General features: G+C 33.6%; 10 protein-coding genes across 19 annotated transcripts in view; 5 read left to right on the top strand and 5 right to left on the bottom strand.

Moving 5' to 3' along the window:
- The window catches only part of LOC122400990 (calcium uptake protein 1 homolog, mitochondrial), a 35,590-nt gene extending 4,802 nt beyond the window's left edge, over positions 1-30,788 (top strand). The window contains exons 3-11 of one of the 2 annotated variants that reach the window (XM_043402819.1): positions 7,184-7,343; positions 10,884-10,921; positions 15,197-15,311; positions 18,929-19,089; positions 19,243-19,359; positions 22,258-22,382; positions 25,874-26,001; positions 28,562-28,651; positions 30,634-30,788. In XM_043402819.1, the coding sequence (XP_043258754.1) occupies positions 7,184-7,343; positions 10,884-10,921; positions 15,197-15,311; positions 18,929-19,089; positions 19,243-19,359; positions 22,258-22,382; positions 25,874-26,001; positions 28,562-28,651; positions 30,634-30,788 (1,089 nt within the window). Of the gene's footprint in view, positions 1-3,982; positions 4,143-7,183; positions 7,344-10,883; positions 10,922-15,196; positions 15,312-18,928; positions 19,090-19,242; positions 19,360-22,257; positions 22,383-25,873; positions 26,002-28,561; positions 28,652-30,633 lie in introns of both variants that reach the window. The other variant, XM_043402818.1, reaches the window with a different exon arrangement.
- A 7,308-nt stretch (positions 30,789-38,096) lies between these two features.
- LOC122401014 (NADH dehydrogenase [ubiquinone] 1 beta subcomplex subunit 8, mitochondrial) lies at positions 38,097-39,163 on the top strand. The gene is made up of 4 exons (XM_043402867.1): positions 38,097-38,258; positions 38,444-38,667; positions 38,749-38,901; positions 38,971-39,163. Exons 1-4 carry the CDS (start codon positions 38,126-38,128, stop codon positions 39,025-39,027), a joined length of 567 nt encoding a protein of 188 aa, XP_043258802.1. The 5' UTR covers positions 38,097-38,125; the 3' UTR covers positions 39,028-39,163.
- Positions 39,164-46,251: 7,088 nt separating this feature from the next.
- On the bottom strand, positions 46,252-57,114 carry LOC122400995 (EH domain-binding protein 1). 5 transcript variants are annotated; one of them, XM_043402828.1, is made up of 18 exons: positions 56,564-57,114; positions 53,608-53,815; positions 53,348-53,529; positions 53,056-53,267; positions 52,846-52,981; positions 52,513-52,743; positions 51,969-52,158; positions 51,179-51,342; positions 50,869-51,091; positions 50,581-50,748; positions 49,754-49,843; positions 49,572-49,685; positions 48,149-48,349; positions 47,864-48,013; positions 47,570-47,787; positions 47,254-47,442; positions 46,905-47,027; positions 46,252-46,681 (listed from the first exon to the last, which is right to left on the bottom strand). In XM_043402828.1, the coding sequence occupies exons 1-17, from the start codon at positions 56,665-56,667 to the stop codon at positions 46,946-46,948; spliced, it is 2,862 nt and encodes a 953-aa protein (XP_043258763.1). In that variant the 5' UTR covers positions 56,668-57,114; the 3' UTR covers positions 46,252-46,681; positions 46,905-46,945. The 5 variants fall into 5 exon arrangements, with proteins under 5 accessions (XP_043258763.1, XP_043258762.1, XP_043258764.1 ...); XM_043402827.1 differs by having other exon boundaries at positions 46,252-47,027; XM_043402829.1 differs by having other exon boundaries at positions 46,252-47,027; positions 52,513-52,740.
- Positions 57,115-60,551: 3,437 nt separating this feature from the next.
- LOC122401066 (probable cytochrome P450 6a20) lies at positions 60,552-63,743 on the top strand. The gene is made up of 6 exons (XM_043403000.1): positions 60,552-60,971; positions 61,175-61,544; positions 61,761-62,098; positions 62,225-62,458; positions 62,538-62,789; positions 62,851-63,743. The coding sequence occupies exons 1-6, from the start codon at positions 60,788-60,790 to the stop codon at positions 63,012-63,014; spliced, it is 1,542 nt and encodes a 513-aa protein (XP_043258935.1). The 5' UTR covers positions 60,552-60,787; the 3' UTR covers positions 63,015-63,743.
- A 227-nt stretch (positions 63,744-63,970) lies between these two features.
- LOC122401067 lies at positions 63,971-74,126 on the bottom strand. Of its 2 annotated transcripts, none has more exons than XM_043403001.1 (2): positions 73,901-74,126; positions 63,971-65,335 (listed from the first exon to the last, which is right to left on the bottom strand). In XM_043403001.1, the coding sequence occupies exon 2, from the start codon at positions 65,317-65,319 to the stop codon at positions 64,150-64,152; it is 1,170 nt and encodes a 389-aa protein (XP_043258936.1). In that variant the 5' UTR covers positions 65,320-65,335; positions 73,901-74,126; the 3' UTR covers positions 63,971-64,149. The 2 variants fall into 2 exon arrangements, with proteins under 2 accessions (XP_043258936.1, XP_043258937.1); XM_043403002.1 differs by lacking the exon at positions 73,901-74,126 and adding an exon at positions 68,530-68,576.
- On the top strand, positions 69,130-87,363 carry LOC122401069 (uncharacterized protein CG45076-like). 2 transcript variants are annotated; one of them, XM_043403003.1, is made up of 8 exons: positions 71,217-71,297; positions 72,538-72,595; positions 83,325-83,471; positions 83,555-83,752; positions 83,840-84,229; positions 86,706-86,987; positions 87,047-87,209; positions 87,274-87,363. In XM_043403003.1, exons 3-7 carry the CDS (start codon positions 83,391-83,393, stop codon positions 87,158-87,160), a joined length of 1,065 nt encoding a protein of 354 aa, XP_043258938.1. In that variant the 5' UTR covers positions 71,217-71,297; positions 72,538-72,595; positions 83,325-83,390; the 3' UTR covers positions 87,161-87,209; positions 87,274-87,363. The 2 variants fall into 2 exon arrangements, with proteins under 2 accessions (XP_043258939.1, XP_043258938.1); XM_043403004.1 differs by lacking the exons at positions 83,555-83,752; positions 83,840-84,229; positions 86,706-86,987; positions 87,047-87,209; positions 87,274-87,363 and adding exons at positions 69,130-69,157; positions 69,219-69,277; positions 69,482-69,652; positions 69,847-70,050 and having other exon boundaries at positions 71,011-71,297; positions 83,325-83,406.
- An 82-nt stretch (positions 87,364-87,445) lies between these two features.
- LOC122401070 lies at positions 87,446-89,556 on the bottom strand. Its single transcript, XM_043403005.1, has 4 exons — positions 89,479-89,556; positions 88,732-88,995; positions 88,364-88,506; positions 87,446-87,534 (listed from the first exon to the last, which is right to left on the bottom strand). Exons 1-4 carry the CDS (start codon positions 89,554-89,556, stop codon positions 87,447-87,449), a joined length of 573 nt encoding a protein of 190 aa, XP_043258940.1. The 3' UTR covers position 87,446.
- Positions 89,557-91,029: 1,473 nt separating this feature from the next.
- LOC122400980 (general transcriptional corepressor CYC8-like) lies at positions 91,030-108,711 on the bottom strand. The gene is made up of 3 exons (XM_043402795.1): positions 108,517-108,711; positions 95,486-95,685; positions 91,030-93,591 (listed from the first exon to the last, which is right to left on the bottom strand). Exons 1-3 carry the CDS (start codon positions 108,536-108,538, stop codon positions 91,684-91,686), a joined length of 2,130 nt encoding a protein of 709 aa, XP_043258730.1. The 5' UTR covers positions 108,539-108,711; the 3' UTR covers positions 91,030-91,683.
- Positions 108,712-114,433: 5,722 nt separating this feature from the next.
- LOC122401102 (transcription initiation factor TFIID subunit 3) lies at positions 114,434-129,450 on the bottom strand. Of its 2 annotated transcripts, none has more exons than XM_043403045.1 (10): positions 128,812-129,450; positions 128,435-128,606; positions 127,958-128,200; positions 126,448-127,619; positions 125,737-126,306; positions 125,117-125,296; positions 124,911-125,011; positions 124,337-124,679; positions 116,280-116,380; positions 114,434-116,018 (listed from the first exon to the last, which is right to left on the bottom strand). In XM_043403045.1, exons 2-10 carry the CDS (start codon positions 128,598-128,600, stop codon positions 115,883-115,885), a joined length of 3,012 nt encoding a protein of 1,003 aa, XP_043258980.1. In that variant the 5' UTR covers positions 128,601-128,606; positions 128,812-129,450; the 3' UTR covers positions 114,434-115,882. The 2 variants fall into 2 exon arrangements, with proteins under 2 accessions (XP_043258980.1, XP_043258979.1); XM_043403044.1 differs by having other exon boundaries at positions 124,337-124,664; positions 128,812-129,448.
- Positions 129,451-131,801: 2,351 nt separating this feature from the next.
- Positions 131,802-138,947, top strand: LOC122401112. Of its 2 annotated transcripts, XM_043403060.1 has the most exons (6): positions 131,802-132,213; positions 132,600-132,667; positions 132,783-133,796; positions 133,948-134,277; positions 134,357-136,802; positions 137,007-138,947. In XM_043403060.1, exons 1-5 carry the CDS (start codon positions 131,802-131,804, stop codon positions 136,796-136,798), a joined length of 4,266 nt encoding a protein of 1,421 aa, XP_043258995.1. In that variant the 3' UTR covers positions 136,799-136,802; positions 137,007-138,947. The 2 variants fall into 2 exon arrangements, with proteins under 2 accessions (XP_043258995.1, XP_043258994.1); XM_043403059.1 differs by having other exon boundaries at positions 134,357-138,947.
- Positions 138,948-144,179: the final 5,232 nt, after the last annotated feature.

The raw sequence follows: 144,179 nt of genomic DNA, 5'->3' as shown, positions 1-144,179 counted from the left end.
CATTGCATATTTTTTACTTCATATTATTATAGCTTGTGTTAAGACGAATTCAACGACCTCCTATAGCATGACCTTCGGATGACCTTGAACTGAAAAAATTCACTTCAATCAGCAGAAACGATATGCGCAATCAAAATGTTGTATGCCACAGAATTCCGTTGCGGCTTTACGATAATCTACTGTTTACTTTCATCATAAGGCTGTTATTAGATTTTCAACCATTTACTAACTTGCTGGCAGTTTAATATTGTAAGAAAGAGTGTATGCATGTGTGTATGTGGGGCGAGCGTGAACGTCCTAAGGCGGGCAACAATAGCCAGGGAGAGAAACAAAATGACGAGCGGGTGAAACAAAGGTCAAACGTGAGGAAGGTATTATTATTCCTGTCGTAACCCAGTCGTAGTATCGTGTGCCTTCTTATAATTTATCGTATAAAAATGAATAAGTTTTCAAGAAGAGAACGATATGACATGTCACTGTCTTCAACGAATGTGGAAAAATGCACGCAAAGCAGTAGTTTTATACAGAGAACGGTTCTTGAATAGAGTTTGTCCTTCCGCGAATACTTTTCGTTATCTTGAGAAATTACTACTTCGCTATGGTAAATTTCCTGGCGAAAAGAATACTACCGAACGTAAGAAAACTGTTACTAACGAGGAGAACGCTATACTGGTATTGAGTTATTTTGAAGTTCATCCGTATGCGTCTATTCGACATGTATCGAACGAATTGAACATGTCCGTAAAAAGTGTTCATGTTATTTTGAAGAGGTATAAGTATCATCCATTCAAAATGACGTTAGTCCAGCAACTACGCGATACTGATGGACCTCGATGGTTGACATTCTGTGCGTGGCTATCTACTATTTTGGAAGACGATCCTGAAATATTAATGAAAATTCTGTGGACCGACGAATCATGTTTTACAAATGTTGGAGTCCAAGGAAGAACACGAGTTAATGGCGTGGACTTGTTTAATATCGACGAGCTTACAGATTCGACTGAGTACAAGAAGGCCCTTTTTCGGGGTTTTGTCCCTATTTATCGGTTTGTACAAGAGTGGAAGGGGAGCCGGATGACTACTCCAGTAGCACACGGCTGAGTCCTAGTGTTGATGAGTAAGACCGCGTCCTAGTGTTTACAATCTAGGGTACACTGACTTTGCACGGCCTTACTCAGCGATGTGACTCAAGGAGAAAAATACTATGATTCATGCGTGTCATCCGACACAAATAACGGAATCATTAATCGTCATAATCAACATCATTGGGCTGTGGAAAATCCACACTGGATACGAGAACGTAATTTTCAAGTTCGAATTAGTGTCAATGTCCGATGCGGAATTTTACATGGCTATCTAATTGGACCTTATTTCATCGAAGGAAGCTTAACAGAGCAGCGATATCTTAACTTCCTGCGAGAAAAACTCCCAGGCTTATTAGATAATATTCCTCTCAATATCAGAAACAGCATGTATTTACAACAAGATGGATGCCCTGCCTACAATGCCCGCATAATTCGTCAATATCTCGATTTTAAGTTCGGAAATCGTTGGATAGGAACATATGGTCCAATTCGCTGGCCACCGCGTTCTCCAGATATATCCCCCTTAGATTTTTATCTCTGGGGACATCTGCAGTCCATTGTTTACGAAAACCCAATTGACAATGTTCAAGATCTTCGAGAACGCATTGTACAGTCATGTAGTAACATAGATCGGAATGTGTTAATTGATGTGACAACTAGAAGTGTAGTACAGAGAGCGGAGTTCTGTGCTGTAGAAGATGGATTGTAGTTTGAACATAGGTTGTAACAATGTTGTCACAAGTTATTATGAAATGGATTATCTAAGCTTTCAAGATTCATCCTCATAGCCGACCTGGTACCCTTGTTTTCGTTGAGTTTATTTAATGATATAACTTTTTGAAATAAACGTATCAATTTGGCAATTGATGTATCTTAAAATAAAGCAATTTTCATCTTTGATCGTTTTTGCTGATTGGAGTCAATTTTCTCAGTTCAAGGTCATCCAAAGGCCATGGTATAGCAGGTTGTTGAATTCGTCTTAACGCAAGCTATAATAATATGAAGTAAAAAATATGCAATGCTATTTAAAAAAAGCAAGGTGACCTCGATTTCTTATTGAAAAAATAATAATTTTTTTAAATTCAGTATTTTATCTTGTAGTACATAAGACATTGATAAACATTTGTTGGAAACATTTTTTTGTCAGATTAACAGAAGTGCTCGAAAAAAGGTGGGCAAATGTTAAGGAAACACCCTGTATATTATAAGGAAAAAGAAAGAGATAAATTGAATCATACAAAACGATATAAGTTTAACGTAGAACACAATAACGCGGGTCGCACTATAACTGTAACCGCATACACGTCTGTCTCGCTCAAGGATCTATACGTTAGTGAGGTCTATGGATCGCTATCTGAAAACAATTGTCCTCCGTGGTGGCGCCACCTCCTATTCGCGGGAAGAGCAAACTCCTTCAAATGATAAATCAGTAACAACTTTATTTAAAGCTAACATAAATAACCTGTTAAACGAAAAAAACGCGACGTGATACACAATGTTTGCTCCATACATGGCAATACAAAAATAATGTAAAAGCTCTATTAGCACATCTTGGCAGCCAATTATTTTTGCATTGAGAATAGAAACCTTTACCGATTCCAATGACGCCAAAAAGGCCATCAAGACTCATTTAGAAATCTAGAAATGTCTCTCATGAAAATACTACAAATGGGAAAATTACACTAAATCATAGATCATCTTCAAACTTGAATAATTGCAAGCCCAGAAACAATAAGAAAGTGAAAAATGCTGGAAAATGTAATGTATACTTGCCTAAAAAGTGTCTGTAAAGAACAAATAAACATAACATCTTCGTCACACATAAACGATACTAATAACCGAGCGGTATTTTAGAAACGGATGAAGAGAAAAATTAGTACTATCATGAGTACAAAAATAAAAAAAATAGTACTGATACAACGTTGTTCATATATTCCATTAACTCACACAACAAAAATTTTACATCTTACACAAGATTTGAAAAGTTGTATTTTGGCCAGCTTTTCGGTCCGAATACTCCACTGTGCGACGAAGCGACTACCTAACGATAAATCTTATTGGAAGTTACTGATGTTATGAATACATATAACGTTAATACATTAACCGTTGCGAAGATAGTTTTACACAAAGAATATCAAAGAATTGCTTTATTTTCATTTGACAAATGGATGGAAGTATAACTCTACAATATTTCAAATATACAACAAATTTTTATTTTAAAAATTTCTCCTCGAAGTTCAGGTGTTTTTAAACTAAAAACAATATTTGAATTTTGTTATGTTCTAATTACAAAATAAGATAATTAATAAGCCAATAGACTTACACTACCGGCCATAAGTGTGTTTGCCCACCATCAAAAGCACAGAATGTTTTTTTTCTGATGCTCTATCGATGGATCCATTGTATGTCAAATTTGGTTCAAGGGCACATTTGACACCCTTATTCGGCTATACTCTATTAGTCTTGCAGTTTTATGTTTCCGGGTAAGAGTTGTATTTTAATCGTATATCTTGATATAATATTTATTGTGTACTTTATGTAGATACAGAAAGTTGCGAAATTTTCATTACTTTAGCAGTAGTTGTATTATTATTTGTTATTTAATTAATATTTCTGTATATTGAGGGGAAAAATTAATCCTGAATAAACGGTTTCATGTTTGCGATAGTACTCTATAGATGCTAATACTGTTGTCTGCTCTTTATCAAGAGTTACTTTTACAAGAATATTTTAAACAATTATAACAGTTCACTTCTATGTAAAAACAACATTTAGTATTGTACTTGAATGAAATATAAAAAATTTCTTAGAAAGTAATTTTTATTTAAGGTAAATAAATGTTCTTTTATTTTTTATTATTTGTGTTCACATGATATATTAATAATAAATGATTACAGATTACAGAATATGAAAATCGTTTGAGAGCATATTCGACTCCTGACAAAATTTTTCGTTATTTTGCGACCGTAAAAGTATCTACTTTAGACGGTATCGAAATTTTTATGACTCCTGATGACTTTCTTCGAGCGATTACACCCGGCATGAGACAACCAGACGGTATAGTTTTATTCTTTTTTTTTTTATGTATTTGTTTTGTATCACCATTTAATATCTGATTAATATTAATTTATGTGTTTTACTTGAATTTAATTCTAATATCCATTTAATTATTTATACCTCGCTTAACATTGAAATGATTTTGATTGTTTTACTGCTTATTTATTTATTTAAAATGCAATGCCGTTGTAGAAAATGTGAACAGTTTATCAAAGGGTATATAATGTTATAATTTTATAACTATATAATTTTATAACTTTATAATATTATAATTTTATAATTTTATAATATTATAATTTTCCAATTATGGGGAATACCAAAAGGGGCCAGTCAAGAACACCACGAAGAGCTTCTCTGCAAAAGAATCTACATTCGATGTTTATTCTCGATCGTCTCACTTTTCCACTTTTCACAGCAATCCCACGTGTTTCCAAAAACCTGACTTCCTCTTCTGCCATGCGCGCGCAGGACCCTTTAGAAACTAGTCTCGAGGAAGTCAACTTCCTTACAGGTATATGTATAGCCGAATAAGGGGGTCAAATGTGGCCCCAAACCGAATTGAACGAACGATGGGTCATTCGGTAGCTTATCCAAAAAAAACCCTGTGTGCCAATCTTTAACTTGAAATCTCGACCGTAGGGGTAGTAATGGGGTGAAAACAAAAATCATGTTTTTGTACAATTTCTCTTGACCTATTGAGTAAAAAAATGTAAAAAAATTCAGAGACATTTCGGGTACCGGGGCACATATTTTGGAAGTTTTTCAGATTTTTAGATTGAAGAACCAGGTAGTAAAAAATAAAAATACCGCAAAAAATGCCAATTACGCATTGAAAGGATTGTAGAACTGCTTTTATATTTTTACAGTAAACAGATATTGTTATTACTATTATTCTCAATTTTTCTCAATTGAAACAAAGTATGTAATTCTGCTTAGTGTAGAAACAATAAACAGTCTACGAAACACTCATATATTGAAGAATGCATAAAAATTCGACGTGTAAGTTACTCTAATATGCAGAAAATGAGGAAAAAATCGGTTTTTATTTTTTTGCACTGCGGCGCACCAAAATGAAAAATCTGAAAAAAATTGAGAATAATAGTAATAGCAATACTTGTTTACTGTAAAAGTATAAAAGTATTTCCGGACCTCCTTCAATACACAATCGACATTTTTCGGCATTTTTTACGGTTTTTTATCTTTTACTACCTGGTTCTTCAATCAAAAAATCTGAAAATCTCCCAAAATATGTGCCCCGGTACCCGAAATGTCTCTGAATTTTTTTACATTTTTTTACTCAATAGGTCAAGAGAAATTGTACAAAAACATGATTTTTGTTTTCACCCCATTACTACCCCCACGGTCGAGATTTCAAGTTAAAGATTGGCACACAGGGTTTTTTTTGGATAAGCTATCGAATGACCCATCGTTCGTTCAATTCGGTTTGGGGCCACATTTGACCCCCTTATTCGGCTATACAGGGTGTTCGGCCACCTCTAGCAAAAATTTTAATGAGCGATAGTAGAGGCCAAAATAAGACGAAAATCAAGAATACTAATTTGTTGATGGAAGCTTCGTTAAAAAGTTATTAACAATTAAATTCAAAAATTTCAAATCGTTCTGGAAAAATTATTTTCGGTTGCGGGGATCAACTACAATCATTTTTGGTGAGTACACATACCTCCGAAATCCTATCTACTTTCGAGAAAAAAAATCGAGTAGGTGCTGAAATTTTTCGGCGAAAAAAAATTTTTCAAATCGTTTTAAAAAAATTATTTTCGGTTGCGGGGATCAATTACAATCATTTTTTATCATTACACATACCTCCGAAATAGTACGCACTTTCGAGAAAAAAATTCCTTACTGAAAATCCAATTAGGTGCCTAAATTTTTCAACGGAGAAAAAAAATTGCAAATCGTTGTGGAAAAATTATTTTCGGTTGTAGGGTTCAATTACAGTCATTTTTGGTGAATAGACATACCCCCGAAATCTTGCGTATTTTCGAGAAAAAAATTCAGTAAGAGCGGCACTTTAAACGTTAATAACTTTTTAACGAAGCTTCCACCAACAAATTAGTATTCTTGATTTTCGTCTTATTTTGGCCTCTACTATCGCTCATTAAAATTTTTGCTAGAGGTGGCCGAACACCCTGTATACATCATACATACATCAATCGGTAGAATAATCATGATTTTTTTCATAATTTTTAATTGAGTAAAACGGGAGATATTAAGGATAAATCAAAAAATGATTTTCATCCCGTAATTACGCCTGTAGTAGAGATACCGGGTCGAAACTTTGTGAAAAGGGGTTTCTTCGACCCACCTATCGAATGGTATTAACCCCGTTCACTTTGGTTTGGGGGCACTTTCACCACGCTTATTCAACTAGATCCTTTAATAAACATGTTTTCTCGACAAATATAATTGTAGAAATAAATTGGCTATAGTTACAAAAGTCATGATAGAATACCCGATAATATTCAAAAGAAAACAAATCTACTGTTTTCAACACTTTATACAAAAAAGCAAGTTAACTGACAACGCTAAAAATATAAGTTTTATTAAAGTATATGTATAAACAATTTCCAGAAGAAAAATTAAAAAGATTAATAGAAAATTGAAGAAGATACACAAAGACAACAATTTTCCTCAAAACAGTGGTTGATGTATTCGTGTCTTCAATTTTCTTATTATTAGTACATTAATTTTAGTAAATTCAATTTCTTTTCATTACTAAATGTTACTTTTATACTTCGACATAGTTAATAGTATATAGGAAAAATCTTGAATAAATAATGTTATTTCCTTTTTGGTTTTTATAACCAAAACTATAAAGAGTATAGGAAGAAAAGTATTTTCCCCCAACTTCTAGGTACATGTAGCCTCTTAAATATGTTTATAATTTTTAAATAAACTCATGTAATATATCCTTTCTATATTAATTGTTTAATTCATACGTGCCTTGAATTATATTTGGTAATTTTAAGATATGGTATTGTTGTTACCAATGAAATACATAACAAATATTTGCAATACAGATAATAGAATATGAAAATCGAATGAGGCATTATTCCACACCTGACAAAGTATTTCGATATTTTGCTACTCTACAAGTGACCAACAACGACATTCATGAAATCTTCATGACACCTGACGACTTCCTGAGATCCATAACGCCTGGTGTTAAACAGCCAGATGGTAACATTTAAAAAAATGTACTATATATCGTATACATTTATGTATGTATGTACAATAATTTGAGAGGAATCAGTAGTGGCTGTTTGTTATTTAAAATGCTTTACATTTAGTTATAAAATATTATTTAGGCGCATTATATTGCAATTTTTAAATATTGAATCGAGTTCGCTTAATTTTCTTTAACCAGAGAGAGTAGAGCTTTTATCTCTGGGGTTCCTGTTCTTTATTTCAACCTGTAGTCGAGCGTACCACGTACTGTAAAAAGCGAGGCTTGAAAAGTTATATGTATAAAAGTCCTAGTCGAAACTGTTATAAAGAACTTGAAAGTCGAACTACATATATCGATTTACGTTAAAGTTCTTTCATCAGCTCTCATGTAGGTTGTATAACCGTCATTTTTTAGATTCTATGTAGGTCCTGAAACGATTCTGAATCTGTATAATGTAAATATTTGTCGTTTGCCGTTTTCGGCGGCCAGACCATATTTTTTAAAAATTTAACAAAATATTCATAAACTAAAACTAAGTGAGGATTATATTATACAAAATGTCAGTTTTATTTTGAAATCCAGAATATTTCATAAACGATGAAAAATATTAGAAAAATATATGTGACAAAAACAGTTTTCTTGTCAGTGAAAAGATGGCGGAGATTTCAACATCAAGTTCGTTTCTTCGAATGAAATGCTGTATTTTCTATACATAACATTATAGTACAAGTGTATTACGAATTCAATGAATTACTATCGAACTCATTTCGACGAGTATAAACGTGGAAAATTGTGTGATCGTGCCCCATCATGGCAGTCACGCAGAGTGTTGTGACCGGAGGTGTGCGTTACTGATCAAATAAATAAGATCTTGAACAAATAATTAACATTTGATCTGACCAATACTTTTTAGGCTTTCGCGGCCATAGTGATTACTACTAGAATTGGCTTCCGGGTTGGAGCCGCGTTCAGAAGACGAGAGAGTCGAAATAGAGAAGAACCAGCAAATCCCTTTCCTGGATGTCCTGGTAAACAGAAAACACGACGGCACTCTTGGACATAAAGTATACCGAAAACCTACTCACACAGACAGATATTTACAAGCTTCTTCACACCATCATCCATCCCAAAAGGTATCGGTCATTTCTTCCTTAATCACCAGAGCAGTCTCAATTTCAGAACCATCCTCCCTTCAACAAGAACTCACCAACGTAAAAACAGCTCTAATTAAGAACGGCTACACTACACCTCAGATCAACCGCACGATGCGCAAAATAATCAATACACCAGTTAACACAAATACACAATCCCCACCTTCACAAAACACCCTAACATCTATTGCGTTTTTACCCTATCTACAGGGAATAACAGACAGGATTTCGCGGGTTCTCAAAAAATATAATATTAAAACGATATTCCAACCGGCTCAAAAGGTGAGTCAAATCTTGACCTCTGCCAAAGACCCGTGTCCACCCCTTACCTGCCCAGTTGTATACAGAATACCCTGCTCATGCGGTAAGGTGTACATCGGTGAAACTGGGAGGAGTGTCAATACTCGCCTAAAGGAACACGAAAGATGCTCCAGATTGGGTTACGTACAGTCAGCTGTAGCCGAACACCAGATTGAGACTGGCCACAAGATCCTTTTCCAAGATGTCAAAGTCCTGGCTAAGGAAAACGCTTATTTCCCCAGGAAATACCGTGAAGCGGTAGAAATCCGAAAAATACCCGAACAACATCAATCGGGATAAAGGTCTATATCTCAATCCAATCTGGAACAGCCTCCTCCCAGTTTTTTAATTGGCCAGCTGCCCAATTAAAATCTATTGGATGGTGCACTGATCCGCAACGATGGACACAGGTATAAGTTAGGGTCCCCTCTGATACTTTCTTCAGTATCAGAGATTATTTGATTCCCTGATGAAGCTAGCTGCAATGCTGGCGAAACGTCGGACTCTCTCGTCTTCTGAACGCGGCTCCAACCCGGAAGCCAATTCTAGTAGTATTTGATCTGACCGTTGAGAATAACAAATGTTTATTTTATACAAGGTAAGCCGAAATTCATAGTAAAACCGAGCAAAGGCTGATTCTACGTGAAATATAATATATGTATAACAAGAAAGATGGGATTACGTCAGAGTAGCGGTCGGGCATTTGATAAAAATCTACACAAGGTGAACTTTCTAAAAAGTGTATTTTGTGACTGTTTACGGCAAAAGCCAATACAATTCTGTAACCTGACAGAAAACCAGGGTCGTGAGAGCACCCATGGTAGTACGGCCATCCTTTTTCCAAGTGTCCTGATCAGTCCTCCTTTAAGAGGAGCCAAGAAGAAGCACATGTATTTATTTGGCCGAGTCGTTCGGGCATTAGCATTCAACTAACAAAGTCGGGCCCAGTGTGGCCAGATCTGGCATAATTGAGTGCATCGAAATCGACATTAGTAACGACGAACTTCCTTAGTGTCTAACGGAGTGGTGGGGATGATCAGTGTGGCCCAGTGTGGCCCAGTGTGGCCAGATCGAGCATAATTGAGTGCATCGAAATTGACAATAGTGACGACGAACTTCCTTAGCGTCTAACGTAGTGGTGGGGATAGCAGACATACAGGGTGTCTCACCCGATTTTGACATCTTGATTTTCTCGCTATTGTTACTCGTAACAAAAAATGTTTCAGCGGAGGCTTGAATGGTTCGAGTGGAGCATATTCTGATGTTATTAGTTTTTTCGTGAGTGGACGCGTAAAGGTCATATAAAGGTCAACTTTGTTTTTTTAAATGGAATGAGGTATTTTTTAATACATCAATCGATTCAGCTGTACAATCGTTATAAAAAAGTACTAACTATGTAACGTCGAAAAATTGATTTTTTCAACAAAAATGATTTTACGAATAAAAAAAAGTTAATGAAAAAGAGCAATGCTTTACGATTAAAACTAAAACAAATTAAAAGATCCTATCTTGAACGGTTACGGAAATAAATATTCTTTTGTGAAAGTAGTTTTCGTGAAAATCAGTAAAAATTGCTAACTTTGAGGGTCTCTAATCTTTTTTAAACAAATTTTTAAAAACAGCAAAATGATGTATCGCCTCCATCCCCCTAATATCACATGGATTATAACATATTTAAATTTGAACGAAATCACTGAAAACGAGTACAAAAGTGATCAATTTGCTATGGAATGACCCTAATATCGGATTCGTAATAAAAGGCTGCTAAGTATAATGTATAAAAAATATAATGACGATAAGAAAATAGTATCGGGTTTTGAACCCGCTTTAAAAGGAATCTTCAAGATTATAATGATATCTAAAACCTGGTAAATATAAGATACATATTTCGGTATTCCTTATTTTCCACTTTAGTATAAGCCCCCTGCTTTGTACGTACATATATCGAATCTAAGAAAGACCGATTTCCTTGTTTGCAAACACATTTTCTGCATAGTTGGTACGACATAGCTGCAGTGATTATTCCATGAGTATTATTATACCCTATAGATTATTTAGAGAAAAATTTTCAATGTTTTTAAATTATATTATTATTTTTAGGTCTTGGATTGGATAAATACAAACGCTACGATCCAAAGGTGAGTTAATTATTTTAAACAAATATCCTATTAATAAAAATATTTAATTTTTGAACGTCTAAGGCTGGATCTTTCTGGGCTTACTTTGCAAAGACTGAATTCGACATAAAAATATTTTCACATAGTTCTGAAATATTTAAAATTCTCATAATGTCATAATGTCCTTCACCTGTCACATTAGAAAATACTAGTTATATTAGAATATTCATCATTACAAAGAAATAAACATGTTTTAACTGCAACTAGTGACGAGTCGTGAACATATTCAAGCAATGTATGCAACAAAAAAGAAGGATAATATTGATAGACTAATTATTCACTACTAATTGTACGACTAATAATCTAGCCGTATAAAACTAATATTTTATTTATTAGATTATGTTTTATTCGATTTTTTGGGTCGATTTGTAATTACATGTGTATTAAATGTTGACCAGAATTAGGAAACACTCTCTTGTAATACAGTTTGATATGATGGGAATTCCATAGTCATAGTTATGTGCTGCTTCCTAAGAAGCCATATCAACCAACTCTTTACACATTTTGTAACGAATATTTCTCTATTAAATGATACTGTAATATCCTTTATTATTCTCATAATTATGCAGATATTTATTTAACTGAAACTTGTGGCGTAGACTAGATCTGGAAGATTCAGAAATCCATCTCTCAAGGTACTGTAGTGAGTCTTTGTTTCGTCCGAGAATGAAACTTAGAATTAGGAATAACAAAATATTTTGTTTAATCAACGCGTTACAATAACAATATTTACAGTAATTTCCATGACGAAGGTGGTGATGACCCAAACCAAATTGAACGTGAGATGGACGATTCGATAATTTATCGAAAGAAAACATTTTATATCAATTTGTTGAAACCTTCGACGAAAAACATACCGGGTAATAAAACGCGTAAGAAACGGCTTTCTCAAAAGTGGCCTTTTCGACTTTGCTTGTCGTAAACCATGCTAGCATTTGCACGCCAAATGTTTCTTTTGTTGTGCGAGCTAGCCGCTACAAAGTCCTGCAGAAAGACCCACCACCTAGCAATTCGCGGCACGATATCCCTTTTTGTACTGGTGGCTTTTATAGCATTGCAATCGGTTACAATTTTGAAATTGATCCCTAGAAGATAGACGCGGAAGTGCTTCAGTGCATTCACAATCGCTAATGTCTCCAATTCGTAGGAGTGGTAACGTGATTCTTCGGGTGTCGTGCGTCTACTATAATATGCTATGATTCTAAGTTCACCCTCCGCCTTTTGAAACAGAATTGCCCCATAGCCAATAGAACTAGCATCGGTATGTAGCTCCGTCTCCCTTCGAGGGTCGAAAATGATCAAAAGAGGTTTTGTGCTCAAGCGTTGTAAAATATATCTTCGCGCTTCCTCCTGTTCATTACTCCAATTCCACGGTTCGTTTTGCCTAGTTAGCCTTGTAATGCACGCCGTCCGCATCGCAAATTCAGGTATGAATTTGCGGAAATAGCTCGCAAGTCCCATAAACTGTCGAACCTGCTTCACGTTGGTCGGTACCGGTGCCTCTAACAGAGATTTAATTTTTCCCGCCCAGATACTCTGTGTGTTTTAAAAAAGGAACATTTTTTTAGATTCAATGACAATCCCGCATCGTCGAGTGCCTTTAAAACAATATCTAAACGTTGGAGCGCCTCTTGAACCGTTTCTGCCAGAATCAGTATATCGTCTATATAAACCAATGCTATCGTGTCTCTCAATTTTCCCAGAGCTTTGTTTATCGCGCGCTGAAATACGGCAGGTGCATTACAAAGCCCAAACGGCATTCTAAGGAACTCATAATGTCCGTCAGGTGTTACAAATGCTGTCTTTTCTATTGAGTCGTCCGCAATTGGAATTTGATAAAATCCTGACGCCATATCTAGTGTTATAAAATATTTCGCTTTTCCTAACCGGTCTAATTGATCTTCAATTAAAGGTAACGGAAACCTGTCCCTCACCGTGAATCTATTCAAAGCCCGAAAGTCCACACACATGCGATCCTCGCCATTCTTTTTCTTTACCAGGATAATAGGGCTCGCGTAAGACGACGTACTCTCCCGAATAATGTTGTTTTCGAGTAACTCCGCTATGATTTCCCGAACCTTCTCTCTTTCCGTAATGGATAGTCTATAAGGTCGATAACTCACCACGCGATCCTCCTTGGTAACGATTCGCATCTCCCCTGTACTTACGCTTCGGACCTTGCTTCCTGCTACTATCATGTGTTCGTATCGTTTTAGTACTTCCATCAGGTCCTCGCGTGTCTTCCCTTCTAATCCCTCTGCAACGCAGCAAAGTAGATCGGCTTCTTGTCCACCCCCTTTGATCACCGAGACGCGCTGCAGCTTCGTCGTGCCGTCGGGATTGGTGACGATCCGTATTCCTCCATTGCTTAATACGTTTTTGCCCACTATTAAGTCGAACGGAATGGCATCCTCCGGAACAACAAACTGGCCCAGTTCGACCGTTACTCCCTTCTGTTTGAATCACAGCTGTCGTACTCCCGATCGTTGTGGCAACAGAGCTTGACAACCCTCTAATGGTGGTCGCGTATGGGTCTATTTTGCAATTAGCCCGTCGAGCTACCCCTTCTTTAACGAGGGAACAAGTTGCTCCACTGTCTATAAAACTGTCTTTTATCAGAGAGTCACGTAGGAGAATGAGTGTGAGTGTATGTTCTATCGAGTAAAAAATATTTGTCTGGTGGTTTGCTGCGGTTAGGTCAGGTTTTCTACCTAAACCGTTGTTTTCACGTGCTGTACGTTGCTTGATCCAACAGAACGTTAGAAACGTTAGAACGTTATCAAATTCTTCAATCCAGCACCTTGCTGCTTGTTTAAGTCCATATAAGGCTTTATTCAATTTGCCCACCTGGTTACCCCTAAAATTACCATTTAAAAATGCAGTCTTAACATCCATATGATGTACTAATAAATCAAACTGATTTGCAAATGCTATGATAAATCTAAAGCTCGAAATTCTTGCAACCGGTGCAAACGTTTCATTATAATCTTCTAAATACTTTTGACTAAACCCCTTTAAGCGTGCTTTATATTTACATGGGTTCCCCTTTTCATCAATTTTAATTATGAATACCCATCTACAGTCAACAATGTTTTTATTTTCCGGTTTCGTGACTATAGTCCACGTTTTATTAATTAACAGAGAATTTATTTCCTCTTTTATTGCATTTTTCCATTTAACCCTATCATTTCTACTTGCGGTTTCCTCATATGACTGAGGAACTTTATACATTATTGACTGAGCACACATTAAACCGTCGAAAACTGTAAAATGCTTCATTAGAGGCATGTATCCCTGTAACTTTAAACTTAATAGTCTTTTTCTTAAAGCTAACTGCGTAGCCAAACTTTTTCTTTCGTTGTACTGTCTAAATTTTTAAATATTTCTTTTACAATTTACTCTGGCGTTACAAAGCTCAGGAGAGAATCCGCTAAATAGTCTACTATTATCCCCTTTGCAGTACGGTCAGCTTTCTTCCACTCTGCTGTAATGTTTATCGGACTATCTTCGTCCACCACCTTTATAACGTTCAGTTCGGTAAAAACGGATTGTAAACCCCGTGATGTTAAGATTCGTTAAGAATCCTTAACACAGCGTTGTTTAGACAGTCAGTTTTATAAGTACTATTACAAAAATATTCATTACAAATATGAGATACAGAAAGAATGAAATAAAGAGGAAATTCTAGTAATTTTGGAATTAAGAAATCAAAATTTATTTTTAAAAATTCCGAAGACTATGAAAACAAGCCAAAAGCAATGAACGATCTCTTGAAGTTCTGCTTATGAAAAATGAGATATTTTATGTGATGCATCAAACTCGTGACTCATATTGCCTGACATTGCTCATAAACCTAGGGTTGAAATTAATCCTAGATACTTAAATTTGTCGCATATTCACGGCATGTGACAAAATTATACGACGAAAATTAAAACGGAATTAAAATATAATAAAATACAACTTTTGTAATTAAACAATATATTATCAAAGACAATATTTATATACTATTTGTTGAATTTGGACAAATTTTAATTATTTTTTTGTTGAGGAATATATGCAATTCATAAAACGTTAAAAATGGAAACGAATGTAATGTTTTCTTTTATCGTTTACCGGTAACTTATTTAGCATTATAATTTCTATCACTGTTATACAGATCGACATTAATATCTGTACATAATGTGTAAATAACGTAAAATAATGATGAATTTATTTACATGCATACCTTCTATATAGAATATTCATACGAAATTAGAATTGGCTCTGGACGAGGACAGTATTTTCTATAAACTTGGAAGCGCTGGACTAATCACTTTCTCTGATTATATATTCCTACTCACTGTATTATCCAGTAAGTAACATTTATAACGTTGGCATTTATATTTTTTGAAAAATATTGATTTCCATAAGGTACTACAGCGGCGAACATATACTTACGAATATATGAATAATCGTATTTTCATTGTCTTTATTATTACGTTATACAAAATTTTCATTTTAGCTCACTTTATATCTTATATACTGGGTGGAACAAAAACTTTGTCCACCTTGAATATCTCTTATGAAAACTCTTTCCAGACCAAAGATACATTGTTTTGTGAAGCACATGAGACAGTGAAATAAATATTTCCAAGGTTATTTTTTATGAGATTTCAAGGACATAGACATATCTTTTAAGGAAATGCTATTTTTTTATCACGATGTCATGATTAGAATGGTACTGTTATGGTGTAGAGAGATAGTACGGCAGGTTCCATCGAGAAAATGCTCAATCCTCTTGTTCACAACTTACGTTTTCGTTCATAAACCACAACTAAACGGGCGTTTACAAGATCTGCGAACAAAGATACTAAACGTGCCAAGTGAAACTGAAAAGTGAGTCAGAAGGAAAAATGTAATAGGTTTTTAAAAGTTCGGAAAATAGCTATGGGAGGGGATAGATCCAGACAAGGTTTAGGACGTTTCGACTGGTACGATTGGCACTGTGTTTACTTATCTTGCTAGGAAAATGACTAGAAAAAATGATGCATAACAGCACTATACAAAATCATAAAGATCACTAAAGACTGTAAAATTGCAGAAACACTTTATTATCGCTGGATTTATTTAAATAAATTCTACAATTCATTAGCTGCTACTTTTATGTTTAGAAACAAATGTTATTGGAACGGAAAGCCTGACAGACCACGCAAAGTATCCTTCAATTTCTGTGCTGTTTCTGTTTTATAGAAAATATTTGAAGTGTTCGCCATTTGCGGTGATACAAAGTTGTAATCTTTTTACTGCTGAATCACGTGCATGTGTTATCACTTCTGGGTTTACAGCATATGATACAACAATTCTCTGCTTCATATTTGTCTGTGTAGTCGGTATTTCTTGATAGACTAGATTTTGTATTGTTCCTCGTAAGAAGAAATCTAATGGCGCAAAGTGGGGCCATTGTATGCCAAACGCGGCAAAAAGTGGTTTTATACAAATATACCCACAATAAAATAATAATTCACTAATAGTTAATGGGACACATGGGCCATGATTTAGTGTGATTTTTTTTATCATTTGTCGATTTTTAATACGACTACATGATTTTGAAACGTTCAATCTTAAAATCATCCAAAATTATAATCATCGTTTATTGTTGCTTTGATTCTTCAAAATAAATGATGAGTAATTGAATTAAATGTACTTAGTACGTATTTAAATTACACCAAAGTACACTTTTATATCTCCTACATTTTTTTAGTTATAACTAATTGAACATGTTCAGTTTTCATTTTATTTTTTAATTATGAATGCAGTGTGATTCAGTGTTCATTTTAGTTGCTTTTTGTAGAGCGAAGCCTTACCTTTTTTTTTTAAAAAAAAATTAGCTGCTACTAGCTGCTACTGCGAAAAATATTAAGATGATCAACTGTTTCGGCACGTGCGAGCGTCGGCGATTGCGAGTATTGTTACGATTCGCAAAAATACATCAAAACTAGGAAACAATGCATACATTTCATTGTTTTTGCTTCGAATGCTATAAAAGCATAAAATGATCACGAATTTGGAGCATTTGTCGTTTGACGTTCCTAACTTGTATGTTGTGAGTGAAATATTTAGTGTTAAAATAATGGAATTTCCAATTGAAGTAGGTAGATACAGATATATATATATTTGAATTTCGCCATTTTTCGTCATCTTCTATATAGTTTGTTAATACAGTTTTCGTAGCAAAAGTTTCATTTTAATAGAGTAATATTTTTTTTTAAATCCTAGTGTTCATCAGGAGTACGTGTGTTTTTAATGATGCATTTTTATAACATCATGACACAGCATCAAAATCATGATTTTGAAAATAAACTAGAATTTTTAGAGTCGTCCTTAATGAGCCGGGATAATTATTCTGTGGAGTACCAGAAAATTTTGAAAACAAAAATTGCAACTTTGAAGTCTCGTTTCAGGAGAAGATGGCAATTAGCGAATAGACGACACGACCTTTACGACGAGAAAACGAAAGAATTTATGAATCTATGAATGATTCTTCATCTGATTCTTCATTCGTAATTTAAATACGTACTAAGTACATTTAATTCAATTACTCATCATTTACTTTGAAGAATCAAAGCAACAATAAACGATGATTATAATTTTGGATGATTTTAAGATTGAACGTTTCAAAATCATGTAGTTGTATCAAAAATCGACAAATGATTAAAAAAATCACACTAAATCATGGCCCATGTGTCCCATTAACTATTAGTGAATTATTATTTCATTGTGGGTATATTTGTATAAAACCACTTTTTGCCGCGTTTGGCATGCAATGGCCCCACTATGTGGCGTTAAGTGTGAGGAACGAACTGGCCACAAAATTGGTTCTCCATGTCCTATCCGTCGATTTGGATTTTCATTCAGTGTCCTCATTCGCTGACCATAACGTGCTGGACACTCGTCGTCATGTTGCAACCATATTGTTTGGCGAATATTCAATAGTACATTTTCTACTCACAGTGTATTTCTTATAAAATATTAATATTTTCCTACCGTTAACAAACCTAATTGGTAACATTACGTATTACCTACATACAGGGTGTTCAGCTACGTCTTAGAATAAATTTAATGGGAGATTCTAGAGACCAAAATAAGACGAAAATCAAGAATTTTGTTAATTGAGGCTTTGTTAAAAAGTTATTAACGTTTAAAATTCCGCCTGTAGAACGACAATCTGCGAACAGATGCGTGCGAGCGATAGGTTGCGACTGGTCAGTCCTAGTTGTTCTCACTCAGAAGATTGTCAATACGTCAGTAAGTAGAGTTCTTCACACAGTGATTCTACATGCGGAACTTTAAACGTTAATAACTTTTTAACGAAGCCTCAATTAACATATTAGTGTTCTTGATTTTCGTCTTACTTTGGCCTCTAGAATCTCCTATTAAATTTTTTTCTTAACAGATATTGAACATCCTGTATACGGTAACTGATAGAAAAGCTTCTCGCAGCTTACTTTTTAAAACAATTTTCTCATCGGAAACTCAAAACATTTCGCAGTGACTTCTGTTCCTTGGTAGCTTGGCACTTGAGACTACAGCTGACACATACACACGACAAACGTCTTCACTGTGGTAGCCGTCAGCTTATCGTGTAGGAACAAAACACTTTGACGTAATGTTTACGCGGCAACACAGCGACCCGATCTTTGAATACACTAACGAGCGAATCGAGAAGGATTGAACTGTGCAAGAAATGTGGAAATCAGTTGCAATAGACATGCATAGAAAATCATAAACAGGTTGACACAGAATCCGTAAAAAGGGACCTTGCCTTGTAAAACACACATCCGGACAAAGATTAGTTGTCTCAAATATTAAAAATGAAAATAGTATACGTAAGGATGGTGACAAAAATAAGTTTCTGACATATACGTTAGTAAATGGTCGCCACTGTATGTCTATCATTGTATATTTCTAAACGAATTTTTCTTTTTATAGCGTCAAGAAGACATTTTGAAATTGCCTTCAGAATGTTTGATTTTAACGGTGATGGCGACGTAGACTCCGAAGAATTTGGAAAAGTCGCTACCTTAATTCGACAGCAAACTAGTATCGGCAGTCGGCATCGCGATCATGTTGCTACTGGTAACATGTTCAAGGTATTGAAAATTATTGCAATACTGATAATTAAGACTTCGAGGGAATGATGGGATTTATTATTGAGTGCAATGAATCTTATCAATAGTTTTATTTACAATTATTTCATTCTACATTCTATTGTTTAAAATGTAATTTTATTCGTTGTAATATAGGGTGTTAATTCTGCATTAACTACGTATTTCTTCGGGTCAAGCATGAAAGGAAAGCTTACTATTGAGAAATTCCTTGAATTTCAAGAGCAGTTACAGAAAGAAATACTCAGCTTGGAGGTAAATAGTTATGAAACATTTAATTACTTATTTTGATAAATAAACGTGATTATTTTTTCTACAAATAACGGGTTATATTTTTATGTACATTTGGTAACATACGCGAAATCCAATATCATTTAAAAGACCATTTGCAATGACTCTGACACATGAATCAAACTGTGTCTCACCAACAACACAAATCATGTTTGTTTTAAGATCGACAACAGTTTGTAATTTGTTGAAATAAGCAAGGGAGTCAACATAACCCATGTGAATGATAGAAAATTGAACCAATTTTCTTAATTTTTTTAAAGGAAATGTTCCATCTGACGTTATGATTGTTTTTTGCAGTTTACTTAGCTATCCTTTGGGAATACAAGATAATTTTTTTATTAATTTTTATTAACTTTTAATGTTGTTATCACGTCCGCAGTAAACATGTGTTTAAACACTGACGTAGGTGATTGCAACTCTCAAGGTTGACTAAATCAAAAAAATCGTAAAGATTTTTATTCGGTAGGTTTACAGTTATCGCCCGTATCAAAATAATTAATTTATGTTGCAAATTGACAAAATGGTGAAAGCTTAAAGTAAAAATTGCAAAATTTCGTCGTTTCTTTTGCAACTTTTGAATAAAAAAGATATGATAATCTCATAACAATTTGATTTTGGTACGGGCGAGAACTGTTAGTATGTGGAACAACGTGTAAAAATTTCAAAGCAATCGAACGATTAGTTTTTGAGATTTTATCTACGCCAGTTAAGAAAGAAACGCATTTTTCACGTCCAGTTGTTATACCTGCGCGTGGTACATTACAGCAGGCTATAACTTCGTTAGTTTTTCAAATTTCAATTTAATATTTGGTAGATATATTTTCGAGACTACATACTAAAAAGAAATGCAAATAAAAGATTGAATATTTTTAATCCCACAAAGTAGAAAGGCAACTTAAAGATCTACGTCCAGTTATACTTGCGCGTGGTACATTACAGCAGGCTATAACTTCGTTAGTTTTTCAAATTTCAATTTAATATTTGGTAGATATATTTTCGAGACTACATACTAAAAGAAAATGCAAAAAAATTCGATTTTTTAAATCCCACAAAGTAGAAAGGCCCCTTAAGGGGGGAGTCTCATGTGAGACCACAAAAATATCAATTTTTTTCTCACTTCATTTTTTGAAAGTATAAATATTTAAGAATGTACTGTTAAATTTTGAGAGATAAATGTCAAGTATTGTGGATTGTAGGACACTTTTTGTATAGCCCTCGAGTTAATTACCGGAGTCATTGCTTCGAGTGATTACCATGTACAGCCCAGACATTACTGTTTCGAAAGGTTTATGACAGGGTCAAGAGACATTTGCTGTTATTAAAAGTTGAAATTTGAGCGTTTTTGTCATCCAGGTGCCAATAGTCTGGAAGGAATTCTATATGGAGCTGAGATTAATGAGTACGATCTTGCAGACTTTAAATGCGTTTCTCTCGAAACGTTACTTTCTTAACTGGCGTAGATAAAATCTCAAAAACTAATCGTTCGATTGCTTTGAAATTTTTACACGTTGTTCCACATACTAACAGTTCTCGCCCGTACCAAAATCAAATTGTTATGAGAATATCATATCTTTTTTATTCAAAAGTTGCAAAAGAAACGACGAAATTTTGCAATTTTTACTTTAAGCTTTCACCATTTTGTCAATTTGCAACATAAATTAATTATTTTGATACGGGCGATAACTGTAAACCTACCGAATAAAAATCTTTACGATTTTTTTGATTTAGTCAACCTTGAGAGTTGCAATCACCTACGTCAGTGTTTAAACACATGTTTACTGCGGACGTGATAACAACATTAAAAGTTAATAAAAATTAATAAAAAAATTATCTTGTATTCCCAAAGGATAGCTAAGTAAACTGCAAAAAAGAATCATAACGTCAGATGTAACATTTCCTTTAAAAAAATTAAGAAAAATGGTTCAATTTTCTATCATTCACATTAGACTCCCCCCTTAACAGCTTGTATTTCTCGAGATAATCTTATCGTTGAACTTCGATTTCAGTAAAACGATAAACTATTTTATTTTAGTGTTCTATTTTAACATACACATGTATCTATTGTTCATGCATTAAATAAATTGTACCTTACATTTTTCAAATTAGAACCAAATAATTTTATCCTTTGGTATTTTTCATCTTGATATACATAAATAAATGGGAACGAAGCTCAGTTGTAAAAAATATAAATTACTGTTCAAAGTTTGTTGACCAATATTATTCAAATCGATGCTACGTAGATGTTATGCAGTTATTAAATTATTTAAAAAGTTATTAAAAGTGGTTATATAATTTAAGCGAAATATGTTTCTTAATTTTTGTCACAAAACATTTGTTCGGGTTTTCTGACTCAATATTAATTGTAGTCTTTATATAAATGTATTAGAAAAAAAACTTATCCATTATTGATGTGTGAGATGTTATCGCAATATACAAGTTTGAATTCCAATCTATGTATCTCGGAAGTGAACATGCTGGAAATATTGCAAAAATACTCAAAAAGAAATACTTTTTTTTTTCTAAACCCGTCAAAGATAAGACAAATTTCTATTTTAGCTCCATTGCTTTATCTACTTTTTATAGAAATAAGCATCTGCATAAGCATACGCAACCTATCCATAACTGTGTCATGAACAGTATTTAATGTATATAAAGATTACAAAGTTGCAGGACAGTTTATGCGTGCCAAATTATGACGTGCATCTTCAGCATAAATGATGTACTTATTAATGTTTTAAGTTTTTCTTCTGTAAATAATGGAAATAAATATTCAAAACTATTATCGAATGTTGACAGTTGATATTAATTGTTTTGAAAATTATACAAACAGAAATATAAATAAACATAGCTAAATTTATGCAGTTTGAGAGAAGAAATCCCGATGACAATGGTAGAATAACTGAAGTAGACTTCACAGAATTATTATTGGCTTATGCTGGGTATCCTGACAAGAAAAAGACAAAAATATTAAAAACCATAAAGAAACGGTACGTATCAGCGTGTAAATTATTAAAGCATCGATTGAATAATTATTCAGAAGAAGGACCTATCTCCTAAAATCCTGTGTCGAGATATTTGAACTTCAAATTTTTTATTTTGTCGAATAGTTTGAATTTCACGTTCGCGTGAGAAACATTTTAAGCCCGTGAGTCTAATCTACCCCTTCGAATTTAAGGAGCCTGTTCCAATGAGATGGAGTCGATATCTAACGTACGCGCCATATATGAACATTCTTATACAGGGTGGTCCACGCAATTGTTACAGGTCATAACTCCGTTATTATTGCATTTCCGAAAAAATGCCAAAGGAAATAGATAAATGGTTCGAAGTGCACTACATCTGTAGTCCTTTAAATTTTTTTTAGATGCAGCAGTGCACGTGCAATTAACAATTGCATCATTTCTTTAAATAGAAATGCATATTTTTTTTAGACAGATCGATTCTTTTGTTGTCACAAAGAGAGGTTGAGTGCCACTTCCAATACACAACGTTGTTAAATTATACTTACTTCAACTTTGTATTTTTTGCGCCAATGATTTTCTGACGTTGAGATACAATTGGATCTCTCAGACCCATTTTTAAAGTGGTGGTCTTAGTATTTCAGCAGCCTTACAATCCGGGATGCTATGCGAGGATACGGCCACCAGCCTTCTCAGGTTGTTGACCCCATCCCCGCATCCCATCCCAGCGGCTGCACCTATCCGCCACCTGAGGACGCGCTACGTAGAAGTTCACCTCCCCTGCCGCCTGAATAACCAAACGGGTGCGTGGATCACTCAGTAACCTAACATTAAATTAAGTAACCCGTGTAATTATAATTGAACGTTCCTACACATGCAACTTTACTTTTAAATCGAAGTCATCTGTAGTAGTGTGACATTATATAGTAATATTACATTGACAAATATGACGTATAAAAGAAGAATCTAGCTCAACAGATTCCTTTTCTCTGTTTAGTACTTTTATATCTCATAGTGTCACATTAGCGGAGGATATATACAGGGTGTCTCACCCGATTTTGACATCTTGATTTTCTCGCTATTGTTACTCGTAACAAAAAATGTTTGAGCGGAGGCTTGAATGGTATCGAGTGGAGCATATTCTGATGTTATTAGTTTTTTCGCGAGTGGACGCGTAAAGGTCATATAAAGGTCAACTTTGTTTTTTTAAATGGAATGAGGTATTTTTTAATACATCAATCGATTCAGCTGGACAATCGTTATAAAAAAGTACTAACTATGTAACGTCGAAAAATTAGTAGTTCAGGAGATATTTCAATTTAAATAATTCTAAAACACCATTACTGTTGTACTAAGACGTTGGCGTTTATTTACAGGAATGGTTCAACGTAACGACCATTTGCACACGGCATTTTTTAAATCGATCAAGTAATGACTGGTTTACGTTGTTTAATGTATCGGCTGATATTTTACGACATTCAGCGATAATACGCTGCTTCATATCGGCCACTGTAGTTGAAGCTTTAGCATAAACTTTATTCTTTAAATGGCCCCATAAGAAAAAGTCGAGGGGCGTTAAATCAGGCGACCGTGCTGGAAAATGAATGGGACCGCCTCTTCCAATCCAACGATTCGGAAATTGTCGATTTAAAGCATTTCTTGCCACCAAAGAATAATGTGCAGGGCATCCAACTTGCTGCATCCACATTCCTAAACGAACATGTAGCGGCACATCTTCTAATAATGTGGGTAAAATTTCCATTATGAAGTGTTTGTACTTCGGTTCAGTTAGTGATCCATCGATAAAATGTGAACCAATAATATGAGTGTCGATTATGCCAACCCATACGTTCACATTCCATCGATGTTGATGGTCAGTTTCTCTGAAACAATGTGGATTCTGTGCCGACCAGAAATGTGTATTTTTTAAATTAAAATTTCCATTCTTTGTGAACGTCGCTTCGTCTGTAAACATAACTTTTTTTAAAAAATCAGTACTTTGGCCAAAAGCCCATTCGCAGAATTCTAAACGACGATGATAGTCATTATTAGTAAGTTCTTGAACTTTCGATATGTGATATGAGTGAAATTTGTGCCTATGCAGTACACGTACGATACTAGACCGACTAATATTGAATTCTCTTTCCAGCTGACGACAGCTTACAGATGGATCTATTGTCACTGCAGCCAAAATAGCAATTTCATTTGTAGTATTCGTCGCTGTTTTTTTTCGATTAGGTGTCTTACGCGACACATTTCCAGCTTGATGAAAGTGTTTGAAGACATAACTGAAAGTATTACGGGATGGTTGACGTCTACGAGGGAATCTCTCTCCATACAACTGTTTTGCACGCACTGCACTCTTTCCAGCTTCCAAATACGCTGCAACTACATCTACTTTTTCGGCTCTTGAGTAAATCATTTTAGAACAAACAGATAGATGTCTAAGAGAAACTAAACTCAAACTCAAGAATGATTGTCATAATCGAATAGTTCTCAAATGTTTACATTTCAACGTTACCGACCTCAGTCAATCGTTTTTGCTAGTCTAACGTTGGTAAACAGAGCTAACGACTTAGTGCGGTAGTAATGATGCCTTAAGAATTTAAATAATTTAAATTGAAATATCTCCTGAACTACTAATTTTTCGACGTTACATAGTTAGTACTTTTTTATAACGATTGTCCAGCTGTGAATCGATTGATGTATTAAAAAATACCTCATTCCATTTAAAAAAACAAAGTTGACCTTTATATGACCTTTACGCGTCCACTCACGAAAACACTAATAACATCAGAATATGCTCCACTCGATACCATTCAAGCCTCCGCTGAAACATTTTTTGTTACGAGTAACAATAGCGAGAAAATCAAGATGTCAAAATCGGGTGAGACACCCTGTATAATACAATTTATAGAATCTGAAAGTGCAATAATCTGTTACGAGCCATTGCCGTGCAGCGCGCGTGGCCTGCGAATACGAGAGAAAGTATGGAATATGGTATCAATTTGTTAGTTAGGTGCACGGACGAACCCGATACAAAATCGGGGAGCCGCTAGGATAGTTGATAGCGAGGACGAACCTGATGCGAAATCAGGGAGCCTCTAGGATGAAGTCACGTACGGACGAACCTGGTGCGAAACCAGGGAGCCGCAGGAGGGTGAAACGTCGAAGAGCTGCTGGGAGGTTGGAGGGACGGATTTAAATGTACGTTAGAAATTACCGTACGCAGTATTCTCCGAATTGCGTTAATTACCGAGCTGCTGTATTCTTCGGATTACGTTAATTACCGGGCTGTTGTATCTCGGCGGAAGTGACCCTCATTTCAAAGGTTAGATAAGTAGCAGGCCGATTTCCTAATGCAAGCAAGTAGCAAGGAAAAATTGGGGAACGAAATGTTCGGCATACATAACAAATCCTTCAATGGCCCTTCTTCCGAATACCTATTCAATTGCAGGTTTTAATGATCATGTTATACAATATATTTAAATACATTATAATGAACCGTATATTTACAGTTTCAAGGAGAGTCCAAAAGGAATAAGCAAGGACGAATATCTCAAGTTCTTCCATTTTTTAAACAATATTAACGATGTAGACACTGCATTGACGTTTTATCATATCGCAGGAGCGTCAATCGATCAAGGTTTTTAATAACATTATAAAAAGATTTTCTTACATAACAAATTAATTTCCGGAACCTTTCAATATATTCTATTATCTCGTTATTTTACATTAATCGTTTCATATTAAAAATTGGTGCATTTAGATATTAATAAATGAGCTATTTATATGCCAAACTGGTTAACTTCATTTTTTGACATTTTCGAAATTTTAATTAATAAAACAGAAATATAACCAAAGCCTTTAATTCATATACAGGGTGTTCGACCACCCCTGCGAAATATTTCAATGGGAGATTCTAGAGGCCAAAATAAGACGAAAATCAAGAAGAGCAATTTGTTGATTGAGGCTTCGTTAAAAAGTTACTAACGTTTAGATTTCCGCCTGAAGAACGGCAATCTATGAATAGCTGCGTACGCGCGGAAGGTTGCGGCAGGCCAGTGCAAGTGGTTCTCACGCAGCATGACAAATTCTACTTACCGACGTTATCGACAGCTATAGAATTTTGTGACTACACATGGGAACACGAACACCTTACATTGAATGAGATTCAACCTGTCTTGTGAAAATTCAGAAGAGCATGAACGTAAATCGATGCGAACATTTCATTTATCCTGCGATTCCTTTTTACATTTTTAAATTGAAGTGTATTTGAAAAATTAATAACAGTTTTATTCGTAAGTAACTCGGAAGAATCGTGATACACATACACGTAGACATTCACGAATAACATAATCGCGGTGCGTGTTTATTTAATTGCATAGTGGTTAGTACCTGAAAGGATTATTTGTGGTTACTTGTGGACACTGTGGACAATCGTGGGGCGTGTATAATCGCGTGTGGGTGATTTTTGTTCACAACATTGTGTATTGGAACTGGCATTCACCCTTTCTCTGTGAAAATCTCGTCGGGCGAGTTTTGATATGCCCTTCTGGATTTTCATAAGACAGGTTGAATCTTATTCAACGTAAGGTGTTCGCATTCCCATAAGTGGACAAAAATCTAAGGCTGTCGATAATGTCGGTAAGTAGAATTTTTCATGCTGCGTGAGAACCACTAGCACTGCCCTGCCGCAACCGTCCACGCGAACGCAGCTGTTTAGCGGGTTGTCATTCTACAGGCGGAACTTTAAATGTTAATAACTTTGTAACGAAGCCTCCGTCAACAAATTAGTATTCTTGATTTTCGTCTTATTTTGGCCTCAACTATCGCTCATTAAAATTTTTGCCATAGGTAGCCGAACACCCTGTATAATAAGTGTGTGAATGGTACGTATCTGTGCGTGAATAAATAGGAACGAATGGTTGGTTAAATGTTGTGTGGGTTTCGGTGAATCGGCCAGGTTTAACACAGTTCGCATTTTAATCAAGGCCAGCACAGGCAAAAATTAGAGTTTCGAGTTCAAACATTTTATATTATAGGACGCGTCATGTATTTTCAATATTACTTAAATTACTTAATTTGGTCAACTGGCAAATGTACCAGGGCCCAAATGTAAATGGGCCCATCTATCTGCCCTTTGAGACCGCGGACACCTACCCCCGTACAACCCTCAGTGGGTGGGAATTGGAGTCTCGAGAGGACTGGACTTCTGATTTGCAAATAGAATCACCGCCTATTTTTGAACTTGATATATAATCACGGAACAGAAACGGACGGGGCAGAGCAAGTTACAAGTTACAAGTTACGAGTTACAGATACATTGACCACAAGAGTTACAGATACAAAGGACTAGATTTGCAAGAACCCTTACGAACCATTGTTACAATTCCTCTTAACACATTAATTTTGTATATATATTTGTTAATAAATAAACGTGATTGTAAATAGTTATTATAATATCTATTTGCTACATAAATCGGCTCCACGAACTTTGTGGGAGTCAACAGTGTCATAAACTTGGTCGGCGAAAGCAGTCTCGAGTGGTTGCAACCCTAATGCAATAATAGTGATGGGAAACGAGAGATGGTTGGGCAGAGTCGAAAAGTCGAGAGAGTTTAAGAGAGTCATTTGAGTTGTGAGAGATTTGAGAGAGTTTTTAAATAAATACATTTATTAAAAGTTGAATGTTGTTTTCTTGCAAATCCTACAATCGTTACTGAAGATGATTTTTGTATCATCTCAAGACGGTTTGGAAATTCAACAGAATGTGAGGTTAATAATAATGTTTAATTTTTTATTATTTGTGTGAATAATAATAAAATATTAATTTGTAGAATGATAACTTTTTTCGACCAAATTCCTTACACTGTTACTCTATTGCATTTACTTGTCCAACACCTACTATAGATGTACATATATTATTTTTTCAATTTCTTTTTTTTCCCATTTGTGGAGTTAATCAATTTGGCAAATAAACAGTTCAAATGGTGATAATAATATTTACGTTTTTTAATCTTGATGTACCGGGCGCTTACTTACATGTGGGCAATCTTTCTAGAAACGATTCTACCCGCCAAAATATAACGAAAAATAGATATTGTTGAAATGCATGAAATGTTGAATTTCAGTTCTTATTAATATGAAACAATAATTAACACGAGACTATACTAACTCGACTATATTCACTGTAATTTTTGCAGCTACACTGAAGCATGTGGCGAAAACTGTGGCTCACGTTGACTTAACGGATCATGTTATACAAGTGGTTTACACGATTTTTGATGAGAACAGTAAGTATATTAAAATTCTTCGTTACTGAAATCGGGTGTAATTAATTTTTAATATCATTTAACGAAATTGTAATCTCACATTATATCACATTATACAGGGTACGTTTATTTGAAAGCTTTAAATCTAAGTATCTCGAAAACAACACATTTTTGGCAAAAACGTTAAATACAATAATTTTTTAGTTTCAAAGGAGAAATATATCTGGCTTATTTATTTGTTATTTGTTGAACGCTTACAAGATTATTTGAAGGGTAACATTGTTTTTTTAAATTAAAATCTATATTTTTACTTACATTCGTATGGAACATTTTTTTATTAGACATTTTCTTACAAAAAAATTTAATGGGAGAATCTAAAGGCCAAAACAAGACGAAAATCAAGAATACTAACTTGTTGATGGAAACTTCGTTAAAAAGTTTTTAACGTTCAAACTTCTGCTTGTAAAACGGCCATTTGCAAACGCTTGCATACGCGCGGAAGATTGCGGCAGATCGGTCCAAGTGGTTCTCACGCAACATGAAAAGTTCTATTTACCGACATATCGACAGCCTTAAATTTTTATGCCCACTTATGGGAAGGCAATGGATAATTATTTAGGAAAGGTAGGGTCAAGATTTTGAACAACTGTTTCCTATACATATAACAGCCGCTCGGCCTTAGTTTTCGAGATTTTTCTTCAAAAAGATTGCTACTACTACAATGAATTCTGTCTAAATGTACATGTCTGTGACTCTGTATACGTCAGTCCACGATCGTCGATTTTTTCTCTTGTTTGTATTAATCGGCATGACAACCGACGACAAATAATGTACATATATTGTGTCAAGCTAAATCCAGGCATGAATGAACACAAAACTCTAAGGCTATCGATATGTCAGTAAGCAGAATTTTTCATGCTGTGTGAGAATCACTAGCATTGACCTGCCATAACCTTCCGCGTATACGCAGCTGTTCGCAGAATGCCGTTCTACAGACGGAACATTAAACATTAATAACTTTTTAATGAGGCCTCAATCAACAAATTGGTATTCTTAATTTTCGTCTTATTGCGATCTCTAGGATCTTCCATTAAAATTTTTCCCCGAAATAGCCGAACATTCCGTATATTTATTTATTTTATTTTAATAAAATAAAAGAGTCTTTGAAATTTGTTTCTCTTATCCTTCGACATTTCTTTTTTTTAACAAATGCAGGCGAGATATTCAGTGTAGCATCCGGACATTTGGTCGAATACATTTGATCGACAAATCTAAAACGGACATTTGATCGAAAGTAGAGAAGTGGCCGTAGCTTAGTAAAAGAATAGATTGGAAATGAGGATTGGTGTGAGTTAGGACTAGTTTGAAGAAGAATTTCCATCGTCATAACCACGTATTCATTGTCATAGGCTGACTTGAACTTTGTGTGATGGACACAGAAATAGCGATTGGAGTAAGTCAGAGATAATTTTAAAAGCAGACCCCCTCCCCCTCTGTTAGGAGTGCCCGATTACTCTTCCATGTATCTGTTACAAGTTATTTCTGCTTAGCGTGGTGTTCTTTGAAAGCAGGATCGAAGTTGGTTAGAGCTAGATTTAAAAAGACAGCAACCAGGTAATAGGACCCAATAGTTTTTGCGATAAACACAAAGTAAAAATCTGGTTCAAAAAAGTAACCTGACACCATTCGTAAGCTTAAAACTGACATTATATTTGAGTTAAATAATAAACACAAATATAAACATAAAAATATACAAAGCAATAATTTTAAAGCAAGGGCCAAGCAGAATGTAAATTCTGTAATTGTGAAACGTGTTGAAAAATGTTCTTTCACTCAAATGTTCGTTCAACCAAATGTCTTTGACCAAATATCTTTGACTTTGGTTTTCAACCAAACGCCCTGGAACCCTTCCAGGTAGTCAAGTTATTCAATCCATCTTATATTATAATCTATGTTTCAAATATGTAATAGCATTAATAAATCTTCTTTTTATAAACTTCTAGTGGATGGTCAGTTAAGTAACAAAGAATTTGTTGCTGTAATGAAAAACAGAGTTTTGCGAGGATTAGAGAAGCCAAAGGACACAGGTTTTGTGAAATTGATCGAATCAATGGTGAAATGCTTGAAAACCAGTTACACCATGTCCTTTGATAATTAAAAAAAAAAACAATATTCTCCTATAGGGTAAATATGAATTACTAAATGATATTAATTAGCAATTTATCTAATTGCAAATGCTTATGTACGATAATTATACTATCAATAAATGAATGTGTGATAAAATCTTCAATCTTTATAACTATCATCCTTAATAAACATTATAATTTCTTGTATGTACTTGAATATAAATAAATAGGGCCCGGCCACTGCACCGCCGTGATCGATAGCGGTGCACTGTCCGGGCCCTATTGTCAACGCAGCAGGTAAGTCGAATTTAAATTATTTCTCTATTAACCCTTTGCATTCGAGGAATGTTTCGGTACGCACAAATCCAGTCTGCTTCTGCAGTACAGTTTTTAATAGCAAACGGTTACAAATGGTTTTTACCGTATTTATTTTAATTTTTTGAAAATAATTCTTACTTTAATTTTAAAACACTCTGGCGAGAAGCGTCACTCGAGTGCGCAGTCTTAGGGGAATGCGGAGTCTTAGCACAGACGAGGTATAGGAATAGACCTTTCACCTAATGTAATTTTTCGGCCGGAGTTTCTGGGGTCCCGGGACCCCATTACCATTTTCGTGTCACTCGCAACGTTATCAACAGATTCAGAAATTAACACAAGAGGAAGTGAGACAGAAAATAAAATTACATAAATTTTATTATTTTTGAACGGAATTAAAGCTGTAGGGTCCATCATTGGGCATTAATCGATTAATTTCATTGGAATAACCAATCGATTGAGATTATTTAAAGATTTCAAAATTATTAAAATACATTGATAAATACACCGCAAATCCTCTATTTTTTATTTTACATTGTGACATATTATTTATTTAAAAACTAACTCGGCAAAAACGTATCTGCGACTCGAAATCAGTGTTATTAGACCGGACACCAGGACGAAGAAGGTATGTGGAACTATAAGAAGAACACAGCCATTAGCTCATATTATTTGCTATGTAATTAATAATTATATTAATTACATAGTAAATAATAATCCCCAGGTCTCACCTCGTGGAGGTTGCTGCGACTGGAGACCCACCCTAGCCTCGCCCCAACCACCCTTCCTTTGGCGAGGAATTCGAATACCTATCCAAGGGAGAAGCTATCGAAAAGTTAGAAATGAGCTAGAAAAGGAGAGTTCTTAAAAGAACTGCCCAATCAAGAGATGAAGAACCTAACAAAATGTCAATACATGTGAGATGATACACATGTTTTCTAAAAACGAAATTGGAATGTGCAATTGCACATACGAACTCTGATGAAGAGATCGAAAACCTAACGAAATGTTGATACATGTGAGACAATCCAGCACATGTTTTCTAGAAACGAAATTGGAATGTGCAACTGCACGTATGAATCCTGATTACTAAATTATCAATATATACTTTATTATTAATTGTTCCTTCTTAAATAAATACTTGCATTATGACAGTGCCTAACAAGACACTTGTACAAAACGAAGAAAGGATCCTGAAGATCCAACCAGAAATGTGCAACTGCACGTATGGACCTTGCATATTAGAATACTAATATGTATCTTAATATTAATCATTCCCACTTAAATTTACGCTTCGGTAATATTTAATAAACGGCAGGAGAACGCTTTTTTATCTTATAATCTATATACATTTGTACTTATATTCTAACGCAATCTGTAGAAACATGAAGAAATATGCGGAAATATTTTCTTCTTGGTGTCTTCATCAATCCCACGATGTTTTTCTAAAACATACACTCATATACAATAAATATAACTGACATGAAACAAAGAAATATGACAAGATATTTTCTTCTTGGTGTCTTCGTCACTCCCACGATGTTTTCCTGAAACAAAAACTCATATCCAATAAAATATATAACTCATATAAAACAAATAAATATGAAAAAATATTTCTTCTTGGTGTCTTGATTAATCCCACGATGTTTCCCTGAAACATAAATCAGACAATAAATAAAATTGTATGAAATATTTCTCTAAGAGCGATCAAGATGGAATCCGTGTACAATTTCCAATTCCATTCTTCGATGATCCTGTAACAAGAACTTGTTCAAAGAATTAATAGCTGAAATGAAAGTGTATCAATGGACACAGAAAAAAATAATTATGTACCGTCAAGATAGACTCATAGTAATCGATCATAGTAAAAGTGAATGAAATTAATATTTTAACTAAAGCTTTCACGAGTAAAAATTGATATTAAAAGTTTAAAAACATAAATATTACATGAAATTGAATGAAAAGTTAAATTCGTCTCAGTGTTAAGATAAATAAGAAATAGATTGAAAATTTTATTCATTTGTTACCGTAGACTTTATTTTTCAAGAAAAAAATTTTCAAGACGTATACATTGCAATAATTATATTTTACTGTATTGAAAACTAAATTACGTTCATGCAGAAAAAGCAATAACGAACGAAAATGTCGATTCTGCGCGGAAATTAATTCTCAATATGAAATATCGAATTGCAATTTGCATATCCTTTTGATGCAAGCATTCTATTTTCCATCAATTAAAACAATGATCGCGAATAAACTTTGATTTATGCAAAGAATACAGAATATTTATAAAAAATTCGCTATTTATAAATAACAATTGGATTGCAAACGTTATTATATCCCGTAAAAATTACCAACTCTAAGAATGAATAATTAGTGATATAGATATCTATATAGCAATCATAAATTCAATCTACAATAAAATTAATCATAATATAGAATTTTTAAATGCATACAGATTTTAACACGTTATGAAGAATAAAACAATTGGTCTATTCACAACAGTACTTTTAAGCAGTATTTCTTTTGAGAATAAACTCATAATTGGAATAAACGTCCACTCGTCTTAAATTCAAACAACCCGTGAGTGGACCATTCTTTTTTTCGCAACGCTAATTTATAAAATACAAAACTATACGCGAATAGTGCTTGTTATTCGGAAAATGAACCATACAGAGTTCCTTTATTAATTAAATCGCGTGCACCCATATTAAATCATGCGCAACACTAATTTTAATAATGATGTTGAGCCATTCGAGGCTTTGCAGAATCCCAGCTTGCTTCTTGATGATCCTGGTGCAGTGAGCAGCGTTTTGACCAGCTTTTGGGCATTGAATCGCAACTCTAATTAATAAAAAACGCGACAAGTCAAGATCGCAACGCTAATTTATAACATAAAAATTCCAAACGCCATTTATAACAATAAAAGCAACCGCGAATGGTGATTATTCACAACACTACCCTGAAAAGTAAACGCGAAAAATAGTAATTCGCAACGCTAAGAGCAAACCGATCAGTTAATTCGCAATGCTATTCTTAAATAACAATAAAAGCAATCGCGTATGGAATTCGCAACGCTACCCTGAAAAATCAACACGAAAAATAGGAATTCGCAACTCTATAAGCAAACGCTATTAGTGTATATTCGCAACTCTATCTTTAATGAAAATACATTTGTGTTTCGCAACGCTAATGCAAATCGCGTTGCCCAAAAACGCTGGATCAGGTGCTGGCGTCTTCGGTTGTAGCTATAACCATACATGCACAAAATAATCTAACTACATCAAGCTACTTCAAACTACAATAGAGTGGCACATATGGGGATGAAGTTAGACGTTTTAAATATCGCAACACTACGGGGCAACAACGCGATAAATCAACAATCACAACGCTAATTTATAATAGAAAAATTACAAACGCGATTTATAAGAATAAAAGCAACCGCGAATGGTAATTATTCGCAACACTAGCCAGAAAAGCAAACGCGAAAAATAGTAATTCGCTACTCTAACAGCAATCGCGTTTACTAATAATACGAAACGCTATTTTTAAAGCAAACGCCCGGTTCCTAGGTTTGCATAAAGACAATCGCGAATCGTATTTATTCGCAACACTAATATATCAACGCGATAAATATTTGTTCGCAACTCTACGAACAAACGCGAACATTGTATATTATTCGCAACTCTAACTTTAATCAGGGGCTATTGGTACATGGCCACAAAATAAACTAACTACTACTAGTACTACAATTGGGGTAGAATTTGGGCATTGAAAATATCGCAACGCTAAATAAAAAATCGCACGATTAATCAAGATCGCAACGCTAATTTAGAGTATGAAAATTGCAAACGCGGTTGATGTCCATTATATATATAAAAGAGTAAAAAAGCAACGCGAATCGTGATTGTTCGTAACACTACCCTGAAAAGCAAACGCGAAAAATAGTATTTCGCAACTCTACCCGCAATCACGTTTATCAATAATTCGCGACGCTATTTTTGAGCAAACAGTACCTAAGTTTGCAAAAAAATCAATCGCGTATCGTGTCAAGGCGCAACACTACCCTGAAAAGGAAACGCGAAAAACAGTAATTCGCAACTCTACAAGCAAAGTAAAGATGGATATGGTGCTGTATTAATGCAAAAATCGCCTGACGACGAACAATTTCATCCTGTATATTATATGAGTAGGAAGACTAAATGCGAGGAACGGAATTATTGTGCTTATGAACTTGAAACTCTTGCTATTGTTAGGGCTCTCGAAAAATTTCGTGTATATTTATTAGGAATTTCTTTTACCATAATTACTGACTGTGCTGCTTTTAAATTAACGATAAATAAAAAAGAATTAGTTCCGCGTATTGCTCGATGGGTTCTTCTTCTAGAAGATTATCACTATAAGATTATACATAGATCAGGCACACGTATGAAACACGTAGATGCTTTAAGTAGATATCCAGTTTTACAAATTACTAAAGATCCTCTTCATGTTAAAATACAAAAGTTTCAGGAAAGTGATGGAGAGATTAAAGCTATTATGGAAATTTTAAAAAATCATCCTTATGATAATTATTGTATACATAACAATTTATTATATAAATTTGTGGATGGCCGAGAAGTATTGGTCGTACCAAAATTGTTAGAAGGTGAAATAATTCAATCAGCACATCAAAGAGGACATTTTGCGTTGAAACGAACAGAGGAGTTTATAAAACAAGATTATTATGTGCCTAATCTTGAACAAAAGATTCAACAATATATTTCTAGTTGTGTTCCGTGTATTATGGCGAATTACAAACAGGGTAAACAGGAAGGTTTCTTACATCCACTTACAAAAATAGATATTCCGTTGCATACATATCATATCGATCACTTAGGTCCCTTAGATACTACAAGCAAAAGTTACAACCATATTTTTGTTATTGTTGATAGTTTTACGAAGTTTATTTGGTTGTATCCGACAAAGTCGACGACGACGAGAGAAGTTTTATGCAAATTAGATGTACAAAAAAAAAATTTTGGAAGTCCACAACAAATAATATCAGATCGAGGTTCAGCATTTACTTCGAAAGAATTTAAAGATTATTGCGTAAAAGAAAATATTAAATGTTTACAAATAACAGCAGGCTTACCGCGAGCTAATGGTCAAGTGGAAAGATTGAATAGAACAATTATTCCGATTCTGACGAAGTTTTCAATTAATGATTCTACAAAATGGTATAAACATATAGATAAATTACAACGTGTGTTAAATTCAACTTATCAGAGAAGTATCAATATGACACCATTTGAATTATTATTTGGGGTAAAAATGTACGATGAAACTGATATTAAATTAAAAAACCTTGTCGAACAGGAATTCTTATTTCAATTCAATGAAAACAGAAACGAGTTGCGCGAAAGGGCTAAAAAACAACTTTTTAAAGTGCAGGAAGAAAATCGTCGAACATTCAATCGAAAAAGGAAAAAAGCCATTAGGTATGAAGTAGATAACCTTGTAGCTATCAAACGTACACAATTAGGTCCAGGACGAAAATTACGAGCGAAGTATTTAGGTCCTTATCGTATTACAAAAGTTAAATGTAATGACACATATGATGTAGAAAAAGTAGGTTTCCATGAAGGTCCTTCTGTAACATCAACATGTGCAGAATACATGAAACCATGGCTTATTTTGTAAACTTCATCCGAGACGGATGAATGTCAAAATGGCCGGGAAGAATTAAATCCTAAACATAAAGTATATTCATCCGAGGCGGATGAAGGTCAGTATGGCCGAATGTAGGATATTTGTGTTGAATGTTTGTGTCACGCTGTAGTTTGGTTCGGAGATGTGTGTTGAATGTTTGTGTCACGCTGTAGTTTGGAGTAATGTTAAGTTATGTGCAAAAGGATTGAGTGTGTTTTGTTAAAAAAGAAGGGGTTACCAGGGACAGCGAAACAACGGGGAGAGAGTAACGAGTGATTGAAAGAGACAGACGTGGTTTGAATTTGTGTGGATAATTAACGAGATTTTTACACCGAATGTAGGATATTTGTGTTGAATGTTTGTGTCACGCTGCAGTTCGGTTCGGAGATGTGTGTTGAATGTTTGTGTCACGCTGTAGTTTGGAGTAATGTGCAAAAGGATTGAGTGTGTTTTGTTAAAAAAGAAGGGGTTACCAGGGAGCGAAACAACGGGGAGAGAGTAACGAGTGATTGAAAGAGGCAGACGTGGTTTGAATTTGTGTGGATAATTAACGAGATTTTGATTTAGTGTTGCTAGAATTTTTAATCATGAAAGAAAATTTATTAACTAAAATTTGACAATTCCAACTAAATTTTGTTTCACACTACGATACGACGGCTTAAACGTAGAAATTACTAAATAAATTTGTCAGGTAGGCTATAGAACGAAAAGTATTAATTAGTAATAAGAATAAAGTAAATGTTCAATTTGATATGACAGATCATTTTTCATTACTTATTTAATTAATAGATTTAGCAAAATATTTTCAACTAAATAACCAACCAAAAACAATAGAGGTAGTTTAAGAAATAATATTTTCCCACACATTTTGTTTAAAATGTTTTCGGTATTTGTTATTTGAAGCTTTCGTTAAGAAGCACCGTGCTCTTCGAGAAATATTACTTCTATCTTAGTGTGCTAAACTAATAATAAATTAATACAGTTATAGAGTTTAGAATATATTATTTATTAAATTTATTAAATTAAATTTCCGAATAAAGTTTTAATTTTTTAAAACATCAATACTTGCAGAAAAAATTAAAAGATAGGCTATGTGGTCGGATTTCAGTTCCTGCGATAGAATGTCCCATTAATCGCCCATCTATTATGTGTCTACATACCTCACCTGTGCTTAAACCTACGTATAATAAAAAGTATATTTTAAAATTTACAATCGTTTAGAAAATTATATACTTTGAGAGGTCTTTATATTTTTAAACAAAACTTTATTTATGTTTTCTCCGTACAACGAGGAGTTGCATTGTTGTATATGCACCCTATGTGACTGACATACATACATAGAGATAGACTTGAACACTTGAAGATGGCTGCTGTATTTAAGACATTCGGGAATCTGTCTAATCGATTATTGGTGAAAAATAAGTTTTGTCATTGTATTATTAAAAGACACATAGGGAACGAAAAATTACTAGAAATATTTTCCGAATGGATCAAACGTGAGTACCATGTTTCCTTGGAAAAGCTACATACTGTGCTTCAATAGGTTAAACATTATTTATTATGTAAGAATTATATGATATATGAAGATCTGTTTAAAGCCAAAACACGTAATAATTAAAGAATCTATTCCATATATTATGTTGCATTGTCACTGATTGTGTATTTTCTTTTTTTACTATAGCCGTACAATTGCGCAAATGGATGCCAGGTCCTTTTCCAAAAACAGAAGAAGAGCGAATCAAGGCTGCAGAAAAATATGGTATGCATCCACATGAATATGTACCAGGTCCTTATGATGACATCAATCGTGGAGACTACCCAGACTTACCATGGATAGGTGCGGAAGCTAAGGATCCCTATTATCCTTGGGATTTCCCTGCTTTGAGAAGGAATTTTAATGAACCTGTAAATTTGTATTATAGTTAAATGTAACACTAGATTTCTATAATATATACAATTAATAAATATAGCTATTTAATATTACAGTTGCATAGGCAATATGATGCAATGGGAGAAGATCGATGGGCTTATGGTGTCCGCACAAAATATGATTATTTCAAATGTGGCACCTTTTTTGTTGTCTTTTTTGTTGGCGGTTATGTTATCTTTTATATATTCCCAAATTCTAAACCAGCTCTAGTAAGTATCATTTTTCAACCATGATATTTATAAATATATAATAATTAAAATGTTAATGCGTTATTTTAGGGAGAGAAACAATATCCAGGAAAAGGAGTACATTATACCTTTGAAACAGCAAAATAAATATATAATAACCAAATATATAGTTACAAATAGGTATAATAAATAAATTACACAAACACTAGTATGCATGAATTTCTTTAAAATTATTTCTTATTGATTTAAAATTAAATTAAAAATTATATTTTTATTAAATTATTGAACGACTAAACTTTGAATAAATTAATATTTATATTTTTAATACAGAAATTGACAAAGAATTCTATCAAAAATCAAAATCTAATTATCATTACGTATGAGTAATCGTAACAGTGCAGCTTGTCTAGTTAACACTGTCTTTGAGTTTTAGATATTCTATAAAATATAAGATGTAACAGTGTACTTTCAGACAAATATAAAAGGAATGCCAGATCTACTAAGAACACAACTCGTCATGCAAATAAACAAGAATTTTTAAATTATGGTTATAACACATTACTGTTTAACGTCACAGTTACATCACACATTTGTGACTGAAAATATCATACTACTACATTAACATGGCATGATTATAGAAATTGCTCTAACTATAAAATTTGATGCACATATACTTTCAATGAACAAAGGCTTGTTTTCTTTTCTGAAAAAATGAATATATTTATTTTATTACATTTAAATCATATTCGATAAAACTTTTTGACAAATTATTCGAAAATAGCTCGTTGCCACCATCATCAATCAGTATACGAAGTTAATATTTATTCTTTCGCTAAAAGTATGCGTATGAAGTATGTTCAAAATAAATGAATACAGTTATTGAAAAATGTATCGAGAAATTATTAATCTACTTCTGTAACAATTAGTTCTTTCGTTTAAATCATATAAAAATACAAATATTTGCTATTGAAGATTATTACAGCATGCTTGGTACTGGTAAATAGTGGACTCCCATTTTAATTTATTAATTTTCAGTCTTAAAAGTATTTAGATTTTGAAAAAAAATAAATGAAGGTTTTAATAAAATTTGTGTGGTCAGATATACTTAAGGATCAAAGTATACTTTATTAGAATGATTAGTTGATTACTCGATTTTGAAAACAAATGTGTCTTTCTTTAACACTAGATTTACGGAAGCCGTCAATTTGACGGATGTCAGATTCCATATTTAAAATTGCAGAACGCGTAAATATTATTTTTTAACAACTTATGTTGAATTTGTTTGATGCAATGGCATGAATACAAAGTTTAATTAAAAAAAAAATCGTATTTAAAGGTAATCGTCAACATGAAAGGTATCAATAAATATACGTGCAATCAATGCCCGTAAATCTAGTGTTAATTTCGGTTAATAAATAACCTTTTTACTCCTACGTCTTTCTTAATTGGCCAGAGTCGCTCTTGGCGTTCGTCAATCAAAGTCTCCTCACTTCTCGTTACATTGAAGTGTGAGTTTTTCGCCAACGAAAATAGCAGCGTGTCCATACGAGAGCCTCGTGTAGGGTCCCGTGACAGGACCTCGCGAACAGCTTACGAATTGCTCACGAACAGTCATAAGTTTATTCGCTTACGCCAGGACTACACTGTTGTTCACGAACAGCACGTGAGCAGCTTGCGAATAGTGTGGAGACTTTAGTGAGCAGCGAGTAGCGAGCTCCTTAGCGAACAGCGAATACTGTTCGTTTAGGAAGCGGTACATCAAAAGGACTGTTCGCGAACTCAAAATACATGTAGGTTATAACTGTTTGCGAGCTTTAATGTGGACACGCGGCTGTTTTCGTGGACAGATAGCTCGCGAACTACCTGCGCCTGCGAGTAGTACGAGCAGTTCATGAGTTTCAGGCATGCTGCTTCCGAACTGTTCTCTCCAGTATGGTCTCGGCATTAGAATTCATGGGCAGTTCGTTACTAACTTTTACTGTATACAAATGCCAATGTACAGCCTTTAAAAATGTCTGAACAAGATCTAATGCTCGCGACAACTGCATTTTTTAATTTTTTATTTTTCCCTTCGAAACACGAGACGGAATAACTTTTATTTTTCTTTCAACTTCACTAACATCACACTTTATTGTGGACGCTATTTTCATCCATGCATCTATTCTTCTATTTTTTAATTTGTATTCAATATTCTTCGCGTTCCACAAACATGGACTGCCTCGATATAATTCTATTAACATTTCGATTTTTGGATCGGTCCACTCCACATGTTGTTCATTCGAATGCTTGATAGAAACTAAGGACAATTGGGACCTAGCATTTTTACTTTTCGACCTTACGTAGATAGGTATAAAGAAAGTACCATAATGAAAAAAAATATCAACAATTTTTTTTAGCGGAAATACACGTTTTAAAACCCCCATGATCATATTGTGGTTATTAAAAAAAAGACATCTTTTTTGTGCCTATGCGTATGTTATTAATACATGTGTCTAAACGACTGAATGAATTTCAATGAAACTTTATATTTAAGTTCTATGTTCTCGTTTCAAGGTCTGATTAAATCTTGAGCATAATCAGCTTATGGATAATGATGAGTATACGTCTTGTAGTTTTTTAATTATTCCGATACATACACATTATTTGTAAAAAATTTTTAAAACGTTTTATATAAATTTTAAGATGGTGTTTAAATATCGCGTTAATTCGACATATACAAAAGTAGAGTAAAATTCGTCACCCGGCATTGTTTTTCGGTGTACGTAACCAACCAGAGTTAACGTTCGATTTCGACGCACATAATACAGGGTGTTCGGCCATCTCTGGGAAAAATTTACATGAGCGATTCTAGAGGCATAAATAAGACGAAAATCAAGAATACCAATTAGTTGATAGAGGCTTCATTACAAAGTTATTAACGTTTTAAATTTCGCCTGTAGAATGACAACCTACGTACAGCTGCGTTCGCGCGGAAGGTTGCGGCAGGCCAGTGCTAGTGGCACAGACGAGGTATTTGAATAGACCTTTCACCTTATGGACTTTCGCGGCCGAATCTGACTGCCATACCGACTTGAAAATTCGGAGGTGATTTTAGCGGCCTCTTCTCATGGATGGCGGTTAGTTGAGAAACTAGGCACTGAATTAGTGAGATGGACAGCCAGCTGTAGTGTGTGCGTAAATACATGTGAGTTGACTATTGTGGGGTTGAGACGTACGGTCTCGTCCACACGAGAGTTCATAAGAGCGTTTTCATGATAATTTGCGAATCCGCCATAAGACTGCGCGCGCAGCGCAGCAGGGCGAAAGCGCGTCCTTCCGAAAAGCTTTTTCACTGCTTGGTAAGAACTCAGTGAGTAAGCACGAAAAGAAAAAGACTTAGACGCTTTGCGTTTGATAACAAAAACTTGTACGCCTTGCGTTGCAATAAAGTTCCTGTTCGTTGTTGTTATCGTTACGGAGAATGTGTACATTCATTTAGAATACCTATATTCGTGATAGTAGGGGTGGGCCTACGAAGCACGCAACATAATTTGTGGAAACGAACCACGTGCTCTAACTGAGACGAAACCCACAGGCCCTTTTTAGCGCAATATTCAAATAAGAATCGCTTCCAGTAGTCGTTTATAAAGAAGTTAATTAATATTAATTAGATATTATTAGAGTAGTTATAAGGAATTATACAAATTTAGAATTTATAAAAATTAAGGAATTAATGGGAAAGGTAGAGGAGAATGTAAATAAAAAGCATGGAAAGTATGTATCATGATTTTGATATTTTATTAATAAAAAACATCAGGAATGTGTTACACATTTCTGACTCTGTTAAATAAAAACATGCCCCGACATCTTGATAGCACGTTGCATTGCATTATAAACCTCGTATTGTATGGAAAGGCATTAGTAGTCCCGCAAGAATTATATTTTGATATTTTCTTGTAGTGCTTTATTATTTGCTTTCAATTATCATCAATAGCTATTGCATGATACGTTTCGACACATTATACATTAGTTTTTTTCACACGAAGTGATTTACAATTAACACTGCTTCTAGCAAAGGAAATCGCGCTCTTGTCGAGATTAAGCGTTGGCAAGAATGGTCATTGCTTTTACAATAGTAATATATCGTCATCAACATTCTTAATGATAATAAATAAAATAAATTAAAATTATTTTAGTACAATAGTATATGAGGAAAACGTGTATGAGGATTTTTACGTAAAAATACGCATACAGAGTATCTCGAAATAAATTACAATGAAAATGTTTGATCCGTCTGAAAAGCTAATTTTTATTGCACTTAATTTTAGCATATTTAAATGTTAAAACGACTTTCTTACCTCAGTCTTTGTAACTTAATTTTAAAAAGGATATTTAATGTTGATAAGAATCGAAACAAGTCACGTGCAATAACTAACAATAAGTTACTCATAATATATCATAATTTTCTTTTTATTTGTTGAACGTTTTTTCATTGTTTGAATAATTATTACGAGATACATTATATTTTTTAGAAATATGTTGAGGCATCGTCTGTCTCATATCGCGCTAGAGATAACTTTGCACTCTCAAACGCAAAATATTCGTAGGCACTAGAATGATAAATTATTGCTAAAAATTAACCAGCTAAATCAAATCTCCTCTTACGGAGCCATATTTCGTTGATTAATATTAAGCAAGACAGTCGTAACAAAATAAAAACTAAATTCAGTAGAATTAGATTTTTATATTGCAGCTTAATATTTTTCTAATGTTCCATGCTTCGGTATTCGGCTTATCAATTATCGAAAACACTGAAAAGTTCCCACTATATTGAAGGAACATAAAATTTGTCTACGTACAATAACATCAGCTAAATAAGCACTAAAATGTAAGTAAAATTGAATTTAAGTATGTACATAATTTAATCGGAAATGAGATCCAAGTCAAATTCTTTTAAGGTAAGCCTACAGGACGCAATAAACATTTTCTGTTTAATAGGGTGCTCATCCGATGAAAATGTTTCTTTTTCTCCTATACGTTTAAGAGTCGATTATGGCAGTTATATTCAATATGATATGCCCGCGCTAATTACATCATTTAACGTTCATTCAAAATTTAAGTCCAAAGGGAAAAACAAACTTTTAATTTTCAAACGAGTTTCTTAATGTTTATTACATTATGTATTAATCTAGTTTCACACATGCATTTACACCGTTTAAAGGCAAAAAACATTATATTTAACAAAAATCGTGCACACTTTACACCGCATACTTATTCTTAAGTCATCGCACAATTACAATTCTACGGTTTGTTTTAGCATTTCGAATGCCGTTTCATTGACCGATATTTAAAATCATAAAAAAATTAAATCAAATAACTAAAATACATGAAACAATGCAATTTATCTAATATGATGAGAAAGATAATAGATGTCAATTTCAGAAAGGCTGATATTTAACTCAGGCTTCATTTCATGTATTAAAATCACATATCACAAATGTACCTCATGTCGCTTTATTGAAATGTTTTCTAAAATTGTTAAGAATTCAGCAAGACTTCGATCAACCGGCATGAGTAATATAAACAGTTTTTATTTATATATATTTTTTTATAATTATATTATATTACCGAATTACCAGCAGTTTCAAAAATTGCTAAATTTACAATCCCTGACCAAGTACTATTATTATACTGAATGATCAATACTCTAGAGAAAAGAAACCACGGATAATCGAAATCCTACCATATATAATAAATTAATAAAATAATATATTACAAAACGAGAAACAGGATTTCTGTTGAGCAGGTGATATGGATAAATAGTATACGAAAAGTACAATACATGCGTGTGACACTTTTCGCATTATTTTCGAATTCCTAGGTAAAACATTCCTAACTTTTGATTTACATTTGTATCAATATTCGTTTCTAGAATAATTGTATTTCATAAATATAAAGAGAAAATATTTTTCGTTTGTTTGTAAAAACAAATTAATTTCGAGTATGCGACACATTAGACGATTCTACGTTTCGTTACATTTAAATAAAAACATGTAGCGAATTTGTTATCTACATACTTAAGAATGTACGAAATGAATTAGGCCTCTAGCATATTCATATTAAAACTCAATAATAAATAATCAGTACACCATAGGAAAAAATTGCATATATATCACCTTCCTAAAATGGCAAGTATTTTACAAAGGACTAAACGAGTACAATAATTTTTCTAGAAAAAAAAATTAGGATAAGTATATATGGCACAAACAAAATAAATATGATCTATGAAGAGTATCATAGATGATGCAATGAACACTATATTTCGCTAAATCTCATCGTCAAAGTGTATAGATCTATTGTATCGAAATAATGTTTCTACGCTACCTAATTAATTTCTTTTTTTTTTCTTTCTATAAGTAATCTACGAATTTTTAAAGTACATCCACTTTATACGCGTTTTACAATGTGATGAATACAATGTGTAATAATCGAGAACTGCCGAGTAATATATTACATGTCGCAACGTTCTCGTTATAATTCATTTTAATTTACATAGAGATTTCAGCACCTCGTTTAAATTAGGAAGATTCCATAATCATGTATTTCTTTGCTATTGCTTCTTTCACGAAATATTTAAATAATGCGTGAATATAGAATATGACCAAAAATAACGGAGTTTAAATTCACTGACAAGAGGGGAGGAAGAACCAGGACTATGCTCCACGCCAATTCGAATCAAATTTTATACAGATAGATCTTGACTTGCACAGACTGTCAGAATGATTGTAAGTGGTCTCCAAAAGGCAGGCGGTCGTGAAGAGACCGTCTTCCATGTGCCAACCTCACCTCCTCGTGGTGGAGACTGGGTAATGTTGCATGAAAGCAGTATCCCCAGGTGACTAGCATGCAACGGCCAATGAGGCTCTGGCCTCACGTTCCGCAGTCCGTCCAAGTAGATACCTTATGCGTATATTTAGGGCACACGAAGGGGAACGAGTGAATTTGTTTATGTTTTTGATAGAAATAGAAGATAGTTTACGAAAGCTTTGGCACGAAAAAAAAGAAAGAAGACTAAAAATGTTTCGTTCCGTTACTTTTGGTTACCCTGTATAGTAATTCGGCCACCCCTGGAAAAAAATTTTAATGGTGGATTCTAGAGGCCAAAATAAGACGAAAATCAAGAATATGAATTTGTTGATGGAGGCTTCGTTAAAAAGTTGTTAACGTTTAAAGTTCCGCCCGTATTGAATTTTTTTCTCGAAAATGCGCATGATTTCGGGGATATGTCTATTCACCAAAAGTGATTGTAATTGACCCCCACAACCGAAAATAATTTTTCCAGAACGATTTGAAATTTTTGAATTTAATTGTTAATAACTTTTTAACGAAGCCTCCATCAACAAATTGTTATTCTTGATTTTCGTCTTATTTTGGCCACTAAAATCCCCCATTAAAATATTTCCCAGGGATGGCCGAACACCCTGTATAATAGAAATTGATTCTTCCTAAAGTAAAGTAACTTTTTACAACGTTCACAACGCTATGACAAAATTTAGTCGCTTGTGTGTGTTCCTTTGATGAAACAGATTTGTTCAATTTCAATTTAGCTCCATCACCGGGAGTACCACTGTATTGACATAATACTTAATAATGAATTTGTAGAAATATGGAACATTGATTGTACAACTGGTATATAATGCATAGTACAAAATAAATTTCTAATCATTAGTATCTTGCAGATTATGAAATAATCTGTCCCGATTTCATTGTCAAGGAAAATTTTATATTTTCTTTAGCCACTCCACAGCAAAATTTGTCATACCTGTAATTTTTATTTTTACTCCAGCGTAAATTTAGCTTAAAACTATATTTTTACGACTTAGTTCTGATTTTTTACTAGCCGTGAATAAAATTTTACAAGCTTAAAATTTAAACAAATCCTTTCCTTTTAAGAAAATAAAAAGTAAATTTTATTTAATTCTTAATATTGTAAAATTTTATTTATAGTTGTGAAAATGTTTAATTGCTTAACTTAAACTAATTACCTGTCATTTACTATCGTAACAAGGAGAATAAAATTAAATTTTCATTGTAACACACAATTTTTATTTCGTTGAGCTAATCCAGCTCTAGATAAATCACGTTCTATTTCGTCATCGTCTTCGATACTGTAATACAACAGAAATTGAACAATAAGTTTATTTCTCAGCAAAGTAAACAGTTACTTAAACGTTTGAAAATTTCTGTTTTTGTCATTATTATCAGTTGCGGAAGAGTAAAATAAAAAAAGAATTACAAGCGATAGAACTACTGGATCAATTCGTTAATTCTTTTAATTAGAAATATGAGTCTATGTATATACTAATATATATAAAAATAACATTATACACTTACGCTCTTTCTTGCGTATCAAGATGATGAACTAATTCATCTCTTTTGTTTACAATAGAAACTAGTTCTTCTAAAAGTAAATTTTCTCGTATTTTTTGTTCGGGCGTTTTTCTCCAATCTTCTACTTCGAGTGTACTTCGTAGTTCACGTTTTAAAAGTTCAAATCGACGTTCTAAATCGTCTTCTTTTTCCCTATAATATTCAAATATATTAAATTATTACTAATTTAACATATACTATACCGTTTTTATAAGTATTGCCCAAGTTAAAGATTCTTAACATCACTATTAACAAAATGCAAAAAGTAATAAATACTTACAATATATTCAATTGCATTTGCCTTCTTAAGAGTGCATTCTTTTTATTTACGAGGGTAAACCATAGTGACATCAGTCTTTCAGTTTCATCTTCGTTGTCACTTTCCATAGCGGTTCGAAGTTGTTTTTCAAGTTTACCAGCTTGAATATCTATTTGAGTTTGTTCTCGTTCTAATGCCTCTAATTCGTTTTGAATGTATGCTGTCATGTCCTTTCCCAACTAAGTACAAAATTATGGCAATAATTAACATATTCGATCTATAATTCATATTTAATTGAATGAATACAATACATACTCCTCTAAGTGTATAGGAGGTACCATCAGGACTAGTTTTATCTGGTGAAATTCTCTCTATTATCTTAGAAAATGAGTAGAGAGGAGAACCAGTCTTTTTATCACCATCCATTACACTTGGAGTTCCCAAAATATTTCCATTATATTCGGACTGAAATATTTAACATTCGTTACAAGAGAATTTTAGCAATGGATTGACAATGTCTGCTGCGCCCCGAATTTGATGTAATTCAACCGTGCATTACCATATTATACTTATAGAGAAAATGAAGAGTTTATCACTAACCTTTGTACTAAATCTGTCACCGGGTGTAGACGGTGTCATGCTACGTCTCGGACTATTATTTTGATCATCTATCGATCGTCTGTCGCTATTATTGTCATCGTTTATTTGATTTGAAGTAACATTAACGCCCATTTTTACGTCTGCTATTAAACGTCTTGCTCTTTCGCGTAACTGCTGTTGCCTTTCATCGTCGTTTTGACTCTATAAATCATAAAATACAATTTCCTCGTTTACACGACTGTATTAGAAACAATGAAATAAACGATTAAGTACGAAAGTAAATTTTTATGTATAAATTATTAACACGTTCGCTACCATCGTTCATAGATCAGACATGGATGACCTTTGAGTATTTAAGCATCTTCTTAACGTAGGCCCGCTTACTATCGATGATAATCTCTTCTTGCGAGTTTCATATTGTTTCCTTCGCCATTTCGGAGAGTGGATTACATATCCACAGTTCTTTGCTTCCTGGATTCCCATGAAATAGATCATTTATCGTCCTTCCACGAGAAGAAGGCACAGCGTATTTACATCCCCATTCCTGTTGCAGTCCGCTGACTCACAGGTATTGGTCGATAACTATGACAAAGATCGGTGACAGCCAATCAGCGGACTGCAGCAATAGTGAGGATGTAAACACGCTGTGTCTTCTTCTCGTGGAAGGACGATACTTAGAATGGTAACATGTTCCTTATGTGTCCAGTTTAGCGCATTTCTTTAGTTTCGAATCTCCTGGACAGGAGGATGAGGTTCTTTGAAACAAATGCACGAATCCGCTGAGGATTGTTTCACGCTGAAATCCAGTAAAGCTTGATTCAATTTTACACAGGCCACAGAGTGTCCCTTTCTGTCCCATGTCTTCATTCGTCTGCTCAGTCTCCATGATCAGTTCCAAGGTTTTCTTTATGAATTTTGGGGCTTCCATAAAAACTTGGTTTACAAACATTGTATTCTGAACTACCATTTTGTCTTCTACCAGTGGCGGAGAAGGCGAGAAATGACAACACAGGATAATTTGAGTGATACTAGAGCTTAATACAAAACGCTAAATGGATTTAAAATCTAATACACTACAATCTATGTAACCGTGAACATGTAAGTACGTGCATCAAACAAGATGCCGTAATTGCGGACAGAGCATTAACTCCCCCACATCGCCGACGCTAGGTGACACCAGATGTTCCGCTAACAGTCATTCGTGGATCACGATGGTCGTAACACACAGGATACTAGTTGAGGATTAATAAGCCATCTGAATAGTTTCACTATATCCCACATAACGTGACAATGAGCTACAGTTAATTTGTTTGTACAGATACCAAATATACACGTATGTATGTAACGTTAGTCCGCCATGAGGATGTGACGCGTGGTAGCGAACATGTTAAATAAAATAATATAAAATTGTAGAAAAGAAAACCTCGATAGGACTAGCGGCGGCAGAAACAAGGCCAGCTGACTTTGTCTGGTTCCTGGCCTGTTCTAACAGTTGTCTTGCACGTTCTCTTAACTCGTCATGCCGACTGACTAATGGCTAATACAAAAAATAGCAAATTAGTTACAAGCAACAAACAACATATGACGTGTATAAAGACTAATTACATGTTGGGAACGTTGCTCTCCGTGTGGTGATGATACACTCTGACATTCAGTACTATCACGACTTCCCTTCTCAGTAATATTTATCGAATCCTACAAGACGAGTTTACTAAATTTATTGCAGTCATAATTAAATTGTGGAAATTGCAGGGAAACAGTTAATTAATCCTTTGAAGCATTACTCGAAACAAAATCGTGTACGAAATAACTGCGTGTAAAATATTGCATTCTGCACTGAATATACGGAACTTGCAATAGGAGATATTTATATTAATGTAAATACTATATACATTTATGCACATTCGTGTGTAAGTATGTATGCATACATGCATGCATAATGTGTGTGTACATATAGATAAATAAACATAACAAATTTTGAGAAAATAGCATATTCAGAATTGCTTAGAGAAATATCTTCCATCAAAATTATTGTTTTGTTTTGTTAATGAAGCAAGTACTAATTTCCTAAATGGTAGTTATGATTACTTAATGCAAAAGAGGCTACACAAAACGAAAAACCATATAAAAATGTTTTCGCAAATATAAAAAATAAATCAATTTTTACGAGCTGTTCAATTAAAAGCAAATGTATAATTTAATATTTCAAATAATTTTTGAATGAATATATTTGTACAAGCATACGGTCAATGAATCTATCTAAATTAAAATAGAACTAATATTCACATTGCTAAAAATGTTTTTAAAATGCTCATGGTATAAAATAATTCAAAGGTACAACAATTTGCATTGGATTCGTTGTTAATGCAGTAAAATAGAAAGTAGGCAACTACGTAAAGTGAAGTGATTTGAACAATTTCAGATATACTGACGTCACGAACTGGCGTTTGTAATTTGTTAATTGAGATCGACTGAGACCATTTCTCGTCGATTATTTGAATATTTTCCTCTTCCTCGTCAGATCCAAAAGGATCTGTTAATTGCCGACGAGTCATTAATATAGGACGTTGTACTTGCGGTACTCTTGGTGGAGACTTGCTCTGTAGTAAATTTGAATCAGTATCCCGTATTATCAGTTCAAAAATGATCATTTCTAAGGATTTGTGACATGCAAACGGCGACAGTACTAATCTATAGGTGAAATAGACATACGTATATACCTTTTCTCTAGATAAATATTTTTCTTTAGTCGGCGATAACACTTTTTCTAGAATACTCTTTGAACTGGCTAATATAATATCCTTGACATCTTTAACACTGGATGGCGATTTATCTTTATTGCATTGATCGTGATCCTGATTTTCTATATTCAAACTTAAATGTAATCTATTTTTTACAGAATCAATATTAACATCCTCCTTTTTGTTATCAAACGGGTTCGATCTGCAGACAAATAAATGCCTTATTGTACCATTGTTTCTAATTTAAAAATTAATTTTATTACTAATGGAAAAATCGTAATGAACATACCGTCTGTTGTCTATTTTATTATTTTTATGTTCCATTTGTTCTTTTTTGTGCAAATTAATTATTTCCTGACCAAACAATTGTACGCTCACATCCGAATTATTGTCTGTATTAAATCTACCAATCATGTAAGAAGATTCATCTGTCGTTTTACCTATCTGATGTACCTGAGGATATGAAACAATATTGAATGACATAATTCACTTTTTAAATTTAATACAAAATATAAATACATATTTATCTCTACGATAGTTTAACTTGAACCATACATGTAAAAAATTTTAATTGGAGATTCTAGGGGCCAAAATAAAACGAAAATCAAGAATACCAATTTGTTGATTGAGGCATCGTTAAAAAGTTATTAACGTTTAAAGTTCCACCTATAGAACAGCAATTTGCGAACAGCTGCGTATGCGTGGCAGTGGTTCTCATTCACAAAACTGCAAGACTATCGATACGTCAGTAAATAGAGTTTCTCATGTTGAATGAGAACCACTATCATGCGCACGCAGCTGTTCGCAGATTACCGTTCTACAGGCGAACTTTAAACGTTAATAACTTTTTAACAAAGCCTCAATCAACAAATTGGTATTCTTCATTTTCGTCTTGTTTTGGACTCTAGAATCTCCCATTAAAATTTTTTCTAAGGGTGGCCGAACACCCTGTACAATATTTGACATGATTTAACCCAAAAATATTTATTATGCAAATATCTTCGTAAATAAATTACAGAATTTATGATCGAAATATTAAACTGATTAAAGTGCAATATTATTTTCTATTTGTTAAATACCTCTAATTCATGGCCAGTGAAATGTGCTCTCAGCTGATATAAATACGTCATCACAGCTAATTTGTCAGGCACAGTTAATATATCCATATCGGCTGGTTCTATTACTCTGGGTATACCAAGAGCTTCTCCAGCATCAAATGCTTTTTTACAGTTACCTTTTACATCATGCGGTAATAATGAATCTATGTCTCTGCAAATTTTAAATATTTATTTTTTCAAGATAAAAAAAAAAACATTCACTTGATCAAATTTAAAAACTTCAAAGTTCACTAGTTCGCAAGTGATTATAAGATGATCCTTTATTTTGATTGCGCGGTACAGTAACTTAAGAATAACAAATGATAGTAAGCCAACCATTTATAAATAGAACAAATAAATGAGATTTTTGATACGCGGCCAAATCCATTAATACGTACCTCTGCTTTTTATAAGAAAAATATAAATAATTTTTTGTTACTGAACTTTGATATAAATACGAAACGAATATAAATTTTAGACAATCGTGAAACTTAATTTAAAAAGTATTCTAGTTTATTATACATACATAAGATCTGGTCTAAAATGATGTATGATCGAACAAAATGCCATTCCATTTCTCCATGATGTTGTAAGATTAGTAACTTTTACACCGGAATAATCTTTAGTTACGTCTTTACACCATTCCAATAAATCCTGGCCTGGTGTAATTTCTTTTAATCTAGGAACACTGACAGTATTTTTTGTCAGTACTAACGGTTGCAATGGCAATCTTAGCGTACTGTGTTCAATGTTTCTACTACGATGAACATAAAGAAAAAAAAAAAATTGAATCGTTAAAAAATTTGCATCGAGGATACGATCAATTTAAACTTAATCGGGCCGATTGTTCTCAACGTACTCATTTTCAGCAGCGACAGTGTCCTTGAAAGCAGATTTTTCTTTAAAGGAATCGTCAATGCCGGTCAGGCTAATATCACGTATAAAGTGGTCGTTATCATTTACGGGCGTAATATTGTCCTTTGATAAACTTGCCACTATTAAAATGCACATTATCATTATTATACGCAATAACTGTCCCATATTTGAACCTACGTAGAATGAATCTTACCACTTATTGGAGTGCTAGGTAATTCACTTTCAGTTAAACTACTCGTCATTAAATCGAGTTGCGCAGAAATATCTAAAATTTCATCAAGATTTTTCACAGACACTTCCTCGACATCCTCGGGTATATCTTCATTATCAAAATCATCTAACGGAGCAATATCGCTATTATTGTTAACCGACATTAAACTAGCCATACTCTGCATATCCTCGTCCCTGGCGAATAATTTTAACGTTAGTTATTAAATTCGATTTATTATTTATAAATAATATTTTTAATTCTAAAATCATCTTACGTTGCTTTGCCCTCTCTCAAGAAAACACACGATAAAGTACATTCTAACGTTGCTTTAACAATTTTTTTCGAAGTAGGTTTCAAATCTAATTTGAGCTGTTGTTGAGTGGATTCTAAGGTTGCGTATTTTTTCATATTTATATTTGTGGCAGCCACATGCCGTCTTTTGCCCGTAGAAGAAACCTGTTCATAAATAATATCATTGGAACGTTTATCGAATAATTTCTACATCGAAAACATTTTACAATAACGTTTGCTTACATCCTCGATTACAAATGTCCAATCTTTATCTTCTAGTTCGTGTGTTCGTGGGTCTTTAAACAGAGTTACTGAAATCGTGTGATTGTCAGGGACGGCCCAACTAATGACACCTTTCAGTGGGTCACTCAAATTTGGTTCCCAATCTAGGGGTTCAGAAGTAACCCTTCTACTACGTCTCGTCCATACAACGCTTAGCTTGTTTGGTTTCCTAAATATTGTTTCAATATGCTGAACTTGTTGATCACACAACAATTATTATTTATTAAAAATAAATGGCGCTCTTTGTAAGTAAAGATTATATCAAGTTGTTCTTTAAACAAATGAATCATACGCGACAGATTAATTCATAGACGCTCATTTTACCGTGTCTATCTTGTCACATGATATTGATAAGATGTTTTTTAAGCATTGTTTAAATGCCCTGGCCTTTGGGCGTCAGCAGACCGTTAATATAATCGATATAATTTAACCGTTTAATCAAATTAATTTTGTATGCATTCCCGCTTTGCTACGAAAGTTTGAAAGCGAGATAGGAGGGGGAATGAAACTGAAAAGGGAATGGGAAAAGGTTTCCGTTCTGGGCCTGCGTAGTGGACTCATCGGAAAAGCAAACGTAGAAGGCCCAACTTTAGACGGGACATTATTTGGCGATTCAGTGGTCGGTGAATCGTCGGTCGGGAACGATAAAGCTACAGATTGTTTGTGTGTGTCCCTCTGTTGGCGAGTGCGAGAGATATCGTCACGTATAACCTTTGTAACACTAATCGTATACGAGTGTAAACAATCTTTATGTACATACAACCAAAAATAGCATACGATATTTAGTCATATTCATTGGATCAAATTCCTATACGTAATTAATGATTAGTAACATCATCACTACAGACACTAAATAGCCTGTTAACTTTGATTTCTCATGTAATATGTATACAGAGTGTTCGGCCACCCCTGAGAAAAATTTTAACGGGAGATTCTAGAGGGCAAAATAAGACGAAAATCAAGAATACTAATTTGTTGATGGAGGCTTCGTTAAAAAGTTATTAACGTTTAAAGTTCCGCCCGTACTGAATTTTTTTCTAGAAAGTGGGTAGGATTTCGGGGATAGGTCTTTTCACCAAAAATTATTGTAATTGACCCCCGCAACCAAAAATAATTTTTCCAGAACAATTTGTAATTTTTTTATTCGCCGAAAAATTTAGGCACCTACACCCTGTCGATTTTTCTTAAAAATTTGTTTGTCATTTTTAATAGATTTGTTTGACGCTCTACAGAAAAGTTGTCTAATACTTTTTTGTAGGTACCCATGGGCTCTGCTTTAGAAAAAAATTTCAATGAGATACCTTTACTATTGTAGGAGTTATGGCCGTTTGAAGATTGGACCAGTTTTAGGGGGTTTTTCTCACTTTACGGTGTCAAGGAACAACTTTATCAATATTGTTAGAATTTCTACATATTCTCCAATAAAATACGCGTTGTTTGCATTTTGAAAAATTAAAATCCTCCAATCCGTTCAGAAGTTATGACATTTTAAAGATACGCATTTTCAGGGTAGCATTTCTGGCCTCACATTAGATTTTCGGTAAGGAATTTTTTTCTCGAAAATGCGTAGGATTGTCGGCGGTATGTCTATTAATAAAAAATGATTGTAATTGAGCCCCACAACCAAGAATAATTTTTCACAATGATTTGAAATTTTGTAATTTAATTTTTTAATAATTTTGTAATGAAGCCTCAATCATCAAATTACTATTCTTGATTTTCGTCTTATTTTGGCCTCTAGAATTTCCCATTAAAATTTCTCCCAGGGGTGGCCGAACACCCTGTATATGTTTTATAGAACACAGATAGAATATACAAGATAGATATTGTATTAGTTAGTTGAGGAGTTATTAAAACACTTAAATGCAGTGGTTAAACACGGTGTGGGCATTACAATGCTATGGGGATGTTTTTCTAGCAAAGTAGTTGGACAGTTCATTTTTGTCGATGACATTTTTGATAAAAGAATGATAAATCAGTGAATGATTCGATCAGTGTGCAATATTAAAAAAGAAATAACTGCATGTATACGCAAATATTTTTGTCATAGAATAATTGAACATGGTTTTGTTTAATTCATACTATGTATGATGTATGATGATTTATTAAGCTAAGAATGTATAATTTCAAGGTTCAGTAAATGATATTTTTCATAGAAAAAATTAAATTCAATTCACTGAATTGATACATCACTGTACAGTCATAATTTATTAGTGTCCCAGTACTTATGATAATAACTGTACATAGACTAGTTTAGCACTTTATAATTCACAATATTTATGTAAATATAAAATAGAACAAATAACTTTTTAATCTATCTATTGATTATCTAATGATAGAACCTATTCAGTCCATTCTTTATCATGTTTTTATTTGCAGGCTAATGAACATTAAATCTTGTGAAGTTGGCTGAAACCCAAGCCAAAATATAAAGAGTTGTTTACTTAATTTTATGCTTACACAGCTGCTAAATTCATAAATATTTACATTTCCAACTAGTATGTACATTAACCATAACACACATTTCATAATACAAAGAACACGGTTATGATAACCTAATTATTAGTTAGTAAAAGTAATTAATATTTTAAATACATATATTTTGATATTTTTACTAAAACGAAATATGATTTTGTTTTTAACAAACGTATAACTTATATTTACTTTATATTGTTTTTCTTATTTACACATTTCTATTTTAATAAAAATTAATTAAACATTTATCATAATTTGCTTTTTTTTAACAAGTATTGAATTTCAACTAATGTTTAATTTTTCGTTTCTTTAAAATTTGTTTAATGTTTGCAATAAATAATCTAGTATATATACATCTTATGATACACACAAAAATAATAAGAATGATATCATTCGTCAGAAATGTTACACCAAATTAGAAAAGAAAGTACAGAACACTCACCATTTCGTTGTTGTTTCTAAAGTGACTTCATGGTACGACACGGTGAATTGAAATTTTGCAGCTCTCTTGTTCACCCGCTGCAATCGTTTCCAAACGGAACTCATTTTTTTTATTGTGTCGTACTTTTCCGATGATTGTCAAAACGTTGTTTAACTTATAATTATTTATATGCACGTGGAACGCAATAAGTCATTTTTTCAATAAATTATGGACGCTACAAAATTTGTTATTTCTATAGAACGCAATCCGAATACTTCTCTTTATCGTGCACTGTTTAAAAATTAAGAGTCCAAGGTCCTGCAATCATTCATGCGTTTGACATTTCTACTTGCACCAATGTAATATGAACGAGATCATCTATTCATCCTATTATAGGATTTTTTGACCCTTCTATTATTTCGTATTTATAACACGCTTTATTGGCATTTTTATATTTCCAGTGTTGTCTACACAAAACACTAATACCCCGATAGCACACTGAAAATATTACGACCACGAGAACACAAAGTTTTACGATCAACTTGAACTCGTACCGTGACGAAATCTTTTCGACTTATTGATCTCGTATTATATGATTCTATGGTAGGAAACTTACTTGGTACCTTATGTCCCATAGAGTGCGTTTACATGGCTTCTAACTGCGATCTTCTGGGGGGCCAATCATTCATACCATAAGAGGGGAAAGTCACCAGCTTCAGCATTAATTAAGAGCCCTTTCACACGACGATACGTGTGTACGATACTAGCAAGTATGATTGGATATTTAATAGGAATGTTCAGACAGGAATTTTCATAGTCTACACTGACAATGAGACCAAAGTTTCCGACATGTGATGGGGCACATCAAAGCTCGATGCAAACGGGCGACTTTTGTCATTGTGATTTCGCAACAGTTTCGGAATAACGAGATTAGAGAAATTGAGGTAAATGTATGAACATATATATAATACACTCGTTAGCGTTGAACAAAAGCGTTTTAATTTCGTTTATTATAAGACACCCTGTCTAGAACTAGGGTCTTGTACGGTTAGAAATACTAAACAACATGGCGGTACGCTAGGGACAATTCCTCAGCTTGGCTACACCATCTATGTTACTAGCGAAAACCTCTGACCACCACACAACCGTGATGACTGTGCTAATATGTGTGACTCCACAGACGAGCCGATGCGATGTCATTGCAATCTTGCACTGATGACGTTGTGTCAAGAAATGACTTTCATACTATGCAACACGAGACCGTATCATTTCCATTTGCATTTTGAATACGAATCGAAATGAGATTTTATTTATCAATGGACAATACCATAAAATGTAATCTGTATCTCGAATAGGATGGGAGGCATTCACAAGCTGAACTATGTATTACTTTTACTCTAGCAAGACACTAACAATCAGCAGAATTATAGTGATTAGATCTTAACCTAGGGCTACTGAACTTATTCTCCGTCGTTGTTGAACTAACCCTTTAAACAAAGTCTTTGTTTTTTTCGATTATTAACGTTCCTACGTATGTACAGTTACTCATAAAATTGAGCGTACACCTATGTAGTTAATAAAAACTTGTGGGAAAATGAACATAAACAGACATATTTAAAAGTAAAAACGCATTATACATTTTACTTGTACATTTCAGCAGATAATGCATGAAGAAATTTTTAAACAATATTGATTGTTCATCTATGTTTAACAAAAACTGTAAAAGTATGCTTATTTTATCGTCACAAAATTGAGCGTACAGTTTATTAGTAACTAGAAAACTAACTTTTGTAAAACTTCTCATGGTTTACAATTCATTCGTTTGTATCTAATAACATAGTTCCGTTGCTATGATACGTTTGATTTTTATTTGTCATTGTTTATTAGCGAAAATTTGCACTATGGCTTCACAAAGCTCAGAAACTGATATTTCTGTGTGAAAATTAGTTGTCAAATTGTATTGTCAAGGTAAATCTCTAAGGCAAATTGGAAAAACAATAGGTAGAGCCCACTCTACTGTACAAAAAATTATTAACAATTACAAATACAATGGTACACTGCATAATCAGCCAGGACGCGGAAGGAAAAAAATTCTGACTGGAACTGACGAACGGTACATAATACGACAAATTAAAATTAATCCAAAAAGTAGTGTACCAAAATTAACAACAGATGTTTCATCGAGGATTAGAAAATCGATATCGACAGAAACTGTTCGTAGGGTGCTATGCGATAAAGGCTATCACGGTAGGGTAGCAAGGAAGAAGCCTTATATTTCTAAGGTGAATAGAATCAAGCGTTTGGAATTTGCAAAAAAATATGTAAGTTGTGATATAAATTTTTGAAAGAACGTAATATTTTCCGACAAAGTTAAAATTAATTTATTTAATTCGGATGGAAAAATAATAGTATGGAGACAACTGAATTCAGAGTTCAATCAAAAGAATACGGTTCCTACTGTAAAACACGGCGGAGGTTCAATAATGCTGTGGGGATGTATGGCAGCAAGTAGAGTTGGTAATAACGAATTTATTGAAACAACTATGGACAAACTAAAATATCTTGATATTTTGAAAACAAATTTGAAATCGTCAGCTCTAAAATTAAATATGCCAGCCATATATTATTTCCAACAGGACAATGATCCTAAACATACATACATCGTATATTGTTAAAGAGTGACTGCTATATAACGTGCCAAAATTATTACACACTTCACCACAATCGCCGGATATTAATCCCATTGAGAATTTGTGGCGAGAATTAAAATTAAAATTAAATAATTGTAGTTTTAGTAATAAAATAGATGCTAAACGCAAAATTGTAGAAATATGGAATAGTATTCCGTGTTCGACTACAGAAAAGTTAGTCGAGTCTATGCCAAAACGTTTGAGAGCAGTTATAGATGCAAAAGGATTTGCAACAAAATATTAAAATAAATGTGTTAGTTATTTTTATTTAATTTGATCTGCTGTATGCTCAATTTTGTGACAGTAAAACAAGAACAGTTTTGTTACTTTTGTTAAATAGAAATGAACAATTAATTTTATTTAAGACTTTTTCCACTAGTTGCCCTTCAAAATATATGAACAAAATAAATATTACGTTTTTACTTTTAAATATGTCCGTTTATGTTCATTTTCCCACCAGTTTTTATTAACTACATAGGTGTACGCTCAATTTTGTGAGTAACTGTATGTTGTGTTTATGTATAACAAAATACTACAAAATGTACATTACATTAATTGCTACGTTTTTAGACAGTAATTTCGAAAAAGCTGAGTGTGCAAATACCTTGTTGAGCTACTGTATTATTAATATGATAGAACAATAGAAACGGCTAGTCCAGACCGTACGAATGGCAGACCCAAATTATTATAGTAACGTCGAGATCTTTATGTTGTCTATGAACCACATACGCCAAAATTATTGGTACGATTATGTATAATTATTCGTGAACTCGTTTTAAATTATAACACATTAAAATCCTACAAATTGTCATATTTTATGTTTTTTACTAAAATAATAGCCCCCTAATGAATACCAATTAATATAAATCATTAAAGTATAATGATATGAAGAATTAAATGTACTCATTAGCTTGGAAAAATAAGTAGTAGTCAAGCAAATGTGAGTTATTATAAGAGATTGAAAAACAAACCGCTTTAATTGTAATTACACTTGTAGTAAATTAATTGATAGGTATTACTATACAAAAAAATCTGTTTCTTGATGAAACTGATCGCTCTTATCATGATCATATTTTAGTAAAAACATATTTACGAATTATACATTGATGCTATTACAAAATTAATTACTAGGAGCTAGTAAAAATTGCTGCATCATGAGAAAATACATAACATTGTGTCACTCGGACACTCAGCGGCCAACGGACGTACATATTTAAATACTACCCTATGGTACTTTAGAATTAATGGGAGTAGAAATTGCTATATAATACATGAATCACAGGTTTCACGGTTCAGTATTTTTGCATACGTAGGTCGAACAAAGTGAGTTTCTTAGAGATTTTTCCTTTTTTAAATATTACTTATGGGTCTTAAAAATTGTATTTTGTAAATTGATTCAAACAAAAGATACGGACTGTGTAAATAATTAATTCTGTGATCGAATTTCTTTTACCGAAGAAATCAAATAATAAATGATTTAGTGGAAAAGTAACTAGTGTATTGTTAAAAGTGTCCACTAATATAAATCTATATCAAAATTTGATAATTAAATACAATGTTGATGTTACCGTGGTTAATGTCGGAAATTCTGGGTGTTGCATTTCTTATAATCGCTGGATTATACATTTATTATAAATTATTTGTCTTTAATTTCTGGCGAAAAAAAGACATCTTTTCTATGAAAGCTACTTTTCCTACTGGAAATATGTTGCCATTGGTAATCGGTACAACATCACTAGGCAAGTATTTAATGAATTTAAGCAAATTAAGTAATTTATACAACATTGGTACGTTCATCTCCCATTAAGAAAATGGGGTAGTTGAATTCAAGTTCAATTTGTAACTGAGAATTGTCGGAGTCTAACTCTCAAACATTATTTTATTAACTTTTTATACCGAATCACCCGTTAATATTGCTTACGTAGTAATTGTCATTTTTTAGCAAATTTCTTCAAAGATGCTTATTTGCAGTATAAAAGCCACCGCCTTGTTGGTTTATACATGCTCTATAAACCGTTTTTGATGGTGAACGAACCTGATTTAATTCGAGATGTATTAGCAAAAGAGTTTTCGAGTTTTCACGATCGTGGAATATATTGTAACGAAGAAACAGATCCACTTTCCGGTCACCTGTTTCAATTACCGGGAAAGAAGTGGAGAAATTTAAGAGTTAAATTAACACCAACTTTCACGTCTGGAAAAATTAAACAAATTTTTCCGGTTTTGAAAGAAACTGGAGACACGTTGGCGAAATTTTTAGAGGATACAGCGCGATCAAAGGGAACGATCGACGTGAAGGACGTTTTTGCGAGGTAAACGATCGAGTAAAAAAATTATTCTTCGACGTTTCCCTCCGTTTTTATTATTCTAAATATACGTATATTTATTCTTATTATAATTTAAATGAATACGACCAAACATACGGATCAATCCGATATTAATTCGATACATAATATTCACGCAATGGTAAATCAGTTATTTCTTTTAACATGGTTTTATAAGAAAAATGTTTAAAATATTTATCACAGGTATTCAGTAGATATCATCATGTCAGTGGCATTTGGAATAACTTGCAACAGCTTTGACAATCCGGACAATGAATTTCGATATTGGGGTAAAAAGATATTTGATCCGAAACCTCTTTGGAATGCTCTTGTTTTATGGGCTCCACAAGTCTTTGAGATATTTTCTATACCATATACCGAACGAGCCGTTACCAAATTTTTCACTAAAATTATTAAAGATACGGTAAAATACAGAGACGCCAACAACATTGTCAGAAAAGATTTTTTGAATTTATTGATTCAATTAATGAAAAACGGATATGTAGATGCGGATGAAAATACAAACGGCACGAACGTTACACGTAATGATCAGTTTATTATACGCTTATTAAAGTAATAAGTAAATCACAAAATTTGAGATTTCATATAAGCAACTAATATCAATAATACTAATTTTAATTATTATCATTCTTATTTAATTACTTTAGAAGCAACGCAGAATAAATTAACGATGATAGAAGCTTCAGCACAGGCTTACGTTTTTTACTTGGCTGGATTTGAAACATCTTCGACAACTGTCACTTTCTGCCTCTATGAATTAGCAATGCATCAAGATATCCAGGAAAAACTGCGCGACGAGATTCTTACGACGATTAAAAAGCATGACGGTTTGACTTACAACGCCGTGAATGATATGACTTATCTCCATAAAGTTGTTTCTGGTTTGTATACACGAAGTATACTATTGTTAGCGTAGTATCTAATTACAAATAATTTTTCTCTCGTTGTACTCTTCCGTAGAAACTCTAAGGAAATATCCTCCAGTGCCTGTTCTAAATCGTATTTGTACAAAAGAAACAAAGCTGGATGGAACCAATGTTTCCATACCGGAAGGAACACCTGTGGTAATACCTGTTTACGGGCTTCATTGGGATCCTGATATATACCCAGACCCGGAAAAGTTTGATCCAGAACGATTCTCCGAGGAAAATATCAAGACTAGACATCCCTACTCTTACCTACCATTTGGGGAAGGACCAAGGATATGCATTGGTACGGTTTTTAAACTTTTAAACGAGAAATTAATGTACAACTTTTTGTCGTTCTCTTACAGGATTAAGATTTGGACTTATACAAGTTAAAGTTGGTATAATAAGCGCTCTGCAAAAGCACAAAATAAAATTTGCAGCGAATTCGTCGAGCGATTTGGAGTTTGAGACTGGAACTCTTGTACTAATGGCGAAGGGAGGTGTACATTTAACCGTCGAACCAGTATAATGATTCGCTTAAATTGTACTTTCCGCTCCTTACTTATGTACTAAAGCAGTCAAGCATTAGATGTTAATTTTACTAGTATAATTTTTTTTACATCCGTTACATCACGATTAAAAAGGAAAATCAATCGTAACTCTATATGCATTACAAATTGAAAGTACAAACAAATAGGAGAGTGTTATAATTGCTTGCCTCCTAATTCTGTATTACGCCGCGAGCAATTATGACACGACTGACAATGAGTGACAAGTGCAAAGTTACGCGAAAATCCAAACCGATTTCCCCGTTGCGGCGCCATTTACCGAGTTCGGCTTATGTTCGCATAAGCCGCACCTTTGCTCCTGGCCACGACATTCCATGCTGCGCTTTCACCGACACACCCGTGCATTCTACGATCGATTATCGATTCTACGTTTTCGCACGCATCGATACTTTTACTGGAAATTCTAATCAGGATTATATCGATTCCCCGTGTGTTCCGTTTTCGCGCTGAAACTTTCGTACGTGTTCGCGCCAGAGCAGCCACCCTATCGCGTGGGAACATGCAATCGATTATCGATGCTCCGTATCGATTCGTTATCACGATCCATGGTTGGGGCGACGAACCGGCGGTACGCGCTCCTTCCCTTACTTTCCTCTTTCGCATAGGCGTAGAACTCGCCTGCTCGGCAGAGTCGAGAGCAAAGTTTATACGTGTATAATTAATGCATTCACATAATGGATAACAGAATTACCGCGAGGAAAGGAAGTAATTGAAAACGGTTATCGATACAGTAATGATTACAAATAAACGTAAGTAATATTATTATTAAACTTGAAAAACGATAGAATTTATGGGACGACGTCCCTTTAATTTCCAAAGTTAAAAATTTATTTTAAATTATTATTTATTTAAGACTACAATACAGACATTATTTTCAGGTATACCGAAAAAGGAAGCTTCGATCAGTCTCCGGACGACGAAAATAATTTTCGTTCTAACGACACGTGTTTCGAGCGACAGACAAAAAGGAAGAATCGAAAGACGTTTAAACTTTTTTTTATTTTACAGTCTGATATGTGTATGGAACATAGCAACATTCCGTTATTTTTGCGACAGGTAAAGAAAGGTACCTAGTCTAGTCTAATCTAAAGGTACCTAGTAACGGTAGCCTTTGACATCGTAACTATCGACGGGCAAAGAGTTCGGTAGACTGAGCAATTCCGAGCGCTGCAAAGCGTGTACGTTAGCTGCACGAAGACCACCAGCGTCGTGAAGAGCGCCGGATGAAAGAAGACCAGGGCCGGGGCCGGGGCCAAGAAGATGACCGGGTTCCAGGAGGGGTCCAGGCCCCCGAAGAGCATCAGGTTCGTAAACCGCGCCGGATGGGAGCAGAGCATCGTGACCTTGGAGCAGGCCTGGGCCAGGGCCGAGCACAGCGAGACCGGCAGGATGTCTAAGGGGACTGTTTTCCGGGAGTTTGACGGTCGGTTGAACGTCCACCGGCGCGTGACTCAAAAGTGCCGAAGCGCCGGCATTGTCGGCCACGTGTGCGGCCGCAGCTGCAGCGTTGTTCTGGGCAGCTGCAGCGGCGGTGGCAGCTTTCTCAGCCGCTGATTGAGTGCTCTCGTAATCGACGCGAGCAGCAGTGAGCTGCTCGTCGACTGATTCCGCTCTTGCTTTAGCCTGGCCGAGCATGGTGGTTTGCGCCGCCAATTCGGCCGCGGATTCAGCCGCAGCTTGCGACGCACGGTCCACCGTCGTTTGGGCCGCGTTCAGGGCAGCTGTGATCACTTGCAATTGATGCATAGCCTGCTTGGCGGTGGTCCTCGCCGCGGTCGCGGCGCGTTCCGCTTGTTGTAACTGCAGATTCTCACCGTCCACTGCCACGTGGGCGTCCCTCGATTGTTGCTCCAAACCTTGGACGACTATTTGCTTGCCGGCTAAAGCCGCAGCCGCGGTGGCGGCCGACTGTGCAGCGGCTTGAGCCAACGTGTTCTTTGCTACGTACGCGGCCTGTCCAGCCGCTGACTGTTGGTTGCTGAGTTGCGTATGAGCTTGATCCGCTGCACCTTTGGCGATGTTAGCTAAAGGCCCACCGACGCTGAAGCCTGGTCGAGGCGCGTGGCCACGACCATGACCAACCGGAGCTGCGGCTAAGGCTGGAGCCGGGTCCAGGTAGGATAGAGAGTCAGCAAGTCCTAACGCTGGTTCCTGACGGGCATATCCGTACTCGTAACTGTCCGCTTGTTGGTCGTAAGTCTGTTTTTTGGTTTGACCGGCGTACACCAAACATACGTATCCTAATACTAGTACGAGCTTCCTCATCGTTTGTTTTTTGTTTCTGTGAAAAGACAATTTTAGTGTATCTATTTCTATCAGAGTTTAGGAAAACGTCAGATACAACTATTAGAACACATTATAAAATACAAACTTCTTATCGAAGAGGAAATCAAATTGTTCTATTCTGTTTTACAACGTTTGGTGCATTCTACTCTGTATAGAAGAGATACTGCAAAAGAAACGACGAATCGTAGTAGAATTTCGTGTCAAAAGTCTAGAGTTTAGGAATTAGTATGTTTTTTTAATATTGGCACATTTATTCTCAATTGTAGACAAAAGAATGTAAAAGAGAAAACCAAACATATGTAGGTACACTTTTCTCATTTTGACTGCAATAATAGTATTGCCTCAGAAGAAGATATTAATGATATGAGAATCTATGCAAATCTAAAGTAAGTAGTCGAGAAAAATAGGTCAGTAGAAGGAAATCAGGCACAAGGTTTCTATCGGTTATGAGCAAAGTATGTAGGACAAGGTCAGAGCTTCGTGTGTGTTCTTCTGCATATCGTCATTGTTTATCTGATCGAAAGATCCTGAAACGGATACTTTCTCTTGAAGCGTCATTTTTCAGCCGATATTTAACATTAAGTACAAAAATACGTATCAATCGTAGACGTTTGAAATTTTACAAACATATAGATTCGTGCTTCAAAAGAGAACACGCGACTTTCTATGGTATTCACTCTTATGTTTGTGAAGTTATTAACCACTTTTTGCGACATGTTAAAAAAAATTTGTCTCCACAGTTGTTATGATTAGAATCGCTCTTTTTATCCTAAACATACTTCTTAAATTCGAGACAAATAAAATTCGTTCTATTTTTGTTGGGCAATCCAACTTAATTGAACCAGCTATTCGAATAAAAAAATTTAATTAAGAAAAAAAATAATAAAAGTGAAGTCAATATCTTTATTTGATTTTTAAAAAAATAGCTCATAATATTTGGAACAGATGCATTTATTTACACCGTTAAATGTATATGAGAAATGAAAATGTTGGGCGGAAATAAATTGCTTTATAAATATCGTACCACGCGGTTTGCGTAATCGAATAAATTAATAGTGACTAATTACAGAGCTTGTGCCTAACATGGTTAATTTCGACAAAAACTTTGAAAATTATTGATTGCGTATCTTTTTACGAAATTCCGGTCTGACGTAAAGGATTTATGACGCACGTTGCAGGCATCTGTTGTAACTCTGTTGCAATTCTCGAAGGTTCAAAACCAAAAGTCCAGTTTCGTTGCGCTCTAGAAAGCAACGTGCGCATGTAAATGCATAATTAAACCACTGGAGGCAGAACCAATTTGCATGAACGTATGATTGTACGTAGACAGTAATATACACATGCTACAGGGCAGCTTGTTTAGCACGAATGATTTATATTTCCATTTTCCCCGATTTACTTTTTCAAAATTGATCAGCTGGTTGGAAACGAGTGTTTTGAAAAGATTCTATCGTAAGAAAGAAAACACTGACTTTGCAATTAAGAGTAATATTTTCAAATTAACGAGATTAATGACCTTAATTATCATGAATTACTCGTATCAATATTTATATTTATTAAAACACAGTTTTGTTAGTAATTTCCCGTTTAGTTCGTAACACTGCAATGAAAAATCGTTAAGTTCACTGTTTTCCAGCTTCTCAATTTTCACTCGCACTAAATGCTCTTCTGTGGTTTATTACTGTTAGTAAACGTCAGTATAAAACTTAGGAGTGAAACGTGAAATATTTAGAAAGATAGTTTCTTGACGTGAATCAATATGCTATGGTTAAAAGAACGTCAAATAAAAAACAGAAGCAATATTAAATATCTATTCTTGCGCAATGTGTGAACGGTCGAACTACTGGTACCGTGTTTTTAAGGGGCATAAATACCGAAATAAAAACTGTGCTGTAAATATACATGCAAGAAACGCATTCCTAGGAACGTAATTGTCGCACAGAAATGTTTTCGTAGAAACGGTCATGCGCGCTTACTCGAAATCGACATAGTTGGAATTAAAATGAACTTGTTTAATTTATAATTACTAAAGATCGTTGATAATTGATCGAAACTATGAAAATATGTCAAGGAATTGACTTTCTTTTGTGCTATGATCGACTATAATCTAATCTTGCGATGCCTTTTTTTTAAATTTAGCAACTATCGTAAATTCTAAATCATTATTATGTTTTCTATTTAAACAGTAACATGTAACATTATTATTATTAGTAAATGTACATTATTAAAACACATACTTCAAATAATGTTTCCATGCAATGCACGGTCAACGCAGAGCAATGTTTAGCAGAAAATTGAAGGGTGTACTATATTATTCTGAAAGTTGTTCTCACGTTCGCTACAGAAACTGCACTACACTGTGGGTAAGTGAAAGTATATTGTATATTTAACAGGAATTTTTATACTTGATCCCTCGTGCAAGATACCAATCTCAATACCGGCACTTTGAACAGAAATTCTACTACGATCACTAATCGTTTATCGTTATAACACAGTGTTAATAAAAAAGAATTACATTGTAGGTACATTTAATCAATGCACAATAAACATAAATTAATGAGCACTTCAAAAGATTCAAGTGTTATAGAAAATATCTACATATAAATTATGAAACCTAAAACTATACACGTTTAATATTATATAAAAAGAAATGTTTCGGAAATATAGGTATGTTTGATATTATCTAAAAAAAAAATATATATTACAAGTGCTTCATAAAAAATTTTCTATAACCGTGTTATCACTAAGTACTAGTGAGATTCAAAATTCTATGCCAAAAACAAAAAACAAAAATTAAAAATTGTAATTTTAGCGATTCTCCGATCGTAAATGCTGGTTACATGACTTTTAATTGGTATACAACATAAAACTAATGTATTGTTATGACCACATTTTACATAATTCGATAAATCGAAATGAGAATCATTTTTGCGAACAATTAATTACGACAATAAACAACTGTTTTGAACGTTCGATGGCACACAATAAATTTCAGAATTGATTATTAGACGTAGTAACGGCATTTTGCAGCAACAGTTTTCGGGACTGCAAACTACATATTGTAATTTATAAAATCGACGAAATCAACGTGTATCTTGTTATGGATTTAGCAAGTAAATTGTTTTCTATTTTGATCCCCAAAAATTCGTGAATGGAATACAATTTAGTGAAAGAATTGTTAATACTTACGAATAGCAGAACTGTTGAAACGTATAAAGGATCGGTGTTGTCTTTGCTCAAGGATACAACTAAGAACTGATACCACTTACTTGACCATTGGAGTTCTTATAGCTCTAGTCTAAGCTGATGGTGGTTGCGGAAGGGGTTGAGGACATTGCAAATAACGGTCGGACCGCTATCCTTTTTCTAATAGTATAAGATATTAGTCTAAAGACCATTTTATTTATATTTTTGTAAACCCAATTTATCAGATTTCATATATTATTATTTAATATGGAGCAGCTTTAAAGAAAGTCAAGAAATAACAATTAAAAATGTGTAAACTATCATTGCTACGATATTAGAATATTACATTATTATAATGACGTGCGGTTAATTTATTAATCAGTGTAGTAGTAAATTTAAGAACAAATATTTAAATCATAACAATTAATTTCTATAGTCACACGCATCTCGAAATGCAAAACTCGATACAGCCGTGCTTCATCCGTTTTTCGTGTCAACGTGCATTCTAACACCATACTGATTAAAAATAACTTTCATATTTTCGCCATATGATGGTTCATACGAGTTACAATCCGGCGTTTACTTAAATCTACCGCTTACAGCATGCACCTCTTCTACATTCTTTATATGGGTGCGTATACTGAAAAACTAATTAATTTTCCCTTTCTAACCAAGCAAATGCAACTTTTTAGTAATACTGACGTTCGAATACCTCGATTGCGGAAGGTTTCATAAGATTCCAATTAATGTGGTAAGTCTAACATTGCTTCTAATTATTCATTTGTGTCATTGTTATTTTCGCATATAATCTTTTCGTAATGACAACTTTTTACTAACCTACGACATACTCATTTGTCATCCATGTATTTCGTTGTACTATACGTTTATTAAAAAATTCTATTATAACGGCCATTTTGTTTGTCAGTTTCGGAATCATATTTTTATATTCACGTAGAGTCAAAGGGAGGTGCGTTACATCGACAATGGTCGTAACTGTCATAATGGAACACCAAATAATGATAAGAAAACTCCAGAAAGAAGTAGCGTAATTGCCCAGAAAGCTGCACAAGAAGCTAAAGCCGCTTCGGATGCTCAGAATATTGCTGGTCAGCAAGCCGCGCGTCAAGTACTTACTTCTCTTTCATACGTGTTCATATTCTTCACTTACAAAACGTCGATAGGATTATTAACAATTTAAACAAAATTCTGAAACACTCTCTCCCCTTACCTCATCTTTTGAGCTTCTCTAGATCGCCGCTGTTGAAAAATATCAATCGAGTTTTCTTAAAAGAAATTCTGTTAATGTACTCCGTCGTACAGGTAAAGACACAGCTCGCTGAAAAAGCTATACAGGCTGCAAAAGCTGCCGAAGAAGCACTCACAGGGAAGAAGATGATTGTACAGCAATTACAGGAAGAAGTAAAGGAGGCTCAATCGGTAGTTCAAGAAGAATCCTCGTCTTTGGAACGGGAACAAAGCAACGTAAATGCCGCCATGCAAGCAGCGCGCCAATCGCAGGATCAGGTGATATAATTCGGCTCAATAATTTGGAATATAATAAAACGTTCTATTGTATGCAGTTTTTTTTTAACGCGTGGAAAATCCTTATAGGATACCCCCACTCCCTGTGGGGAGGAAGGTTGTGTCGGACTAAAAACCACAGGTGTGACGCGGTGTTGGAAAGTACAATGCCTAACAAAAGGATTCGAACGCTTAGATTTACGATTTTCAGCGCACGATATAAAGAAAAATACCTTTACCTACCAGTGACACCTTTTTTACAATTACCTCTCATTTTATTAACACGCTGACTGCCAGATCAAAACCGTGCAAGTTTTACGTACGAGATCAAAGCTTTGATTTTAGAATTGTGAACTATATAACCTAATATTTGTTTCAGTACTTAATTTCGTAACCTTGTTAACACTCATAAATCCTATCCAAATTTATTTCCATAGACACTTCAACTTGAGAATTAATTATTATATATAACCCACAATTTGTTTCAGTATATATTTTCGTAAGCTTGCTAACACTCATAAATCCTATCCAAATTTATTTCCCTAGACACTTAAATTTGAAAATTAATTTTTCTGGTTCCATGGTGATAGATCCTGTCACTCATATATGAATGAAAACTACATAACCTAAAACTTGTTCCATAACTACATAACCTAAAATTCATTTTCCTCGAAATTTCAACTTGTGAATGAATTGTTTTAGTTTGAAATGAAGTCGTGTACGGTGTCGATTCAATCGCTAGCTAAAAATCATAGATCCTGGCGTTGGAATACTTTCGTTAGCCGTTGCGTGTATTGAATAGTGCTTTATGCAGGATTGACTCTCGCTAAGGAACCTCCGTCTCCCTCATGAATCATTATATTATTGTTGTGCGTAACGCGTGACGTCATAGACGTCGGTGCAATAATTTCTCACAGCATTTGTCGGTCGCCTTACTTTTCTATTCCCTTGATTTTAATGCAGTTAAAGACACTAACGCACGCGATACAAACGGCTAAAGCGAACGCGGCGAATGCTCAAGCTGCCGCGAATGGAGCTCAAAAATCTATGCGGGAGAAAGAGGAATTGTTAGACGCAGCAAAGAGGCGGGTCGAGGAATTGTCGAATCAGTTAAAACTGGCCAGACAAGAACTGTCGAACACGAATCGAGCAGCCGCCAAAGCGAATGCTGCCGCGACTGAAGCGAAAGCCAATGCTAGCAGGAACAAAAGACGATTGGAAAACTTTAGGAGGATGAGAGTAATGAAACGGTAATGGACTAATTCCCCTAATAAATTTTTACGAATTAGAAATTCATAGGTTACATTGGATTAGCTACGATATTCGGTTTAACGCGTTCCGTGCTGCATACGATTCACGGTACAATTTTCCGTTCGAAAAATTTTCATTGTGGAACGAAAAGTCTGTTAAAATGTTGAAAAGTCGTGTATCGACATCTGAATAACACGTATTTATCGTAGCGGTGGGCGTGTACCACCCACGCGGCGTGACGATCATTTCTTCCGATTTTCTTTTTTCTCAAACTCCGCACAGGTATCGTGCCGCTGTAAATGCATGATTTATATACAGGGTGTGGCGGAAATAATAGACGACTCTTCGCGCAAAGCCGAATCAAAAATTTTGAATAAAATTTGTTCATACGGGGTTCCGTTTATGGGAAAATTTATTTTAAAAATACATCACTTGTATGTACATTTAACTGTGGGTCAATTTATCAAATGACATATTAGGTAATTGTTGTGGTTGTTCTATGTGTATACGATTTTCATTGACGATAACAGTGACATTGACCGACAACAGCATAATAAAATATTGATTAATTTTTTTATTTTATTGTAAATTGTATATTAATAATAGGCGCATAAGTATATAAATATATTTTGTTTAATTACACTTTTTTCGTAGATTAATATTTCTATCTGCTACAGAAAGGGAAAATAAAAAAATCAATGAATCTTTTATTACGCCGAGTTACGAGTTAGTCGACTGACGTTGTCGGTCAATGTCACTTTCGATTAATACTCTCGTCAAAATTGTTGTAAATGAAAAACGTTTTTGATGAAAGTTTTTGTCGACCAAATCTGTGTCTGAAATTTCAATGGGTCCCATCAAAAATATTGAGGAGTTTCAAGCAAAGGTCTGCCAAAACTATTTGGTTAGGAAAACATAAAATATTTAATTTTGAATTAATTCGAACATTATTAAAAATATATTATGTAAGAATAAGCGTAATAGAATAAATGTTCAATTATGGTTTTTGATTATTATAAATATTGTAAAGCATACGACAGAAACAAGACTATTAAGCGTGGAAACGTAGGCGTATACGACCCACGCAGCCTGAATGGAAAGTAACCAAAAATCCGTTCGACGCGGAACGTGTTAAACGGATATAATGTTGCATACGCATGATTGAAAGATGTCCAAGTTCCCTCATTTCAGTAACGGTTTGATCGTTTAGGTAATTTATATTTTCTATTTTATTTACAGGTGTGTTCATGACTAGAAATGGAAACGACCGAAATCAACGATTCTAGAAGGATTTAAGGTACTAGATATATTGAATTACGTCGATTAATTAGGTATAAACAAATGTGTACTGAAGCCTTGTAACTGGGAACTAAATAAAATACATAGTCTAAACAATTGCCGACATTTCCAGGTCGACGACGCGAAATTGAAGAACGTGTCTAGAAAAAATAATATTTTTCTGTCGTAAGATTTCTAGTAACAATCTAGTAACAAACTAAACCACTTATTGGCTTAAAACCTATTCGAGCGATTCTAAAAATTGTCTGAATAGTAATAAAATAGTGAAGATTTTATCGAAATATAACGCGTTTAATTAAGAAATAAAGAATGTTTCTAAACTTTTAATACAGGTAGCTTCGGATAATGGGTATAATATATTGTATAATTTTCAGAAGCTTTTCTTAAACTGCTTTTTACTTTCAATCGTTTCGTTGAGCATTATTACGTCAATGATCTTTTATCAATAGTACGTTTTAGTCACGTTCACTGACATTTACATTGAAATCGTGACTTACTAATACAAACGCGACGTCACGCTTCGGTAAACTAGAGCCTTTCTAGAACACCGTGCAATGACGCATTTACACAGTGACTATACGAAACTAATGCTACCTCAAACTGGTTAGATTTCGACGAAACGAATTCAACATTTTCAATATTATATGCACTGTAACACAAGAGTATTCGGACACTAAGAAACATATCAATATTTTTTAAAGTGAACGAACAAGAAGCTTGCTCTGTTACATGATAATAAAAGATTTTATATCATTTTCATGATTAACGATTTAAACCATGAGACCCTATAGCATTCATCGTGTTCACCAGATTTATTTCTTACGGATCATGATTTCTTCAAGCATCTAGGCCAGTGTGTCTCAACTTATGGTCAGTGAACCAAGAGTAGATCCCGTTTATCTTTTACTGATACGCGAAATGATACTTCAAAGGACTTAGTTATTGGAATCTTTATCACAAATTAAAATTCGTCTAAACGCGACAACAAGAAATTATTTACAGGGGACCGTTGGTGGGCAAGAGGTTATGAACCGTTGGTCCATACATCTGAACAGGATATTGACACTAAATATCAACGAAGGGCACGAGTATTCGTCTGACATGGCAGAAACAAATGCTGCCTAAAATACCTCTTAGCATTTCTGTGTAACCACAGACGAGGTATAGGATAGGCTGTGCATTGTATTGTATTGTATTTACATAACTGCAATAGGAACTTGCAAGATCGAATTCAGCAGATTTTTAATTCAACAGGTGCTAATTATTACACGAACAAAATTCTGAATCTTGTATTTTCACTCACCAATTTAACTTATTTATAAAAGTTTCACCCCCAACGGCAAGATGCCCATGTTTGTCAAGAATAGTTTTCATTCCTATCGTTAGAAGATACCGCCAACTTCTGTTTTCCAACACTATAACACGTATTCATAGTTTCACATCGTATTAACTTGAGATTTATACACGTTGGTCCATTTTAATAAACTAAATTCAAAGCTCATTTTTATAATAAAAAAGAATGCACTGCTGTACGAAGGATTGCATCGCCACCTACGGCAGAACGTCCAAGTTTGCTAAAAAACAATCCATTCTCTTCGAGGTTAGATGGCGCCACCAACATGTGGGATTAAATAATGTTTTCAATTATTATTATTAATAAAAAGATATATTACTTATGAATATAAATTATTTATAAACGCGTATCATCCAATTTTGGCTCGTTTTCTTTGATTAAATAATTGTTTGGCAGAACTAAACGAGGAGATCGAAGGATCTTTGATCCCTTCTATATCCTTAGTTTAGTAATCTCGATTATAAGAATGTGAAAGGGAGATCGATAGATCTTGGATTCCATCTATCTTCTTTCGGGTCTCCAGTCGCAGCAACCTCCTTGCGGTGAGACCTGGTAATCGGTGTTACCCACGATGAAAAGTTCTTCGTGGGTAACATCGAGCTAATGGCTGAAAATTTAAAATAGTTTCTTTAAGTATTGGATAAAATTGTTACTAATAGTAACTCTGTACACCGTGTAAGGAAAGAAAGACCTTACTACATTTACTAAGTTTACCGATTTCAGTAGTTGACTGTAGTATTTAAACATGATTTAGAATAGTCAATGCAAGAAAATCAGACCAGCCTTTAAATCCATAGCATTTGGTGCACGAGATTCTGTATAGCTTCGAAATGATTCACTCTGACGATAGCTACTATGATCGACACTTTGGTATGTTCCCTTGTAAAAATAATCTATTAATTTCGTTAAAGCATTCAAGGCCTATACACTCTTAGATCTTACAAAACTTTAAGCAATATAATTTTCTCTTATATCTTAAGAAACAATTCTAAATTCGCAGCCATTAGCTTGGGGTTATCCACGAAGAAGAACTTTTCTATCGTGGGTAACACCGATTACCAGGTCTCACCACGTGGAGGTTGCTGCGAGTGGAGACCCGAAAACCAAGTTCCATCTATCTTCCTTTTACATTCTTAGAAACTAGATTACTAAACCAGAGAGATAGAAGGAACCAAAGTCCCTTCGATCTTCTAGTTTAGTTGTACCAAGTAATTGTTTGGTTTAAAGAAGGGTGAAGCTAAATCGTGGGAGACGCGACGCGACGCGATGCTGAACCATGCAGCAGATCTTCGGATCGAATCGACACTGCCCTTGGTAGATTGATTTCTATTTCTAGAAATCGATCTATCATGGGCAGGCGACTAGATCTTTCGGACCAACTGCACGGCCGATCACATGTTTCGTTCGACGAAACAGCGGTGATCGAAGCGGGAAACGAGAGAACGAATTGAGAGAAGCTACTTGTTTAATAATTACTTGGTAGGACGCGGAGGTAGGTACAATAAAGGAACCTTCGACGTTAATTTTAACATTCGCGACGATGCTTATGTCTAATTGACTTAAAATTAAAAGTTCCTCGACGGATGAATCCCTTGGCGGTTGTGGCGTCTCCCTTCGATATCCTTACAATTGATCTATAATAGATCTGAGCTGAAACAAAAACTGATATTTATATTAGTAACATATTGAAGAAAATTTAATAAACACAGTCTATCTATAAGTTGGACAACCTTCGAAATTTAGAAATATTCATACCTAAAGAAATTTACAAAATTAGCACATGCTAAGAATGCGGAAATGCCAATAAATTAAATGATGTATGATAGTACAGATCCTATTCTATTAGCATTGCACTTAGTCAAAATAAGAATTTCACAAATAAGGTCAAAATAAAAATTATAATTAATCAATAGATAATACTGATGTACCTAACTAAAGAGTTAAGAAAATATGGAATAGCAAAATGAAAAAGCAATATTTTACATGTCTTCTCCCAACATTAGTTCATGTTAAAGACAGATACGAATTCAAGGAACAATTAAAGACCAGAAAACAGATCCGAGTTCAAGAAACGATTGGAGAGCAGAAAACAGATACGAGTTCAAGGAACAATCGAAGAACAGAAAATAGCAAATGATCGAAGAAAACATTGCATTCGAAACCATTTTCTTTCAAAGCCATATATACCTCAACTAGTACAAAGATTGTCGAAATAATAGAAGAATAAAAATAACCAACGAATCAAGAGAATATCGAATTACATATAAGTTACTCACAAAATTGAGCGTACACCTATGTAGTTAATAAAAACTGGTGGGAAAATGAACATAAACGGACATATTTAAAAGTAAAAACGTAATATTTATTTTGTTCATATATTTTGAAGGGCAACTAGTGGAAAAAGTCTTAAATAAAATTAATTGTTCATTTCTATTTAACAAAAGTAACAAAACTGTTCTTGTTTTACTGTCACAAAATTGAGCATACAGCAGATCAAATTAAACAAAAATAACTAACACATTTATTTTAATATTTTGTTGCAAATCCTTTTGCATCTATAACTGCTCTCAAACGTTTTGGCATAGACTCGACTAACTTTTCTGTAGTCGAACACGGAATACTATTCCATATTTCTACAATTTTGCGTTTAGCATCTATTTTATTACTAAAACTACAATTATTTAATTTTAATTTTAATTCTCGCCACAAATTCTCAATGGGATTAATATCCGGCGATTGTGGTGGAGTGTGTAATAATTTTGGCACGTTATATAGCAGCCACTCTTTAACAATATACGATGTATGTTTAGGATCATTGTCCTGTTGGAAATAATATATGGCTGGCATATTTAATTTTAGAGCTGACGATTTCAAATTTGTTTTCAAAATATCAAGATATTTTAGTTTGTCCATAGTTGTTTCAATAAATTCGTTATTACCAACTCTACTTGCTGCCATACATCCCCACAGCATTATTGAACCTCCGCCGTGTTTTACAGTAGGAACCGTATTCTTTTGATTGAACTCTGAATTCAGTTGTCTCCATACTATTATTTTTCCATCCGAATTAAATAAATTAATTTTAACTTCGTCGGAAAATATTACGTTCTTTCAAAACTTTATATCACAACTTACATATTTTTTTGCAAATTCGAAACGCTTGATTCTATTCACCTTAGAAATATAAGGCTTCTTCCTTGCTACCCTACCGTGATAGCCTTTATCGCATAGCACCCTACGAACAGTTTCTGTCGATATCGATTTTCTAATCCTCGATGAAACATCTGTTGTTAATTTTGGTACACTACTTTTTGGATTAATTTTAATTTGTCGTATTATGTACCGTTCGTCAGTTCCAGTCAGAATTTTTTTCCTTCCGCGTCCTGGCTGATTATGCAGTGTACCATTGTATTTGTAATTGTTAATAATTTTTTGTACAGTAGAGTGGGCTCTACCTATTATTTTTTCAATTTGCCTTAGAGATTTACCTTGACAATACAATTTAACAACTAATTTTCGCACAGAAATATCAGTTTCCGATCTTCGTGAAACCATAGTGCAAATTTTCGCTAATAAACAATGACAAATGAAAATCAAACGTATCATAGCAACGGAACTATGTTACTAGATACAATCGAATGAATTGTAAACCATGAGAAGTTTTACAAAAGTTAGTTTTCTAGTTACTAATAAACTGTACGCTCAATTTTGTGACGATAAAATAAGCATACTTTTGAAGTTTTTGTTAAGCATAGATGAACAATCAATATTGTTTAAAAATTTCTTCACGCATTATCTGCTGAAATGTACAAGTAAAATGTATAATGCGTTTTTACTTTTAAATATGTCTGTTTATGTTCATTTTCCCACAAATTTTTATTAACTACATAGGTGTACGCTCAATTTTGTGAGTAACTGTATATGAATCGTCTTCAGTCGATGCATTACCTACCTAAGAAGGGAGGAAACATTCATAGCAACGAAACACACGTGTATAAATTGAACAAAATCAATGTTTCGTTAAACGATGCTAAAAAATAAACGAGTAAATCTGAAATCAGCAAAATAAAAGAGGGAGGGGGGGGGGCAAATTTAAATATTACTCACCACTGGTCAGCAAGTGGGCATCATTGGTCATTACAAGCTCACCATTGGTCAACTGGTCAACAGTGGTCTCTCTTGGTGCCCCTCGGTCCCCCTGGTCAGCAAAGGATGACCCCAGAACCCGCAGGTAGCCAGGACGTTCACCTTCCTCAGAGTCCCCCACACGACTAAGAAATTTTGGTCACGGCAGTGTCACATATGTCTCCTCTAAGACGGAAGAGTGGGGGGAGCAGCGTCAGCCATGTCAGCCGTCCCTTTGATCAGCTGACAAATTATTTCATGAAAAATTAATATTTACGCAGACTGATAGGCCCTTTCATTATTCATATGTCACATATTGTTAAAAATTGTTCAAACTATTGCGTTGTGATATTAAACAATGCTATGTTTCATTTATAATTGTTTAATCCTCGCCATCGTCGAGTAAAAGTGTTATTTTAAAAAACCTATTCTGTTTCCTAATAGAAATGAATCAATGTAGTGGAGATTTAATAGATATTTTGAATGTTTATCAATTCATTTATTATGTAATGCCATGTGTACGATTAATAATAATACATATATGTTACTATCACTTATGCGATGGTGGAATGAGGAGTTCCCGGTGCACGACGAGTGAATAAGCAATACCTAATACAGAAGTAAAGACAATTGTAATTCTAATTTAACAGCTGATATAGTTTTCTTTCGGTCATTGTATTGAGATAACAACAATTCACATACACGTATCCTTTGATGCAGCCTATCTTTCCGTTCATCATCGTGCATTTGATTGTACGTGTAAGTACTTCCTGGTTTCACCAGAATGTAACAATTCTTCGCCAAATTGAGTATACTGAACGCAGTTCTTGCACGAATTTTTTTATTGACGGAAATAATGGCAGCGATTCTCAACAGGGTGATATGATTCTTTAGCTACGCTATATTTCTTAGCAGCCACAAGTGGAAGATTGTAAAAAAGAATAGGAAACAAAAAACTTTTGAAGGAGCCATGAAAAGTGTTACTTTAATTTAAAACTTTTATTCTCAAAAAATGTTAAAGATATTTCTGGAGTAGGAGGAAAATGAATCAGAAAAGATTGAGAAACACTGAGTAATAGAACTTACACAGTTTCCGGTTCTCCATGCGTTTAAGGTTCCGTTATTTACCTTTATCCACAATGGAATCACATCCGGATTTCTTCTTAACATCCTCCTGCGTAAACTTCCTTCTTTAAGCTGCAATTGTTTACCATAACAACTATTTCACGGTTTCTAATCAAATATAAGGGACACAAAGGATTCTTAAGATACTAGGCGCGAAAGATTAGTTCAATTCAGTAAACGTCTTTACTGAAGACTTTAGTACATTAAAATCCATATTTCTGTAATAGATAAAAGACTAAAACTTGTGTTACGTTATAAGACAAAGTACCTATTACTATCACACTAAACTGTTTTACAAAATTCTCAACACTACTTACATAATAAAGAATACAATATATTTTAAATTATGTTGTTCCCTCGGTGGAAGCATGGAACAATAGTAAATTTGAATATCTGTCTCGACCATCTGATCTTTATAAGGAAATCTAAATTATTCTTATCTATCTTGATCCATAAAAATCGCGTGCAATTCATTTAATCGTGTATCTGGAAATATTAGATCAGGCGTAACAAACGAAAATATATATAAAATATAGAAATTTTATATTCATACCGGTTATTCAAACAGCAAGACACTTTTTAAACGATTTTTTGAAGCTGTATTTGTTACATATTGTGTTTTGTCATATCCTGGTTCGGTGGAAATTTATTTCAAAAGCAGAAACATGAAAACATCGAAATATTACACGTGGTTTGCGTCGAGTGTGTGAAAGTAACACACGAGGCGAAGATATGTAGCTTCAACTATGCATCCTGGGCGCATTTCTTTGCAGACGCCAAAGGTGTCGATGACGAAAACGATCTCATTCTATTCTACGAGCAACGCAACGCCCGTATTACACCAGGATCGCTCAGTTTAATAGCATCGCTCGACTAATGCTTGCCACAGATTGTGCAATGTAATTATGTAGACAGAACTATGGGAAATGCTAGTTCAATACTTACAATTAATTAGTCTATCTTGTCAATTACGTCAGGCACAATTGAAACAGGAATCACGAATTCTTTGGTGTCTTTAAGTAGATTATAGTAAATAACAACATATTGCACATGGGCTAGAAGCTGATTATTTACTAAAAATCGTAATATCAGAAGGAATAGAAGGCTCTAGGAAACATTCATCAAAATTTATTTTTGCTAGGTCGTAACGGTTAGAAATGCATTGTGTTTTGCGACCAAAGTGCATACTTACGTGTTGTATTGTTTAGTAACCAACATATCGATTAATTTTCAGCATCGAAGGACGGGTTTCGAAAGTACAGAACAGATAATTCAAATGGTAGCAGGATAATTCTTGACAAATACCAGAAGCGTAGATGCTCGAGTTTCGTAAGATGCTGTGTGTGCTGAATTGCATTCTATCTCACGTTTGAGAGATCACGATTCGTTTACAACACGATCACGAGCGTAAGACAGGTGATCATTTTCCGAGATATCATTGATGTTATCAATAAATTGAACTTCTACTCGTGTCGTATTTTTAATAAAAAATAAGGAAATTTTTCGTGATTTTTCTTTTCATGTTTGATTACGTTTGACAAACTCTTAAAATCGCATGTTATTAGGTGCGGATAGCTTACGTAAAATTTCATGCATCTTACTTTCCATTCAACTAAAAAATTATGTAATGTTAATAACTCCAATTACAGAATTTACGTCTTAATTAAGCAGAGTGTAAAACGGTTAACAATCGTTCGCTTAAATGGAGAAGCGTTACGCTATTGGTTATCATGGATCGCTTAGCTACCATATAAAATTACCGATAGCTGGATCAACCTGTCTGAATAATCGAGTACTGATTTTGCGGATCATTACGAAATCAAATATGCGTATCACATTCAGGTAACACCTCAAACAAAAATATCGCTGTACCGTGGGAAAATGTAAAACAGGTCGACAATTTCTTTTTTAAATTATTAATTACAAATTTTCCGAGACATACAGTCTACAGAATTGATACTAATGTCATTCGTTACAGTGTCTTATACAATAGAAACACAGTAACTAAATAATAATTTCTCAGAATAATAATAAAAATAGAAAATCAAAATTGAATTTAAGAACATAACGCTTCTATTTGTACAATAAATTGTAGAATAGAAATTTGATTCCGCTCAAAAATCTTGTCAAGTGAAAGAGTGGTATCGTTTCCATCTAGATACGTCGTAACATGAGATAAAATTATATAATTTAATTGTAGAAATTACGTAATTCTTCCATAATTATCTGAAATTAATTTTGATTACTACTTGCTACTCAAATTGCAGCCGATAGATATCATCGTTTAAGTATACGAATTTCAAGTTTAATTTATGAAAGAAAAATTAGCTTTAAATTGAAAAATCAGTCGGTAGGTTGTCATTGACCCATAATATCCCACGATCCATTGGAAGTTCTCATAGTCGTAAGCATAAGAAAGAAGTAAATTAGGGAAAAGGAAAAGAAGAGGGATAAGATGCAGGAGTATCCTAGTCTAATAGTGAAAGTGCTTTGAGCACGAATCACGTGCTTCAGTTTCCTCAGGTATATCACCAGCTGAACTCTTACCAAGGAGTTCAGTATCATCTTCACCACCCTTCAATTTCCTGACTCGGTGTCCTCATTTCGATTGTTGTTATGCATGAAAGATACATTAATTAATTACTTAAAATTTACGTGAATACGTCATCGAACTAAAAAATCGTGATATTTGGTTTTCTTCTGTATCATTTTTTACCAAACTATTTTGTGAATTGTGTTGTTACATGTGTTATATTTTTCGATAGACAAACGAGTGAATGCGTTTTCAAGAATTTAATGACACTTTCCTCCATTGGTTTGTACCTACTTCATACTTGACGTTAAGTTTATTTTGTATTAATAATAGTGACAGACTCGATGGAATATTTATATTAGTGGTTTTCGTTCGTTTTATACTCTGATGTCTCATGTTCTCAAGAATATTTCGTTTTGAGTGCTTACGAGTGAAAATATTACATTTAGAGATTAATAATATATACGATAGATGCTAAAAATTATTTTGGAAATATTTATTATTAATATATGTGGTTTATTTAAATCATATACAATATAGACACAGATTCTCTTTGCGAAAATTATGAAACAGAATTTCTCTGAAATCATACATTGCATAAATGTGACTGCCATACTCACATGTACCATCTTCACTCACACTGTTTAGAAGTAAAAGCAATCTTCTCTTCACCTTCCTTGTTCCGGTCAATTGGGTATTGCTCTGAGCTTATGTAAAACTTTCCTTCCTGGTAATTACCTCTAAAATCTGTAATTAAATAATTTTAACAGAAAGCACAAAATTCAAGTAAATTTTATTACTATTATGATAAACGTTGAATTCAGCATATCATATGCAAATAGTACTCCCTCTTTAATTTCTTAAAGGAAACCATTCTATTTCTATTTTGATTTATTGTTTAGTTATTCGATTGTTTTACTGTGGTGATTATGAAATGTATTGTGCAATCTACTTTGTAAAACAACATTCCGCGTGTTATTGAGCGTTATCAAATATTTGGTGAATTGGAGAGAAGATTCACATTGACTCATGCGAACCAAATGGATTAGAATCTTATCTTTCACCGAGGAGGGATTGCAACAGATTCGCTCAGGAGATGTAATTAGAACAAAGCTGTGGGACTGCACGAAGCGAATGTTCCAATAACAAATACCGGATACACAGACGTTTGACGTTTATTACCAAATAGAAATCATTCAGGTTACACAATTCAGATCATTAAATATTATCAAATCACATTTGTTGTCATTCAAATTAAAATAGACAGTAGCGTGAAAGACTCAACTACTGTCGTCCGAACAATCAACTATGACTTCGTTGCATTGTTTCGATCATTTATTTATCAAAAATAGCACTTCTCTTGTATACCAATTGCTTAGCTAAGAAAGCTCGTAATTTCTCTTTACAAGACATAATGGTAGGTTTAGGGCATCGAGTCGAAAGATTTATTTTAGTCTAATAGCTATCGTAGTGTCAAACCATTGGGAAGATAAAGTTTATATCTTTGGAATGAATATAAATATTTAAAATTTCATTATGTAAAGTTATAGAGTGATTAGGCGCAATATAAATTTAAAATGTATATTTTAGAAAAGCGAATGCATGGGAGGAATGAGCCTGCACACGTTGGTATAAGAGATCAACAAAACTGTCACGATGAAGACAATTGGAATAGGAAATTGGTTTTGCTTGACACTGATTGCCATATTTCTGACAATATACGTCGACGCAAAAAAGGTGAAATATGATGCACAAATGATATATACCAGTAAATTGTATTTAGTTCCAATTGTGGTTCATAAAATGAAATTTTATCGTAGCAAAAGCGACAAATATTCAGGGAGCAGGTACTCCCAGCACTAGGAGGTAAAATTCCTGAAGAAGCTTTCAAAACCGATCGTTTAGCGTTGAATCGATTAAACAAGGAAGGTATTACGATACCCGATGGCGTGGTGTTAGATGCTCGTCATGTACATAAACATTCTCAACGCGTTCAAACTGTGCCAGAAGTAATAAAGGTGTGTAGATTAAATTAAGAAGTAAATATTTACAATGAAAAAATGTTTTAACTATAATATATATGAATTAAAAATGATACTTTAAAGGTGTACTTAACGCCGGATGGTCGATACGTGCCACCGGAGGGGCGATTCCAGTACAATCATGCGAAGACGATAGATACCACTTACGTTATTCGTGCACCATATTCACGGTCCAATGGCCATAAGTACTCGAACAACTACGCCAACAACAAGCATCGGGAACTACCAAAATTCCAAACTTACACGAGTTTCAGACAATTCGCGCCCATAGTGCTACCTACGAAGCCTGGAATATACAAACCTATCATAGCGCCTTTAGTACTTCCTGGTAACACCGATCTCTTAGAAGAAACTTATATACCTACCTGGAACATTCATTACGATTGGGACACCGTTTACGAACCGGACAACGACTATTTCGTCAATAACATCGCTCTTTTCAACTCTCATCAGGTTCGTTTAATATAAATATTCTTCAATTTTTATCAGCGATTAACAGTCCTCGGGTCAACAAAAGGTGGGTCATCAAAAAATTACTTTAACGTTTGAAAGATTGTGCAACATTAAATGTAACTCTTCTACATTGTTTCTACGATTGTGCGATTATTAATTGCGCGTTAAATAAAATGTCTTTTAAGATAAAAGACCTTGCAGCGACTCTCCGGCAACGAAGACATGAAATGATATATCTGTGTTAACTATCGTGAGTAGAAAACCACAGGCTACGCTAGAAAAATGCATGTCGACACACGAGATTCTAGTTTACCTAGTTCGTTTAAGCGAACCGCAATTTTCTAGGATTACCCAGTGTGAGAAGATAGGTCATCTAGTTGTCCTGCACTCGAGACGCAAATGAAAGTATACTCGCGAATACACTTGCTACTGCACGCTCGCTTGCACTCGCGGTATGCAAATTACACGCAAAACACCAATAACAAGCTGTGTTTCTTTATCACAAAGAGAAGTCTTACGGTGTGGCGCTCTCTTTTTCATCAGCTTTTGCACAGTTGCGAGTATTAACGCATCGCCGACCGTTTAGGGAGATCTTCATCGTTTGTATATTATTATATCACACATGTTTTTATAACTATCGAGAGCTAAACGTAACGTAAAATTTCAAGAAACTTCAATCTTTCGACACCTTTGGATTTGGATGGAAATATACAGTGAGTGTAAAAAGTATTCGTACACTAGTTAATTTGAACAAAAACTTTGCAGAACTTTGTTTATTACAAAATTATGTTAACAAAAACATGCATACATATTCTTAGAAATCTCTGGAACAAATGTCATTAACAACAAATTATTTATTTATATTTATTATGAAAATATTAACAAATTTTCAGAAATTGGCGTGAAATATACGTGTAATAAGTATTCGTACACTTCTAATTTTACAACAAAAACTATAAATTTTAGTACATAAACGTAACAAAAATCAGTCTATTTGCTATTTTAGTATCCCGTGGGATTTCCTTTAGATTGTATAATCGCTTTAAGCCTTTGCGGCATTGAATTTACTAAATTTTTGGTTATAGTACTAGAAATTTTGTTCCATTCCTTTAAAAGTGCATTTTTTAAATCTTGTTTCGAAGAAATGTGATGGTCTCGAATTTTTTCGTCAAGATGGCTCCATAAGTGCTCTATCACATTTACGTCTGGAGACTGTGGAGGGATTTTTAATTGCTGCGCCACATTATATAGGATCCACTGACGTGTATTATAAGCATTATGCTTTGGATCATTATCTTGGAAAAATATATAATTGCCCTGTAACTGCATTTTATTTGCACTAACCTGAAGATGCTCTTTTAGAATATCGATGTACATTTTGTGATCCATGATACCATCGATAAAATGGAGGGATCCAACCCCGCTCGCACTCATAGAGCCTAACTGCCAAACTGTGACTGATCCTCCTCCATGCTTTACGGTCGGCTTCAAATTTCTTTTTTCGTACTCGGTATTTTTTTTCCGCCATACTGTACATCGTCCATCTGACCCAAATATGTTAAATTTACTCTCATCGGTAAATATAATACGGTTTTAGTGCTCCATAGGAACATTAACGTACTCTTTCGCGAATTGCAATCGTTTCTCTCTATTAATTTCATTTACGAAATATTTCTTACGAGCTTCTCTGCCGTGATATCCTCTATCCCGTAAAAAATTACGCACTGTGCTACTGCATACATTAATGTCCAGATCATTTTTAAGTTCAGCTGTGATTTTCACCGCACTTACCTTTGGATTTTGCTTTATTTTTCGAATTATCCATCGGCCGGTATACTCATTTATTATTCGTTTACGTCCGTTTCTTGGATTAGTTTTTACAGTTTTTCGATCGCCATATCTGTCAATGATTCCTTGAATCGTGGACCTCGGTCTATTTAAAACTTTAGAAATTTCACGCAGTGTTTTACACTTATTATGTAAATTTATAACAATTTTCCTTTCGTCTTCAGAGGTTTCCTTGCGTTTTCGTCCCATTTTACTGATAATTTCGTTGATAATGTTTGAATTCAGGATACTACCTATACCGACAGCGTCTCCAGACATACTGATGCTAAGTATGTTTACATATCATGGATTATCTTGTACTCGTTCTATGTGGAATGTTACGAATCAAAGATTGTACGAATACTTATTACGCGTATATTTTAGGTCAATTTCTGAAAATTTGTTAATATTTTCATAATAAATATAAATAAATAATTTGTTGTTAATGACATTTGTTCCAGAGATTTCTAAGAATATGTATGTATGTTTTTGTCACATACTTTTGTAATAAACAAAGTTCTGCAAAGGTTTTGTTCAAATTGACTAGTGTACGAATACTTTTTACACTCACTGTATGTTATCGAGGAGAAACGATTAAATTTAGAAAATAATTTCAAAACCGAACTAGCACACAGTGTTTTATTTTCAGATCATAACCGATTACCAAGGATTTCTCAATAAGTTCCACGAACGATCTTCTAGACACATTGAAACTCTCTCTGCGGATAGAGATCAAAATGTTTTTCCTCGATTTAAAAAGCAGGAATCGAGGAACAACGGTATGAATTCACGAGCAACGTCTTATCAAAATGTCAGATTTCATATCGACAACACGGTGTCGCGTTATACGAATCTAACTAGTATCCCGGAAACCAGTTTCACATGCAATGGCAGAAGGGGTATGTTTGCCGACCATGATACTAATTGCCAAGTAAGTAAATATGTCATTAAGTATTATCACTTCTGTACGTTAATGTCGTTTACTTTCAGGTTTTCCACAACTGTGCTGGCTGGTCAAGAACTTCTTCGCTTTGTCCTGTAGGCACTGCGTTCAGCGATGTTAAAAAGCGCTGTGAATGGTGGAACACGGTGCAATGCAAATGATAAATACAATAAATTATTAAATTGTATCGACGTTGTAAAAATTACGCTAGTAGGTAATCAATTTTAATATATATCTATTCTATAGTGGCTAGTATTTAATTGAAAGATATTAGTACTGTGTAGTAAAACCTCGAGTTGGACTAATAGGAACAAGGATGTGTCCGTTAAATACAAATGTCTGCAAAATACCATAGTTATAAAACGAAATGTTCGTTTAATAACAAATTATATAATTCATAGAAAATTTGTATCTTAAATAATTTATTGTGTACGCATGTTAGTAATTTTAAACCACAACGATCCTCATATGATTCGGTATAATATTTTTTGCATCCTTTGGCAAGTAGGGATTCTTCTCCGGATCTAAATTTAATCTGAAACAGATACAATTAGGATACTGATTACATATGAAGCGTATCAATTATATATACCCATTGTTACCATCACAGATCAAATGACCAGTAGGAATTACTGAAACTTCTTTGGGTGTGTAGAGTTAAAATAAATAAGAAAATAAACATAGAAGACAGCATAAATAATAGTTGTGGTTATGGTCACCGGATAGGGGATGAAAAGCCCTTTAAAATGAGCGTTCGTTAAAGTCGATAGCGTAATTAGTTCCGGAGATATAACGATTTTAGTTTCAAGTCGATGCGGTGGCTAGTTTTGTAGATATAAGGGTCACGAAGTTTGTTTACGTTTCATTGTTGACGTCGTGCGAGTTGAATGATCTCGCACACATAGATAGTAAACAGTGCGTAGTAAATTTTTGGAAATACTACGGAACTGGGTTACGATTGTCACGACGTTGGGGTAGGTCAACACGATGCAAGTGCGAGAGTGAGGTTCGACTCGTTAGACGAAGACAGAGATAACCGAATTGAAAAAATACCTCTTTACATAAATTACGATATCTCGAAAACGGAAAGTCCGATCGTCAAAGATCAAAAACCATTTTAAGGAGGAAGGTTTGCCGCTTCCAACGATGGTTCATTTAGAAATAAAACACTGGTAGTTTCGGAACTGTACGCGTCTAAAGTTTTACTATTTTTAATATGCGTTGTTATCTCCTTCCATCTTTGCTACATATTTCTCGATGACAATGGTGGATTAGGATCTCTTCATCTTATCTGTTGATTCCCTGGTTGTTTACACGGGTTTTGTTTTGCTAGGATCGAAGGAAGTATAATAACAATAACGCACCTGTATAAAGATTGCGCTTCGGCGCAGTTGACATTGTACCACCAATCGCAGGCGAAATCCCGTTGACTGAAAAGGGTTCCGTTAGTGCACAGGAAAGATGCACCTTGATGGCCTTCTCGGCCGTCGTGGCATATGTGATACGCCTAAAATATTATATCATGTATATATATTATTCATTATTGTTACTCATTCGCATCATTCTCAAAAACTTTTGAATTTTTCGTACTGAAAGTCACACAACACAATGTCGTGTTTTTTAAAAGAATTGAATCTCTATTTTTATAGTTATTTTATCACGAGAAATAAATAATTACCACGATACTTTGAAAATTTAAATAACTAAGTCGTATCGAAATAAAATATATTACCTGGCAACCGGTTTCTACATTCGCGTACATTCCAGGCGCGATTGGAACGTGTGCACATGAAAAACTTGTCTGTGGTACAGTGTGATACAGAGGATAGTCCACTCCCGGAACACCAGGGATTTTGCTAAAGTCTTGCTGATTTTTTGGTTTCTCGAAGGGTTTTACGACGATCGGTTTATCCAATCTCCCTAGCGTCTGATAGTTTTGGTAGTTTTGGTAGTTCTGGTAGTCATTGTAATTGATATCTTCAACCACTATCCGGTTCTAAACGAATATAAATGGAGCCATTAAAAAAATGATGTAATGAAAACTTATTAATTCTGGTTGGCCAAAAATTTCATGCGATTCTTAACATACAAATAGAAAGTAATTCCTCTACGATAAGAAATAAATAAAATAAAACCCCTCTCTTTCCACGTCCATTGGTAAACTTTTTCATGGCAATATATGGTTAAATTATTAACTGTCGAATTTTTTAGCCAATCCAATATTTTCTTATTAAATAGTAATTATAGTTTTCTTCTCAACTTCATTCTAGATATCATTATTATTCTTTTAATTCAGCCATTGGCTTAGCAGACCAATATCTGGTTTTATTTCACCATAATCTTTTTCCACAGATTGATTTGACATTTTTATACGATTTAAATTTATATCGCCAGTTTGTTGATCGATGGATCATTGAATTAAACAAATAATAGTGGTATTTAGAGTGAAGTTAACGAAATAGAACAATAGTTACACTACCTGAAGAGAAGCGGTGCGTGCTGTTAGCAGGAAGATGGCTATCAGCAGTACAACAAAATTGTAACAGATTCCTGGCATGACTGCACTGCAGGTAATAATGAACTATACTAGTCCAGTTTTCAATGTGCAGCCGAGTTTCAACTCTCCAACTGTTCGAAAGATTATGTCACAGCGTGAGAGAGAAAGTGTACGGGTGCAGAAGTCGAGCAAGGACTATTCTGATTTTACGTGTATAACGTTTAAGTGCAACGTGAAATATTGTCTTACGTAAACTTTCACGAATCTGTTGACTATAATTCTTATTTTCCTTCCTTGCGAGAATTCCGCTCTTGATGCGTCGTCAAATTAAAATTCCAAGTAAGACTCTTCACAGAAATTTCAAATCATAAATATGTAAAGATTATTATTTAACTAGTTTCTTGTGAAACGTTATGGCTCTCATTGAAAGTAATAAAGCAACGTTATAATTATAAAATAATAAAATATACCGTCTACGATAAAACATAAATGAAAGTTGCAGGTAAATATTTTATTGTACAAGAATTGATTCAGACGTATAGACATCAATTTAAGGCTGTCGACATAAAATTATTGAGTTTAATTCCTTCGTTCTTGTTTAATTATAGGTACACTGCAATAAAAATTAAAATTTATTCCTTGTTCCTGTCAAAATCTTGACAGTGTTACCATATTCGTTAATTCGATAAGAATTCGATACGAACGTATTATAGAAAATTAACAGTTATAGAACCGATAAAATATCGGTTATAACAATTATGACATTTTATCGATTCGTACAACTGTTTTGATTCAGAATCGATGTATAACATTTTGAAATGTTTATTTCCGGAACTGTTTCAACCATCGTAGGCCTAGGTGGCACGTAATCACGCAGCGCAGACGCAGGTAGTAAATGAATAGTAGAGGTGGTAGAAATTAGGCAGTGGGGAAGAGCATGGCCCATGTAGCACTAGTGGCACGTGAGTCATACGCCATTAGTTCAGCAACCCTGCTATACGAAAAACTGACTGCCACTACGCCATTTTGGTTCTCGTTCAACGATCACGCATCGTACGAATATTTATCAGCATCTATTGACAACTTATTCGAGTAAGTAAATACTTTCAGTTCGGTTTAATTTAAAGAATAAGAATTTTAGTTATAGAATACATACTAGTTGATCAAAAAATTGTCCGAATGTAAAATATTAATAATTGAATAGTTTTAGCTGTTCTATATATTTTACGTTTGTACAATATAAGATGACATTTTATTTGCAAAATCTGACTTATATAATTAATATTAGCATCTGATACTATGTATATTTTGGTATATGTAGAAAATGGAATTGGTATTCGTAGGAAAATAAAAATATATTACATATCACGAAGCGAGATTTTTTAACTGTTTTATTAAGTAAAAATCTAATATATACAAAAAGTAGGTATAAATTAAGAATTATTCGACTTAGCACCGTCGCACATACCATCTACAAGTAATATTGCGTTAAAAGAGCACTGTTATACTCATTTGCGCTACAAAATTGGTTGCTCCGCGATGTATATCTATGCTTAAAGAACTGTGATTTAATCGAATCGCTTGCGTCGATCGACATTATATAATTCAATAACCAGTAACGGAATTCGGTTAATATTCAAGAAAAATTTGCGTTTAAATTCTGAAAAACATTAAACCATCCATAATAAATATACACGAATCAACCATATTTTTACTGGTCGATCGACGCGTTCGATTCACCGTAATCGTGTCTCGAAGCAACACGCAACATGAACAGATAAAGAGAAAACATAGGTTGTGGAATACGGGAGGTTCGCATTGAATTTAGGAAATAAATCATCGCTATTCTACAGTTAATAATTACTTCATTTCAAAGGGAAATATAAAATTAACATATCATCAAAACGTTCGTAAAAGTATAAACTCATTCGTAATTAATGCAAATGTTCAATATTTCAATTTAATGAACTTCCGGAGGTGCAAACAAAGAATGATAATCCGACGAATTTCCAAATCCTCGGACCGTTAATTTTTTGTTCATACCTTAGCGGTTCCAAGAACCGCGAAAAGTTCTATGTACATTGGAATACGAAATAATAAAGAACGAAAGGCAAGACCTATACTTGAGTTACAAGTTGCATCGTTAATACTCAACGCAATGATAATACACGGAACATTAATACCGAATTATTCTTCGTGTTTCAGTGGAGGTTGTCTCGTGCCGAAGGAGGATTCCAAAGGTACCAAGTAAGTAACTTTCTCACTGGCGTCAGTTTCTCTGTCGTTGTGCTTCAGGATCGGCCTGTTTTTTCTGATAAGTTTGCGCGGACGTTGAATCACTTCCTCGTAAGTTACGTACTCGGGTCTCAAAATTGGAGCTTTTTGTGTTTTCGTATAATAACCCGCCGACGTGTTTTCGACCGCGTAAATTTGTTGATCGGGTTTCGCGGTTTGCGCGACAGGACCGACGGTGTATCCTGCGTTTATCAAAGCGGACAAATCCTCCTCCGTCAACGCGCGTACCGTAGAACCGGTAGCTTGAAACGCCGGGTGATTATTTATCTGATCTGGCTCGACTTCTTCTATGGTTAACGATTTGATGGGAGACTTTTTCAGCAAACCCGATTCGGAGACGTAAACGGACTGAGAGGACGACGGGATCTTGAGTTTGTGCGTTTGCCGAGGTTGCGTGATGACGGATTGCGCTTGAGCTTGGGTTCCATCCACGGGATTCACGTCGTCGGGTTTGGGAACCGATCTGGGGACGTGGGAAGAGCCGGACGCCTGGTATTTTTGCAGTTGATCGTTGGTGAAGTAACTGTTGGGCGCGGGTAGGGGCTGGTTGACGGTTTGCAGAGTAAAGTGATAGACGGGTGAAACAGGATCAGCCTTCTTCCCTTCTATCTGACCCTTGGAAATGGCTAGAATCTCTTTGTTGACCTCGCTGCGTCCCCGAACCTGAAGTTTGTACAAAGCTTCGGCCTGAGCCTGCGCCAGAGCTTGGGCGCGAGCTTGATTCTTCTCAAAGTTCAAAGCATAGTTGTGAACTTCTTCCTGCACCTTGAGATGAGCGCGTTGTTGAGCTTCCAGCTTACGAATAGCGTCCGCGTGGGCCTTAAATTCCGCGGCTTGCTGGTATTTTCTCGCCTCGGCCGTTTCCGCAGACGATTGAGCCTTCAGCTTCGCCTTGTACGCGGCTTCCGCGCTCTTTGGCTGCAGTTGCTCGTGCAAGTAATTGCGTCCAGCGTCGCTCACCTGAGCGCCTTGTTGGATTTGCTCCAAAGCAGACTGTTGCCTGTGACGGTCATTCGTGAGCCTTATCTGTTCCAAAGCTTGTTGCTGGTGTTTGTTATACGCGGCTTGCGCTACCTTTTGGTAAGCTAACGCTTGTGCTTCAGCTTGTGCCTGAGCCTGGGCCTGAGCCTGCTCCAAGGCTTTGAGATGCGCGTCGTCGTCGATGTAATCATATTGTGGCGAAGGATTGAAAGGTTTCACGGCCGGTGCTTGATACTGAACGGGTTCTTCGATCGACTGATAAGCTGCTACCGGTTGTGGTTGTTGTGGTTGTTGATAACGCGGAGGAGACGTTTCGATATGATATTGTTCGGGCAGTTGAGCCGGCGCTGGTGCTGGTTTCGCGTATTCGGCAGGGTAGCTCACTAATTGTTGAGAATAAGCTGACGAGCTACCTTTCGGTTGAGTAGGTAGCAATTTGAACTCTTGAGCTTGATTGGCAGAAACTAGCTGCAATAATTCTTGTTCGAACGTTCCTAATTTTGATTGAGAATAGGATGGTTGATATGCATTCGCGGGTGGTGGATTCGAACCTAAACGAGCAGTGCGAATAGCTTCCGCGCGATTTTGTGCGTCCACTTGAGCTTGAATCTCCGCAGCTGCTTCAGCTTGAGCTAAAGCCTGGGGATGAAGCTGGGGACGTGGTCTGGGCGGAACCACTGCTGGCTTTCGGTAGTTGTAATAAGCTTGTTGCAGCGCTTGTTGTTGCCTTGCATAAGCTGGTTGAGGTCTGCGTTGCGGCGGTGCTTGAGGCTGTTCTTGCGTATACTGTTCTAGAACGGACAGGTACTCCGGCGACAGCTGAAAATATACACAGAAATTTGAGTAAACGTTGTTCGACTAGATCCTACTCGAATGATTTTCTTTTACCTTATTGACCACTATTGATCACGAAGTTTCGATTGTGAAACGTCGAACAATATACGATTTTCAATTGTTCGTTTCCTCTGAGTGTTAATAAACACTGGACGTTAGTTTAAAATGATCTGTCTACGACGTAGGTTTTATCAAACTTTTTTTAACAACCCAGATCAGAAACTGTTCGTAAGCAAACATCGTACAGATTTTTAAAGAGTAGTAGATCGTGAAAAGAATTTTTATTTAAGACACATAATTTAAATTCTTCTCGAAAATTTAAAATCCTTGAATATTTAGAGATCCTTTAGCATGGATCTGTAGCCACTCTTGAGATGACACGTATTGAATAAAAAGATGTTCAGGAAGAAAATTTGCCAAAAATTGATGGAGGTAGCCAGTTTTAATAGCGGCGAACACGATCGATGAATCGTTGAATAAATCAGTCTGGGGTAATCAATGATCTTTGAATGAATGAATTGTTAGCGTCGTAGATGAGTCGATGACCCATAAGCGTAAATAAAGATTCATTCAAAGTGACTTGACACGGTAACGGTATACAAGGCCGTACACCATATGGAGAACGTATCTAGGGCCCCCGAGACTTGTAGACGGATATACTCTCGATCATTGGGTGTGGTATTACCGGTTTTGTCAGGTCAAACCGATTAGAAGGTAAAAGTTATGCAAGAAAGCAAGATCGCGTTTAGCACGACTAAGGGATCATGATCGTGTGTAGGTGTAGAACGAAACGTAAAAACCCCTCCGAGGCTGAAACGCTACAGATCAGTGATTCATTCCCCCATTTTTAATGCGTACTTTTACTTTGTTCTGGAAAATACATCCAGAGTAATCTGTATCTGTTACTTTTGTTTTTGTATTTATGTAATTTCTGTACTTTTTAACATCCTGTAATTTCTTTGTAGCGTCCAATCGGTTACAATATGATCGAAATTTCGTATTTCGAAATCCAATTTAATACTTAAATTGTGTATTAAAAGGGTGATTTAATGCACAGGAAAGGAACGAAGTGGTTAAAACAAGGCTTCTCGGTCCGGCAATTTGTATACCGCTATCAATCATAGTAGACACAGTAAATTGTTTAGAATGTAACTGCTTTGAGAAACAACGTTTAAGATTTCGCGAATTCTAAGAGTTTGGAATTCAGTTCCTCTTACTTTCAAATAGCTCAAATATTTCAGTATAGTGGTTGGAGTTAAAAAATGCTTTATCGTTTTTAACGTATATTTTCTGTCGAAATAAGGAAACGTGTGTTAACATAAAATTTGTCATTGCCATTGAAATACAGCGGTTAGATGACAATGGCAATCGCGAGTAACGAAACCAACGGTATTAAATCAATCGCGATTGTTGTTGCAACGAAATATCTAGATAATGAAGGCGGACTCTCCGTTCGAATGGAAAAGAAAAATTCATAGTGCTCGTGGCTATACGGTATGCAGTCAATCACTATGCCAGTCGGTGATAGGCGGCCAATAGTCACGGTTGACCGAGAGCAATGATTTTGCCTGTTTCCAGGAACATTTATTGTTTCGGAACAGGAGAGGTAGATATAGTAATATTACCGTTATTTTATCCTTGAGACAAATCTATGACTTACTGATCTACTTATCGAAATTATAAACAAAAATATTACGTGCAAACCAATAAAATGAAAAAGTGAAAGTATTCGAACATTACGCAACCGAACTATTACCGAGTCAAATTTATTGGATGGTAGAATCGACGTCGATACAAATTTTAGAAAATAAATTGTGCTAGAAATGGGTAACTATTATTACAAATGAGAAAATAAGTCGGTTCGAGCCCTGTTTGTTACCTGTTGAGTACCATCAGCATTTTGAAGAACATATTGATTAGGTGCTCCATAGTCGGCATTGGCAGCTATCGGTGACCTCTTGACAGGTTCTTTCACATCAATTTCCAACATGACAATGTCGTCGGCATTGCCAGAAGACGTTCCTACCTTTTCTGGTGCAGGGGAAATAGTCTCCTCGCACGCGGAAATTGCTAAAAGACCTACCAGCAGAGAATGTATTGCAATTAATAAACGAGAGAGAAAAGTACATGACAAAGAAACAAATTTCTTAGAAAATATATTGGGTTGGTCGAAAAGTAATTGCGATTACTTGTAAACGCGATTAGGTGTCCAGGGTATGAGTACATGTTTCTTAATATCCACGCAATACGATTCGTGTTAATCGATATCGGGTGGTGTTTGTGGAGGTTTATACTTTCCATAGAGCGGTTAATACTAGACAATTAACGTTTAACATACATCGTATTCCGTGGGTACTAATGAGTAAGTACTCCTACACGCAGGAATCGTTCCGAATATTTAACTATTAAGTAGATGAGCTCATATTCATACTATAAGTAGGTGTGCGGTGATCTGCACAATTCCTAATTTGTTCTTGTGTTTTTTCTTCATTTTTAATAAATTCTTTTTTCTCTTATATTTCTCCCCTAAGTAGTACAGTAAAATTCCGATTATCCAGTATACTCGGGTTTGAGACAATGCCGGAGAATTATACCACTTTTATGGTTTCTTTTTCACTTTATGCAGGTTAAAGAACAACTTTTCGAACTCTCTTAGAATTTCAACATATTCTTCGCCAAAATACGCGTCGTTTGCATTTCGAAACATTCAAATCCTCCAATCCGTTCAGAAGTTACGACGTTTTAAACATACGCATGAACTCTCGATGAACCATTTTTGGCTTCACATCATACTTTCGGAAAAGAATTTTTTTCTCGAAAATGTGTAGGATTTTGGGGGTATGTGTGTTCAGCAAAAATGATTGTAATTGACCCCTGCAATTGAAATTAATTTTTTTATAACGATTTGAAATTTTTTAATTTCGTCGAAAAATTTATCCTCTTATTGTACTCTTTTCTCGAAGGATTTCGAGGGTATGTTTATTCACCAAAAATGATTATAATTAACCCCCGAAAAGAAAAATCATTTTTTTAGAACGATTTGAAATTTTTTAATTTCGTCGAAAAATTTGCTCAAAATTATCCTCTATCGATTTTTCTTAAAATTTCATTTTTGCCATATAGCCATATGTAGTCGATGAAAATCAAGGTGTTAAATAAACAATGTTCCAGCTGCAGTTTGTCTGTTTATCGAACGAACGACCCTCGTATAGCGATGGAAGCTGATTTACTCACTCTTAACGATAGAATAAAAGCAGGATCGTGTGAAATTAACTACAGAAACAAGACACGAAATGATTCATAAATTCGAAAGTATGATAACATTAGCAGGAATGTGTAGCATTGAGAAAGCTCACCACGGTTGCTGAAATTAAAAACGTATTAACCTATTCAGGACGGACGTCATGCGTTTACACTGGACGTAAATGTGTAACGCTCATCCTGAATGAGTTAATCAAAATTCTTGGACGCGTTTATGATGTTAGAAAAAACGATTATTATCCAGACAATTAAATATGCTTAAACACTCGCAAATCCCCATTATAGCGTACGGATACGAGCGTGAATAATCGTATGTTTCTACGATAGATGAATATTATTAACCCCTTGCCTTACGATTTAATTTCCAACTGTGCATGCCAAAAGCGATACCAAGGTTTGGCCCGATAGACTTATCACGTCTCTGAGACGTTATTGTAAGCTAAGGGGTTTTTACGAAGTTATGTGAACCTTCTTGGCAACCTCGCACAGTGGGGCCATTGCATACCAAACGCGGCAAAAAGTGGTTTTAAACAAATATACCCACAATAAAATAATGATTCACTAATAGTTAATGGGACATATGGGCCATGATTTAGTGTGATTTTTTTTATCATTTGTCGATTTTTAATACGACTACATGATTTTGAAACGTTCAATCTTAAAATCATTCAAAATTATAATCATCGTTTATTGTTGCTTTGATTCTTCAAAGTAAATGATGAGTAATTGAATTAAATTTACTTAGTACGTATTTAAATTACACCAAAGTACACTTTTATATCTCCAACATTTTTTGAGTTATAACTAATTGAACATGTTCAGTTTTCATTTTATTTTTTAATTATGAATGCAGTGTGATTCAGTGTTCATTTTAGTTGCTTTTTGTAAAGTGAAGCCTTACCTATTTAAAAAAAAAAAAATTATCTGCTACTAGCTGCTACTGCGAAAAATATAAAGATGATCAACTGTTTCGGCACGTGCGAGCGTCGGCGATTGCGAGTATTGTTATGATTCTCAAGAATACATCAAAACTAGGAAACAATGCATACATTTCATTGTTTTTGCTTCGAATGCTATAAAAGCATAAAATGATCACGAATTTGGAGCATTTGTCGTTTGACGTTCCTAACTTGTATGTTGTGAGTGAAATATTTAGTGTTAAAATAATGGAATTTCCAATTGAAGTAGGTAGGTACAGATATACAGGGTGTTCGGCCACCTATAGCAAAAATTTTAATAAGCGATAGTAGAGGCCAAAATAAGACAAAAATCAAGAATACTAATTCGTTGGTGGAAGCTTCGTTAAAAAGTTATTAACGTTTAAAGTGCCGCTCTTACTGAATTTTTTTCTCGAAAATGCGCAAGATTTCGGGGGTATGTCTATTCACCAAAAATGACTGTAATTGAACCCTACAACCGAAAATAATTTTTCCACAACGATTTGCAATTTTTTAATTTTCTCGAATAATTTCACACCTTCTCTATTTTTTTTCTCGAAAGTGGGCAGGATTTCGTGGGTATGTCTAATGACAAAAACTGATTGTAATTGACCCCCGCAACCGAAAATAATTTTTCCACAACGATTTGCAATTTTTTTTCTCCGTTGAAAAATTTAGGCACCTAATTGGATTTTCAGTAAGGAATTTTTTTCTCGAAAGTGCGTACGATTTCGGAGGTATGTGTAATGATAAAAAATGATTGTAATTGATCCCCGCAACCGAAAATAATTTTTTTAAAACGATTTGAAAAATTTTTTTTCGCCGAAAAATTTCAGCACCTACTCGATTTTTTTTCTCGAAAGTAGATAGGATTTCGGAGGTATGTGTACTCACCAAAAATGATTGTAGTTGATCCCCGCAACCGAAAATAATTTTTCCAGAACGATTTGAAATTTTTGAATTTAATTGTTAATAACTTTTTAACGAAGCTTCCATCAACAAATTAGTATTCTTGATTTTCGACTTATTTTGGCCTCTACTATCGCTCATTAAAATTTTTGCTAGAGGTGGCCGAACACCCTGTATATATTTGAATTTCGCCATTTTTCTTCATCTTCTATATAGTTTGTTAATACAATTTTCGTAGCAAAAGTTTCATTTTAATAGAGTGACATTTTTTTTTAAATCCTAAGGTTCATCAGGAGTACGTGTGTTTTTAATGATGCAGTTTTATAACATCATGACACAGCATCAAAATCATGATTTTGAAAATAAACTAGAATTTTTAGAGTCGTCCTTAATGAGCCAGGATAATTATTCTGTGGAGTACCAGAAAATTTTGAAAACAAAAATTGCAACTTTGAAGTCCCGTTTCAGGAGAAGATGGCAATTAGCGAATAGACGACACGACCTTTACGAAGAGAAAACGAAAGAATTTATGAATCTATGAATGATTCTTCATCTGATTCTTCATTCGTAATTTAAATACGTACTAAGTACATTTAATTCAATTACTCATCATTTACTTTGAAGAATCAAAGCAACAATAAACGATGATTATAATTTTGGATGATTTTAAGATTGAACGTTTCAAAATCATGTAGTCGTATCAAAAATCGACAAATGATAAAAAAAATCACACTAAATCATGGCCCATGTGTCCCATTAACTATTAGTGAATCATTATTTCATTGTGGGTATATTTGTATAAAACCACTTTTTGCCGCGTTTGACATGCAATGGCCCCACTATGCCTCGTTCAGAATAGGCCCAAACGCGCGTCGACAACATAATACAAAGCGTGGTCATCGACAGCTAACACGGTATCGATTAGAACCTTGGCAATCGCAGCTATCGATGCTGTCAATGTCAAAGCACGTACTCACAATAGATTAATCGTGTCGATAGTAAAACCTGGCGAATTAACAAACTAGAAGGAGGTCGCGAGGTATGAAAGTCTTGCGAGAAAATGAAGAGAGAGCAGTCGACCCCGAACGACTCCGAATAGAGATGCGTCCGTCCAGAACTGGTTCAAGGACTCCCATTAGGAATTGGGTTTAGATCAGAGATGTTCGATCCTCGTGGAAGAAACTGACTTTAAACTAGCCGACTAATTGCTCTTGAAGATAAACGACGTTTAACGAAGGGAAACTAAACTCCTTGATTAACTCGTTAAAATTGTCCAGCGAGAAAAACGTAGAAGCTGTATAAAACGTGGAGCGACTTTGTCGCAAAAAGAAGAGAAGCATTGCAATATCTATCTACAACAACACTCCGAATCACGTACATACGTTCAACAAATGAATCCATTTGGTTTTTAAAAGATCTTCTGGAATGAAAGGATGTTTCAGAATCGAACATCCCTAGTTTAGCCGAGGCAAGAAGAGCTGCAAGAACTGTATTCATTCCAGAACTGGTTCAGGGACTCTCACAGTACGCCTATACTACGATTGACCAGCTGTAGCCGACAAAGAGCTGTTCCATAGAGGGACTCTCTTGAGATAATATACAAGTTTCTCAACGTATTAGAAATCCAGAGGAGCACAGCCCGCGTTGGGCGATATCTATTGGTAGAATTAACACACGGGAACTGTTCTTCTACCACCTCTAAAATAGTTCGAACACGATTAACGTTTATCCTCGATTAAAATTTAGAGAAACGCTAATATTCTGTATGGAAAATGACCAGCGTCTTTCAAAACCTCGCAGAAAGCTTCGCGATTGTCTTAAGCCCGTTGATGCCGTAAACTTTTCATTTATGTAAGAGCGTAGCAAGGCATCTCGAAACAATAACCCGTGAAACTATGATGAAAGACGCCAACCGGTAATATATAGGTATCAAAGGAATCATTCTTATTTGTAATTCGGTCGAAGAAAATTGCGGAAGGACGAATTCGCAGGTGACTTTTATGTCGTTCTGCTTGACTGAGAGTGTGTAGTACGAAGGCGGAAAGGAGTTGGGAAAGCAGCCTAACGCAGAGAAAGTAATGGCGCTCTTGAGAAACTTTTCCCACAAGTCTTGTTTTCAACGTTTGCAACAAAACCTTTCGCCTCTACTGCCTCAAACGAAAGGACTTAAATAATGAGTGCAGTAAGATAGATACCGGGTAAACCCTCCTGCAACGCGAAAGAGGCACCTCTATAGCACCGATTTCGTACAGCAACGCTTGTTGAAAATCACTCCTAATCGTATTCCGTAATGAAAATAAAACTTGTTTCTTACGAAGTTTTTCCATTTATTTTTACCAAATGTAGTACACTATGTTACTTGTATTCACGTAATTTTTTTTTTTTTGAGAGTTGTAAATAATATAAACAGTAAACAAATCAACAATACGTCATTTCCAACGTAGTTTGACTTCGATCGGATGAGAAACCGGTGACAAGTTTTGTTTTTAATTTATTCAAACTTATACAAGTTTAAAAAACAACGGCTCAATTCATGAGAAACTAGATTTCTTTTCATTTATAGCGAATCACTATTACGTGTACGAATACGAGTGTGTGTAACTGAATATACTCTTTTTACTTGTTGCAGCTAGAATACTTTTATTTACCGTGACAGACACGAATAGTTAAAGTAACCTTGAACTTGTAAAGTTAATGTCAAATACGAAACTGTGCTTCGTCGAGAAAGTATTTGCAATTACTTAAATGCTTTTTGAAACCATTCAAATTATCGATTAAATATTTTATATATCGCCATGATTATAAAACCTAATTTGATGATCTGTTTTAGGCGAAACAATTTGTGTATAATAGACGATGAAGTTTATTCCAGTACGTAAACCTACGCACGTGAAATACGCTCTTGTATATATTCATAGCGCTTATTCGCTGACCAAACCGGAAGACTTTCCTAGAGGTTCAATATTCTTTGATGTTGTTTTATTCTGATTTAATGCGGCTAACAAGGAAGTAGATTCTCGTAAGTGTACTAGACGCAAGCTGATCAACTTCGGACGATAAATCATTTTAAGGCTCGGCTTCACTATTATATCGAACTATTTTCCTATCGGCGCGATAACATCCATGAAATGTTTATCAGTCTGTTTTAAACAATCACTTGAAATCAAAGAGGAAAACCTTTCGCTTTTAACCAATCGACTAAATGAAATACAAGATATTAATAATATAAAGAAACGTTATGTTAAAACTAGTTGTACATGTTTAACAGTTCATCAAGAGGAACGAAGCACGTTAAACCAAATGTAATTATTATTATTTTTCGTTGCTTCTTATCTTATTAAAAATGAATAAATATTTAAGAAATATAAAATAAATATTTGTTTGTAAAAGCTTGAACGGTAATCGATTTATCTTAGTTTATTTACAAAGGTACGGAACAACGGTTAAACTTGAAACGGTTAGAAAAGTTAATGACCTTACTTTCGTCAGTCAGTGTCAAACAATCGTGAAAGTGAACCGACAGGAAATTTCTCTTGCACTCGTCGTTTTATTCTACAGGACGAATGTAATGATAATAATCTTGTAACAGTCGCACCTTTAAACCGGTCTTCCTCTGTAAACAGTGTCCACTAACCGCTAGAAATTGCTCGCATCAAAGCATAGATTATGGTACATACTAATGTGTAATTAGGAACGATTAACAAACCGAGAAAAGGCAATGAAACTGGACGTAAAACGGTCGTTTTAAAACGCACTTTCATTGTGCGTGGACAAAAATAGTAACAATAAAGAATCATGGACTGTACAAATATAAAATTTTTTCCTACGTCGATTAAATCGTGAATTAATATTCCGTGACCGAAATGTTGCTTAATATTTTCACGACAGCAATACGGGAAGTGTTCTTGCTACAACGCGATTTAACTGACTCGATAGTAATTAAGATCAGAAACATAAAATTGTACGTAATAGTTAATAAAAATTAATAAAAGTCAAACAAACGGAACACTTGGACCTATCGCAAAGAAAGATTTGCATACAATGAAAATTAATACTTTGTGTATAGTGGGACTGGAAGGGAATAGTTTAATGCGAACTTACGCCATCAAACACGACCATTAATTTAGAGAATTACAACGAGCAAACGAAAACTTAACGATAGATAGTTTATATCTCGTCGATGGGAAAGGAGTCGCGATTTTCACCTCTTTAAATCGATATAAACTTATTTGACGCAATATTATGTATAAGTAACATTTATACGAAGCACGGTAACGAATTTAACAAATTTTAAACAAATTAGGACGTAATATTTTAACGGGCAGTAACATTTCGACTCCCTTTCACCTTATCTGCCAAACATTTTGTACGAAGTTGTGAAAATGCCCGAAGGTGCAAGATTGTGAGAATTTCTAAGCTGAAAATTTATATCTCGTCGATGGGAAAGGTGTCGCGATTTTCACCTCTTTAAATCGATATAAACTTATTTGACGCAATATTATGTATAAGAAACATTTATACGAAGCACGGTAACGAATTTAACAAATTTTAAACAAATTAGGACGTAATATTTTAACGGGCAGTAACATTTCGACTCCCTTTCACCTTATCTGCCAAACATTTTGTACGAAGTTGTGAAAATGCCTGAAGGTGCAAGATTGTGAGAATTTCTAAGCTGAAAAATGATTGCTAAATCGTTTCCATACCGTGTACAAACTCAGATCGATCTTAAAGCCTTTTCCTAGCTGGAAAAATCTTTGTTTTAACAAGCGAAGAAAAAGGAAACCTGTGCGTTAGCTCTCTTTTTCCTTTGTTACCGCGCGAGAAATTTCGCGGATACGAGCAATTTACCGGTGTTGAGTAATAAGCCAAGCGTCCTCAACTGAAAGACAGTTAAGTAACAAACTTCGGTTAACAAATCTATCTTAATTAACGCCCGGGTGTTTTCGCGTTATCGCGTATGTAAAATTGTTACGATTTCACCGAATTCTTCGCCACGATTGTTTCATGCATAAATTATACGAAATAATACCAGACGATCGTTTGATCGTGATCAAATGGTAACAAAGTCGTTCGAAAATCGAAAGATCGCCGGTGCAGTTAATTATTGCTTTCAATTTCGTTTCCGATCTGACGTTCGAATCTATCGAACCAATTGCCAACGTGATTTTGAAAGATCCGCCTCTCGTATTTCACCGATTAACCTCTGATCTAAGCTCGAAGTTTATCTTGTAATGATTAACTTCTTGGAACCGATTTCTGCCGTTAGGTTGCCTACCATGGTAGTTTTGAAACACTGTTATTTTCTTTAACCACTGGAGCTACGTACTATGCAGCCATTAATTTAATTTTTACCCCTTTAATTAACTTCGCTTTACTTAGTTGCGATTCGTTCGATCCTTTCTGGCAAATAAAATGTCAATGTTCGACGAATGTTTTATCACTAAAGCGTGAATTACGTTGTATACAAATTTTTAACGCGTTGAATTTTACTTTAAACTCGACCAGATTTTATTAGATTTGATTATCAAACTCGAGACGAATAAAGAAATTCTCGAAAAGAGTCGAACAATTCCTAACTTTGTTCAATTTGAATTAGAAACAGTAGTGGTCGATTCAAATTCCAGTATTGTTTTCTTTTCTAATCTTCTATTTAACTTGTGTTACATTTTGGTAATTGATCGAACATTATCGATCGAAGGAAAATTAACGAAATTTTATTAAAACGATCTGGCTACATTCTGCTTTAGACTATAAGCTAACTGCAACTGTAGCTGCAGCTTCAAGTAAGTTACTGGTTAGAAAGGTGATGTGGTATAGTGCAGTACGTGCGTATGTGTGTGTTTGGGTGTGTATAGTGTCCGCTTATTTTACTTTCCGACATAGATTTCCCAATCCGAAGTGACATGGGCGTAGAAGATTTCGCATGACTATTCCAGTTTGCTTTACTTTCTTTTCTATCGTTATCTCGGTATACCTTATTTAATACACGCATGTATATACCGAATTAACGTGTTTATACACTTTTACAGTCACGGTAACAGATACAGTTTGCAAATTCATTCCTTTATAAATGTTAAATGACTTTTCGCAGCTCTTGCGCTCGAGACACTCGTAAAATACGAAACTCGTACTTATTGGTTATAATAATTTTACATAAATTGCAGTTATTTCAAATATTTCCAAGACATGGCCTTGTTCGAAGAAACAGTTCGTTCCAGATTTTTGCCCCTCGCTGGATAAATGAAAGGGACTTGTCAGTTTTATTTAGTTTCCCCTCCCAACAACATCATTGCTATATTACACTGTAATATTCATCGAAAATCTCTTTATCTGTTAAATACGTTCGTTTAAATTCCTTTTATTAGAGCAGTGTTTAAAACTAATCGTGTTTTACCCCTTTTGAAGGAATCTTAACTTCTTTTAAATCGTACGTGTAATTGAAACGGAAACGAAATGTTACAAATTGGACGGTTGCGTTATTTGGACTTAAACTTTCCATAGAAATTATCTTAAAAGGATACAAATTATCTTCCATCAATTTACAGTGATATTGCAGAGGAAATAAAAATAGAAATCTTATGCAAATCCGGTAAACTGTTAACCGGAAGCCAATGCAATCGGACGATGACTTGGAAAGTCAATGAAACCCGTCGATCCACGACGGCCTGTGCATCCTTACTCCTCATTATTATGACTAACTGACTCTACTCTCTCATCATTTAGGAACCTCAGAATCGAGTCGTAATCGACGGGAAATAACGTCACGGCTCTTTCAAAATCTCTTCCAATAAGAAACCACCAAGGACGAGGTTGTGATTTCCCTCGAAATGAAAGCAAACTTTTATTGCACAAATTCTTCCGCAGCTGAAACGATTTCTAAACGTCTGATATTATTGTAATTATTTTAATTCCAACGTACGTTGTTTGTTTTCTTTTCTTAAACACCGTTATTTACAAGTGCGCCATAAGCAAAGTAAAAATTAAGTAACTTGTCTCAATCGTTCTTCAGTTCTACTTAAAGCACTGCGAGTAAACGTGTACTTTAAGTGAAATGTATTTTCTTCGTAGACTTTCGCGTTTTGGAACAAAAGGTAAAGTAATTGAACTCGCAAAAATGTAATATACACTTGACGAAACGTTGGTGATATCATATTTTGTGGCAAGAATAAGGAAAACATATCATCTTACGTTTCCTCTTGCGTGATCGTTGATCCATAAAAGTCGTTTGTATATCAAATGTCGGTTAAAGGTAGATAGAATGCAGTAAGAATGACAAATTTCCTATATAAAGACACTGATACTGTTTCTGGGTGCATCGATAATCCATAATAATATAAAAAGTTCACGATAAATTAGAATTTATTAGCTCTAAATAAGTTTAGTAAATCGTTATGCAAGACATATTACGCTCTTGACTCTTTTCTTCCAAAAAACTGGAACGTAAAATGTCAATGTCCATTGCGTCATTATCTATTCAACTATGCATTTCAAGAACGTCGTTGTTTTCGCATCGATGAAATCAATTTGTCATACCAACGGAACAATCATCGAAGCAAAACATAAAAGTCAAAACGCGAAAGTTTTTCATCCGCAAGAAATGATTAGAGGGTCTGAGTAAAAAGAAAAAAAAAAAAAAACAAAATGGTAATCGTTTGTTGCAAGGTCTGAAGAGTAAGGTCGACGAAGCAGGACCTCAAGTTCCAATTCCTTTGGTTTTCTACAGTGTCATTATATGCATGAATAATCTTCATCTAAAAAAAGATAGAACCTTTTCTTTTCGACCGATGCCGGACGTTTATCGTCGATTTTACCTCTACGTGTTCCTTTATCCGAATTCAAGAAGCAAAATTCAACGATGTGGATTGCACACCACCAAACAATCACTTTTATTTGGCTGTAAAAACAGTTTGAGTTCTTCGTCGCGAGAAATGGGTTGGTTTGGCTCCTTAAAAGGAGCGAATAACAGAAATCGTTGCACTGATTTCGCTAACATTCGGTCACTCGATGCAGTATTCGTTTATCCAGTCTTTTATCTCTCCGGTGCACTCGCGTGGTCGACGTGGGTTTACAAAATTAACAATTGGATTGTCTTTCATTTTGTGCAATTGGTTGATTGTAAATTAAGTAACGTTACCTGTTAAGGGTTAAAAATATTCACGATGGAGAGGAAAGAGATGGCGAGACTTTAAAATAATGTTATCATTTCGCATAATCGTTCATGAATTAATAATAAAATTATTGTCTTAAATTTATTGTAAACGGTAAAACGTTGTGCTTTCCAAAAATAAATGTTCCCATTCGTATGGCTGTCACAAGTCGGGCGATAAAAAGGTGACGCCCGTGCAAATCATGTTAAGCATACGGTTTAGGATATTAACAAGAATTTTTCACATGTGTTGAGACACGCTAATTAGTTTCACACGCACAACAATGGCGCCATCCTCTTTTCCAAATTATTCCCACAACGGATTTCACTGATGTTGAGTGCAATTATTGCGTTGCGATATGCGGGGAAAGTGTACGTGTTCATGGTAAAACATTAGTATAATGATGCACAATCATTACAGAATCGGATGATCTCGAATATTTACATTTATAATAGGAAATCAAACAAAACTTTATTCGGGAAGTAAAAGTCAAGGTTGTAAACGAAGATGCAAAGAATCCGTGATTAATTTCCATTGCATAATAGTTATACGTTTTATTCTTAAAGTCAATATCAAAGTTGAACAATATCGCTCTAAGTAGTTGGATTTTGAATTCAATTTACGTACCACCGAGGACATTATTTTCTTTTCTTTCTTTCTTACTAATCGTTTAACGATCGCGTAAATTGTAAACTTATATTGGATCAACTATTATTCACGCTTTAAAGATGTAATAAAGACGTGTATGTAAAAAGTATTGCAAAGACTGTCCTGCATTTTATAGCATAGAAAAAAATCTTTTACTATCGTAATTTTTAGATTTCGTTACGAAACTCGTGTTCGTTAAAATGCAACCGTGAAAGAAAAATAATTCCTTCTATTTCGCCAGGAAAAGTAACAGTCTGCATATTTGTATAAATTGAAACGCGAAAGTGAACCCAGTTGTCCAGGAAGCAAGTTTCTAATACAAATGCAATGCCCGTACGCACTAGTTTATCTGACGAATGAAGGAAAGTCGTGCTGCATGCTCTTAATTTTAAAGAGTAGTCCGCACTGCCATAAATCGCTCCTTAACGATAAAACCGCACCAGTTTATTTATTTACGCGAACAAACAAATCGATTCGACAACAGCGATTGAAACAGATTGATTTCAAACAAGCGATTCCCGAAAATTACAATTCTTACATACAGCTACTTTTGTACACGCTAACAAGTTCTATAAACTTAATTACACGATTAATTACACGCCACAAAAAAAAAAAAAGAGAAAAAAAAATAGTTTCACTTTTCACAATTGTCTCGTAAAAGCAACGTTACATAAAATTTATATCAAAACCTCTAATGAAAAACATTTACGTTACATTCTCGATACATGTATTTAAGGCATTGAAAAATAGAATTTCCGAACCCATGAATGATATTTAATGTTGTCTAAATCTGGAACACTCAGCGACCAATATTTGGTATCGTTTATCCTCCGATTTCTTGGTGTCGTTTGTAAACTCACACGCGATTCAAATTCGGCATCGTTAGCACATGCGCATCGTTTATCGAATTTCGAAATAATTTTCACAGAAACGTAACACAATACGGAGGTAATACCAAGGGTATTCGTCCTTGTGCCATGAAAAGGATGATGTAGTGCACTCACCTGCAAAGATAAGCAGCCACATGATGAACAAATGAGTGACGAAGCGACGAGTGAATGTTCGGCAGAAGTGAATTCCTGGTGGCTTTATAGACGAAGGGGAAAGGCCGCGCCCGCACAGACCAGGTGGGGTTGTTAACCACTTTTCCACAACGAACTGTTTCTAAGTGAGCATCACAGTGCATAAAATACTGAAAACAAAGACAATAATGTATGCCTGGCGTTACGAACATTATTTGTCCTACTATAAAGTTTTAAACCAACGGCCGTGTAAACCGATTTACACGCACTTGCCCCCCCGACAGTCCTTTTACATCCACGTCGTTTAAACAAAATACAATACGACGGGAACAGCTCGTACAACAGAATCATTTCTGATAAGCGTACACGCTTGCTTAAGATACGTTTATTTATTCCTGTTCGAAACGCGGGATACAGAATATTTACACGAAACGGAATCGTTCGATACGTTGAAGTTAAAAAAACTAGCAGTTTTTAACGTGCAGTACTCTTAAGATCATGTCTTATTTAAGTTCTGATAATATTGTCGTGCAATACAGCGATTTATAACACACTCATCTTTAGTGTCTTACAAAGACGTTATCATTCTTCCAAATAAAAACTATTAAATTCATTTTTTACAATAAAACAATTGATCAGTTATGTTAAACTTTAAAATTTTGCCGCATATACATATACGCAGTAATACAGAAATAAATATAAAAAAGAAACATAATGGACCGAATGAGGGAATGTCTACATTTTAAATATTCGTATCTTTAGCAAATTTGTACGCTTTTCAACATGTTTTGACTCTTCGATACTTACGATGTCACACGCGCGTATAATTAAAATAACACAAAATAATCAATGGCAATTACAACGTACGTGATAATAAATTTTTAAATAACGCTCTTCAAACGGCCATTATCGGTACAAATCATCTGTCTAATAAAAAGTTAATTCCGTTTTCTTCGATTAATTTTCGATTTATTGCACGAGTAGTTAATCCTACGAAGATACTTTCAAAAAGTCTGTTTTAAAAATAGCATAAACATGTAACTAATACCACAAGGTATATAATAGCGGCGAAGTCGATCGAAAGGTAAGCACGACACTGTCCGCTTAGGTGAACGCGGTACGGTGAATGTATTATAAGAAATTCGAGAGCAAACTACCGGGTCACTATAAGCTGGACCACTGTTTAGAAATACGGTTAAACAAAAATACAATGGTAGTAACGAAACTAATTTGTAACTACGAAAACGTGAACTCTTTCATATATTGAAATCTAGTTCGGCGTATTACACGCTCTTTGGTACCGAACTTACACGTTTAACACGAGCTTGCACACGTTCTTTCGCTACCTTGACTATTTTTAATAGTAACAAAATTGATAAATTCGAGAACTAACGGTATTATCAGGGCATAAAAAAATACATAGACCGAAGTAGCAATATTAAAATTAACAGTTGATTCTACAAAGTCAAGTATAATCGTATTAAATCGTGCGCCTAAACATTATCTTATAACGAACTTGTGCCTATTCTTGTTCCCAGAGTATATCAGATTAAGAACGTATAATCACAAACACTGACAAGTCGTTATTAAATTTTTGAAGTTATTAATATCCTCGGTCAGTTAAATTTATACCAATTGAACGTAACTTATTGAGTTTGTACAAACAGATACATTTATGCGTTGCGATAAAAGCTGATTTGCCGGCCATTTAATCACACATGGAGATTCTATGCGTTTGATTTTCAAACTGGATCAGTGCCGACGTTTTACTGTTGCAACAGACAATCGCCCTCGCAATGAGAATTTCTCATAGCGAGTCGTATGTTAAGTTTAGTCGTGTATGTGCACACTCGTGTGACTAAGTGCGCACGGCAGACTGTAATATAAACGCGGTTATGCTCCTATAAGCCGCCGTGGGAAAGGTAATCGGTCAGAAGAAAAGCAGACTATATAGACGTATACGTGTGTACGGGGCGGTACTCGCTTTCAGTCTCCTGTTATATGATCTAAATAATTTTACACAGCGGAAGCTGATCTGTTTTTCAAGATTCTTCTTCTATGACATAACTTCATTGAATTCCTTACAAGAACAACTTCAACGTTTAATCATCATAAATTTGAATTAGACTCGCTAGTCGAAACTTAGATTGAAATCAGACTGTTTAGTTGAAAATTAATACAATTACATTACAATTCGATAATCCTTATACATATACCGTACTCTAAGTTTTATACAATATCTGCACCGTACACCTTTGACGTTAAACATTCATAAATAATTACAATTAATCGAATTAATTTGAATGAATCTGCAACACGTTCGCGATATTTAATTATCACGAAGAACTTGTAGCGGTGGTATTATTATAAATTATTAATTAGGAAAATCGGTAACTCCGTTGGAAAATTAGTCGAAAACTTATAAAGGAGAATAACGTTGAAACTGTTATAGAATTGAGATAGTATAAATCACATGACTTCTGACAAAGATCAAAGACTAGGAATTGTATGTTGGAAACGGAACCTACACTCACGGAAGATAGTGCAAGGTGACTGTTACTTTTACTTCGTACCAATTCGCAGTAGTTCATGCATCTAGAAGTCTTAACCGTTTTATCCGAAACCCGATAATTATGACAAAACGTACTAATTTTCATGAAACGCGTGTGAAACATAAAATACAAAAGGAACAATGTTTATTTGAAAAATCAAAATTTACCTATATACAAAATGGACCATTTAAGCGAGAACTCCTACACGTCCGTTTTGTTTATGGATACACGAAGTAATCGATCAGGACAAAGTTAAATATTTGAACTATTGAAATAGAACAATCTTTGTTTTCTTAATACCGATTCTTCTTTCATCGAAAATGCATTCCCCTGAGAATGTTTCGAATGAGAAGCATAATGAAACGGTTCAGGAAACGCTTGCTATGTAACGGTGAAACGTCTGAACACCTCTGAATAAAACATAATCCTCATTAGAAAATTTGAAATATCTCGTGAAGTATGCACTTTTCAAACTCCTTTCGATCTATCTGAAACAAAGTATGTGATTCAAGTTGGTTTTTAGTATACTGGTAATAACACAATGACAAAATATATTCTTCCGTTACTAGGACATTTTGCCGGTATTAAACCGTAAAAGAGTTAATTTTGACTGCATCCTTAAATCAAATATGTGAATTTCTCATTAAAAATAATTATACTATTCTTTCTGTCATGTTCTTATCGAAGTTTCATGTTCCTATCAAGCAAGGATACTTTTAACTGATAACTAAAGAAATAAACATTGTCATTCGCAAAGGGTGGATCAGTAAAACTGTTAGAATCGTATAAATAGCATTGTTTATACGACTGTGAAATCTGGAATTTCGTTTGTAGACTTCATCCAAATAATATAGCGTGAGAGAAGTATAGTCAGCCAACCGTAACAACCGAGCGCGTGAATCAGTTATCTGAAACGGGCCGCGTCAATGCTTTTAACAGCTCATTATGATGTCAATTATGAAATGCACATCCTAGAAATAACCTTCGATAATTATTCGGAATAGGGGTCACAGCATCGATTTCAATGATGTTGAAATACACTATTGTCCAAAAGTTTAGAAGCAGTCATACTTTTTAATAAAACACGATATTCGTTTGTTAATAGATTCAAAATAATCGCCTTTAAAAGCAAAACTTTTTATTCCAAAAAGTATTCGATTTCACGTGAAATGACCCAATACTAAAAATAACTTAACGAATTGTTTAAGTCTTGTCTCTAATTCATTTATTGTATATGTTTCATTTAACATGTAACATTTTTTATTTCAATTTCTATACGTGTCACTTCCATCGTACAATACAAATGATTATCTATTTTGTATTACTGTGTAAGAAAAATTCACTTGCATTCGTTTCTTAAAAAATGACCTTTAGTTTTTATAACAAAATTTATTTTCACTGAAACACAGTTTTACGTGCTTAATTCAATTGCAAAATTCTTTTAGCATTAATTCATTCGTTTTGCTATGATTATTTCATCATCGCTATCACCATCATCATAGTTGTAATAATATTACTATTGATTTTTTTTTGTAATAAAGATTTGTTATAAAACTATAAAATATAATGTTAATTATGTAACTATTTTCTTTATTGATTCTAGTTTCGACTTCATAAGTCCAATTGTATCATATTTATAACGTATCCTGTGATAACAAAAAGAAATAAAGTGCTAACTAAATTATGCATAACGATATTTAATATATTACTATTTATATCTTTTCGAAGTAATATCAAAATTAACCCTAACAACTATTACATTTTTCCAAAAAAAATCATTGTTTACAAGATTACATTTTTTAATTCATTAGATCACTTAATATTTAAATAGAGAAAAATTATATGGAAACGCAACAAAATTTAAAATTAGTTCTGTACACCCAAATCAATAAATAATGAATACAACTCTTAAATATTACTATATCTCTCGATTAGGTTTTCGTTCTTATCACATTGAGACCCAAATGCTTAGGTAGATTCTTGATAGTGTACCAGTTTAGATACAATTATATTTGAATGCATTATTATACTTATATTTTTCCAATTTTTTTACTATACATAATAATTTAATCGTAATTTAATTAAGCATTAAATTATGTTAGAAATAATAATTAAATCTCGTAATGTTTCACCTTCATTTATTCATATTTATTGTCAATGAAACGGGTAGATTTATCCATTTAGGCGCTTGTCGTTAGTCTATGAAACGGGTAAATCTATCCGCACGGATTTCAATGTGTTAAGTGATACATCGCTAGTTTACGCGAAAATATATTTCACATTGTAGAATACGCGCTAAAAATTTCTGAAACATTTGGAAATAAATATATGAAATATTCTCTTTATTTATAGATTCAGAGGATTTCTTAGAAAAATAAACAAAGTTGTAAGGGTTAACATTACAAGTGCAAAGCAATCGGTCAAATTTTGTACAGTCGCGAAGAATATATACACAAAGGGTGGATCTCATTTTTGAAATATCAATTATCCATTATTTTTTTTAAGGAAGTTATATACATATATATTTTCGATATTCTTATTCAGAGATAGAGCAAATTCAGCGACATATAATAAGCTACGATTGCCATAAATTATAAATGGAACAATTTTGGAGGGTGAAGCAAAGTAGGTATTAACAAAAATCGTTTAAATCCACCCTAATGTACTCCATATGCAATTACGCAGAAGCTTCTGCGTTAATAAAAAAAAAAATAAAATTGTTTACTACATATTTACTACGTCTACCTTATTATTTTTAACACGTTGACAGCTACATACAAATCATGTGCTATTTATAGTTGTATTTTTAACATCATTCTTATATAATTGAATTCTTAATGGCATTGTGTTTACATATTTCTGGTCTATGAAAAGAAATAAATAGTGATTCCTACATTTACTAAAAAATGTGACATCTAAAGATACATATTTTACTTAGTAGTATATACAGAAGTACTTTTTGTTTAAATTTGTAATAGAAAATTAAGTACTCCAATGACATAATATGCTTCCGTTAAATATCAACAATATATTTTACATAAATACGAGTACAAAATTTAAAAAATCATGATGAATATTAATATAGAAGTATATTTATAGATAAACCTTTCCGCAAAGTTTTTTTCTATTTTTAATTATATTAATTAAAGTTAAATGCGTACAAAATATCTATAAAATTAGATATTTTTGATGATACAGTAATTATGTATTATTATTTTCTTTAAAAAAAAAATATAAAATTACGTTCACTTATTATATATTTCTTTTAGAAATTCATTAAATTCAGTAAAATTATTTGCAAATAATCTACTAAAATAATTCAGTATAAATACGTAAATGTACTGTGATAGGTATTTATATTTTATTACAATCTTTTATTAATTTTATTCAAGTAATAAACATTTTCATTTTATTATATGCATATTTCAGTCAACGTTTATATATTAGCTGTTCATTATAATGAATTTGTATAATTAATGGTTTTTAGTTGAGAAATGGCAAAATATTTATACATTTACTGTCCTGATGCGAAAAAAAGATTAGGCATCGTTTGCATCCCGACTTCAGTTACAGTCTACTAGTTTCCCTAGCGTAGCTAAAAAAATAAGCTAAATCCTATTTAAAAGTGATGGAAGCCAGCATAACGTGAGACCTTCAGTAGGTATCTCGTATTATGCGAAGTAGTTGGAGAAGCAAGGGGTGTCCTATTATCAGATTGTTTCTCCCACTACTCGGTACAGTACCAGGTAGTGAAGGCCCTCATGTTACGCTATCTTCCCCCATTCCTAAAAAATAGAATTTATCTTATTTTTTTGACTACGCTGTTTTATATATTTTATATATATTTTTAGGAATACGCTCGAGCTTCTCAACAAGGAAAGAAAATAAATATAACGAGAGTAAGTGAAAGAGTTATAGTAGGCCAAGCAGCGACGACCGAGGTCGCGCACTTCAAAGAGATTCCGAATATATTATAATAAAATATTTAATTTAAAAAAATATATTTAAACAATTCTATCGTAATTGAACCGTGCGTTACTGTAAACTGTAACTAGAGTCGGAATATAAACACTGCTTTACATACTTCCTCGCGCGAGGACAGTAAATACTGATATACGTTAATGTGAATTTTTCACTTACCATTTAAACAAAATAATAATTAATGGCTATTTTGGATACAGTTAAGTGCGTGGCTGTAAAAACATGTAAATTGAACGAGAAGAATATTTGCATAAACTAATAGTCAACATATATAGAACTGTATTACTGACTGTCGGGAGTTTTTACGCTTTTCTATTATAAGTTTGTTTAAACCAAGATTAAATTTTTACATTTATTTCGACTTTGAGACGGTCACGGTTCAATGTTCTGCTTTGTGCTTGTATCAAGCCAACATATCATAATCTAACATAATTTTTATACGGTTTCCTTCTTTTATGAAGAAACAATTATCCTGAAAAACTAACTCTTTTCAATAGCGATCAACGTGTTAAAATTAAATTATTTGAATCTGTCATAACGATCACGAAAAGTAACACACTTTAAGTCAATTGAATTGCACTATCTTTCATTTTTTTACTCTTTTTCTTCACAGTCTTAACTTTCATAATAGTTTTTCCAGCCTTTCCCTTGATGGGTATGGTTTTTTCCTTTAACGACTTCATTTGTAACTTTATATCAGTTTTCGATAATTTCTTGTTGTTTATACTCCTTACACTGAGCTTGCTGTTCTTTTTAACTTTGGTAGCGGTTTGAATGGTTGGACCGGATCTTACACAAGATCCGGGAAGCTTGTACTAGGCGGAAACCTTCACTTTTTTCTTCCGCTTCTTCTTCTTTTTGTCGTGATGAATTTCTTGCTTTTTGGCTATACAAAAGCGGCAGTACCAATCCTCGTTGTCAGCCGGTGGTACTTGCATACCAACACATACCCTGAATGATTGAAAATGTATGTATATGTATAGATTAAATATAAAATACGACTACGAATTAAATAATCCTTGTCGTAAAATATATTTTTGATTTTAATCTATATTAGGTATAAGTGAATAATCTAACAAATTTGCTTCTGTGTCATGAGATTTTATGCTTTGGTTGGTATACATTTCCCACACAATTAAACAAAAATTCAAAAATGCACATTTTTAACTGTGCGACATTGGATTCAAATGTATAAAACAAAAAAGTACTTACCAATGGTACCACGCGTCACAATCATCACAACCAACCATTGGTGATCCATCATCCTGATTGCCACAAGCAGGACATATCCAAACCTGATGACCACCTTGATCCTGAAAGACTCATATCACGATAAAAACACAATAGACTTTGCTTTTACTACATTTATGGGTAACTCAACCCATCTTTTGTATTATCAACAATACGTTTCAAAATATAAAACTGTATTGAACAGTTTAAAGACAACTGTATAATTTATATTAAATCTTTAATGGACACGTGATAAAAACGTTTATACCTTTTAGTTTACAAAATATTCTACAAATGTTATTTTTATTACGCATAAAGACAATTCTGAGTAAAAAATATAACAATTTGTAAGAATAATTATGTATGAAATATTAAAAATAACTATGATGCATGATATACGATTGTGAACACATGAGTATGTAATATGCTGCTAAAATGAAATGATTATGACTTATTAATATTAATGATTTATAATAATGTATAAATTATCCATTATGAAATCAAAATATAAATAAAAATTTGTATTAGCACATCATATGTTCTAAAAATAATATTGAATTTACATGATCATCAGAAAGTACTTTTGTAGTACTTTCCATTATAATGTATGAAAATATATGATCTATTTTCGGCACTGTAAACACAAATACTAGGAAAGGATTTACATGTTTTATATAAAAATTAGGTTTCGGCTTGCGGTAATAAAACAAATTTTCACTTGACCCATAAAGGAATATCTTATGATACATTGTTACTTGAGTTATTTTTTAATTAACTCAGACAGAGACCAAGTTCATCAAACCAAGATTTAAAATATTAGCCTTCTTAGTTTTATTAAATTTAAAACTAACGATTTTCTCGGTATATTTCAGTAATTTTCCACCATTAGGAAAATGTTAATTTCATACAACATATACACTCAATACAAATGCACCTGATTTAATTTACTTATATATTCTACAAATTAAATTTGATGTTTCTAAAATTGAAACTAAAATGGCGTACCTTATATATAAATTATAAACAAACATTTGTAAAAATCATTTCATAAGACAATGCAATGTGGGAATATTGAGATTAAAGTTACATGCTGCAAATACCTAACGTTATTGCATATACATTTAACTTTAATTTCCTAAACGTAACTTTTAAAAAATAATGAAAATATAAAGGTATTGAAAATAATTCTATTTTTGACTACGGAATTATTAACTCCCTATATACTTGTATAGTTATTGAAATAACTATATTATAAAGCTATTAACTATTGTACATAAAAATATTATTTTTAATTTTTCTACAGTATGATTGTTGCGTATGTATAATACTTGTCAATTTTTGTTAAATTATTTCTTTAACAAAAGAGAAATTATTAATAATTATAATATTCATGAACTATATTTTATAAATATATATAAAACTATAATAAAATAGAAAAATCGTAAATCGTAAATACGTATTTGAAATTCAAGGGATAGTAATTCTAAAAAATCAAATCCAATTACACTGACTTTAAGATAACTAATTACACAATAAGTCATATCTTATATTCATATCCTTTTATATATTAAATAAAGTTTTCTTTCCTTCAATTCTTTCTTTCATAAAGAAGTATATAGCACTGCCTAACTTCAATTTGAGTTTGAAATTAAGATTATATACCACATATATTATGAGAAAAGAGAAATGTTTCTGAAATTACAAGTTTTAAATTGAGGACTCACTGTACTTTAAGCAATTTGCTTCAATGCTAGTACGTTAACGTCCCATAACATAATTTTATTATGTTGCATGGTTTATTGCTGTATAAGTAATAAAAACTTCAAGATCACTGATGTAATATATCATCATAAGATTTGATGGCACATGTAAACTCCAATAAAAATACTGATCATTAGAAGTTCAAAGAACATCACATAAAATCTGCAACAATTTAACTACTAATACTATCATAAACTCTTTTGATACATAATTTGTTTTTTGGTTCAAAAATTGATTTAATAATGCAGTATATACAATAACTAAACTTTCAATTTAATACAAAACAGATTTGTTGGGAACTGCAGGAACTGTGTTCTGACTTTAAATTTAATACATAATCTGAAATGATATGACAAATTAGGAAACAGAATTCTACATTCTATCTCATATTGCATACAAGACACTGAATAGAACATTATAACAATGATCATTGTCAATAATTAACTGCTAGTATTATGTGGCAACAACTATAATAGACACATATTAAAAGGGTTGGTATCTCAATTTCTAGTTTTAGTTTCCAAGTAAAAATTAAATGCATATGTATCTAACTGTTATAGTATACAAAACATTTAATTAGCGATTAAGTATACGCACATGAAAGAACAATGTTCATTCAATTTATAATATCACCAAATTCTGTGTTGTTAAAAAAGTTATGAAATGCTCTGTATTATAAAGTTTGACTACTTCTACATTAATTTAATAAAATCTGTATAATTGTACAAGCTGTAAATATGATTAAGAATATAGCTTTGTGCATTGCATTTTAAAAGAATCTGGTTGAAGTCAAAATTTTGAAACTGAAACTTAAAAAATGCCTTAAGGATCACATAAATTCAGGCAAGAGCTAAAGGCAACGCAGGAATCCATATATTTCTATTAAATTGGAGTAAATGGAAAATAGATTATCATTGTACAAAGAATACCTAATGACTTTTGTTTAGAATGGGAATATACTCACCACAGTAGTGGTTGGTGTTGTGGGCAGCACGATCCTGCCATTTTCTTTGTCTTCCTTAGCATCATCCTTTTTAAGAGCTGCATCTGCTTTCGTCTCTGTGCCGTTAAAACCGTCGGTTATATTCCTAACTGTTTTGCATGCTATGTTTAATGACAACATGCAAATCGCATGCAATCAACCAATTCTTCACTATTTTGTAGATTGCTTAATATCTCCTTTCCAGTATTATAAGTGTATTTTTTCTGTAGTTGTCCATTCTTTTTCCCCGTTAATTTGTACATTCTTTGAAATTTAAATTACCTAATTTTGCTATAACAAGAAGACAGAACAGCAAAGTATTTTACCTTTATTTGTTTTTAAGCCTTTAGTGGATCCAAAATAGTTTAAACATTGTTTAAGTTTTTCTAAATAACTGCCATACCTAAACTTATTAATGATAAAAAGCTCTTTTTTCAAATATGGATGGATCAGGTCAAGATAAATACTATAATCTTGAACATATGTTGCTTTTCAGTAACTAAGGAGAAAATTACATTTAAAAACTGATATAGTATTACATCAAGGATTCCCAACTTTATTATCTAGAAAGATGTACGTCACTGGTCACAAGAGTTTCAAAAATATCCCAATTTCTAGTAAATTCATATATTTTTATATTTTATTAATATCCATATTATTTTAAGATTCTTCTAGTATTAAGGTACTTTTAAATTCTAAATATAAACTAGTATGGTTTTTCATACAATTTTCTGATGATTATTGATTCTTTAATGCAGTGATAATAAAACTAGTTGCACATGTAGTCATTTTAGAAGTTTTGAATATATAATATTGCATGGTTATTAAAATACTTTGTCTCATTTATAAGTACATATCTTAAACCAATTTAGCTTTTAAAAAAGCAACATTATTCTGTTATCAATTTTTTAGAATCTAATTTTTTCATTAAAATTAATTAAATAGTTAAGAAAATATGTTCTACAAAAATATGTGAGAATTTTATAGTATTTACGCAATTTGAAAATAAGACATCGTTTATTACAACATATATATAAATTTAACACTTATGTGCATGCATATAAGCCACAAATAAATTTAATTGAAAGTATCACGGTACACTAAGCTCAATATTTAACTTTTATCATAAGTAGTTGAAAAGATTAGTGATCTATAACTACATAAAAGAATGAAGAAAAATTTGACATTTCAGAAATGAATGAATACAGAGTTTTCAAATCCTTGAAAATGCTACATAGTTTGTGCAACTATTCTAAATGGTACAATTAATTACATTATAAACAATGTATAAAAGATAAAATCATAATTTAAATCAAGAAAAATCTATTAACTAAATGAGGTTTTATCAAAAGAGATACAAAACCAAAAACGAGTAAAAAAAAATCTTTAACTTAAACTTTGCTTTCTTGCAGAATATTTTTGTTTGAAACAGAGCATAAAACTAATGACATGAGAAAGGTATTATAAATATATTTGGTACTGTATTTATATGTGTTGATCACTGTAGATTAATGTTTTCTATAGAACTTTGCAGGGCTTATAGCTATTGAATAGTGTTCTACCACTTTGATGTTGAATGTTTCAAAAACACTATAGTTCTATAAAAATGGCACCTAATAACCCAGACCACTGATTATTTCGAAGATATTCGTATAATTCGATAAAATAGGACACTATTTATGATAGCGATGTATATAATATTATACGAAAAATTTGAAAAAAATAAGGAACCATTTAAATTGCACATATTACCTATTAAAAGTTGATACTATGACTCGAAATAATTTATTTAGAAATTACAAATATGTCTTGTATAACTTTAGTAAACTAACTCACATATTTAAGATGTCATATTCAAAAAATTTTAATTAGAAAAAAGAGAATAGTATTATTATTAATTAAATGTATGCAGATATCTGATAATTTTAGATACGATAACGTCGAGTATTTTATATCGAATTCAGGTCGAAATCCTAAAAATTTAGTTGCCGAAGCTCAATACAACGAAGATTTTATCTGATTGTAATAGTATTCAAATTTTCGAACTATAACGTTTTATACAGGGTGTTCGGCCACCTCTAGCAAAAATTTTAATGAGCGATAGTAGAGACCAAAATAAGACGAAAATCAAGAATACTAATTTGTTGATGGAAGCTTCGTTAAAAAGTTATTAACAATTAAATTCAAAAATTTCAAATCGTTCTGGAAAAATTATTTTCGGTTGCGGAGGTCAACTACAATCATTTTTGGTGAGTACACATACCTCCGAAATCCTATCTACTTTCGAGAAAAAAAATCGAGTAGGTGCTGAAATTTTTCGGCGAAAAAAAATTTTTCAAATCGTTTTAAAAAAATTATTTTCGGTTGCGGGGATCAATTACAATCATTTTTTATCATTACACATGCCTCCGAAATCGTACGCACTTTCGAGAAAAAAATTCCTTACTGAAAATCCAATTAGGTGCCTAAATTTTTCAACGGAGAAAAAAAATTGCAAATCGTTGTGGAAAAATTATTTTCGGTTGCGGGGGTCAATTACAATCAGTTTTTGTCATTAGACATACCCACGAAATCCTGCCCACTTTCGAGAAAAAAAATAGAGAAGGTGTGAAATTATTCGAGAAAATTAAAAAATTGCAAATCGTTGTGGAAAAATTATTTTCGGTTGTAGGGTTCAATTACAGTCATTTTTGGTGAATAGACATAACCCCCGAAATCTTGCGCATTTTCGAGAAAAAAATTCAGTAAGAGCGGCACTTTAAACGTTAATAACTTTTTAACGAAGCTTCCACCAACAAATTAGTATTCTTGATTTTTGTCTTATTTTGGCCTCTACTATCGCTCATTAAAATTTTTGCTAGAGGTGGCCGAACACCCTGTATAATGACATGGTTTTAAATATTAGAATTTTCTATATTAATATTGTGTATTTATGTACATACGTATAGTTGCAAAAAACAATTCCAATTATTCTTTATACAGAACTTTATATTGAGTAGTACTATAAAAAATATAAAAAATATTAAAAAATTGCATGGATTAAAATATTAACAAATATAAAATTCGATATAAAGAGTAACTAAAATTGTACTTTGCAATTACACATAAATGCAGAATAGTATCATAGAAAAAAAAAGTATTTAAAACCATGTACTTTTGTCTTATAACATTCTTTCTTTACATTTAATTTTTCTAATAATATGGACTGATTCATATGTATGAAAACCTTATATACTGGTTGGCTTTTTAGAAATAGAATCCCTATTTCCTTATTATTAAAGATGTAAAAATGTGATAAAGTTCAATAGTTTTGTAAGATAAATGAAGAACAGTGATAATTTTTCTCTAAAAATCACTATTTATTAGAATAATTTAAGTATATTACGTATATCACTTCAAATAGAATCTATTTTTTCTATAATGTACTAGCAATTGTTTTTGTAGACAAAATTTAATAACCAGTGATACGTACATACTTTATCGTGAAATTAGTCAATTATCTCATTCTTTACAATAATAATTTTTCAATGTTAATATCAATTTGTGAAAAAATGTAAAAGCAAGGCAAACTAATAAATCTAATACTGAAAAAATCATCAATGTGAACAATAATTATAAAACATGATACAACCATCTAATTTTACAATAAAAAAAATATATATATATATATATCAAGGATTAGTACATTTGTCTGAAAAAAGTTTTTAATACCATGTAGAAAAAATGTGGTTCCATTTAAAGAATGTATATATCCTTCATTATTCTGGAAACATTCCGAAAAAATTATCTTTATACCTCATTTCTTCAATAAAATCATCCAAATATTTAACATTTTTAACAGCGAAGGAAGTAACTAAATAATGCCCTGTTTCTAATGAAGCATCCTATAAAAGTATAAAATTGTTCCTTTATTTACGCTAATTCCTTTCTTTCGTAAAATATTTTTCATTAAATATAATTTTGTTTAAGCTACTTAAAATATACCATAAGTGCATTTGCATTGCAAGAGAAAATATTAAGAAAAGAAGAGAAAGTTTAAAACCCAATTCAATAGAAGTATAACATAAGAAAGATCTTAGAACTAGGTTTCTTGACATTAAATACATTTATAATTTACGTTTATCGAGTAAACGTTGGCATTGCAATAAATTACAATTATAATAAAAACACCTCCAAAATATTTGGAAAGAGTTAAGTTCTGAGACTTCTTTCAACGTTAAAAATTCCACCTGATTAACTTGATAGAAGTGCTAAACTTTGAAATAATTAAGTTGATTTGTAATTACAACATGAAATACATAACAAATCTAATGTAGCTATGAAATTGTTCTACATATATACTTTAGACAAACGTAACTATACAACAAAGCAGGCCAAATGAAAATTATACCGTCACCGCAAGTCATGAATGCATAGAAAATAAAAAATGAAGTATTGAGGAAACTGGAATTTTTGGATGAGGTGAAATTCGAATGGTACTGATGGGTTGAGTTAATCATCGTAGTAAAAGTAATATCAATTACATATGTATGTAATGATATCTGATATACAATATGCAAATAAGATCTTTGTTTAAAAGAAACTATTTATATAATTTTCTTTACTTGTTATGGAATATGTGATGCAAATATTTTTAACTATTATAATAATGTAAAAACATACCGATCAACATAAAATAGCTCAATAAATAACTTATTTAACTTTAGTTTGAATTTGAATTCGTGAATAAAACAAAAGAATAGGGTTGTCACCCAAGCTTATTTTATAGTTTATTTTAATCGTAAAATTTCCTGCACTAATTTCTTTTTACTTTTGTCAATTCAGATATTTCTTTCTTTATAAGTTATTATTAAATTAATGTAACAATTCTTTAAAATTATGTATGAAATTACATAATATGAAGGTATGTTAGATCTTTGTAACAATATTTTGTAAACTCAGAATGATTTATTCATACGTATGTGAAGAATAATGAACATTATAAGAAAGTCTAATTGCATTTGATTGCAAAAACTTCAACACACTTATACTCATGAATACATAGATAAATGAAAACTCATTGTATGTCTGAATCATCAAATATAAATGACAAAGGCTTCATCGATATATAACAAAAATTCAAGAAAAAATCAAAATGGTCGTAAACATATTCCTTTTGAAATTGTAAGCGGTGACACCCCTAAATGTAGAATTTCAAAATTAGCTTCATATATTTTAGTTCATGACGTGTAAACATTTGAAAATATAATGTTTCCTAATATTTGAAAAATATTTTTATCGTATAAAACGTACTTACAAAATAATACGGTGGTTGTTGTTGCATCAGAGGAATTGGGAGCTTAGGAACAGGATCAAAGTGAGATGGAGGAGTCTCCCTTTGAGGTAAGGCTTTGAAGTGAGATTTCTTTGCTCGAGGAACTGTTGCGAGTGGCACACTAGTAAGATTGGCAGAGAAAGTATCTGTAGGAAGAGCAGGGCTTCCATCTAATGTTCCCTCCTCTGTTTTCTTACTTGCCGACTTTTGCTTTGGCGGTCGCGTTACTAATGCTGATATTTTCGCTAATTCTGGACTTGGTTCCCGTTTCATCTCCTCCTCAGGCTTCTTCAGCAATGTCTTTATAGTTCTATAACACATTTCCCTAATAATAATGTATGTTTTATTACATACAATAAAATATATGTAATAGAGTCAGTTTGACAGGAGCATGTACATCAAAACTTTTTCTTGGAAATTGGAGGGAGGGGGGATTCGAATACGAATAGATACACTTCCATAGAAAAATAATTATAAAATTAATATACAAAATATTCATAGTGCATTTTCATGAAATATAATAGTGTGATAAAAAGAATAACAATTATAAACTTACATTTTTTTCATTGGTGCAGTATCAGGTGTTGGTGGTCTTGGAGAGGCTGTCCCTAATTTTAATGTTATTTTTGGTACAGCTTCTGAATTTTTATCTTCTTTCTGTAAAAAATATTATTAAAATATAAATTATTAAATTTAGAATTCTATTTCTCACAAAAATAATGTAAATATATAGGAATAATTAATTGTAGCTTTTGACCATACCTCCTTTTCTTTTCGTTTATCTTTTTTCTCTTTTTTCTCCTTAATTTTCTCTATCTTTTCCTTCTTATCAAGTTTTTCTTTCTTTTCTTTTATTTTCTCCCCTTTCTCCTTATGTTTCTCTTTCTTATCTTTTTTCTTCTTAATTTTATCCTTCTTTTCTTTCTTATGCTCCTTTGATTTCTGAAAATACAGTTTATCTACAATAAATGATTTCCCTTTTACCAAAACCGTCTTTCTAATTATATTAATAATACACTGTTTTATATAAGCATAAAAAACTTCGAAAATTAAACAAATAATTGTTTTCTTCTGAAAGATCTTTATCTAATATATAAGTATACACAACACGTTGTAAATAATACCAAAAATCCAGAAGTAATTTAAATTTATAGATTTAATCTTTAAATAATATTTCACATTTCTTCTTTGACTTCTATCTTTTTATTACAAAAGAAATTACATAAAATTAATTGTTGATATACAGGATGTGTAAATTTACACGTATATCAAATAATATAAACTTATACATTGAGTACTTTTGAGATAATCAAAATGAAAGTTTTGATAATTTCTGAAATATTATGCATGAAATTTAAATAAATAATAAAAGAAAAGGTTACCTTATCGTTTTTATCCGGTTTTTCGATTTTGGCAGCTTTTGAAGGTATTAATGGTAGAATTGGTACTGGTGTAGAATACGAAATTGGTGTTGCAAGTGCAGACAATAAAGGCGGTGCAACAGTACTTGTAGGAACTGGTGTAAATATTTCTTTATCCTGTTTAATCATCTTCAACTTATCCTCCTTCTCTTTTTCCAGTTTTTCATGTTTTGTCACCGAGTGTGTTATTTCAGTGGTAGATGGTGCTAAAGGTTTTTCTCGTTCAAGAGATTTACTCTTTGATACGGTGGAGAAGTCTTCAGATTTCGCGGGTAGATTTAAGAAGCGAGGTGGTAAAGGTAAGTTTGGCATTGCTGGATGAGGACCAGCGCCACCCCTTCCTATAGGTAATGGAAATCTGGGAAACATAGGATGTGGTATTAAACCAGGTGCTGGAGGAAATGACGGAAAGAAAGGAAATGGAAGTGTCGGCGGAAAGCTCGGTTCTTTGGAAAGCTGAGGTTCGTGTGCCTGTGGAGTTTTTGGTCGATCTAGTATATCCAGCTCTACCACGTCGTTGGAAAGCTTTGTCTGAAAAATGGTAATCGCGTATCGACGATGATTTTTGGTATCATCTTTAAGCAATTGTGCTTTGCGCGTATACATATACACGCATATGTGCACTTGTGTTAATGTCACGTAGCACTATGTATAAAGAAAAATTCAACTTACCTTTTTCGGACTGCCGCAATGCTTCGGGCTTCTTGACTTCAATTCCTTCTTTTTATTGATCTTTTCCTTTCTCTTCTTTTTATGGTCTGTAGGAGTTGTGGGCATGTTCAATTCTGGCGTTTTTGGTGTACTGGGTGTTCCTGGTGGAGACATGTCGTCAAACATATAAACATCTGAACCTGGACTTTGTAGGTCAATTAACTCTCCTCCGTCTGGTTGTAAATGAACATCTGGCGTATGCGGAGTCTTTTTTTCTTCGTGTTTCACCTCTGTATCATTACGAACTGTTTGTTTATCAATATTCTCGTCGATTATCAAACCTGGTGAACTCTCTCTCGAATCCAGTTCTTTATATTTATGTTGTTCCGATGTCTCCTTGTCTTTATCCTCGCGTGGTTTTGAAATCTTTTTAAATATGTTCAATTTCTGCTTGTCTGGCTCCGATGGAAGTTTATCAATATTATCTTCTTTTTTCTCTATTGGTGGTGAGCTGCCAGTAAGATCAACTATTTTTTCTGTTTTGGTCTTTGGTTCTACTTTTTTTGTTAATTTTGGACTGCCAGATGTCTTAGGCGACATTAATTTCGGAGTTGATGGTCTGCTCGATGAGCCTGGTACAGTGCCTTGTGATTTCCCACCTCCTGGCTTCAGAGGTTTTAATTTAGCTAACTCTTTCATACCAGCTAGTTTTTTAATTTTATTATCGTCTATCTTGTTTGGTTTAAATAATTCTTTAGCGCGACTCTTCTTCTTGTTTTCTTTGTCGATTTTACCGTCTTCTAATCCTTTCTTTATAATCTTTTTCGGTTTCTTGTCGTATTTTAGTTCAGGAGGTACCATAGGATAAGAACTAGGTTGTGGTGAATCAGAACAAGTTTGATGCGGTGTTCTTGCTTCAGGTAGTTTTCCTTCTCGAGCAGGGGATAAAAAACCAGAAGTAGTCATCATTACACTATGAATCTCACGCAACGGTCTTCCTTCCTCTAATACTTTTACACGTTTTACTATAGGACTTTCGAACGAGACAGGATCTCCTGGGCGTTTGAAAACAACTTGTGGAGATATTCTATGAGGTGATAAGTTCATAGAATTATTGGCAGATGTTCCATTACTGGATGATAAATCAGATGACCCATTTATTAATGTTTCAGTTTTTTCTGCTATGTACTCTTCTGCAAGGTAACAATTTATTTTATTCCAACAAAGTTAATATTTTACTAGCTATTAATAATCAAATTCTTTCTGTGCAAGATATTATTTTCAAAATAATAAAATTTGATAATACACGAGGTATGTGCACACTTGATTATTAAATTTATTAATTTTGAGTTGTAGGTAATTCTTTATTACATTTATATGCAAAGTACTAGAAATCACAGTTTAATTAAACAAATATTATTCTACATTTATATAGTATTATCTTCTATGTCACTGATTCAGTGAAATTGTAGTTTGATATTTAGTTTAGAAAATATATACTATTTATACATAAATAGATAAAATACTGTACCTTCTGTATCTGGGTACATTGCTGGTAAATGTTCATGTACATGTACTGGCCTTGTTACAACTTCTCGACTTCCAGGTTTGAGAAAATTTAAATGATTTTCACGTTGAATTGGAAATTTAGGTACTGCTATAGGATATGGAACAGGCTCTACATTTTTAATATATTCTGTCAATTCTTGTGTATCAATGTCCATATGCTGGAAAGCTAAACCTAAATCATCAAGATTGGCTTCGGTTCTTCCCACTGAAAAAACATTCTAAATGTGTAACAATAAAGGGAAATGAGCTTATATTATTTTTATAATCGTTTAAAGCTTTATAACACATGAGATTATAACACAAAGATTATCTTTGTATAAAGGTAAAATTCATCTCTATAATAATAACTCTTGCAAGGCATCCAGCGATGGGTCATCAATTACGAATTAACTTTTATTTGGCAGTTAATATAATATCTATAATATTTAATAATACTTACAAATTTCTGCATATTGATGAGTAAGTTTCGAAATACGTAAAATGTATTCTTGCATAAGATCAACCATAAACTCTAATGGTGTAGAATTAATAGAATGCCATCCAATTGTTTGACAAATTTGAGCAACAACCATTTTTAAAACACTTCTACTATATTCTGTTGACATTTTCAACTATAACAAAAACAGTAGAAACTGTTTATTAATAAAAAAAACAACGTAAATGTTCATATTAAAAGTAAAGAAATTGTATTATATTTTATAGGCAATATATATACCTGTTTTAATATGTCGTGACATAGAAGCAATAAGATTTAATAAATTATTCTTAACATACAAAATGTACAAATTGCAAAAGATAAAATTCGATTTTACTTACCGACAAGAAAAAAATTATACAAGAGTTTCTTAATTTTTCAGCTTATTAATCTACGACACATACACACATTCTTACTACACTATTTAACTTCATTCAGCACTTCGATATTAAGTCATGCACCTTCTTTCGATGGTAATACATATTTTACTCGTGAAACTTAACGAAGTGTAAACGATACACAATCACGGAACGCAATGCGTCCTCAACACCTTCACATCTTCCTTTAAACGTATTTTTTAATCCTTCGTAATCATCGATTCATATTACAATATACGATATACCATAATGGCGGAAAGACTTTAACCATGGAAGTAAAAAAGATAGCGTTGGCTTAGTTCTATTTGATCCCATTTATGTTACAATTACATATTAAGTTTAAGTAGTTGTAAAATTTAAACTTCGCAGTAACTGCATTTTTAATGTTTTATTCCTTTTATTTATGTTCGTGCACATTTTAGGCGATCGAATATAATTTTATATAATCACGTACTAACCCTATGAAAAGTTCTATTAATAAAAATTTAATTTTCGCAAAAGCACTACTTTTATTTTCATAGAAAATTCCTAAGAAACTACATGCCATATTAATTTATTTTCGTACAAATTATAAAATAGTAATAGAAGATTTAATATTAATTCCCATGCCCAACATCCAATACACAGACTACTAACAAATAGACGCATAATCCTTTGCAAATCCAGTACAGAACACTGTAGCACTCTAGAATAGAGGGCCTTAAAAAGGGTATACTCTCTGTGATTACGTTTACACAGTTCGGATTCATGCCGAAGTTATAATATCGAAATACACCAGGGAAATTAATTATCGTCCTCTAGGAAAAAGTCACCAGTGTTACGTCTGGAATCCGTCGACATTGGTGAGCAGGACTTCCCTAGACTTGGTTTATTATTCCTCCAGGGGTGGCGTGCCGATTTGGCGAAGGTATTCCACGTAGCACTGTTGCTCGTAGATCGCCCTCGGGGATATTGGCGCGGTCAGGGCATTAGGGTGGCATCTCCATTGGGACGAGCCGCTACGGGGACGACGTCACTTCTTCTGCGGCAAGGCGGCGTTGCAAGTTGGCGGCGGAAGTCTCGATTTCGATTGACGAAGCCCGAACTCCGAGTAATTGAATGTCTGCCGGTGCCAGCCGATTTAAAAGGGTTGCGAAACGGCGAATTTGTTGGCGACGACCGCAGCGACGGATTCTCTTAGGCATTTAAATTTTACAAATACGATGATTCAGTAGCCCGGTAGAATAGTAGGATATTTTGTGATCCTTGAATATTCTTTTAAATGTTGTGGACGGGCTTCGACGCTCAATAACCCACTGTTTAAAAGAATGTTGAAGACTCTATTTCAAATTTGACACGCATGCTGGTGCCACCCAGAGAATTGGATTAGGAAAAGGAATTAATTGATCACCACTAAAATTTTATTATTTCGATTTATTCTTCAAAGGTAAGCCCTTGCTTTGCGATATTACAAGTTACAAGTGGTTGCGGCCTATTAACCGGGCTTTCTTCTTCCGACTGCCATTTTGACTGACAACCAATTGCGTTCCTTTTTATTTACTGTCACTTGTCAAATTCTGTGTAATCAGAGGAGTGGGAGACCTTCCCCTGTGCTCCGGTCACCCTGCAATACCAGATATCCCTGAATATCACCGGCTGAGACTTCGCGCCCAGGAGCGTTCTCATGCTCCTCCGGTCACTTTACGCCAGATGTAGATAACATTCTTTGCTTTGTTTATTGACAATCACGTTCGGCTAATAGCTCGCTTTAAAGGTACATAAAATCTATATTTCTTAATCCTACACGTGCTTAAACTCTATTACATTAATTAGCTAACTTTTACTAACCGTAATTATTAAGAATGGACAATTGGGAATTGATTAACACATTAAATATAATAATTAACGTCCGAACATAAAATTACCGATGGATACAACGGTCAATTCTCGAACCAACTTGAATATAATATTTGGTGATGTGTAAGAGCGGTTTCCACAATCTAGTTATTTGCTATCTGGTAACTAACTATAAAACCCCTTCACCTTTGGGCAGATGCGTAATTGATACCAGAGCTGGTGACTTTCTCCTAAAACCAGAGTTTGAAAATATTCCGAAAATAATAGTTACAAACTGCAATGTAAAAGTTCTAGTCGAAACTATTATAAAGCACTTCTGTTCTAAATAACTGTTATGAGGAATTTAAAAATCAAACTATATCGGTTTAAGTTCTTGTTATCTTATTCTTATTCTTACATATCTGTCATTTGCTGTTTTTGGAAGCTGAATCAGAGTTCGTTAGTCTTTTCGAGATATTCGTAACCTAAATTATATTTTGTCAAATGTTTCCTCGTGTCCTTTGCACATTTAATCGCATTAATAGAATATCATCTATATTATCTGCTTTCATGGATGAACGCTAAGGTGATGAAATGAATGTCAATGCTGAAAAGAGACGTTCCATGCTAATCTATGTATTATACGATAATGTTTCGTTTATATTAACATATATTGCGTTAGTTTAAGATTTACTTTTTATGCGAAAAGGTAATCGTAACTATAAGAAAGTTGTACATTGCTGAATTTAAAGGCTTGAAAATTAGCGGTAAAATCATGTATACTTGCATCAGATACATATTTGCATGTAGATAATTTTAGTAAAATCAATTATTGTAAAGTATGCTCAACAGTTTATACATGAATTGTTTGCAATCGTGCAATATATGCCGTGTATAAGAATTATGAAGAATTGATAGCCTTTTACGATCAAATAATTTCAGAGAAAACATGGTTGGAGATCGAAGATTCCCATGAATAAAAATGTATGTGCATGATACCTCTATATCTACTGGTCTTACCCCTACTTTTCATCCAATTTCAGACGAATAGAATAAGGTCTGTTCAAAAGGCGGCTAAGAAATATCCAATCAAATGTTGCGTAGTATCGTTGTGTTCAGGATGTGCTCACAGAATCAAGATGGCATCCGAAACTGGTACAAGTATCGTGTCAAATGAGCGATGTGATGTAAATAATACAATTCAGCAAGTATTCGAACCGCTACGAAGGGAAACAACTAATGCAAAAGTGCCCGGAACAACGTGGAATAGTGTTATTAAGGAGACAAACGAGTTTTCGAACAATTTAGCTCTACATTCAATCAGGACGCCCACGATTTTCTCTACAGCGTCATCATTTAGTGCAAACACGGAAGGGAAAGAATTACAGAGAAATGTGAATTTCATGAGTTCGTCTGGTGATGTGGAAGAACGTTCTGCTTACAAACTTGCTATCAACACTACATTACACTCACCATCCTTGGAACCACACAGCATGCCCAACAACAGGAATGATTTAGATAATGTTGACTGTCTTACTGAACAGCCAAACGGTAATATCATTTAACGTTACATGTAACACATGTGTTTATATATTTAGTTTGTTTTACGAACGATATTTTTAAATAAATATATTTCCTCTATGAGATTTATATTGATATTTATATCAATGGCTCTATTGTTCATAAACTTATTTAAGAAACTGTTACAACAATATAAATAATAGAAAATGGAAATTGAATAATGTTCATTGATAACTGTGGAATATTACATATAATTTGAATACAATATGAATTTTGTTTGATATATTGTTTAAAGTATTATATTAACATGAAACGCTTAAATTAAAGACATACTTTCTAACAAAGATTTAATATTATATCTTTTATATTATAATAAGTTACGTTTGTGTGATAAGATTAAATATTATATATTATAGGGAATCCAGATCATTGCAACAATGAATTAATAAAAACAATAATAGAACCAGTTCAACATGCTATTCATGTATGTATATTTATTGTGTATATTAATAAAATATATAAAGCAATATACTTTTATGAAGCGTTGTATCGTTGATGCGAAGATACATCGTATTTATAATTTTCTTTATTTTATCTAGGTTGACTCAGCATGTAACAAAGATACACCAATATCTGGTAGTATACATGCATTACCAACAATACTAGAAGGATGTGTAAACTTTGAACATGGTAACACTCCTCAATTAGGGGAAAGTCCTCAAAGTAGCGGCGAAGTAATTAATAGTCCAAGAAGTCCAGATTATCCACCCAGAGTTTCTGATAGTCCAAATAGTCCAGACACAACATTTCCAAGCAGTATGACATCAGCAGTTGTGACTTCGACTATTATAATGGATACAGCAACATATAACGAAGGAAATACAAATAATTTAACCGTTAAAGCTAACAAGAATCTAATGTCTTATTCATTTTGTGGACAACTAGAAAAAACAGATGAACAAGTTTCTGTTACTCAAATAAACACAAACGAGGAAAAGGAAATAGATAAAGAAATAGACATTGTTCATAGAGATATAAAAACAGAAGTTGTTGAAGTTAAAACAGAACAAGCAGATTCTCAAGAGCAATTAAGCGTAGTTAAGTCCGATTGGGCTAGTAACAGTGTATCTACAATAATAGTTGGACAAACAGACACTGCACTGTCTCATAACAAACCAATAAATTGCATTAGTTCTACATCTTCGAATTCACATTCTAAATCGTACTCGTCTTCAAGAGAAAAACGAAATAAGGAACATAGTGAACGGCGTTATTGTTCACGATGTTATAAACGTAGTAAAATAAAACGAGCAAGCATTGGTGTACAGTGCAAACGAGATCGCAGTGTGGTTTCGTTAAGCAGTAAACCGATGTCTCATCCGTTCTCAAAATCTACAAATGAAAATCTCAGGTTAAATTTGCAAATGAAAAATTATAAAATGCTTCACAATCTACCCGTCAAGAGTGAATTACTGGAAGGCCTAAAGTACAAGAAATTCATTCATATAGAAACTTATCCTAATGGTGGTGCAACTGTTGTGCATATGTACCAAGATGAAATTGATACATTATCGCAAGAACAAGTAGAAGAATTAGCTCAAGAATATTTTAAGGTAGGTAGATATAAATATAATTTTAAAAAACAGTTGAACTTGAATTCTTAAAGTTATTTCTCTACAATTTTTTAAAATAATATGCATAAGAAAATAAATTATACTTTCCCGTGCTTTTGAATACTATAGAATGCGATATTTTATATCATAGGTAGTTTTTGGTGAAGATGAAAATGGTAACGCGCATCATGTTATGGGAATAGTGCACAATGCTGCTGCGTATCTTCCTGATCTTTTGGATTACATGGCAGATAATTATCCCACGTTAACTGTGAAAAATGGTGTATTAGGAAGAAGTAGTGACATAGAAACTACAACTATGGTTCAGTACAAAGAACAAGTTTGTAAAGCTTATAGTAATGGAACTGTTAGGTATGGACCTCTCCACCAAATAAGTCTCGTAGGAACTGTTCATGAAGAAGTAGGCGGGTATTTTCCAGATTTTCTACAAAAATTGGAAGAAAATCCATTTTTAAAACTGGTAAATATTGTAAAATAGATAACTTAAATATTTATGTTATAATACGAGATAAAATGTTGATTGCCATTTTCTATTTTAGACGATGCCTTGGGGTCCATTATCTGTTGTGAAAATGGATACTCCTCAAGAATCAAACGATGGTCCGATTCTATGGATCAGACCAGGGGAACAGTTAGTTCCAACAGCAGATATAAATAAAAGTCCTTACAAAAGGCGCAGAACGGGCATTAACGAGTTACGAAATCTCCAATATTTACCCCGTCTTAGCGAAGCCCGTGAATATATGTTTGAAGATCGCACTAAAGCTCATGCGGATCACGTGGGTCATGGTTTGGACAGAATGACAACAGCTGCAGTCGGCATACTGAAAGCTATACACGGCGGACAATCTTCTGGATATAACAGAATTACAAAAGATGTTGTGGCTTTCTACGCCGGTGATTTTCCCGAACTAGTTGAAAAATTGCAACTGGATCTTCACGAACCACCTATATCGCAGTGTGTACAGTGGGTTGAAGACGCGAAATTGAATCAATTGCGTAGACAGGGTATTCGCTATGCGAGAATAAATTTATACGATAATGATATTTACTTTTTACCACGTAATATAATTCATCAATTTAGAACGGTCTCCGCAGTTTCAAGCGTAGCGTGGCATGTCAGATTAAAACAGTATTATCCAGAGTCACAACATAATTCAAGCATCAGGCACACGCGCGTTGCAAACGAACCGTCCCACCGTTTAAAAGAAAAGAAATCTTTAGAAGCTGTGAATATAGGAGACGAACAGAAAGAAAATACAAATCGTCAACGCGTAGAACAAAAACATTCTATCGACTCCTTCGAGGAGAAAAAAGCAAAAGAAAGGGCCGCCGAGTATCAAGGAAATTTGAAGAAATCGGATCAGCATGGAAAGCGTAAAGAAGAACGTAAAAGTAGAGACTATACAAGACATTCTTCTGTTTCAAGTAAAAGGAGAGATTCCGAAGAGAATAATGATAATTGTTCGGATCTATTCAATAATAAATCTACAAAGAATAGCGCAACAGACCAAAAGCAAAGTAGCGAGAAGAGAGACGATAAGAGATCCGAAAGAAGACACGACGATCGGCGTCGATCCAATGAAAAATCCAATCATCATTCTCACAGTAACAGTAGCAGTAATAGTAGTCACTCTCCAGACAAGAAGAAGTATGACTGTAGTACACATAAACTAGTCCATCATCGTCACCATAGTCGATGTAGCAGTAACAACGCATCCAGTAAAGAAAGCATTTCAAACGTTATGGAATCAAAATCGGTCAACAAATTTAGCACCTCAGTGTCTTCATCGAAAGATAGTAAAAGACGTTTGAGTTCCTCGGACCTTTGTGCAACAGAACACAATACCTCTGATTGTAACATCGTTATTCTTGAACAAGATGTATTGTCGCAACGACAATTGGTAGCAAAAACGTACGCAACGGAAGTTGTAGATAAGGCTTTAGAAATTGCTATTTATAAATCAAAGACTGACGTGGAAGAAGTTTGCCAATCTTTGCGAACTGGCGTTGCGGAGGCCTCGAAAGAAGTATTAGAAAAAATACATAAAGAAAGTTTTGAAATCGCTGAACAGAAGTACAAAAAAGATATATCAAAATTAGAACGATATTGTCAATTACTGGAAATAGAAACTACGTTGGCTTTCACATCGAAGATGGAATGCGCGACCGAAAATGCAGTAAAAGCATTGATCGAAATGGCCGAGGACGAAGCTAAGGAAAGATCGAAAAATGAGAAGGTTTGTGCATCGGTAACTGGTAACTCGGGCGAAGAAAGTTCAGTGTCCGCATCGAAAATCCCTAATTCTTCGTCTTGTTCTTCGATCACGTCAACATCTCCGTCAGCAGAGGCTGAAAGGCATAGTAGCAACAGTAGGAATTGTAGCAGCGACGAGAATTCATCGAAATTGTCGTCGGATACTCGTACGTTACATTCGGACTCCAAGAGAAAGCATAGAGACGACAAGGATTCCAGAAATCAACGGCATAAGGATAGAAGGGATCGAGATAGACGCGACAGAGAACATAAGAAACATCGTCATCGGAGTCCTCAACGTAAATCCGATAGTAAAACGGGAGAAGGTAGTAGTAAAGAGGATTCGCTGAAAATTATTGCACTGCCTAGGGATTATAATATTTCTGGTAAAGCTATTGATCGCACAGAAAATAAAGACAATGAAAGGAAATCGGAAAAAAGAAGAGATGGGCACCACAGTCATGGAAGGGACGGGCAGAAAAAATCATCGAGTAGTCGTTCGTCCAAAGACGATTCGGCGTCGAGTCGTTCCCATTCGTCGAGTTCGAATCACAAGAGGAAGTCCAGTTCATCCGAAGAACACAAGGAGCCGAAGAAACCGTGCATTGAAAAAGACGTTGACGCGGAAACGACGGAACAAAATACTCTTGACACTACGTTAACTCTAATAACAGTGACAACGGTGGCTCAATCATCGACGACAAGTACTGTTGTGTCAACATGAACAGGTGAAAATTATTTTAAGCTGTAGTACAATCTGCTTGTTAGAAATAAAAGTTCGTGCGATCGAGCTTACATGCCGGCAATCTTGCGCGTACGGATTCTAACTGATTTGGGTGTAGTAAATTTACGTTGTATATCCGAATTTACAGAAATATGAGACGTGAACCAATATACAAAATACGATAAAAGTTTTTTTTCTTTCTTTTTAGATCTAATCGAAGTAGAAGCAATTACAGTGTTTTATCCAAAGACCAGTTAGATCTTTAACCAATTGAGAATTTGCTACATCATCATTTTCATGCAATTATAAACGCCTTAGTATTTAGCAAAGAAATTTCAGCTACGAAGGTAGTGACAACGCGTGGAAGCATTTTCTCATACTGACTCGCAAAAATTATTTTGCTATAAAATCCCTGAGCGTCTCATATATTGCTGAGAATGAAAGGAAAAATAAAAAAAATAGATATTTATAGAATAGGTGACCAATATGATGTGTACAAACAAAATTTGTACAAATTTGTGATCAGAAAATTAAAAAGATTTAGCACATCAGAGCTGTACACTGTACATAGATTAATACATTACTCTATTTAGAGAATCGTCTTGCAGCGAATCTTGTTTAAGTTTTATATGTATACATATATGTATACATACATGTACATATATAAATGTGTGCGTGACGAGTGTATGCATGCTGTATGCCTATATACATACATGTATATATACACACGCATGTGTGTGTGGAATATGAATTGGTATGTATATATGTATATTGTGTATATCCGGCATAAAGAAATAAAAAAACTTGTCTATACTACCGCAACGTGTAGGTACGTTTTAATTTCCGATTGGTAAATTGACGTTTTGCGCGCAAACTGATTGGTGCTAATTCCAGCGCTTTGTAGTAACATGGACGAGTTTGTTGTGCCCAGTCTACACATGTACATATATGTGAAAGGGAAAGCGTAAATGTAAATTATTTATAATTTCATTGAACATTCTACGTGATTTGAAGGTTTTGGTTTACTTTGCAATTTATCCTTATCAATTTAATAAGAGGAAAAGTCCTTAACACCAACACCTATATCAATCATTAATATTTTAATGAAAACAGATCTTCTGTATATTTAAACTAAACTATTTAAAATTCATATTTTATTAATAAGCGGGGGATCGATATCTTATGTACTGATTATAGAGTGAGAGAAACATTGTATTGTTGTTCTAAAGGATGTGCATTAAGAAGGTCACATGTGCGTGTTTTCATGTCTCGCATGAAAAGTCCAATTGTCATAATGTATTGCTGGCGAAACACTATGTACTAGTTTTCTTCTCTTTTCTTTTTTTTTTCTATTTAAACAGATTTTTATTTATACAACAAAGTTGATAAAGATGAGCACTGATAGCAAGCTCGGTATATATGTACATTTAATCTTACGTGTTATTGACATTTAGTTTACTTAATAATTAACACATTGATACAGCGATTTATTCCGACAACTTCATCACCAACCTAAATGCTTCTTCCACTCGGGTACAATACAAAGGGGTTCGAAAAATCGATTGATAGTTTTTATGAATTTTCATAGACGAGTGAAATGACAGTAATTGGCAGTATAGATTTGTGCATACAGAATATTGTTTAACAGCATAAGAAATTGTTAAAAGGGAATATTCATATACGGTGATATATATTCTGTTCTACAAAAATCATATTTGGCCTATATAGCATTATTTCTGTCAAAAATTTGGAATTTATTTTTACGTAAAATAATTGAAAATCGTTAATTTATTAATATTAAAAGTAAAAATAATAGTGACGGTAAAAAAACAGATACATCGTACAATTCGACGTATATAGTTCGCAATTTTATCTAACATTTATACAATTAAGATAATGTAAAATTTAAAGTGAAAAATTTGATCATATTTTGTTAAATTAAAGAATGCCTCAATCTTATATGCACGAGTGAACAAACGTTTCCGAGAATCTTGTATAATAGTTTCGTTTAATTTTGAAGTTTCAAAGTTTTCTGACGAACGATTTCAACTAAATGTTGAGTATTACAGGTCCTTCGACCTCTGCCTTCATATATGAGCTTTAGGTTTCTGTAAGGAAGAATGAACAATGTTATATATGTTTTACAAAATGAGGCTTGTATGAAGAATACAATAAATTCTTCGTAAAGAATGGTTTTTAACACTTTCTTAGATTATTTAAATAAAAAAAAGTATAAAATCTATTTTGCTTAGAAATTTATTTTCGAATATACGATATGTTATGACGTACCTGGTATAATATGAACACATCAATTCTAAATTATTTTATACCTTGGATATCATTGTTTTTACGTTTAATTGTACATGGTACGAGTTGCATTGTTATTATAAAACAATTATGAATATTTTTTTCATTCCAAGTAATTTTATAGTATCGTCGTATAAATAATATCTATCGCATTTCTAAATTAATTACTGAAAATTTTGGTATTGGTCAAATTATATTTATGTAATACGTTACATTCGTGCAGTACAAAATACCTTGGTACAAATGTAACGGCTTATCTTTGTGTAAAAAACTAAATTCTTTAATTCAATTCCTGTAATTTATCTTACTTACGAATATTTGTACATGCATTAGGTAGTGATTTTAATTTTTGTTGTCGTTCGTTTTGTAGTATCAGAATACGAAACAAGGGATGCTCATTATTTTTATTAAACATATATTGAATCTCGAGGAACGAGAACATTTTTGTATTAGGACCAATACCTTTTTAAATATCGTTGGTAAATGTTTCGTTCTTTGTATATTATATGGTTTTGTTGCATGCAAATCTAACAAGAAATATTGTATTGCCTTCTAGGATGGTTTTTTTAAAATCACAAACATCAATTAACATAAAAATATAATTTACTTGCAATGATCGACGATGCATTTAAATGTACAATTTATTTTAATTATTATAATATGTTGTAATATTTTTTTCAAATTTGAATAATCTATAGCTTTTGTTTTAGTTACCGATTCAAAGAAATATCTTAAAAAATGTATTATTTCGTTCACAAAATAGAGTTTCTACGAATAGCGTTCTTGCAGAAGATTTTAATAGATATCATACAAGAAATATTCTCAAAACAAAATTATTAATAAAAAGGTATGAATTTTATCACAAGCATATGCACAATCTATACAACCAACCGACATATAAAATTAAAAGCACAGCAAACGATATAAAGAATCGTAAAATATACCGATTTCTTTAATTAACACCTTGTTTAAAAGGATAATCTATTGTATTAATACAATGATAACGGAAAAGAACGATCCGAGGGAAATTGCAAACTAATTATGGCTCTTTTTTTTTCTATAGTGGCCCAAACAAGTCTTCGTACAAGAAAACGAAATTTGTTCAACTTAATTTTATTGGTGTTTCAACAATGTGTTTTTAGAAATTAGATGATATTTAATTGAAGCAGAGTTCTTGATCTTTAAAATGATTTAGGTACAAATCGAGTAAAAATATTTTTTTTTTGAGCAAATTGGAGCATTATGCTGTATGAGCCTTTGAGTAAATAAGGAATATTTATTACATATGTGGTATAAATAATGCTACGTAAAAATCTTCATATAATTAATAGTGTAACCTGGGGGGGAGGAGGGTTACGATTCCTTCCCCTACTTTACTGTTCCGCGCAAGCGTAGAAGAACTGCCTCCACTGTGCCCACTCCGCAGAGTTGGTCCACTCGCTGGGCATGCAACACGTAATTAATCGTTGTCAGTCCCATTGTTCTTGTAAGAAAAGCTTTTAATTTTACTGTTATATTTTCTTTCCTCGATTAAGGATTCATATTTTAGTAGACGTGTTTCTATATCAGTTCAATACTTGTTTTGTTGCAACTATTAATTTGGCTTTGTGAGTGCAGTGAATGTTCGCCTTGTTGAATAATTACAATAAATACTACATAAAAAAAAACTACCAAAACTCTAATAGGTTAGGGCCCAAGCCATGTGCTGATATTTAATGTGATCGATGCAAGGGTACAGTTGTTCTTTTTTTCTTCTATATCTAGATTAATTTCTTTATTGGACTTACCCTAAATTATGAATATAATATATATAATATATTTAAAGTTATAATTTCTGGAATCCTCCTCATCCATACGGCTTGACTCTGTGATGTATTGATTTGATCCCAACTGACTTTTGTTCTCAATGTATCGTTTTACCAAATTGATGAGAGGAGTAAAAGATGTTGGTTCAATAGTGCCTTTGAGACTCTCAATCCAGACTTTTGGTAGAGAATTCCTTGGAGGATTACCCCGTTTTATGAATATAGTGACCACACATCAGGATTGTTGTCAATTTCTGTAATTGCAGCGAGCTAAAGATCTAAAAGAAGTTTGTTTGGTTCTGCTTATAAGCTAAGCTAGACGTATACTTATCATCGATTAATATTCACCGAGGATAGGTTACTTTTTGTAATGATGCATCCTGTTGTGGCTTACGACGAAAAAGATAGTCATCCCTGGTGTACCCTATTAGTATTATAACTACAATTAATTAATATTTCGTAGGATAACCTCTTGTTTGAATTGCTTTTACTAAGTTGGTAGTAATTTTCGTACTAATTAAATTGGGTAAATTTTATTCTCATGTACAAAGACTTTTGCGTGCCACTGTATATCATATTATCAAACGCACGAAATAAAAATTCATCGAAGGCGTACTTAACGTGATTGTCTTCCAAAATGGACCAAATTTAAGACATCGGAGTACTAACTAGCTTTCTCATCCTCTCGATTTTATTGTTACAACTTCGATGTACTGTTGTACTTCGCTACAATCTCATTAAAAGTTATACATACTATTGCATCTACGCAGCAAAGGTAATATCGTCGATGTTAACTTCCAAACTAACATAGAACTTGCACATTACATTTAAAATAGTCATTATTTAGAGATTCCAAAACAATCTAGCTGCAAAAAAAAAGAGATACAGGGTATTTGTTTAAAAGATATGTAAACAACCCATTGTCGAGATCAAAAGAAGCCGATTCATTCGATTTTTATATCACCCTTCATTGTCATTATTTATACATTAGTATGATCAAATTTAAACGCAAATATAGCATTTCATGTGCATTCAATTGTAATCTACCTTCCGTGTACGAGATTTGTAAAAAAAGAGGCTATAATTTTCGTACGACGAACTTCAAAATTTCGGTCCGTTTATGAATATTTCTACAAGTTTATTTTAATTCTTTACAGATATCTATTTTTGAACGATGAGTACTTACAAGTACTTGTTAGTACTTCCAAGGGTTCTATACTTTGGTCAATAATAAATTTGTTAAATATTGCATATACGTGTAAACAGGCTGATCCACGTGCAGTTTTTTTTTTCTCGAAAACTTCTAGGAATTATGGCAAAAATTCTTTTTTTATATTTTGTCACGCATAATAATGTGTGATAGCAAAAGACGTTTGTCGTATATCGCATAAATGACCTCTGAGTATTTTAAAATAAAAACAAGAATTTTATCGGTGTTCCTAATAGTTTCGTGGAAAAAGCAAATCGTAGGACCACCATATGTATGTACACACACAAAATAAACAGTTTATTTAATCATTATTACGGTATATTTGTTTTAATCGTTTGAAAAAAAAGACAAATATTTGCTATAAAACCAAATAATGTAAGCGATGGACATTGGACATCGCGAATTTTAAGGTGCCTTTATTCAGTTCGTCGCAAAACAATTTGATAATTAATTTGTAAATATAAGTTTCGTTTTCGTTAGTACGTGTAGTATTTCTGTATTGATTTTCATTTTCGTAAATGATTGGACGAAGAAAATCAATTGGTAACAAATACAGACGAATTTAATATTTAATTTTGACGCGTGTACAGGAAACATTCTTTGTAAATAAATGTAAGAAAAAAATGCAATTCTCGAGTTTGTTTCTTTTATAGAAAAAAGACTGCTCGTGAAATCATAATTCGTAAAGTTGGAGAATGTTTGTCGCAATACAATGATACGAGCATAATGTTGAGAAACATAGAGTCAAATATACGTTAATAACTAATTAGAAAAATACTTTACTTTAATATTCGAATGTTACTCAAAATCAATTTGATACGTGATTTGAATAGAAGAACAGTATTTACCGATCCCCTCGTAAGGATAATGAAATGTTAATATATGTTTGTAATATCTTATTTCTTACAATTTTCAATTTAATATAAAATATAGTATTTTATATGACAGCTAAGCGTCTACTGTTCGATCGAAATAACCGAATTTCTCTTTTAATTTTTCGTTCAGTGGTTATAAATACTGAATTATTTTACTAATGTTTTTTTTTTATTAGACGTTATCGCTTCTAAACATAATATTAATTAAAATAACACGCTGGTATTGCCTTTCTATTAAAGAAAATTAAAAAAAATGTTAAATACATTACCGAAGGTATACTTTTATATTTACACTGTACATTGTATAATATTGTACTTTTAAACGTAAGTACACATAATAATATAAAGATTAAGTACTTTAATTTGATCAAATTTGCAATTTAATTTTGTACAAACATATACATATTTTTCAGGTTGACATTTGGTCGTTTTACATTTTGATTTAGATTTTTGCGTATTGTATACTCAATAGCAATCGTGGTTTAATTAAATTCTTTTGCTGGTTAAACATCGTTTTAAAGAACAACAATTTCATTGTCAAAAATGAATAAAAAATCTACAGAAATAAATATCGCATAATAATTTCCGGTGATAAACATAGCTTCAGTTTTCAATTTGTTTAATACGAGAAAAGAATTTTCTAGTTTTCATTAGTCTTCAGTTGTTCAGAAAATGTTAACGTTTTTACAAGATATACGCGCGGAAGCCGATTAAGATACCTTAAAATATGCGAAACTGAATTACTCTGTATATTTGTAAATATGTAATAACTTTTATGTCAGAGTAAATATGGGATAGTGAATGATACAAAAGTCAGATACTCACTTGTAAAGAAATCAGTACAGGGGATATACACAATAGTTAGTACAGAGTTTAAGGATTATTGCTATTGATGCTAAACATGCTATTATTATACACAATAAAATATATTATGTTGATCTTGTAAAAGTCGTAAAAAATTATACATATAGTAGTACGTAGTTTTACATATTATACCTGTCACTATGTGTAGAAGTTGCATTCCACGTTTAAGTTTTTAAAGAAACAAATAAATTACTTTTGATCAAACTTGTTCATTTATTTTTTCGAACACAGACTGTATAAATGCAGATGAGAACGTCATTTGTTGGAAAGGAAAATCGATTAATGTTAGATCATGTAAGTACAATCAATAATATACGAAT

This window comes from Colletes gigas, unplaced genomic scaffold (assembly GCF_013123115.1).
Source record: "Colletes gigas isolate AHSC1104 unplaced genomic scaffold, ASM1312311v1 Colletes_gigas_Sc00021, whole genome shotgun sequence".
Lineage (NCBI taxonomy): Eukaryota > Metazoa > Arthropoda > Insecta > Hymenoptera > Colletidae > Colletes > Colletes gigas.
This window is presented reverse-complemented; position numbering and strand designations above follow the sequence as displayed.

Coding starts and splice junctions, on each gene's coding strand:
- LOC122401014 (XM_043402867.1), top strand. CDS start 38,126: ATGGCTGCTGTATTTAAGACATTCGGGAATCTGTCTAATCGATTATTG. Junction 38,259..38,443: donor ATTTTCCGAATGGATCAAAC/GTGAGTACCATG, acceptor TTTTTACTATAG/CCGTACAATTGCGCAAATGG. Junction 38,902..38,970: donor CAAATTCTAAACCAGCTCTA/GTAAGTATCATT, acceptor GCGTTATTTTAG/GGAGAGAAACAATATCCAGG.
- LOC122400995 (XM_043402827.1), bottom strand. CDS start 56,667: ATGAGTTCCGTTTGGAAACGATTGCAGCGGGTGAACAAGAGAGCTGCA. Junction 53,530..53,607: donor GGACATTTGTAATCGAGGAT/GTAAGCAAACGT, acceptor ATTTATGAACAG/GTTTCTTCTACGGGCAAAAG. Junction 52,982..53,055: donor ACCTAGCACTCCAATAAGTG/GTAAGATTCATT, acceptor GCATTTTAATAG/TGGCAAGTTTATCAAAGGAC.
- LOC122401066 (XM_043403000.1), top strand. CDS start 60,788: ATGTTGATGTTACCGTGGTTAATGTCGGAAATTCTGGGTGTTGCATTT. Junction 60,972..61,174: donor AATCGGTACAACATCACTAG/GCAAGTATTTAA, acceptor GTCATTTTTTAG/CAAATTTCTTCAAAGATGCT. Junction 61,545..61,760: donor GTGAAGGACGTTTTTGCGAG/GTAAACGATCGA, acceptor TATTTATCACAG/GTATTCAGTAGATATCATCA.
- LOC122401067 (XM_043403001.1), bottom strand. CDS start 65,319: ATGAGGAAGCTCGTACTAGTATTAGGATACGTATGTTTGGTGTACGCC.
- LOC122401069 (XM_043403003.1), top strand. CDS start 83,391: ATGAAGACAATTGGAATAGGAAATTGGTTTTGCTTGACACTGATTGCC. Junction 84,230..86,705: donor CTCTTTTCAACTCTCATCAG/GTTCGTTTAATA, acceptor TTTTATTTTCAG/ATCATAACCGATTACCAAGG. Junction 86,988..87,046: donor ACCATGATACTAATTGCCAA/GTAAGTAAATAT, acceptor GTTTACTTTCAG/GTTTTCCACAACTGTGCTGG.
- LOC122401070 (XM_043403005.1), bottom strand. CDS start 89,556: ATGCCAGGAATCTGTTACAATTTTGTTGTACTGCTGATAGCCATCTTC. Junction 88,996..89,478: donor CACGCACCGCTTCTCTTCAG/GTAGTGTAACTA, acceptor ATATTCGTTTAG/AACCGGATAGTGGTTGAAGA. Junction 87,535..88,363: donor GAAGCGCAATCTTTATACAG/GTGCGTTATTGT, acceptor TATCTGTTTCAG/ATTAAATTTAGATCCGGAGA.
- LOC122400980 (XM_043402795.1), bottom strand. CDS start 108,538: ATGTGGCTGCTTATCTTTGCAG. Junction 95,686..108,516: donor GTGGCTGCTTATCTTTGCAG/GTGAGTGCACTA, acceptor CTCTGCTGGTAG/GTCTTTTAGCAATTTCCGCG. Junction 93,592..95,485: donor ATGCTGATGGTACTCAACAG/GTAACAAACAGG, acceptor GTATATTTTCAG/CTGTCGCCGGAGTACCTGTC.
- LOC122401102 (XM_043403045.1), bottom strand. CDS start 128,600: ATGTCAACAGAATATAGTAGAAGTGTTTTAAAAATGGTTGTTGCTCAA. Junction 127,620..127,957: donor AATGTACCCAGATACAGAAG/GTACAGTATTTT, acceptor GTTACCTTGCAG/AAGAGTACATAGCAGAAAAA. Junction 125,297..125,736: donor AACCGGATAAAAACGATAAG/GTAACCTTTTCT, acceptor CTGTATTTTCAG/AAATCAAAGGAGCATAAGAA.
- LOC122401112 (XM_043403060.1), top strand. CDS start 131,802: ATGGCATCCGAAACTGGTACAAGTATCGTGTCAAATGAGCGATGTGAT. Junction 132,214..132,599: donor TCTTACTGAACAGCCAAACG/GTAATATCATTT, acceptor TATATATTATAG/GGAATCCAGATCATTGCAAC. Junction 134,278..134,356: donor AAAATCCATTTTTAAAACTG/GTAAATATTGTA, acceptor TTTCTATTTTAG/ACGATGCCTTGGGGTCCATT.